The sequence below is a fragment of the Lithobates pipiens genome, unplaced genomic scaffold (assembly GCF_037356315.1).
Source record: "Lithobates pipiens isolate NorthernLeopardFrog02 unplaced genomic scaffold, aLitPip1_a1.2 Scaffold_13, whole genome shotgun sequence".
Lineage (NCBI taxonomy): Eukaryota > Metazoa > Chordata > Amphibia > Anura > Ranidae > Lithobates > Lithobates pipiens.
This window is the reverse complement of record NW_027507718.1, coordinates 22,038,253-22,182,431: the sequence shown is the minus strand read 5'-3', so window position 1 is coordinate 22,182,431 and position 144,179 is coordinate 22,038,253. Positions and strand designations below refer to the sequence as shown.

General features: G+C 44.3%; 1 long non-coding RNA gene across 2 annotated transcripts; it reads right to left on the bottom strand.

The window, feature by feature from the left end:
- Positions 1–39,544: 39,544 nt before the first annotated feature.
- On the bottom strand, positions 39,545–135,200 carry LOC143973967 (uncharacterized). Of its 2 annotated transcripts, none has more exons than XR_013272141.1 (4): positions 134,909–135,200; positions 81,644–81,998; positions 67,171–67,229; positions 39,545–41,559 (listed from the first exon to the last, which is right to left on the bottom strand). It is a non-coding gene; the product is annotated as an uncharacterized LOC143973967 (long non-coding RNA). The 2 variants fall into 2 exon arrangements; XR_013272140.1 differs by lacking the exon at positions 39,545–41,559 and adding an exon at positions 50,695–51,056.
- Between the last annotated feature and the right edge of the window lie 8,979 nt (positions 135,201–144,179).

Sequence of the window (144,179 nt, the reverse complement as noted above, 5' to 3'; positions counted from 1 at the left end):
TGGCATTGCATGCTATTATTCAGCTTATGATCTACCAAAACCCCCAGATCCTTCTCCACTATGGATCCCCCCAGTTGTACTCCCCCTAGCATGTATGATGCATGCATATTCTTAGCCCCCAAGTGCATAACTTTACATTTATCAACATTAAACCTCATCTGCCACATAGTCGCCCAATTAGACAGTGTATTGAGGTCGGCTTGTAAATTGGAGACATCCTGTAAGGATGTTATTCCACTGCATATCTTGGTGTCATCTGCAAAGACAGAAATGTTACTTTTGATCCCAGACCCAATATCATTTATAAAGATGTTAAAAAGTAAAGCCCCATACACACGAGAGGACTTATGTCCGACAGACTTCCGAAGGAGTTCTGCCGGAGTTCTGCCGGAGTTCCGACAGAGTTCTGACTGACTTTTCGACTGAGCGGACTTGGCCACACACAATCACACTAAACTCCGACGGATTCGAACGTGATGACGTACGACTCGACTCGAATAAGGAAGTTCATAGCCAGTAGCCAATAGCTGCCCTAGCGTCAGTTTTAGTCCGTCGGAATAGCATACACACGAGCAAATTTTTCGAAGGGACCGGGTCCGGCGGAGTTCCGTCGGAAAAATTTGAAGCATGTTCCATATTCTAAAGTCCGTCAGACTTTGGCGAATCAAAAGTCCGTTGCAGCCCACACACGATCGAATAGTCTGACGGAATCAGTCCGTCGGACTTTGGATGTTGAAAAGTCCGCTCGTGTGTACGCGGCATAAGGGTCCCAGCACTGAACCTTGGGGTACACCACTGATAACCTTAGACCATTCAGAGTAAGAATCATTAACCACGACTCTCTGAATTCTGTCTTTTAGCCAATTTTCTATCCATTTACAAACTGATATATAAGCCTTTAAAATTATCACTTTTGATTTTTCATGTTCGTGCCCCATAGACTTTAACGATGTTCTCGTGTTCAAACAATTTTTTTGCCTGTTTGCATGTTCTGCTGCAAACCGAACTGGGGGGTGTTCGGCTCATCCCTACTCCACAGTATACATCATTATGGGGGGATTTTAGGCTCATGTTATGCCTTCCTCAGCATCAGGGTGGAGTATGGGAGACAAGTGCAGCTGTTGTGGTTTAGGAATTGGCCAATTGGGTTGTTTATTTTTAATTACATAGTTAAGCTGGCCATACATGTATAGAAAATCGTTCAAAAAAAGTTTTTGATAAAGATCTGTCGAATTGTTTTCCACATATTATCGATCGGTAATGACATGGTACATTTTTAGTCGATCAATGCACATGCGCTGTATGCTTTTTCTAACTATTTACAATCGATTTCCTTACTAATGTTTAGAAAATCTTTAATTACACAGAAAAGTTCCAACATGATGGATCTTTCTTTTAGCATAAAACGTTGCATTTCGAGAATCGAATTGCGCCCGCTAAATTCGAACGCTTTTTCAAGTGGTTTTCTATACATGTATGGCCAGTTTTAATCTGGTTGAAAAAAGACAGTCCATCCATTCCAACCAAAAAGTCAGTTTTTTTTTTTTTTGTATGTGACTTTTGTATGATGTATAATAAACGATTTATATAAATTGATATCAAGGTTGTGTTTAAGTGCCTAACTGTTCACTGGATTTCAAAAACATATTTTATATCATTTGGATTGAGGAGTAGAGTTTCAGCCAGGTTTTTATTTTGGTTCATTACAGTAACTGGATGCACATCGGTGACTCCTCCCTTGATAGTCACACTTGTAGGTGTATTGGTAGGATAGGGGACTTTGATGACCTTTTTATTAATGTTATATTCAAAGGTGTGTTCTCTTTGCTATTGAAATGCATGGCGGGACTATGCCAAGATCACAAGAGCTATTTAAATCCCTCAGAAAGAACATTGTGGTTGCCTTTGAATCTGGCACAGGATTTAAAAAGATCATTAAGGTATTTTAAATCAATCATTCCATTGTAAGAAAAATAATCTATAAGTGGCCTAGGTTTTAAACAGCTGCTAATTCATCCAGGACTGGCTAACTCAGCAAATTCAGCTCAAGAGCTGACAGATTTATGCTAAAAGAAGTCTCCAATAACCCCAAAATTAATTCGTGGATCTGTAGGTAGGTCTTGAACAGTTGATGTCAAAATGCGTGCATCTATAACCAAGAAGAGACAGAACCAATTTAAAGCAGAACTTCACTCTAAATAGGAAGTTCTGCTTTATGTACTCGTCCCCTGCCCCCAACCCATCACATTAGTTATATAATTATTTTTGGGGAGTGGGCACCAAGTTTTGATAGGTACCGGCTTCCACTTCTGCTCGGATCTCCAAGGCCATCTGAGCGGAGGTTAGGCCCCCCTCTTTGCCCGCAGCCTTCTGTTACACATCACAGGTGCCAGAAGGCTGTGGTACCATTATCAAAGTGCAGCATGGCACTGCTGGCTTCTGACAGCAAGTACTGTATACTCGTGCTGGCGACCCAAAGACCAGATTGCAGAAAAAGAAGATAAACGTGTGACCAGATGCCATAAACTTCTTGTGTGTCACAAGGAGTCTATGGCATTAAGCGCTTCCTGATCTTTAAAGCAGAACTTCACACAAAAGGGTGCATCCTCCCCTCTCCACTGCCTTTTTTGGAGGGGAGCAGGTACCTGGTTTTGACAGGTACCCGCTCCCATTTCTGGGTCAGATCACTGCGGCGATCTGCAAGGATGTTCAGCCCCCTCCTCCTTCCCCTTGCAGATTGTGGGATCACTCACAAAGTGCAGTGCGGCTCACACATGAGCAGGAGGAAACCTGCCGTGAAGCTGGCTTCCCTTACCTAAGATGCCAGTGACTGCACCCAAAGTCAATTGAAAAATCGGTTTGGGTGCGGACATCGCTGGATCCCTGGACAGGTAATTGTCCTTATGTTAAAAGTCAGCAGCTACAGTATTTTTACAGTAGCTGCTGACTTTTCATTTTTTTGGGAGGAGACTGGAGCTCCTCGTTAAAAAATAAAAGGTCACTGGGCTACTGTTCACTATTTCTAAAGGCACGTAGTGGAGTGCAAGTCACAGAAGAAAGCTTGAAGTGCTTTTTGGTAGCACTGGGACATATATGAAATGTGAATTTAAAGACTGATTGTTTACTAGCATCGCTATTGACACTTGTGTGCAGAACACTATATATCAGGCATGGTTTTATGTTTTTATTTTTATATGTTTAATAGGGTGTGTATGTTAGCACAACTGTACTGGTTTTGTAATTCTGAGTGCGCTCTTATCACTTTTACAAAGTAACCAGCTGCCCAGGTCATATAAACATGAACACCATCTAAACGAAAAAAAATTCATAGACTACTATATCAACACAAATGTAAGATAAATGGTGATTTGCGATTATATCAGTAATTAAGGTTTAGGCTTCATACACATGGGCATGGGCATCCGCAGGTAGGGGCAAGGTTTTTTTTTTCCCCCTGGCAGGGCTGGTGCTACCTATAGGCACGGTGTGCATATCAATCGGGGGTGCCGCGATGCATGTCCCAGGGTCTGGAGTCACATATACAACATGGAGTGTCACAAATGTATCTGGGTGTAATCTGTGTGTATGGGGGGGGGGGGGTGTAAAGTATCTGTGTGTAATCTGTGTGTATGGAAGGTGTACTCTATCTGTGTGTATGTGGGTGTCATGTATCTTTGTGTATGGGAGGTGTAATGTATCTGGGTGTAATGTATGTGTATGGTGGTGTAATGTATCTGGGTGCAATCTGTGTGTATGTGGTGTGTATTGTATCGGTGTGTGATCTGTGTGTATGGGGGGTGTTATGTATCTGTATGTAGCGCCCTGTTCCTGATGAGCAGACATTTTTTTTTCAAATGTAATTATCTGAAGCTGTAGTTTGGCTCAGACTAATTTCTCTAAAAGTTCTGGTTTCTGTACCAGTCCCACCTGACCGTAGGTGTCACTGTCACTGTCAGTCGGTGTGGAACAGCAGCAGGCTGGATGCATTGAATACCGCCTCTTGCTCGGAAATGGTTCAGTGGGTGTGGTTTCCCTGCTGTGCATTCTGGGAGAGGGTATCTAAGGTACCGACGCCATTTTCTGGGGTTCCTTTTCCGGGCCCTCCTGGCCTGGGGTCTGTGTCGCATGGTCTTGCGCCTCAGGTCTGGCTGGCACGAGGCTTCGTAGCTGAGAGTGTAGGCCCAGGAATGTCTTGGGGCCTGCTGATCCAGGGGTGGTCCTGTGCTGTCTTGCCTGTGGGGAGAAGCCAAGGAAAGCTGGAGGATCCAGGGGAGGAATTTTCCAGTGGAGGACCGAGCACAAGGCTGGGGTCTCTGGAGGAGCCTGGAAATTCAGTTTGAGGACGCATCCCAGATCAATATCCTTACAGTATCGCCGGGTCAGCTGAAAGAATCTGGTACTGTATGGTAGTTCTTTCTAAAAACTCTCAAGTTCGGTTAACAAGTCTGTGGCAGAGACTTTGTTGCGCATCTACTCTCAAGAACCACTAAGTTTAATTAACAAGTCTGTGGCAGAGACTTTGTTTGGCGTATCATCGGCTGCTAGGTCAAGTGAGAGGGGCCTATCTGGTGACTGCTGGATCCAGTCTGTGGAGCTGTTTGTCCTCTGGATCTGACTGATACCTGTCAGGAAAGGGTCCGTCTGCTGGTAAGATCCATCATTTGGCATGCAGTGCTGAGGTCCACCAGTAGGTGTCTCCTGGCAGTTTGTAACTGTCAGGAGAGACTTTCCCTGCTGGTGTTGTGTCATCATTGGGCTGCAGTACTGGCGTCCACCAGCGGATGGATCCTGGCAGTAGGGAGCAGGCAACACTTCCTGCACTCAGGTGTTACTTGAGGACAATTACTGCAGTCTTATAAATACCCGGCAAGCCCACACATGCTTGCCTTGGTATCTCTCTCCCTGGGCCCTGACCTTGAGCCTGCACCTGCACCTGCACCTGCACCCGATCCATCCCGATCCCATCCTGGATCTGTCCCTTCTGTTTGCCTTGGATCCCTGCTCTGCAGCCCATCCATCCGTCCTTGCCCTGTCCTGTTTATTCCCCATCCTTACCCATCTGCTGACCCCCCTGTGTATGACCTCGGCCTGGTTTTCGTTACGATTCTGGTATTTCCCATTATTTGTATATACTATTGTTGTTTGTGGGTTTGGGTTGGTTGTGCACTGTAAGGGCCGGTTCACACTGCGACGCGAGGCGAGGCGACACGCCTCGCCTCGCCTCGCTCCCGCAAGTCGCCCCCATTCAGTGCTATGGAACCGTTCTGAGAGGAGCGACTCGAGTCGCTCCGACTCAGAAAAAAGGTTCCTGTACTACTTCGGGGCGACTTCGGGGGCGACTTGCATTGACTTCTATGCAGAAGTCCTCTGCAAGTCGCCGCTGAGGTCCGTGCAGGTCGCGGCGAGGCAAGTCGGAGACGCCTCGCCGCGCATCGCTGTGTGAACCGGCCCTTATATTCACTTACTTGTCACCTATGTAAATAAACACCATTATTATTCACTTACATGTGTTTCTGGTTTCCTCTGTGCAGTCCACACAATCTGGTCACACCTGTTCATGACAATACCTCTAACCCGCAATTACTAGGTGCCTGAACTCCCCCTTATCCTCTAACACTCTATTGAAGGACTGTGTCTTGTGTCTTTCTTTGGTGTTACTCCTAAATAAATCTTCAAAAAGGACCACGCATCTGATATATCTTCATTTGGGCTACTTTCCACGGGACCCCCCCTAGGATCAAGAGGCGAGCAGAAGAGGTAGCAGTAAGCCAAAATAAAACCAGCAGCTCCTTCGGGGGACCTTAAAATGATGCCGCCCCCCCCCCCCCCTATAAAAAGTTCTGTAGACACCCAATGCACGTGGTTAAAAATGTCAAATACTCCCATATATGCTGCAATTTTCTGTCAGGAGCTGGCAGAAATATCAAGTGTAAAAATTTCTAATTTTGGTGCATAATTATGTGCTTTTACATATACACTGTACAGTGGTGTGAAAAAGTGTTTGCCCCCTTCCTCATTTCCTGTTCCTTTGCATGTTTGTCACACTTAAGTGTTTCGGAACATCAAACCAATTTAAACAATAGTCAAGGACAACACAAGTAAACACAAAATGCAATTTGTAAATGAAGGTGTTTATTATTAAAGGTGAAAAAAAATCCAAACCATCATGGCCCTGTGTGAAAAAGTGATTGCCCCCTAAACCTAATAACTGGTTGGGCCACCCTTAGCAGCAACAACTGCAACCAAGCGTTTGCAATAACGTGCAATGAGGCTTTTACAGCGTCCTGGAGGAATTTTGGCCCACTCATCTTTGCAGAATTGTCCTAATTCAGTTACATTAGAGGGTTTTCGAGCATGAACGGCCTTTTTAAGGTCATACCACAACATCTCAATAGGATTCAGGTCAGGACTTTGGCTAGGCCACTCCAAAGTCTTCATTTTGTTTTTCTTCAGCCATTCGGTGGTGGACTTGCTGGTGTGTTTAGGATCATTGTCCTGCTGCAGAACCCAAGTTCGTTTCAGCTTGAGTACACGAACAGATGGTCGGACATTCTCCTTCAGGATCTCTTGGTAGACAGCAAAATTCATAGTTCCTTTTATCACGGCAAGTCTTCCAGGTCCTGAAGCAGCAAAACAGCCCCAGACCATCACACTACCACCACCATATTTTACTGTTGGTATAATGTTCTTTTTATGAAATGCAGTGTTCCTTCTACGCCAGATATACTTGGACACACACCTTCCAAAGAGTTCCACTTTTGTCTCATCGGTCCACAGAATGTTGTCCCAAAAGTCTTGGGGATCATCAAGATGTGTTGTGGAGAAATTGAGACGAGCTTTGATGTTCTTTTTGCTCAGCAGTGGTTTTCTCCTTGGAACTCTGCCATGCAGGCCATTTTTGCCCAGTCTTTTCCTGATGGTGGAGGCATGAACGCTGACCTTAACTGAGGCAAGTGAGGTCTGCAGTTCCTTGGACGTTGTTGTGGGGTCTTTTGTGACCTCTTGGATGAGTCGTCGCTGCGCTCTTGGGGTAATTTTGGGCGGCCGGCCACTCCTGGGAAGGTTCACCACTGTTCCATGTCTTCGCCATTTGTGGATAATGGCTCTCACTGTGGTTCGCTGGATTCCCAAAGCTTTGGAAATGGCTTTATAACCCTTTCCAGACTGATAGATCTCAATTACTTTCTTTCTCAATTGTTCCTGAATTTCTTTGGGTCTCGGCATGATGTGCAGCTTTTAAGGATCTTCTGGTGGACCTTACTGTGTCAAGCAGCTCCTATTTAAGTGATGCCTTGATTGTGAACAGGTGTGGCAATAATCAGGCCTGGGTGTGGCTAGAGAAATTGAACTCAGGTGTGGACAACCACAGTTATAGTATGTTTTAACAAGGGGGGCAATCACTTTTTCACACATGGCCATGATGGTTTGGATTTTTTTCACCTTTAATAATAAACACCTTCATTTACAAATTGCATTTTGTGTTTACTTGTGTTGTCCTTGACTATTGTTTAAATTGGTTTGATGTTCCGAAACACTTAAGTGTGACAAACATGCAAAGGAACAGGAAATGAGGAAGGGGGCAAACACTTTTTCACACCACTGTATATGGTGTTTATATGCGTATGAAGGTACACTCATTCTACTGGCCAGAATATTCATTTATTCTGGCCACTGGACTACATTCATTTGTATGTGCACGTGTTTATGCTTTGCTTCATGGTCACAGGAAGAATTATGTTTCCTTTAACTTTTCGGCGGGCATAGCGCCCACCAAATGCAACCCGTTTAATGGGGCTTCTCTAAAAGCACCCAGCAACTGCATGCAATGCCTTCAGTTGCCACATGTATTTGGGCAGTTCCAGCAATAAAACGCCTCATTATAGCCTTCCAAATGCTCTCTGAAGAGCAATATAAACACGGATTGCTCTTTAGAGAGCAAAGCTAGTATCAACAAGCCTTTACAGCACGTGGACTGGGTGAGATACCGATGTCTCGTTCTAAGGTAAGTATTTCATAATGAGCTAGTAAGCGGTGCATACTAGCTCATTATGCCTTTTCCCTTACAGGTGTAGAAAAAAAGTCAGCGGGTTTACTACCGCTTTAACTTTGAATATAAAACATATTTTTTTCTGCCAGTAAATACCTTATAAAGCCCACTTCCTGTTTCTTGTTTGGTAAAAAGCCTAGGCTTATGACTTCATGCACAACTCTCTCTCTCACTCTTGTGAGAGTTTGCCAGGAAGGGAGGGGGGATGAGTCATAAGAGGGCCAATGAGAGCTGCAGAGCTGGAGGTGTGCCTCTGTGTGTCTGTGCAAATCCAGGAAGTGAACAGGCAGCAGCGTCAGCTGCCCACTGTTAAAATGGTTGCAGCCAGACTCAGTGTAGTACAGAATCACAGTACAGAATCACAGTATACATAAAATAATATGCAAAGTAGTTGGAGGGAAGCTTCAGAATGGCAAAGATGTTTTTATTACAGATTATGTGAGCAGACTGCAGTTCCTCTTTAAAGCCTGATTTAAATATTGCATAGAAAAGTGGTTAAAAATGTCACCAAGCTGATGTCAGAGACTAGTGGACAATTAAGCAAAACGCTCACAAGAAGTAATCTATGCTCACGAGGCCAATACCAGCTTCTGAGGGCAAGGGTTTGCTTACTTTTTCTCCAGTGCATCTCTTGCATTACAGCTATTGATATTTTTGATAAATAGGGGGTGCCTTTTTCAAGTATAGAAAAAAAGACAGTCTATTGCCGCGTACACACGACCGGACTTTCCGGCAGACTAGGTCCGACGGAATCAGTCCGTCGGACAATCCGATCGTTTTTCAGATGGACCTAGAAATAGAACATGTTTCAAATCTGTCCGACCTACTCAATTCCTATCGGGAAAACCGTTCGTCTGTGTCCTGGTCCGATTGACCCAATACGACGCAAGGGAAGCTATTGGCTACTGGCTACTGAAATTCCTTGTTTAGTCCCATCTTACGTCATCACGTTCAAAACTAATGGACTTTCAAACGGACTTAGTCCGTTTGTGTGTGGGCAAGTCTGTTCGTTCGGAAAGTCCATCAGAACTCTGGCAAAAGTCAGTCGGGAAGACCTAGTCTGCCGGAAAGTCCGGTCGTGTGTACACGGCAATAACCTGGCAAACAGGAGCCTGGAAAAAGATCTGACAAACTGCTGTGCAATGGATTTTTAAACTCAATCAGCTCTACTTCTGTCACAGCAAGAACTGCAGCTGCTGATAAGTCGTATTTAGTTTAATCTTTATCCTAAATTCTTAGCTGTCATGTTGTACAATGAGCAGTTTAAAGAAAACGTATCTGCGTGGGTCTAGTTTTTAATGTCTGCACCTTGGGGAAAAAACTGCTGTTTCATTCATTTTCCAATTGCATATTTTCTAGATGGCAAAAACTTCAGTGCATTTATTAAGTTTCAAATAATGATAGAACATTACCTGCTAAAGAATTTCCCTTAAATAATCATTATTATTATTATTATTATTATTATTATTATTTTTTATCATAAGGAACACTTTTAAAACTCATACAGATTGAAAAGTGGGGACTTTCTGTTTGTTACCATAATTCTTACCAGACAATCAAATCTATTTTGGGTTTGCATTTTAAATAAAAAGTACTTAGGAAGAAATATTTTGTGTTAACAAATTGCATGGGTTTTCAATCTGTCAAAATCTGTAAATTTGCCCATGCATGCACTTATTTATTTTTGGGGTAATTATGGTAAAATAAGTGGGTAATTAGGGATTACGTTGGAACAAATGTATATATAAAAAATCAAAAATGAAGTCAAAACTTCTATGGCCTTGGAGGACCAGAGTGACGTCATGACAAACACTTTTTTTTTTTTTAAAGCAATATATATATTTTTTTTAATCTTTGCTGTTTAAAGGTCTTTTTGACCCCAGATCTCTCCCAAAAGGAGACCTGGCATCCTTATTTCTATTACAAGGAAGTTTACATTCCTTGTAATAGGAATTAAAATGATAAAAAAAAAAAAAAATGATTAAAGGGACAGTGTAAAAATAAATAAGAGAAAAAAAGCGCCCCCCATCACTCCGTGTTTGCACGCAGAAGTGAATGCATACGTAAGTTGCGCGTGCATATGTAAACAGGCAAGAATAAGGAAAGAGATCAATTTCCAAATAAACTAAATATGTAACGGCACCAAAATCCCCAATTATTTCAAGCGAACCTTGTTCTGAGTCAGCATGGCTACGTTTACTAAACAAAATTTTGTATATATTACCCGTAAGATTTATTATATTAATATACATTTCTTTCTATACACCTAAGGGTGGATATACCATAGTATTCTTTTTTAACTTAATATGATTCGTCCACTTTCCTGATGAAGCCTCTTCGGCGAAACATGTAGAATTCGTTGGACATATTAGTGTGAATACAAGTGTTTAACTTTGTCTGTAATAGGAACTATGTGTATATTCCTATGACTTTGTGCACAACTGTACTCACTACCTTTTTTACTTGTATTTTTCTAATAAAATTTGATATTTTTATATTAAAATTTAGATTTTTGTGATTATAACAAGTACCTTCATAGTCCCATTTCACCATTCTGTGTTACTTATATGTAAACAGTGTTTGCACCACACATGTAAGATATGTCTGCGAATGTGAGAGCAATAATTCTAGTGCTAGATCTCCTCTGTAACTCTAAACCGGTAACCTGTAAAAAAAAATTTTTAAATGTCGCCTACGGAGATTTTTAAGTATCGTAGTTTGGCGCCATTCCATGAGCGTGCACAATTTTAAATCTTGATATGTTAAGTACCTATTTACTCTGCATAATATCATCTTTCATATTTTACCAAAAAATTGGGGTATATGTATTGTTTTTTTTTTTTTTTTCATTCATTACAAGTGTATTCTTTCCAAAAAAAAAAGACAAATACTGTGTGACAAAAAAAATTGCAATGATCGCCATTTTATTCACTAGGGATTTAAACTTGTAAACAAAAGGTACCAGAACAGGTTTGGGCTTCAAGTGGATAATTTAAACATTGTTTGTTTGTATTGTTATTACCTTGCTGATGTTATAATATGGAAGTGTATACTCTGAGCACCGAACACCTTTAAAAGCCTTACCATGCAAAGTACAGTATTGCAGCTGCTAGATAGACATAGACTACAATTCTCCTGCTGCTTTGAAGCGGAGTTCCACCCAATTTTGAGAGGTGGTCTTAAACGAAAGGCCACCTCTCATCCCTTGTTTTTGGATATTTCATATTTTTATTTATTTTTTTTACTTTCTCTCTTACCTTTTTTTGGAGTACTAAGAGTAGTTCCGATCCAGCCGGGCCGCGGTCGAGGACGTCACATCTTCTTCTGCTGCGAGCCCCCCGTTGTCTTCTGGGACATGTGTGTGTCCCAGAAGACAAACTGGCCATTCACAAAGCTCTGTGCGACTCACCCATGTGCAGTCAGAAAACATCAGTGAAGCCGCAAGGCTCCACTGTCGGTTTCCCTTAGTTGGAATGGCGGCGCCTGCACCCGATCAGATGGATGGATCGGCCTGGGGGGCCAACATTGCAGACAGGTAAGTGTCCTTTATTAAAAGTCAGCAGCTACAGTGTTTACAGCTGCTGACTTTAAAATAAAAAAAATAAAATTGGCTGGAACACCGCTTTAATTGTTGAACTAATGAAAAAGAACAAAAATAATAACATACGAAAAGTACATTTACAAGGCCTGATGAACTAGAAACAAAACCTGTTCTGAAAAAAGAGTGCATATGCTGCTATTGCTGACCTTCTGAAACACCAGTAGCCTGCCATTGATGCGGATATAGTACTTTGTGAGTCACCGACCACGAGTATTTTTTTATGAGAACCTCTCATCAGCATTCTTGCTGCAGGTCAGTGATGCAAAAAGCACAGAGACCAGAGATAACTAAGCAACTAGCATTTTCAGAATCAAATATCCACAATGGCAGCCTGAATGTTTCTTTAATACAATATACGCAATCTGTGCCTTGAATTTTGAACAATGTTTGAGTGAAGCTTTTCTGCCAATGACAAGGCTTGGCTCAATCACATAGCCATATTTTTTCTTATAGAGAACTCTTGGGGTTAGTATAGACTTTAACTGCTTGCTGACCATATAACATAGATAAATGGCGGCGAGGCAGCTCGGCTGTGCCAGATTAAGTACCTAGTATGTGATCTGACACTTCCGGGTAGGTGCACGCTAATTAAACACAGCAGATATTGATCACTGGGTGCCGGCCAATGGATTACCGCCGGTACCCTGTGATCGTCATGAATTTACACAGGACAGGGCTCTGCCTATCTAAACAAGGCAGAGCCCTGTCCTGTCAGTGGGGAAGTAATAGAATTTCTTTCCCTGCACAGCAGGGAATAAAATCCATTGCTTCCACCAATAAAAGCACCTAAGGCTGGATTCACACCTATGCATTTTTAGTGCTTTTTGCATTTTGCAGATTTGCACTACAGAACATGTTCCATAAGAAACCATGTTAAATCTGCAAAATGCAAACAGCACTAAAAATGCATAGGTGTGAATCAGGCCTAACACAGTACACCAAAATACTGGCTAGGCACACATTTAATCCTTTGATTGGCTGGGAAGGCATTAACATCAGGGGCAATGTCATTAGTACAGCGACAGTGCATATTTTTAGAACTGATCATTGTATTAGTGTCACTGGTTCCCAAAAAGTGTCAATGTACAGATGTCCTACGCAATATCGCAGTGCCTCTATAAGTCACTGATCCCCGTCATTACTAGTAAAAAAATAAATACAAATTCCAGTATATATCCCATAGTTTGTAGACGCTCTAAACTTTTGTGCAAAACCAATCAATATACTATTAATGGGATTTCTTTTTCACCGAAAAATATGTGGTAGAATACATATTGGCCTAAATTGATCAAGAAATTTGATTTTTTTTTAGATTTTTATTGGATATGTTTTATAGCAGAAAGTAAAAAATGTATTTATTTTTTTTTCAAAATTGTCTTTGTTTATAGCGCAACAACTAAAAAACGCAGAGGTGATAAAATACCACCAAAAGAAAGCTCTATTTGTAGGAAAAAAAGGGACATACATTTTGTTTGGGTAGACTGTCACATGACCGCACAATTGTCAGTTAAAATAGCGTAGTGCCGTATCGCAAAAAATGGCCTGGTCATGAAGGGGGGGGGGGTAAATCTTCCAGAGGTCAAGTGGTTAATCATCCTGTTGTGCAAATGGGATATTGGGGGGAAAGAGTGGGTACAGGGCATAAACTCATACTAAATGAATCCTCTGGGGAGGAGGAGGGTGGAGCTGTAAGATCCCAGCACGTTCATTTGCATTGTGATGGGTTTAGAGTAGTGGTGGTAGAGGAGGAGCAGCCTGTCGTTTTTAAGGGTTTACAAAGTGCTAACTGCTGGCACTACAAGGTAAACCTTTTTTGCACACTGCTTCCTCCGGTTACGGGCTCTGTTAAAATGGAGGACGCTCATTTTTTTTTTTAACGCTGACACAGACATTATATTGAAGCTGAATGTATCTTATCTTAGCTATATCAAGTAACCAAATGCCCCTCTCTCATCTCTTTTCCTGTGGGAAATCGAGCTCCTAAATAAGCCACAAAGCTTTCCTGAGCAGCTGCACATCAGAGGATTTCGGCTATAAAGGAACTATTGTAAGTGATGCATGTGGAAGACAAATTAAGCTTGGTCACAGTATGCTTATTCTGTGTTGCTGTCAATTCACCTGCTCCATTTCCATTCCTTTTTATTAATGTGGTTTTATTGGCTGATGGTGTCTGTCTCCCTACACACTAGATTCACCCACCTAAGTCTCTGCCCTGTCCGGGAATGAACTGAGAACTAATATGAATGAAATAGACATTTACAAACGCCCAAGGTCAAAATGTGAATGTGGGATGCAGAAGAATGTATGTATATCCTAACAATGTACTTCTCTTATTTGCTCCCATTTGGTCTGTGAAAGGTGAACTCCAGGAACAAAAGACTCCTTTTAAAGTGGTTGCAAAGGCACAAGGCTTCTTTTTCACAGCAGAAAAAAAAAACCGGCCACCCAGTGTACTTCTCTTGTCATTCCTTATTGGCTACATGACGTAAATACAGTCCATAGAATGCTAACGTGTTTTGACTATGGCAGCCTTCCTCATAGCAATGTGAGTTTTTTTTTGTAATTGATTTTTTTAAGCCTTCTTTAGAAGGTAAAGAACCTTCTGAGCCCGATCTCAATCCAGCATGGTGCCAGAGAGTAGCAGCACTGCTCTCTCCTCACTGGATACAAAGGCAGCAGTGGGAGCCTTCGGCTCCTGCTGCTGTCAATGAAATCATGTAAGGAGGGAGCCATGCCAGGCTGTGTGTGTTAATGGATACGCATAGCTTGGCTTTGGGGAGTGTCCACACGAGTGCACCCATAGCAGGCAGTTTGCTATGGGGGCATTCAGATAGAAGGAGGAGTCAGACACATGAGCAGTTGACCTCCAAAGAAGAGGTTCAGGGCCGCTCTGTGAAAAAACATTCAGAGCAGGTAAGTATGACCTGTTAATTATTTAAAAGAAAAACAGACCTTTAGAATCACTTTAAAGCGGAGTTCCATACTAAAAAAAAATACAAGTCACCAGCTATAAATACTGCAGCTGCTGACTTTTAAAATAAGGACGCTTACCTGTACAAGGTGCCCGCGATGTCCTCACCTGAAGCCAACCCGTCCGTCAGCTCCGGGTGGAGGCACAGGAATTCCTAGTAATGAATTTAGGAAGCGAAGCCTTGTGGCTTCACAGCCTGGTTCCCTACTTCGCATGCGTTCTGAGTGGTCCCTGGTGTCTTCTGGGACCTGTGTGTCTCCTAGAAGATGGCGGGGAGGATGGAGGAGGGGCTGGACATGGCGTGGATCGCCGTAGATACTGCAGATACTGTTTTAGACAGGTATCTGCTCCCCCATGAAAGGTGTCAAAGGATCCATTTTTGGGTGGAACTCTGCTTTAGGTATATTCTTCAATAAAGGGTATACATCCACTTTGTGTGCACCTAATGCCTTTGAAAAACCTATCATTGCCTTGTAAAGAAGAAGTGACATTATCACTGTGCTGTATACAACCTATGCAGAGAGCAGAGCAGTTGGAGGGGCCCAGCAGGGACACCTATTACAGGCTGGCTAGGGGGTGGGTACAAGACCAGCCATTTTGCACAAGGAAAGAGAGCAGCAGACACTGGTCTTTATTACAGAAAGCTCCTGCACAACGACAAAGCTTGGACACTGGATTACTGCACAGATCTGGAAAAAATACACAAAGCACACCAAGATTCAAATAAGAATACACTTAACACTGTCGGAAAGCTTTACAAACTGACCTAATGTATATGTGACAAATGCGGGTCAGGCCATTGCCCTTTTCACCAACTTGTGATCAATGGCTGGTCAACCTCACACGCTGTCACCGATTTGCAACAATGACACTCCCAGCCTCACCCTGAAAATAGATTTTTCAGCTTGCAGGACTCCAATCTAAGTGCCAACAGCCTGGTTTAGTTAAATATGTAATTAATCCTTTAAACTGCCACAACCTACTTTTTAACCAAGAAGTAGGGGAGAGCCACGCACACAAGCTACCATGCATGCTCAGCCAATTGTCGGCCATCTTTGTTACTGGAGGAAGAAGACCTGTTTCCTATTATTGATGTTTTTTACATGCTGTTAGTTATCTACCCAATTGTAAGAGCAATCGTTTTTATTAAACCACTGGTGTTTACAATATTACACTATGTGAAGCCTTTAACTTTGCATATTCCACGATCTGCTGTGAGCTTGTCAAATTCACCTTGCCATTTAACAAATCCTAATATATTGGCAAAAGGGATTTGGGCTGATGTTGTCTCTTTTAATGCCATGGGGTCCATCTCTACTGTTTAGTTGAGTGCATATTGACCACCCTGGATAAGGGGGTGACTGGCATTCTGGTAAGCCTCTGGTGAGGGTATCTTTGGTGTGATTTTGGCTATCCCTGGATTCCTTTCCAATCTCATCATGGAGTTTTTGGGACTTCCATGCTCGTTTTGTGTATTATTTAAAGGCACAGTTATATATATATATATATATATATATATATATATATATATATATATATATATGTGCTACACTTTTGTGGATGTTTATATGTGAGCCTGATATCAAAGGTATAGTGTTCAGCTGCATTCTAAATTACCACAAGCGCAGATTTTTCTTTTGGTTTATAGAATTTCAGAGTTGTCATATGAACACATTCCCGTGTTATCTCAAGAAGAGTAGTTAACCATCCTAGTTCTTATCTTGGATAAGGGGGTGACTGGCATTCTGGTAAGCCTCTGGTGAGGGTATCTTTGGTGTGATTTTGGCTATCCCTGGATTCCTTTCCAATCTCATCATGGAGTTTTTGGGACTTCCATGCTCGTGTTGTGTATTATTTAAAGGCACAGTTATATATATATATATATATATATATATATATATATATATATATATATATATATATATATATATATATATATATGTGCTACACTTTTGTGGATGTTTATATGTGAGCCTGATATCAAAGGTATAGTGTTCAGCTGCATTCTAAATTACCACAAGCGCAGATTTTTCTTTTGGTTTATAGAATTTCAGAGTTGTCATATGAACACATTCCCGTGTTATCTCAAGAAGAGTAGTTAACCATCCTAGTTCTTATCTTGGGAATACAGAAAGATTAATGTATGTGTTGTGGAAATCAGAAAATTTATTGTAAAAATTAAAAAGAAATTCCACGTCCAGCATGAATGTGGGTAGATTTTAGCACTTAAGCTTGGGCAGGGTTGACATTCAATTAAAATGCTGTGTTGTCAGCCCACCACAGGACAGGATGAGCTTGGTGCAATTATGGGAGATCTATAGATATTTTTCTATAATTGCAAGGTCTTTAAAAGGATAAAACATGGGAAACGTGTAAGTGCTACAAAGACATGCTGTATATGTTTTGCCTTGCCATACACTTTACATGTTTGCTTACTTTAATAAAGTATTTGTGCTTATCTTCTAAAAAGGAAAGCTGATCATACAGGTGGTAAACACACATGCATGTGCTCTCACAGTAATATCCAGCAGGGAAAAGCAGCTGAAAAAATAATTTACTTAATGCTAAATAGGTTTACACAAACCAGATTAGTTTAGAAAAATTAGGTCTTTACAGAATAAAATAATCTCGGCTGTACAGAAGGTCAGAACAGAAAGTACAGCACAAAATAATATTTGTTAAAAGCTTTTGAAAGGCCTGACGTTTAGAAACATCTGAAAATTATAATCATATGTTGTTTTTTTGGTATTTGAGAGTATAAAGAACAACAAACAAAATTATAATAGAACTAAACGCACCCATTTAACTATTTTCCAAAAGAAAACTCAAGAAGTGTTCAATAAATGGTAATTAATCCTTAATCAAACATAGAAATGTTGTTTTCTGCAGTGTTTTTATTTACATTCTGCTTTCTAACACATGCGCAGCGTATGCCACTTTGAAGGCAAATGATTGTGTGCTCGTATCTGCTCTCAACCAAACCTATGATGCCTTCTCTTAGCAGCTCTTTAAAGCCCAGGAGGTGGTGCAGCTTCTATATCATGTGGTTATTGTGATTGGCTCTTACAGCTGTCACATGATTGGAAGCCCATCCTACTGTGTACTGGTGGCACCTGGATGTTCAGTTGGGAGCTAGCATAAGCACAAGCAAATGTGACAGTTATCACCAAAAGCATGCCCTTCATATGTAATTATTTGGAGAAACTGGTAAATTAGTGGGGTTAGTTCCACTTTAAGCCCTTAAAATGTCTGGAGTCATAGCTGGACAAATGTGCAATGCCATGGCAACCGCAGATCTAAAACCAGCCAGTTCACTTTAAGCCCTTGTACACACGGTCGGACATTACGACGGAAAATGTCCGATCGGACCGTGTTGTCGGATAATCCGACCGTGTGTGGGCTACATCGGACTGTTTCCGTCGGAATAACTAACCGACAAAGTTTTAGAGCTGGGCTATAAAATTTTCCGACAACATGATCCGATCGGACTTTGTCCGATCGTTTGTAGAGAATTCCGATCGGACAAAGTGCCACGCATGCTCAGATCAAATTCCTAGACCAAATCTATTGGCTACTAGCCTGAACATAGTCCCGTCGTAATGAAATAACGTCATCACCTTACGAACGATCGGATTTTCCGACAACTTTGTCCAACCGTGTGTATACAACCCCAGTTTCAGACGGATTTTGTTGTCGGAATGTCCGACCGTGTGTACAAGGGCTAAGGCAGAGCTAAACCAATTGATTTAACTGTTTCTTGAAAAATAGTTACATGCAAGGCATGTTTTGAATGAGAACTGACACATTTCTTTGTGCTCCCAACCGAACTGTCAAGGCATCAAATGGCTGGTCCCATAGGTGATCACATGTGCAGCACTCTAGCAACTGCAGATCAAACAGAAATTAATGCTGGCCATACACAGATTTTAAATTGATTTTGACCTTAGAAATTGAGCATTTTAAAGGGTCAGGATTTTTGTTTCAACAAAATTCTCATTGTTAATGTAATTTTCGGTTGTTAAAAATCATACATGTTTTTTTTTTCCATGTGCTAGGAAAAATTTCACCCGGAAGCAGAGTATTTACAGAAATGCCATTTCCTTCAAAAGGAAACTACTAAAAATGCATGTGCTGTCACAGTCTCATGCAAGCCTCAGGTCCATGTACACAAACTAAAATAGTTTTCCTATATTTGAACAAAAAGAAGGAAAGAAGGGACAACGAGGGGGCAACAACCGGACTTTATATGAAACAAGACACTGAGGGTCAATTAAATCAATCAATAAAATAATAATTTAATGGCGATGCACAGGGAGATAGTACAATAAATAAATAGGTTGATGATAAATCAATATTATAATAAGCAAAATTAAAAAAATTAAATTTTTATACATGATAATAACATAGTTAAATTCATATTATAGTAACATTATTATATAAAATTCATATTATAATAGCATTATTACACATAGTAACAAACCGAAAGTACATCCCAACGTGCATATACAGTAGAAACCACTAAAGTGAATTGATGATTTAATTAGATCAAACCCATGGGGGAATCTTGGTTGTTGGGGCATAATATCAACTGGTAAAAAGCTCTAAAAATTGGGGGTACCTGTGATAAATAAAATATTAATATTAATAATCAATGGTAATTGATTATGGAGGGAGAGCGGGAGCATATACAATGGTCCTAACAACTCTTACCTATTGGATAGCAAAAAATACACGGTAATGATGATCTACATCAGAGGAACTGGGAGGGGAAATCTGCATCCCTCCGGGAGCTGAGGTAACGTCCAAGAAGCCGGCAAGCAGGCCAGAAAGTGAAAGGGTGCTAAAAGTGGCTGGAGGTTACTAAGACCAAGCTGATGTGGTGAAAGTGACCAAAAAAGACTGAAAAAATATATAAAAAATATATAAAAAAAATATATATAAAAAAATAAATTGTAATAATGTAGGTGGAAATGGGGATAGGAGGGAAACTAAGTGGCAAAATTATATAGAGAGGAAAGAAGAGGTGGGTAGGGAAATGGAAATGGGACAAAAAAGATCATCCCGAGGTGAAGAAAGGATGTGCATAAGGTGAACACAGAATTATCAAGCCAACGTGACCATACCACCATAAAGATAGGAGACCCAAAACAAGAGGTCATAAATTACCTAAAATTGAATGCACAGAAATGTGTGTGTTGTATGAAGAGTGACAAGTGTAAGGAAACCTGGTTCAGGTAAAGAATATCCCCCAATGGAACATTGGTGATGGAGGTAGCCCGCAGCACCGGCGAGGGTGTAACCAACGTCACGCCAAAGTGTGCACAGCTCAGAGGGCGAGAGTACCCACATCCGAACGGCTTGCGCTCACATGAGAGAGCCCGACAGCCCTCGTGCTGGACGTAGTAGGAAAAACAAACACGTCAGCGTTCGGCATCACAAATTACGCCGAACGTAAGGCGTGTGGGCGTGGTGTCGACGCCCAGCTAGGGCGAGCCCCCCCCACAGAGACCTGACGGCCAAGTGGGTGGGGGATAGCCACGGTGTGCATCGCAGCTCCCGGAAGTAAATGAAACAACCCCTCAGAAGGAAAAAATAGGTGGCCTCCTAAAGAACACAGGATACTGACCAATATAGCGTGTATCGGGATGGAGCTCTGTGTACCGGATGGTCACGGCTCATATAAAGTCCCACCTGTATCTATTCTACAGTTTTCCTATATTATTTCAAGTATTCTATAAACTTGAACAATATTTTGCCCAAATACACAATACATTTGTCAAATTCTCCTCACAGAATTTACAAGTGGCAAAATGATGTTCCCGAGGAAGCGTGGAATTGGGTTTCCACACTACTGTACCATACAATCCAGAACAATATGGTGTTGCAGAGAGAATGAACCCCATTTTATACGAGAGTGGCAAAAGCATGTTTTTCAATGCAAATTTGCCAATAACATGGTTGGGAGAGCCAATTACTGTATGACAACCTTCTAAAAACGATTACCCGGAAAAGAAGCAAAGAAAACTCGCTATGGAATGGAAAAAAGCCTGACCTGAAACACATTAAGCATACATACATACGTGTTCCTAAAGAAAAGCATACAAATAGGGAATCTTGTAATATAAAATGTATTCTTATCAGCTACAGCGAGTCGTAAAAGGGTTTCAGAATTCTGTGTCCAGACACCAAGGTAACAATTAATGTGACTGTAAAGGCAGAAGTTTTTATTTTATCTTAATGCATTTTATGCATTAAGATAAAAAGCCTTCTGTGTGCAACAGCCCCCCCTCAGACCCTCTAATACTTACCTGAGGTCCCTCTAGATCCATCAACGTTTCAGGAATATCCTGGCTGCCCGGAAATACCCTCCTCATTGGCTGAGATGGCAGCGTGGCGCCATTGGCTCCCGCTGCTGTCAATCAAAGCCATTCAGCCAATCAGGAGAGAAAGGGGACGGGGCCGGGCTCCATGACTTAATGGACACACGGAGTTGTGACACCGCTTGCTGTTGTGGGGGCACTGAACAGGAGGGAGGGTCCAGGAGCACAGGAGAGGGACCCAAGAAGAGGAGGATCTGGGCTGCTCTGTGCAAATCCACTGCACAGGGCAGGTAAGTATAAAAAAATTAGACTTTACAATCACTTTAATTATTAATGAAACACTTATGCGCCAAAAGTCTTAAGAAGTGACATAGTCAGCACCATCTGAACAACAACCAGAACAAGAAGTTCATCAATACTGCAACAAAAGGAACAGAACATCAGTGAAATTCTGAAAAGAGTCTGTGTTTTATCCTCTGAAAAATAAAAAAAGGGAACCACCGTCACCCTTAATCAGAAATCTGCAAGATCCAAAAAGGGTATTCAAACTAGATGCTTGTCAAACATGGTTTTTACAGCACCACAGCCTGAGTCAGCATCATGGCAAGAAATGCAAATACAACCACTGCCCCCTGCTCACAGCTCACCTTCACCACCCAACTACCGCTAGCCAACCCCTACTGACACACCGCCATTCCCTAAATAACACCCCATTGCTCCACTGACAGATCTACCCCCCCCCCACCCCCCCCAGATCTTCATGCTACAGCTGCTGTGAAATCCTGTATCCCTTCTGTTAATAATGATGGCTCATGACGGTGTGCCCACTCAGCTGTCAAGGTGCCCAAGCTTTGGAAACATGCTTTGGGGCTGTTTCTCTGCTAAAGGTACAGACCGACTTGGCCCTATTGAGGGGCCAATAGACTTGTATTGTACGTTTATTGTAAAACCTTGGTAAGAACCTTTTTTCCCTCAGCCAGAACATTGAAGATGGGTCATGGATGTGTCTTGTGGCCTGACAATGACCCAAAAAATACCACCAAGGCAACACAGAAGTGACTCAAGAAGAGGTACATTAAGGTCATGGAGTGACCTAGCCAGTCTCCAGACCTTAATCCTACAGAAAATTTATGGAGGGAGCTGAAACTTCAAGTTACCAAGTAACAGCCAAGAAACCTTAAGGATTAAGAGATCTGTAAGTGTAAGAAGTGTAGACCAAAATCCCTCCTGAGGTGTGTGCAAACTTGGTCACCAACTACAAGAAACGTCTTACATCTGTGTTTGCCAACAAGGGTTTTTCCACCAAGTACTATGTCATGTTTTGCTTGGGGATCAAAGACAAATTTTATTCATTGAACTGCAACTTAATTTATTGCATTTGTTTCATGTGTTTTTTCTGTCTCTTACATAAAAAAATTCTGTCTCTATCATTTAAAATACACCTATGATAAAAATTAAAGACCCTTCATTTCTTTGTATGTGACTTTCAAAATCTGTAGGGGATCAAATAATTATTTTCCTCACTGTACAAGGTCATATCATTGTTACTTGTTTCAGCCTAGGTTGTAAGATAGGTTCCTTTGGAATGTGTCATTTTCCATGTATTCTGGACAAAATGTATTACAATACTGTCTGTATGTTTTGTGTCATAAAATAAAAAAATTACCATTACTTCTGAGATCCCGTGGAACAAAATATAATTGTGCTTGAATACTATGAAACTATACAGTTGTATGCAAAAGTTTAGGAACCCCTGACAATTTACATGATTGTCATTTATAAATATTTGAGTGTTTGGATCAGCAATTTCATTTTGATTTATCAAATAACTGAAGGACAGTAATATTTCAGTAGTGAAATGAGGTTTATTGGATTAACAAAAAATGCGCAATATGCATCAAAACAAAATGAGACAGGTGCATAAATTTAGGCACCCTTTTCATTTTGTTGATTTGAATACCTGTAACTAATTAGCATTTAGCACTGATTAATTGGAACACACAATTGGTTCGGTGAGCTCATTAAGCCTTGAACTTCATAGACAGGCACATCCAATCATGATAAAAGGTATTTAAGGAGACCAATTGCAAGTTGTTGTTCTCTTTAACTCTCCTTTAAAGAGTGGCAACATGGGGGCCTCAAAACAACTCTCCGATGACCTGAAAACAAAGATTGTTCTACATTATGGTTTAGGGGAAGGCTACAAAAAGTTATTGCAGAGATATAAGCTGTCAGTGTCCACTGTGAGGAACATAGTGAGGAAATGGAAGACCACATTCCAGTTCTTGTTAAGGCCAGAAGTGGCAGGCCACATAAAATATTGGAGAGGCAAAGGCGAGGGATGGTGAGAACGGTCAAAAACAGCCCATGGACCACCTCCAAAGACCTACAACATCAACTTGCTGCAGATGGTGTCACTATGCATACTTCAACAATTCAGAGCACTTTGCACAGGGAGAAGCTGTATGAGAGAGTGATGCAAAAGAAGCCTTTTTTGCACACACGCCACAAACGGAGTCGCTTGAGGAATGCAAATGCACATTTGGACAAGCCAGCTTCATTTTGGAATAAGGTGCTGTGGAATGATGAAACAAAGATTGAGTTGTTTGGTCATAACAAGGGGCGTTATGCATGGTGGCAAAAGAACACAGCATTCCAAGTAAAACACTTGCTACCCATAGTAAAATTTGGTGGAGTTTCCATCATGCTGTGGGGCTGTGTAGCCAGTGCCGGTACTGGGAATCTTGTTAAAGTTGAGGGTCGCAGACTGAAACCACAGGACCAAATACTGTAACCTAGCACCACTCACTCCTCAGAGATCTCAGACTTCTTCCAGCTTAAACAGGGCCTCAGCAATCCCACATAAAATGCCCACCTAAGTAATAACTCAGGCTCAGATCATTTGTTTAAACAGTGATGTCGAGGAGAGATTGGCTAATGTTGATGTATTATTGCATGTATGACAACTACCATTTTACCTTTGTATTGGGGTCCCTGTGGACCGGTTTCCCTGTTATAAATAAAAAAAAATAAAAAAAAGTTGAGGGTCGCATGGATTCCACTGAATATCAGCAGATTCTTGAGAATAATGTTGAGGAATCAGTCACAAAGTTGAAGTTACGTCAGGACTGGATATTTCAACAAGACAATGACCCAAAGCACTGCTCAAATTCTACTCGGGCATTTATTCAGAGGAACAAGTACAACAGGGATATGCAATTAGTGGGCCTCCAGTTGTTGCAGAACTACAAGTCCCATGAGGCATTGCAAGACTTTGACAGCCACAAGCATGACACCCAGAGACAGAGGCATGATGGTACTTGTAGTTTTGCAACAGCCGGAGGTCCGCTAATTGCATATCGGTGAAGTACAATGTTCTGGAATGGCCATCCCAGTCCCCAGACCTGAATATCATTGAACATCTGTGGGGTGAATTGAAGTGGGCTGTCCATGCTCGGCAACCATCAAACCTAACTGAAATGGAGATGTTAAGTAAGGAGGAATGGTCCAAAATACATTCATCCAGAATCCAGACACTCATTACAGGCTATAGCTGGGATATGCAATTAGCGGACCTCCAGCTGTTGCAGAACTACAAGTCCCATAAGACATAGCAAGACTCTGAGAGCCACAAGCATGACACCCAGAGGCAGAGGCATGATGGGACTTGTAGTTTTGCAACAGCTGGAGGTCCGCTAATTGCATATCGGTGAAGTACAATGTTCTGGAATGGCCATCCCAGTCCCCAGACCTGAATATCATTGAACATCTGTGGGGTGAATTGAAGTGGGCTGTCCATGCTCGGCAACCATTAAACCTAACTGAAATGGAGATGTTAAGTAAGGAGGAATGGTCCAAAATACATTCATCCAGAATCCAGACACTCATTACAGGCTATAGCTGGGATATGCAATTAGCGGACCTCCAGCTGTTGCAGAACTACAAGTCCCATAAGGCATATCAGGACTCTGAGAGCCACAAGCATGACACCCAGAGGCAGAGGCATGATGGGACTTGTAGTTTTGCAACAGCTGGAGGTCCGCTAATTGCATATCCCTGGGCTATAGGAAGGGTCTTGAAGCTGTTCTTTCTCCTAAAGGAGGCTCTACTAAATATTGATGTGATTTTTCTGGTGGGGTGCCCAAATTTATGCACCTGTCTAATTTTGTTTTGATGCATATTGCACATTTTCTGTTAATCCAATAAACTTAATTTCACTACTGAAATATTACTGTGTTTGATAGATCAAAATTAAATTGATGATCCAAACACCCACATATTTATAAATGACAATCATGGAAATTTTCAGGGGTTCCTAAACTTTTGCATACAACTGTACTACAATAACTACTATAATAATTATATAATAATATACTATTATTATGATTGTATATTACCATTATTTAATATATTGTGAAACAATATACTACAATAAGATGATAGTAAATGCTATTACAAAACCACTTCAAAGCCAATGTTTTTATACCTCTGAAAGAAGATGAGACAAGTTATTGGGTGGAGGTCTTAGCATGCTATTTATACAAACATGGGTGCAACAACTATTCTCATCTATTGTACTGTGATTAATAATTATGTTAATAAGCAGTAGTGGAAACTGAAATGTTATATTTAAAGTGTTACTAAACCCACAGCAGTAAAATCAGTCTGTATATGCAGTAAAGCATGCTTGTTATACTCACTGTAGAACCTAAGTGGCTAATCCTCTGCATTGTATGAAAAGGCTGTTTGATCTTTTCTTCTCTGCTCCTCCCCTTCTTCCACTGTCCCCAAACCATCTACTGATAGAACAGAGCCTTGGGGGCACCCTGCACATGCTCAGTTTGGTGTGTATTGCTAGAGCTTTTTTTTTTCTCAGGAGAGTGCATGTGATCAGCACAGGGCCAACCAGCACTGTCCAGACAGAGGGTCAGGGGCCCTGCAGCCTTATAGTACAGTCAGAGGAAAATTAGAACTCCTTCTATAATCTTTAACCAGACACTGATAGAAGTCACAAGACTGCTATATGTATACTGCTGACGAGAAAAGGTATTTTGCAGTTTATATTTACTATTGCATTTCCATGTTCTGTGTACTGTACGAAACCATATATAGTGAATACAGGGTCCTAGGTTTATTAAACTTTAATGCATTGTTCTCACTACATGGTTAAGTTGTAACTTCCTGTCGCTATGTTCCTGTCATTTTCCATTTAACATAAGGGTGACTAAGCTGGTCACTTAGTAGGAACTTGTAGTTTATTTGTCTTCATGCTACAGAAATGTGTTAGCACTGTGAGATTCACTCAAATAGATCAAGACAGTGTTTGAGAGGAATGGTGGTTGGGTGTTGTAAAGTTTGTAAACTATAAACCTTCCCTTATTTGCTAAAGAAAGTCACCTTTCCTGGAAATAGCTACTTTTCCTATATATACAAATACCAAAGAGCCATCCTATTTCAGGGTTGTGTTTTTTTCTGTATTCCTTTCAAATACATGCCAACGCCTGTAGGAGTAATTGTAGGGAGGCTTAAAAGACAGAGCAACCATAACATCTTTAGCTATAGATAATCACTATTCTGTGGTTAGGAATGATATGTGTAAATTTTCACAAAATGCTCTGCAAGTGAAATGAAGTCTACCTAGTCATCTTTATGTCCAACATCTATACATTCCACAGAGAGATTCTACACGTTAGAACAGGTCAGTAATTTAACATACAAATAGAAATATAGACAATCAATGGTCATGTTCATGTGAATGTAACTAAATGTAAGGTAAAAAAGATTTAGTGTGTATCGCTGTTCGGACGTTCAACGACCAGCCAAAAAACGGGTCGTTCGACCATTTGTTCGCACCCGCCCCCCACCCCCGAACCAACCACAATGCATTGCGGTGCTGAACAGTGCATTGCAAGACCTGATTGGCTGAAGCAGTAAAAGTTTCAGCAAATCAAGGCACAGAGCCTTGTCAGAGTCATGATTGGACACCTGACTTTATCCAATCATGGCTCATTCGTGCCCCACAGTATAAAAGTATTCTTTCAATGGCAGCCATTTTCAGTGTGATTTCAGCATGGAGAGAGATAGAACAGGGCTCTGTTCAGTACTATTAGTTAGTGTGCTATACTGTACTATTTTGTTTCAATTGTTAGTGTAGAATATTAGTTTAGTGTCAGTCTAGGGATAGTGTGAGTGTAGTGAGGAGGACTATCATTTAGCTTTGCATAGTGTGCAACTAGAGTAGCGACAGCTTAGATAGATTCACTGTAGTATAGTGAGACCTTGTCATTCATACATACATTAGCATAGAGTAGGGAAAGCTCAGATAGTTTCAGTGTAGTGTAGTGAGACCATGTCAGTAATCTTTACATTAGTGTATAGCTATTAGGGACAGTTCAGATAGTGTCAGTGTAGTGAAGGTTGAACACCGTCTATTTGATTTTGTTACTGCCGGTTTAACGCCATTTACTTCTGTGCGTGTTACTGCCAGTTTAACGCCATATAGTTCTATGTGCGTTACTGCCAGTTTAACGCCATATAGTTTTGTGTGTGTTACTGTCAGTTTAATGCCATATAGTTTTGTGTCTGTTACTGTCAGTTTAACGCCCTATAGTTCTGTGTATGTTAATGTCAATTTAACACCATATAGTTCTGTGCGTTACTGCCAGTTTAATGCCATATAGTTTTGTGCGTTACTGCCAGTTTAACGCCATATACAGTGCCTTGCGAAAGTATTCGGCCCCCTTGAACTTTTCAACCTTTTGCCACATTTCAGGCTTCAAACATAAAGTTATAAAATTTAAATTTTTTTGTGAAGAATCACCAACAAGTGGGACACAATTGTGAAGTGGAACGAAATCCATTGGATTTTTGAAACTTTTTTAACTAATAAAAAAATGAAAAGTGGGGCGTGCAAAATTATTCGGCCCCCTTGCGTTAATATTTTGTAGAGCCACCTTTTGCTGCGATTACAGCTGCAAGTCGCTTGGGGTATGTCTCTATCAGTTTTGCACATCGAGAGACTGAAATTGTTGCCCATTCTTCCTTGCAAAACAGCTCGAGCTCAGTGAGGTTGGATGGAGAGCATTTGTGAACAGCAGTTTTCAGCTCTTTCCACAGATTCTCGATTGGATTCAGGTCTGGACTTTGACTTGGCCATTCTAACACCTGGATACGTTTATTTGTGAACCATTCCTTTGTAGATTTTGCTGTATGTTTGGGATCATTGTCTTGTTGGAAGATAAATCTCCGTCCCAGTTTCAGGTCTTTTGTAGACTCCAACAGGTTTTCATCCAGAATGGTCCTGTATTTGGCTGCATCCATCTTCCCCTCAATTTTAACCATCTTCCCTGTCCCTGCTGAAGAAAAGCAGGCCCAAACCATGATGCTGCCACCACCATGTTTGACAGTGGGGATGGTGTGTTGAGGGTGATGAGCTGTGTTGCTTTTACACCAAGCATATCGTTTTGCATTGTGGGCAAAAAGTTTGATTTTGGTTTCATCTGACCAGTGCACCTTCTTCCACATGTTTGGTGTGTCTCCCAGGTGGCTTGTGGCAAACTTTAGACAAGACTTTTTATGGATATCTTTGAGAAATGGCTTTCTTCTTGCCACTATTGTTGTCCTATGGACAGACTCTCCCACCTCAGCTGTAGTTCTCTGCAGTTCATCCAGAGTGATCATGGGCCTCTTGGCTGCATCTCTGATCAGTCTTCTCCTTGTCTGAGCTGAAAGTTTAGAGGGACGGCCAGGTCTTGGTAGATTTGCAGTGGTCTGATACTCCGGCTTTAAACTTCTCCACAACAGTATTACGGACCTGCCTGGTGTGTTCCTTGGTCTTCATGATGCTCTCTGCGCTTTCAACAGAACCCTGAGACTATCACAGAGCAGGTGCATTTATACAGAGACTTGATTACACACAGTTGGATTCTATTTATCACCATCAGTCATTTAGGACAACATTGGATCATTGAGAGATCCTCGCTGAACTTCTGGAGTGAGTTTTCTGCACTGAAAGTAAAGGGGCCGAATAATTTTGCACGCACCACTTTTCAGTTTTTTATTTGCTAAAAAAGTTTAAATTATCCAATAAAATTCATTCCACTTCACAATTGTGTCCCACTTGTTGGTGATTCTTCACAAAAAATTAAAATTTTATATCTTTATGTTTGAAGCCTGAAATGTGGCAAAAGGTTGAAAAGTTCAAGGGGGCCGAATACTTTCGCAAGGCACTGTAGTTCTGTACATTACTGCCAGTTTAATGCCATATCATTTTGTGCATTACTGCCAGTTTAACACCATTTACTTTTGTGTGCGTTACTGCCAGTTTAACGCCATATAGTTCTGTGCGTCACTGTACGTTTGGCGTACTATATTGCAGTACATTATAGTGTATTCGTGGAGTGTGTCTGTGTAGTGTGAGTACTAAATTAAAGTGCACCAAACACCTCTTTACATTGAATAAAGTGCATAACTACATATAAATGTCAACTTCTTCTTTACATTTGCTTATAAGCACCCTCCCTCCCAATAATGTCTGGGAGGACAACAAGGAGAAGTAGACATTCCCTTGGCACTGTAAGGGGGCCAGCAACAAATATGTGCACAGGCAAAGGTGGACGTGGTGGTCAGTCCTCAGGCAGGGCATCATTTACTCTGTTTAGTGAGTTTGCCTGTGCTATCCAGCCACAGAGGTGGTGGACTGTCTTACTAAACCTTGCTAATCCTTTTTCACGCAAGCAGAGATAAGTGTGAAGTCCCATGCAGTTGCCAGAGTGGATAGACCTACCTCTTTGTCCACCTCTATTCCTGCTATAGCCCTAACATCAGCCATTGAGGAGTCAGCTGAGTTATTTGACCGCAGCATCAGCCACTTGCTCCTTGATGATGCCTAGCCATTACTGGATTCAGATGTTGATTCTGAGGTTGAGGATGAAAGGAACATGAACCTAGAGAGAGGGAGGAACACTGGTAGACAAATCGGCATTCATGTTCCCCAAGCCGCAGCGTATTGCCAAGTTGTCTCCAGTGGTAATGAGGATAATGATGATGAGGTCACTGATGCGACTTGGGTACCAGATAGAGCAGAGGAGGCCAACATCAAGAAAGTAGAGAGCAACCACCCTATTCCATCACATTCTGCAGCTGTTATCTCCCGGCCCACTCCCCAAAGCTCAGCTGTCTGGGCCTTTTTCAGCTCATCTGCAGCAGATTGCACTTTTGCTATCTGAAAACTGTGTCTCAGGCACATCAAACATGACAAAAACACCAACCATATGCATATCATTGCAATTTGTTTTGCCTTCATCAAGAGCACCTCTATAGGGTTACAGTGGGATGTCGCCCCCGATACCCAAAGAGTAATGTTTGACAGGTGCATATCATTGCAATTTCTTAAAGCAAGGCCAATTCTTGCTTTCATCAAGAGTACCTCTATAGAGTTACGGTGGGAAGGCACCACTGACACCCAAAGACCAATTTTTACGCACCTGTTACTTCTATCCAAAGTCAAAATGACACCAGAATGTATCTAAAAAATCTGTAATCTTGTTCCCAGTGCACTACATTGTGACCTCATCATGCACACTGGCTCCCCAGGTGTTGCTGAGCAAAATAAAGGCAGCTTGAGGGAAAATTACTTTTTTTGGCTTTATAAATGCAATTATTGCTGCAGCAGATTCTAGACATGGTAGGCATTGGAAGGCTTTCACTTTAAAAATAAAAAAATCTCTGCTCATTTAAAAATTAAGTTTTTCACAAACTTTTTTTTATTGATACATGTCTCCCAGGGCAGGACCCAGACCCCTATAACTATTGTATGCCCAATTACTTGCATATACCGTATATACTCGAGTATAAGCCGAGATTTTCAGCCTCTTTTTTGAGGCTGAAAGTGCCCCCCTCGGCTTATACTCGAGTCACCGCTGTCTGACTGCCCGAACAGCGTGTCGAGCAGACAGACAGCGGCCATTCTACCTTTCAAAAGCCGCGCCTCCGGCTCCGCCTCCGCCTGTGATAGGCGGAACACTCAATTTCCCAGCAGTCAGTGTTCCGCCTATCACGGACATCGGCTCATCCTCGTACTACGGACGAGGATGAGACGATGTCTGTGATAGGCGGAACACAGACTGCTGGGAAATTGAGTGTTCCGCCTATCACAGGCGGAGGCGGGAGGCGCGGCTTTTGAACAGGGGAATGGCCGCCAGGGCGCCGACGAAGAGCGGCGATCCTGGCATGGGACGACACGGAGGCTCGGGACGGGACGACACGGAGGCTCGGGACGGGACGACACGGAGGCTCGGGACGGGACGACACGGAGGCTCGGGACGGGACGACACGGAGGCTCGGGACGGGACCGGACGGAGGCTTGGGACACAGGTAGGCTGGACACACAAGGCTGCACGGACACACACACACACACACACACACACACACACACACACACACGGACACACACACACACACACACACACACAGGGAGGGATGGATGGATGGACACACACACACACACACACAGGGATGGATGGATGGATGGACACACACACACACACAGGGATGGATGGATGGATGGACACACACACACACACACACAGGGATGGATGGATGGATGGACGCACACACACACACACAGGGATGGATGGATGGACACACACACAGGGATGGACGGACACACAGGGATGGACGGACACACAGGGATGGACGGACACACACAGGGATGGACAGGCATATCTCACCCTCGGCTTATACACGAGTCAATAGGTTTCCCAGTTTTTTGGGGGTAAATTGGGGGCCTCGGCTTATACTCGGGTCGGCCTATACTCGAGTATATACGGTAAGCCTTCAAAATGTGCACTTTTGATTTTTGACATTCGGGTCCCATTGACTTTAATGGGGTTTGTTATTCGGGTCTGAAATTTTGCTTCTGTTCTGAAGTTCTGTTGCGAACCGAACAGGGGTCTGTTCGGCCCATCCCTAGTTATAACCCCTGTCAGATTTTTTTTCACCACTTCCTGTCACATAGCCAAACAGTAAATGAGAGGAAATCGCTGCATATTAAAGGTATTCCGCGGGACCTCAAGGTCACTAGAATTGGTGTCTCTGTTGGAAGATTTCCCCATCTATTACTTTTCTGAGGACAGCCCAAAATTTAGGATTTTCTTTTACTTTCACTTTTAAAGTGGTTGTAAATCTAGTTACACCACTTGTACCTACAGGTAAGCCTATAATAAGGCTTGCCTGTAGGTACTTTAAATATCTCCTAAACTTGCACGGTTTAGGAGATATTTACCATATATGCGTGAGTTCAGATGGAAGGACAGTTCACTTTCCTTCCATCTGAACTCACGCATGTTTCAACAAAAATTTCCACATATTTCTAGTCTATCCACCATACCACTGGGGTTTCTTTAGGTGTCAATAATTTTAACAATTAGTTTAATCCTCGATCCACGTCTTGTTTTTAATTAATTCACTTTTACTCTAATATCCTTTTGTACCTTTTCTTTTTCTTTCCTCCCTTCCCTTCTTTGGCCCTTCTATGTTCGACACATCTCATGTTTCCCTTTTTTCCCCCCTTTTTTGATTTCCTTGTCCCATTAATTTTTTGTAAAGTTCCCCTCGTTTCCTCTCTTCCCCCCCTCCCTCTCTTCCTGCCCTTCCCTTTCCCTTCCCTTCCCCTTCTTTTGTTTCCCTTTCATTCCCCTTTCCCCCCCTATCGTTCTTCCCTCTTCCCTTCTTTTTCCCCCTTTTTTCCCTCTTTTTGCCCCCTTCTTCTTGTTTTTTATTTATCTCCCCCTTTTCCGCCCCCCCCCTTTTTCTTATCCCTTGTTCCTTTTTCCTTCTCTCCTTTTCACTCTTTTCACCAGTTTCTTGGCTTTTTACTGGGCACGTTATTGATATACCATCACCATTTATTATATTTTTCCTCCACACCTGGTTATTGGTGGTAACACACATGGATTCCACATTGTCACCATTTTAAATTGCTTTGGGGCTATATTTTTAAACCAGTGAGTTTAATACAAATGTTTTTATGTAGATATCGGCTTGTGTCGGGGTTAATACCCCTCCAAGTCACCGGGAGAGGCTTCCCCCAGTTTGTCTAAGCTACTCTGGGGCAAATGCATTTGGGAAAGACTCTGAATATGTTATGTATTGTAAACTTGTCTCCCCCTCCACTTACTTGATGTAATTTATGGTCACTTTATACCGTTTTTATTGATCTAATTGTAATTTATGTATATATTTCTAGATGTAGGTAATTCCTGAAGAAGCTGAGAAGCAAAACTAGTCGAAATACTTCACCTTCCCCATGAGTTTTTGATATGTTGTATTAGGAAATGTTTTTATATCTAAATAAATTGAGCTATAATTCTTTTACATAATTGTTTTTTCCTATTGTGTTTACTTGTCTAATGTGCACCGTAATAGTCCCCTTGCTCACACCTTCTTGACACTTCTGGCTGGAGACCAGAAGTCTCAAATTCCTATTCCTATTCCATTCACGTTCTCAACGATCGGATTTTCTGACAACTGTGTCCGACCGTGTGTATGCAACACCAGTTTCGGACAAAATCCGTCGGACAAAATCCGACAGATTTGGTTGTCGGAATGTCCGACCGTGTGTACAAGGGCTTAGAGCTGGGCTATAAAACTTTCCGACAACATGATCCGATCGGACTTTGTCTGATTGTGTGTAGAGAATTCCGATCGGACAAAGTGCCACGCATGCTCAGATCAAATTCCTAGACCAAAGTTATTGGCTACTAGCCTGAATGTAGTCCTGTCCTAACAAAATAATGTCATCACGTTACGTACGATCGGATTTTCCGACAACTTTGTCCGACTGTGTGTATGCACGGTCAGACGGATTTTGTTGTCGGAATGTCCGACCGTGTGTACAAGGGCTTAGAATGGCCCAGTCAAAGTCCAGACCTAAATCCAAGTGATTATCTGTGGCAAGACTTGAGAATTGCTGTTCACAGATGCTCTCCATCCAATCTGACAGAGCTTGAGATATTTTGCAAAGAAAAATGAGCAATTCTATCTAGATGTGCAACGCTGGTAGAGATATCCCCAAAAAGACTTGCAGCTGTAATTGCAGCGAAAGGAGGTTATACAAAGTATTGGGGCTGAATACAAATGCACCCCACACTTTTCACATATTTATTTGTAAAAAAAATTGAAAACCATTTATCATTTTCCTTCCATTTCACAATTATGTGCCACTTTGTGTTGGTCTATCACATAAAATCCCAATAAATTACATTTAAGTTTTTGGTTGTAGCATGACAAAATGTGGAACATTTCAAGGGGTATGAATAATTTTTCAAAGCACTGTATTATGTGTCAATGGACGGCTGAGGTTTCTGTGCAGAGAATGCGCTCACTGCACGCTCCCAGAACAGAGACCGAGCTGTCAAAGACAGATTTCTTTCCCCACCAACGATCGGTAGACAACAGGATCAACTCCTGGTCATGTGACCACCAGTGTTAATACTGACATCAAATTTCGATTTAGCTTTAGTCATAGCCCTTGTACACATGGTCGGAGATTCCGACAGAAGGTGTCTGATCGGACCGTATTGTCGGTTAATCCGACTGTGTGTGGTCTCCATCGGACTGTTTCCGTCAGAATATCCGACGGACCAAGTTTTCCAACTTGTCTATAACATTTTCCGAGAACATGCTCTGATCGGGCATACTCCGATCATGTGTAGCCTACTCTGACGGACAAAGTGCCACGCATGCTCAGATCAAATTCCTAGACCAAAGCTATTGGCTACTAGCCAGAACATAGTCCCGTCTTAACGAAATAACGTCATCACATTATGTACAATTGGATTTTCCGACAACTTTGTCAGACCGTGTGTATGCAACAGTTTCGGACAAAATCCACAGAATGTCCGACCGTGTGTACAAGGGCATAGTCTTTTGACTAAAATTCCATTTTAGTTTTAGTCGTATTTTAGTCAACTAAAATCTCCAGTACATTTTTAGTAGACTAAAATCTAATGGGTTTATTTAAACATTATTGCAGTTGGTAATGCATTATTTAAGCACTACTCTAAAATTTCCAAACTCCTGGAGTAAATTTAATAACATGCTATTATTTTTTGTATTAAGGTTTTAGTAAACCCAGGACCCTGTATTCACTATATCTGGTCCCCCACAGTACACAGAACATGCAAATGCAATTATTTTGGTAAATATTAACTAATAAATACCTTTTCTCATCAGCAGTATATAGCAGTCTTGTGACTTTTATCAGTGCCTGGTTAAAACTTGAAGGAGGAGTTTTCATTCTCCTCTGACTGTCCTATGAGGCTGCAGGACCCCTGACCCTCTGTCTGGACAGTGCTGATTGGCCCTGTGCTGATCACATGCACCCTCCCAAGGAAAAAAAAAACTTTCTAGCAATACACGCCAAACTTAGAATGTGCAGAGTGCCTCCAAGGCTCTTTACAATCAGGAGATGGATTAGGGACAGTAAAAGAAGGGGAGGATAAGAGTGAGTGAGTATAACAAGCATGCTTTACTGCATTACTGCATATACAGACTAACTTTACTGTTGTGGGTTTAGTAACACTTTAAGGATTTTGTATATGCACTGCAGACACAAATTTAGCCATATACACTATATTACCAAACGTATTGGGACAGCTGCCTTTACACACACATGAACTTTAATGGCCTCCCAGTCTTAGTTCGTAGGGTTCAATATTGAGTTGGCCTACCCTTTGCAGCTGAAACAGCTTCAACTCTTCTAGGAAGGCCATCCACAAGGTTTAGGAGTGTGTCTATGGAAATGTTTGACCATTCTTCCAGAAGCACATTTGTGAGATCAGGCACTGATGTTGGACAAGAAGACCTGGCTCACAGTCTCCGCTCTAATTCATCCCAAAGGTGTTCTGTTGGGTTGAGGTCAGGACTCTGTGCAGGCCAGTCAAGTTTCTCCACTAACTGACCAAAGCAAACAGGTACTTGCGGTTGGCAGACAGGCAGAGTGGTTCAATGATAGTCTGGGTATAAAGCAGGCAGAGTTCAGAGATTAGTATATATCAGAAAGCTTGCACATATTACACACGCTATCACAAGCATGAGACTTTAGGCATGGCTGGCTTAAATCAGGTTCCACCTCCTCCCAGAGACTGGCCACAGTAATCACCTTGCAGGTGGACAGACAAACAGGGATGCATCGTAGCCAAAAACAGGATCCTGAGATGAGACCAGCAGCAGTCAAAGAACAGGAGTGTTTACCCACTCCTGACAGTTCTCTAGCTGTGCTGAGGTGAGGCTTCACATATACTTTAATAAACATCTAATCCCAGAGCACTATGGGTTAGCTAGAGACAGCACTACTAATGTAGCTTGCTGTAAGGTAAGCTGTGTCTCATTGAAACCTTGGATGGGGGGAGTCACTGCTCTGATTTATTCACTTGTGTGTTAATTTTAGCTGAAGCTATTGAGCTCTGTAAACAACATACGTTTTTACAATATATGGCAATAAAACAGAGGTTAATATGTATCAAGAAGCCCAAAGCTCCACCCGCTGACTAGATAAAATGCTACAGCATTTTCATATGCAATATTTCATATTTCCCTGACTAAAAAAATGTAATCTTTAAACTTTAATTCTGTCCATGAGAAAGAAAGAATGTACACAGTGCCTATGTATTCCAATCCAAAGACAATTTTACTTTTTGCACCTTATCCCTTCATTACATTTTAGATAACTTTGTGCAAATCATATAGTGAATGATTTTGTATAAATCCATAAATGTGAAGTGTGTTGTACATCTCACATTATCCCTATTTTTTTTATTTACTAGAAGGCTCTGATTCTAAGCCCATGTTTCTCAACTCCAGTCCTCAAGACGCCCCAACTGGTCATGTTTTCAGAATTCCTCTCAGATGAAACGGCTGTGGTAATTATTAAAGCAGTGAAACTGATCAAATCACCTGTGCAAAATAATGGAAAGCCTGAAAACATGACCTGTTGGGGCGCCTTGAGAACTGGAGTTGAGAAACACTGTTCTAAGCTGATAGTGTCCCCTGAGGAAGCCCAGTTTTAGGACAAAACATTTCGGGAGTCAAATGCTATGAATACAAGAACTGTACTATACGGGTCATATCTGTATATAGATTTATATGGATATATTAATTTAGCCTATTATTAAATAGATACATAAATATTGATATTTTAAAGGATTTATGCTCAGTTTTGCATCACACTTAAAAAATCCCATGGAAATCTTCTATTGCTTTCCACACTAAGTAAGGGATTTGGTGCTAAAATCAAATGGTGATCCACCCACAATAAATCTCTCTCCATTGTCCCTCATTATTACTTTTCTGATTTTTCCCAGTTAATTTTTATTTTGGAAAAGATTCTTTCATATGAAGGCAATGAAAGGTCTGACAATATCCTAGGCTGTATCTAATACAAATAACCTTACCTGCAGATGACTGGGTGAGGTTCATTCTTAGCTGGCTGCAGGGGCATTGCTGGGTCTACAAAAGGTTTGGGGCTAGAGCCCATAGCAACGAAGTTAAGAAAGTCATACGCTTGGGTGGGCATACACATCTTGGACTGATTCTGAGGCCTATATATAATGTGCTCAGAAATGCATTTCCTCAGGGGTCATTTTGTGCATTGGCTATGCTTCTTTATGGTGTACTGAGGGTTAAAGCGGGGTTCCACCCTAAAGTGGAACTTCTGCTGATCGGAACCCTCCCCCCCTCCGGTGTCACAATTGGCACCTTACAGGGGGGAGGGGGTGGAGATACCTGTCAAAGACAGGTATTTACTCCCACTTCCGGGCATAGACTCCCATGGGAGTCTATGTCATTTCCTGTCCTGCCACGCTGTCTGCTGGGACACACACGGGTCCCAGTGACAGCGCGGACAATTCCTATTGCACTGCGCGACTCGCGCATGCGCAGTAGGGAACCGGGAAGTGAAGCCGATTCGCTTCACTTCCTGATTCCCTCACCTAGAATGGTGACGGCAGCAGCCGAGAGCCGAGCGATCGATCGGCCTCAGCTGCCGGCATCGCTGGAACCCGGGACAGGTGAGTGTCCATTTATTAAAAGTCAGCAGCTGTAGTATTTATAGCTGCTGGCTTTTAATAAAAAATTTTTAGGTGGAATCCCTCTTTAATAAAATCCAGTGTAGATCAGCATGCATATAAGAGGGATTTACACCACCCACTCATCTTCTTGATAAAGTCATCATAACGATGGAATGTGTGGTATGGAATCTTACTGTAATTAAGACATCAGTGTTTTGTTTTTAGTGCCTCCAACCTTACGTTAATTTTGTGAACTTAGTTCAGAATATCAGTGCATACCACAATCCTTTCCTGAATTTGTTAATTTATGGTATTTTCTTACCACAGTATAAATATCTCCCAACAAAATTAATAAGTAAATAATCTGACTTTATTCATTAACGAGTATAATTATACAATGTCATACAGAACTAGATTTTCTGGCGATTGATTTTTCACACATACATTATCAAAACATCAATGAAACAATATCTGAATATATAATTACTCCAAAATCTAAAGTCCAAATTGGTCTGTTGGAAAAATATGTGCGGTAATTTATGCTTTATATTCAAGAACGCAATATCCCTTGTCGCTCAGGGAAACAGTCCTCTGAATTTCTCCGGCCAGAAGGAATCCAAAGTATGTCTCACAAAGTCAACTGAACAATATTGCCAATTTAGAAATAAGTATTAAACCAACAGAGTACAAAAAATAAATGGAGCAATAAAACTCTCCCTGGGACCACAGAATTATAAATTTATGTAAATATGTTTATCTGAATTCCCTTAAACACGGTTGCAATAATGCACAACTTAGACAGACAATCAATGTCAATACATAACCTATAAAATATAATCCCTACAATTTTGAGAGAGAAGATGAAATAGAATCCGTATGATCTGTATCTTACCAATCATCTTAAAAGGGGAAGCAATATCTAAGCACATTGAGTTGTTCCAGTCACAAGGTCCAGAAAGATAGGAAGTGGTCAAATATCGTCAGACTTCTTGATATCTAGGAGTGCATCTGGTGTATGGGTCTATGATCCCTTCCTTTAGGGCCCTTGCAACCTTTATACCATTTTGGGACAATAAGCTCATACAATTATCCTAAGCTCAGCCCAGAAGGTTTCGCTCAGTCTCCATTGGTTGGGGAATTCTAATGATTTTCCAGGTGCAATTAGGTAATATTATCTTCAGCCACCGGATGTGTCTGAGGACAAAAATGTGTTCTACTTATTTGTTAAAAGAAAAATATGTTTTCTTTCATAAAGGGTATTATCTATATATTGGGACTGTAACAGGGCCGGACTGGCCTACCGGGATACCGGGACATTTCCCGATAGGCTGCCTGCCCTGGGGCCGCTTTGGGGTAAGCTGTGGCTGCAGTGCTCCTCTCCCTATTCGTCCTCCCCTCCCCCCTCTACATGTCACACACAGCAGACATCTCACATTGTGTGTCTCGGAGCTGAGCTGAGAGTGAAAAGTCCCGCCCTCCTCCTAGTCCAGCTCGTGTGATAGACAGAACACTGTGTCTATCACATGAGCTGGTCTAGGAGGAGGGCGGGACTTTTCACACAGCGCGGCTGAAAGTTTCACACTGAGCTCAGCCACGGACTGTGACTTCACCTGCTGCTATCTTGATGAGACGATATGGGACTGGCATTGTGTACGCAGTTTAAGCTTGCTACCGAAAATATTGTCTGTAAGTTTTCTACCTACATTAAAGTCTGTGCTTTTCCAATAATGGAGAGCACATAGATTTGTTTTATTTTATTTATTCATGACTGGGATACATGTGAGATTGGGATCTCTCGCACTCCAAAGTGTTTCCCTCTGAAGTGGGAACAAGTGTTTACTGATCTTCCTGGTCTTAGTGTATTCTTTCTGTGGAAGGCCATCTCTGATCATCAGAGTTCCCAGAGTCCTAGGTGTCCCCCTTGATTGCTCCACTTTTAACTGGAATTTGCTGAAAATAATGACGTTGTGATGTTGGGCAGGTATAATAATGCTATGGGGCTGGTATGCCATTTTTTCCAGGGCTGGTTTTTATTCCCAGTCCGGCCCTGGACTGTAAATATATGTATAAATTGTTTATGAAACCCCCAGCAATTGGTATAAAATATAATTTAGTAAGAATTTGATTAATATACACACAATGGTTACTGTCTTACTATTATGGATAGAGGCATGACTCCATCCTATGAAAACGTACATGTGATTTTATGTAGATACGATTACAGTTTCTATGTCTTTATAACCATGCTGTTATCTAAAACACAGTTCTTCCTTCATCCTAGATTACAATATCAGATTCTTACTTTTATTATCACATGCATTTATAATGCAACATGTATACAGGTTATCAGTGTTCTCTTAAAACGTTTGAGATATATATATATCATCAAAAGTGATACAAATGCTATAGCTCATATCACATACTGTATGTACATGTTTTAAATGTTCAAACCATCACTCCTGTTAGACAATTTAGTCATATACGGTTCAGAGATTTAAGTCTGTGCGTGTCATTTAGTGTAATATTAACGTTGCCTTTCAGCCATTGTCAGGGGGAGAAAGCCAACATCGGGGTTTGACTAGGAAGGCAATATCTTTCTCTGAAACAATAGGGCATATTTACCCAAGCCTTCCTTAAATTAAAATTATTATTATTATTTTAACAGTCTAAATAAAAATATGATATTTTGAGGTATAACCATCATGACACGATGAAACACTTTGGTGCTTTGCCTTTTCAGCTTCCAGCTGCATGTTTTCTTTTTATCAAAATTTCTTAAGATGCCTTTTGCTGCTCAAGCTCATGCAGCTTCAGCTTTTGCACATGCAATAGTGAGTACATTACTTGAAGATGAAGATTTAGAAGAACCAAACATTTCAGGCCTTGTTCTGTATGAAGGTGCCTGACTGTGACATGTTGATTTTGCGGTGCTTGTTGACTGTGTAGATACTGATGTATTGCTGTAGGCAGGTGGCTGTGCTGATACTGTAGAAGACCGTTGGGACTCTCACTGCTGCTTGAGGAAAATACACCTAATGGCCTCAAAAAAAAACTGTGTTTCCTACTGTTGGTGAAAGAAAAGTGTCCTGCTTGTTTATTTAAATGTGGTATGCTGGTAATAGCTTGAATTGGCTTTGTCAGTCCCCTCCGCCTTTTCACCATAGCACCCTCCTATGATTGGGTTTGATTTCTGTATGGAATGTGTTGGATCCCTTGTATTTATGGTTTTCTTAAGACTGGACAATATATACATTAATATGGAAGATTTGATTATCTGAACAATAATTGTCAGGAAGATCTTACTAACTAGCATGCAACTATGATGGGGCAGGCACATGTAAGTTCTAGTGCTTGGACCCTTAAATAAGGGCACTGCCAGGTGCTCATTGTCATGCATTTGCTGGTACATGCTTTTGGCTCCTTTATGTGTGACTGTGCACATCAAGTGGCAGCGTTGGCATCATACAGATTTCTTAGGCTGCATTCTGTCATTTGACCTGTTGCTTCCCTTCTTTGCACTTCTTTAGCGACCTAACTTCCTCCAAAGATCCCTGCAAGAAAGATATGTATGAAGATGTTGATGATTATTTAAAAAAAAAAATGCTTTGAGCAGGGGTGATTTAAGGTGTAATTAGGGTTTATCATTATCGGATTCTTTGCCTTTCTTTTACAAAAGTTTTATTAACAAGTAAAACATAACAAGAATATCCAAATGATTGCTGGTTACATTAGATATCAACAAAAGAGAAAAAAAAAAAGAAATCCCGCCAGCGGAATATTACATGTATAGCATGGTGTACATCAACATGAGTGCTGAAAAACGGTGAAAAACATAAACGCACCCAAAATGAACAATCACTTATAAGTAGATCAAAAGGACGTTATATAAGAGAGGAGAAAAAATGAAAATATAGTGCAATCTGTCGGGATTGACTATTTCCAACCATCATAACCAGCAAGACTAATGTGGGTCCTTCACAACCTAGGTCGGAGGAAGGAGTACACATATGGACAAGAGAAAGGAAGAAGTAGGTTAGAAGCAAAAGTCAGAAAGAGGGTAGAGAAGATAGATAGGAAAGACCAGAAGAAAAAGAGGGGAGAGAGTCCGTTCCACTAGGGGAGGGGGGGGGGGGGTGCACACAGAGCCCTTAGATTGACATCAAGCGACTATCAAATCTGGAGACCGGGTTACAAGATATCCAGGGACTCCAGGTTCTAAGAAATTTATTGTGTGTGTCGGAGGTTAAGGACGTTAGTTTCTCGTTAACCATGATGTCATTCATACGATTTTTAACTGCCTCAAAGCTGAGTACAGGAGTTTTCCAAGAGCGCGCAATGGTCAATTTTGTTGCATTAAAAAGATTTTGGGCTAGTTGGCGCTCTGGGCAAAGAAGCTCTTGGATAGGTTTACAAAGTAGGGCTTCATAGGGATCTCTTTTCAGGTTGGTATGAAACATATTTCGTAGCAGTGCATAGACCCTGACCCAGAGTCTGCAAACTTTTGGACACGTCCACCAAATATGTGCCATAGACCCTGTTATCGGGCAGCCCCTAAAACAATGAGGAGAATAAGAGGGGATAAATCTCGCTAGCCTGTCGGGCGTATAATACCACCTATAAAAGACTTTACATGCATTTTCAAGAATAAGAGCATTCCTTGAACTTTTCATGAGAGATAATGTCATAGTCTGCCAGTCCTCCGGGTCCAGCCGTCTCGCTAGGTCCTTCTCCCATTGAAGAAAATATTTGTTTACGGGGGGTTTACTAATAGAAATGATAGAAGAGTATAGTAGGGATATAGTCCCCGGGGAGTGAGGAGTAGCCCTACATATCTTTTCAAAGGAGGTCAAAGTGTACGGAGTAGGCTGGGCCCGAAGGAGTTGCTGGAGAAAGTGCTTAATTTGTAGGTAACTATAATGTTCCCGCAAGGGAATGTCATGGGAGGAACGAAGCGTTTCAAAGGAGATTATTTTCATAGGGGTAAGCAGTGAGTAAATATCTGTGAAGCCCTTATCCGCCCACCAAGAAAACTGACCTGGGTTGTCGCAACTAGGGGGGAACATTGGGCAGTGCGCAAGGCGTAGTAAAGGCAAATGAGGGGATATGAGACTCGCTGAATATTTTATCGAGTCCCAGAGGCGTAGCGAATGGACCATACACGGTCCAAGCCCCTTTGGGCGCTTCACGGGAGGAAGCCATGGTATAGACGAGATGGGTGTAGGGTGTGAGTCGACCAGGTCGATAGTGGCCCACAGTGGCATTTGGTAATTGTCGTGGAGGCGAGCGATTGGGGCGATATTCGCCGCCAGATAATACGCCCGAAGATTAGGGACCGACAGGCCCCCCTCAATCCGCCTGGCGTACAATGTCTGTTTGTTAATTCTAGGACGAGAGGACCCCCATATAAATTTCAGAAGTTTACGCTGATAGATTCGCAGTATGTGGGGGCAATTGGGATGGGCAGAACCCTAAAGAAATATAATAACTTAGGGAGATAGGTCATACGGACCGCTGTAATTCTGCCAAACCAGGAGATCGGACAGTGGGACCAGGAGGACAGCAATGCATCTAGTTTACGAAAAAGAGAAGGAAAATTGGCCTGGTACAAACCTTCATACTTAGGGGTGATATGAATTCCCAGATAGGGTAATGAGGGAAGCCATTGAAAAGGGAAATTTGCTTTTATAGAGGATAATTCTAGAGATGAGAGATTTACCGACATAGCTTTGGACTTAGTAGGGTTAACTCGTAGACCCGAAAGGGATGCAAAAGTCTCCTAGAGAGAAAACAAGTTAGGTAGGGAGAGTCTGGGTGAAGTCAGAGTTAACAGGATATCATCCGCAAATAGCGAAATTTTATGTGGAAAACCCGCCACTTCGATGCCCTTGATGTCAGGATGTGAACGGATCGACTCCGCTAGAGGTTCCATGGCCAAAACAAATAATAGAGGCGAAAGTGGGCAGCCCTGACGAGTGCCCCTTCGGATAGGGAATTTGGGTGATTCAAACCCATAGTATTCAACTTTGGCTTGAGGGGCGTCGTACAGTGCTGCCAACCAACGCAGGAATGAAGCTCCAAAGCCAAAGTGGCGGAGTACGGTCATAAGATACGGCCAGGATAGCGTGTCGAAAGCTTTGTTCACATCTAGCGACAAAAGCATAGATTCTAATGATCGGCTATGGCTCAATGTTCTGCAGTTGAATAATTCTCCGGATCGCGTCCCCAGCCTGTCGCATCGGAACAAAGCCTACTTGATCCTTTTTAATTAGGCGGGGAAGGAAAGAATTGAGACGATTAGCCAATATTTTTGTAAGAATTTTAATGTCTATATTAATTAGGGATATAGGACCGAAGTTCGCCCAGGAGATATGATCACGATCGTGCTTCGGTATCATCACTATGTTGGCTGTGAGTAACTCCGGAGAAAGGTTCTGCCCATTCTTAATGGAATTATACACAGCCGTCAATGGGGCTGCTACCACATCTACTAGCTTCCTATAGTAAAGGGCCGTAAAGCCATCCGGGCCAGGCCGCTTCCCAATTTTTAGATCTTTAATAAATTGCCTAACCTCGGATTCATGAATATCACAGTCCATAAGGTCCTTCTGGGCGCCTGTTAAGGAGGGAAGTGAGATTCGCTGGAGAAATTCTGTCCTATCTGGCTCCGATCCAGAGTCCTGGGCGGAGTATAGAACAGAAAGTCTATGGCGGAACTCATCCAGTATACGCACCGGGTTACTCGTGAGTTGGTTATGTCGAGTGCGCAAGGCTATAGGAGCTGGTTTAGAATCAAACGTCCGTAATCTCCTAGCCAGCATCGCAGTGGGTTTATTTGCTCTGACGTACCAGCGTTGGCGAGACCAGCGCAAGGTGCGTTCAGCTTGATCAGTCAGACAAAGGTCTAATTCCATGCGAGCCTGGTCCAGGAGCTTACGGTTAGCACGGGAAGGGGTATTTTTAAAAATAACAGAAGTAGAGTCCAGGCGGGACTCCAATTGTGTCTGCAATTTTTGTCTTTCTTTCTTGCGTTTCGATGCTAACTGAATAATATGGCCTCTTAGGACAGCTTTGTAGGCTTCCCATAGGGTCACTGGGGAAGAAACCGATGCAGAATTAAGGCGAAAGTACTCAATTAACGCTTCCGTTAAGTTGTCCTGAATATCTCGCAAAGATAATAACGAGTCATTCATGACCCAGGGGGAAGGTTGTGGATTATGCATTAAAGACCGGCAGACTACTAAAAGGGGATCATGGTCTGTCCAGGGAGCTGCCAAGATAGATACTGACTCCACTAAGGGAAGATGTTTTCTATACATGATGACATGATCAATTCTAGAGTGTGAATGGTGCGGATGGGAATAGTAGGTATAATCCCTGCTTGATGGATGGCATTCTCGCCAGAGGTCTACTAAATCATGGGAGCGTAAAGAGCGGGAAAACATTTTAGCTGCCGAGGAGGGCATTTATCTAAGGTTGGATTTAGGGCTACATTGGAATCTCCTGCTAGCAATAGGGTCCCTCTCTGGTGTAATGTCAACAGAGCACAGATATGGGACAGGAAAGGGCCTGGGTTAGAATTGGGGGCATAATAAGTCAAAATAGTAACCTCGGTGTCCTGAATATTCCATAAAAGCAGGAGGTATCTACCAGCAGGGTCGACTATCTGTCTATCACAGCGAAACGGGACTGTCTTGCGAAAAGCAATCAAAACTCCCCGTTGTTTGGTCTGACCATTGGCATGGAATACTTGGGGATACTGGGAATCAAAATATTTAGGATAGGAGGTAGAGGAAAAGTGAGTTTCCTGCAGACATGCTATGTCAATACGGTGTTTTCTAAGGTATTTAAATATTTTAACCCGTTTCTGTGGCGAGTTCATACCCTGCACATTCAAAGACAGCCAATGTAAAGTCATCTTGCGTAGGGAAAAGGAGGCTTAGTATAGGCTCTGTGCGCAACCCCCCTGGACTCTGGGAAAAGAGGAAAAGGAATAGAAATAGGAAAGCCTAGGAGGGCCAGAAAGGAACGGTAGAAGAAGAGAGAAAGCAGAGACAGAATAAAGCCGAGAGGAGCTCGGACAAGATATATAAAATGAAGCAGTAGTGCCACTAGGCGTGGACCGGTGGGTCCACCTAAAGATCGGTGGTTGGGCGGGACCATGATCCCACGCAAGTACCGACGTAGTGAGGGCGCAGTGGTCCACCAGGCCCACCCGGCATATCTAAAAAAGTTATAAATGAAACAAACATTAAACATAAGCACCAGGTTAATTCAGTTTAACTATTGACTCGAAAGCAGACAAAAAATAAATAAATAGCGCAAGACGTGTTATTTTGTCAGACACAAACAGTTGACACTTAAACCAGGCCTAGTAAACAAATAAGAAGAAAGAAAGAAAAAGGGAAAAAAAAAAATATAGAACAGTGCAATAATCGTGAACTCCGGTAGTTACAGGAACCCCTTGGCCATGAACCCGTCAGGAGAACCAGTAGGAACCAGGGGAAGTGACCGCCATCCGAAGACGGAGGTGACCCCAACCCCTAGTTTGCATCCATCTGTTGTATTGCTTTAATAAACTGTAAAGTGTTCCCTTGCACCTCAACGATGACAACCGGTGGGCCCCGGAGGAGCCCGGGGGGGGGGCCCTCACCTCACAAAAAAAAGGAAAAAAAAAAGGGGGGGCCACCCCTCGTCAAAGGGTACGATACCCATAACATGCCCTCACGGAATTGCTCCTGGAGCATAGGGCAAGATAGGTATTAACCGAATCTCCAAATTAAATTGGAACAAAGATGTGCAGAAAAATAAAAGTAAACTAAAATACGAAGCAACAAAACATTCTGTTCACAGTGCCAAGCAGAGGACCGACCCGGTCATAGGCAGAACAAATGTCATCCTGTGGGGACATCCTGGTAGCGTTGGGCCTGAAGCGATCGCAGGGCCTGGGATCCCTGCTGAGAAGCCTGTGAGGAATTGCGGGGGGGTGCCCCTGTCGGGTGCGGGAGGATGATACAGGCGGGTCACTCTGAGACAGAGGGAGATCCAACTGTAAGTCTTGGAAGTGGCGTTTCAGGTCGGACACAGAGGAAGCGTGAACTTGGTGTCCCCGATAAGTAAAGGACAACTTAAAGGGGAATCCCCATCTATATTTTATGCCTTGGTTTTGCAGAATCAGTAAGTAAGGTTTTAAAGCCCTTCTTTTGGCAATTGTAACTGGAGATAGGTCCGTAAACAGCTGAAGGGAAAGATTCTGGAAGCTAAGGTCTTGACGTTCCCTTGCTGCCTGTAGGAGCCTTTCTTTTGTGCGATAGTAATGCAACTTAATAATGACAACCCTAGGGGGGCCCTCTGTAGGTTTTGGGGCCAAGGACCTATGGATGCGGTCAAACTCCAGCCGATCGACAGGAATCTCCGGGGCCAGCTCTTGGAAAAAGGCCGTGGACATACCTTGTAGGTCTGTAATGGCCTTGGGAATCCCACAGATTCTCAAATTGTCCCTGCGGGCTCTATTTTCAGAGTCCTCCAACTTATCCCGCAGTCCCTCTAGCTCACCAGTCAGTCTTTCAATTTCCTCTTCATGGCCCTCTAGCACTGTTGTGGTTAAGTCCATTCTCTGCTCAAGCTGGTTGGTGCGATGGCCTATCTCTTTAAGACCTCGCATGAGGTCAGAGGAAAGTTTCCGTGAGGCTACTGAGATTTCATCTCTCACTATAGACCTGAACCTGGTTAGCATGTCCTCTGAGGTCTGTTGATCAGGGCTTACCAGATCCGAGGGATACTGTAGCAGACTGTCAGTGGGCGATGCAGGTGCTGCTGCAGAGAGCCTCGTGGTGTCATCTGGCTCGGGAGGCTCCGGCGCCATCTTGCCCTTCCCTGCAGCTGGAAACATCTTATGCTGTTTAGGGGTTTTCTGCCTACCCTTCTGCGAACAGTGCATTCCCGCGGGAGCCTGCCATTGTCCGGTGCCTGAGACGCTGATTTTCGGGTGTCTGACACGTAGCGGTGCTGTGCTAGCCGGGTGTAAAACGGCCGGTGGCGCGGAGCGCTGAGATCAAGCAGCCATCTCGGCGATCGCGCGCATGCGCCCCCAGGATTCTTTGCCTTTCTATGAGTCATGCTGAGCAAAAGAATATTCATGCTATATACAGTATATCTAGTTATGCTGATAGACATCCAGTTGTCCCACTCTTACCAATCTCTTAACCACCTCCACAAACCCCTCCTGCTTTGAGATACAGTTTCCCACACTAATACCCGCTTGCCTTACTGACAAGCAAGCCCCAAACTGACAACCACCCTCCTGTGACCTCCCTGCCTTTTCAATGATGCCTCCATTTTGTGTGTCTGCCCATGATGTATACAGTATATCCCAGCATAACCTTTATACACTGGATATTATAAACTGGAAGATTACAACTCCCACTACAGGCTAATTTTCATATGCTCTGTACTTCCATTCAGAGCCACTAGCCACTGGATTTTATTAATGACCTAGTCTTCCTCACACTTTAAATAGACACACATTTGTTTGAGTTATTGAATCAGGGTGACATTGTGTACTGGGTCATGTTATGGTTAAAACAATGACTGAAATTTATCACAGTGTAGAAATTGTCAAAATGTATAACAATATATTTACCTTTACATTAACTTTGCCATGAGTCAACCATTTTTTATATTCAGTTAAAAGTGATTACTGACCTGCATTGAGGATTATAGGTGTGATATATGTGTATTTGCTTTGTCTACGTGTGGAAGCATCCATGAACCTTCAGAATATAACTATTTAGGTTTCTGCTGGCCTATCCTAGACCAACCTGCCGCATCAGCCTTGATGGCTTTTTTTTTAAGCAACAAGCTATATAATAAATATCAAAGTGCCTTTGCAAGATTATTTACCACATCTATTCTTTCTTTGGTTATTAATGTACATGCTTTTTAATTAGAAATGGTAGTTACACTGAAGAAATAACACTTTGCTACAATGTAAAGTAGTGAGTGTACAGCTTGTATAACAGTGTAACAGTGACACGTTGGGCCCAATTTGGACATTTTCACTTCTGGGTCACTTTTGTTGCCAGCATATAATGGCTGTGTGTTGAGTTATTTTGAGGGGACAGCAAATTTACACTGTTATAAAAGCTGTACACTCACTACTTTACATTGTAGCAAAGTGCAATTTCATCAGTGTTGACACATGAAAAATGTGAGGGGTGTACTCACTTTTGTGAGATACTGTAAAGTAGTGCGTGTACAGCTTGTATAACAGTGTAAATTTGCTGTCCCCTCAAAATAACTCAACACACAGCCATTAATGTCTAAACCGCTGTCTAAACCATGCATGGATTAATCTTCACTGACCGACTCAGTACCAGGAGGCATGGGAGGTGAGGGAGGCACGGGTGGGACTGCAAAACTTGGAGGCAAACGTACAGGAGGCTTTCGCAAGTGCTCCTTAAGGCCGGGTTCACACCGCTGCGATGCGGGAACGCCGCAAATCCACGGCGTTTTACCGCATCCCATTACTCCCGCCGGCAGTTCACACTGCCCTATGCGGACGTCTGGGAGTGTCAATGATATGTTAATGACACCCCCAGATCCGTCCACATATCGCAGTGCGATCTCCCGACTTGCACAGGAATCGGATCGCATGGTGTGAACACCCATGCGATCCGATTCTGTTGCGGACCAAAAAAAGGGTCCCGTGCGAGTTTGCTGCGGGAGCGATGCGAATTCAGCCATACTATCTGTATGGCTGAACTCGCATCGCTACGGAGATCGGATGTGATTTGCGGTGCGAATCACATCCGGATCTCCCCCCGCAGCAGTGTGAACCCAGCCTAAAAGAGAGTCTTTCTCTGAGTCTGGAGTCAATGAGGATGGCAAACATGATCAACTTCTCCAGCTCAGTGGGTATAGCTCAAGCTTCTATCTCATCCTTGATGGAATCCTGGAGACCCTGAGAATCAGCCATGATGGCCTCATTGTTCCATGCAACCTCTGCTGCCAGAGTACGGAATTCAATGGCGTAGTCGGCAACAGCTCTCGTACTCTGTTTGATGTACATGAGGCACTTGGCAGCAGAAGCGGAGTGTGCGGGAATGTCAAATACCCTTTTAAAGAAGGCCATCAACTCAGGTTAACTCAAATCAATCAGGTTTTTGCATCTCCCATAGAGGGTTTGCCCAGGCCAAGGCTCTCTCAGAAAGCTAAGATATAACAAAACCTACTTTGCTTCTGTCCGTGGGGAAACACCTGGGGCAGCATCTCAAAGTATATCTCAACCTGGTTGAGAAACCCTCTGCATTAGACTGGAATGCCCCCAAATCGCTGGGGAAGCGGAGCGAAACCACACATACCTCTTATAGACGTAATACTAGAGGTGGGTGCCTGCACTCGAGGTGGGTGCAGCAGCAGGGATGGCCTGCAACACAGCTTGTACCGGAGCAGCCACAGTGGGAGATTCCAGGTGAGCCGTGCGACTCAGGAGTTTGTAACGTCATGGCAACCTGATCCATGTGGTGATCTTGCACATCCAATTTGGAAAAAATATTACAAACAAGTGGATTGACTGTATCTTCATGGCCTTGGCCTACTGTCAGAAACCATTAAATCAGACTGAGACGGAAGTACAGTTAAATCACACTTGTTTAATAATAAAAGTAAATAGAACAAATGTAGTCAATACATAGCCAGAGTTCAGGAACCCGGAATGGATAGTCAGACAAGCCAAACGTCAGGGAGTCAGAGATGGGGGTAGTAAAACTGCAAGCAGGATCTAGAGCCAGAAGGAATGTCAGCCAAACAAGTCTTTTAACAGGAATGAAGGAAAATGTCTCTGTGATATTGACTAAGGTGAAGGCAGAGATCCTCTGGGCTGGATGGCTTAAGTAGGCAGGACTGATGAGCAGGATATCATCAACAGCTGAGTAACTGTGGAGAGATAGGAGCTGGCAATTAGCCGACAGCTGAGCGGCCAGCTCAGAGAAGATATGGCTGAGCCCAGCCCTGGCACCTTGTCCATCCAATGTCACCAGCATAACGCCACCTAGCGACAGAAGAGAGAAGGTGCAGCAAGTGCAGAATTAGAGCGGAATCAGTGGATCTACTAACAATTAACCGGGGCAACTACTGCCTGGCAAACTAAATTTACTAGCAACCCTGCCTGAACACCAGGGTGCTACAATTCATTTTTTTTGCGTTTAAAATACAAAACAACAATAACAAAGAAAAGAAAGAAAAGCAGAAAAAAAGACGTACCTTCCATAAGCATATCTCACTAATGCATGTAAGAAAATTAACAAAGTATGTCAGTTCAGCCCCAAATGCCAGTATATGAAATCAAGCTGCATATCACAGCGCTGCATAAAAAACTTAAAAAAGAGCTCCAGAAACACATCTACATGAGTAGTTGCACAAACATAAAGTCTTAAAATTAGGTAATGGAATAAACCAGCAATGGATAAACAGCAAACCAGGGGGACCATATTTTATATTTTTGTACACAACCCCTATTTTGGTATGCTAATTTGTCTCTTTCAAGAGTTTTTTTAACCATTTTATGCCATTGAAGAAATGTTGGCGGGGTAAGGTCCATTGACCGCTTGCTAACCACCCTACAGCTGCTACAGGGTGCCAGCTGTGTGCAGGATGTGTGCGCGTCGCTACCGGGCCACTGTTGATGTGATAATTCAATTTGATTTCAGATGTGGGCTCTCAATGTCCCTGCCGATCATCAGCAACACACAGAGAACTGAGCTATGCCTATGTAAATAAGGCTTATCTCAGTTCTGACGGGGGATTGGTCCTGTGTTTCTGCAAAGAAGGGACAAAAATCAATCTCTTCCCCTAATGAAAGCAGCACTGTGTACACAACAACCCTAGATAGGCACACCGTTAACCCTTTGATCACCCTAGATGTTTAACTCCTTCCAGCCAGTGTCATTAGAGCAAGATCAGTATACGCTTATTGGGATTTGTTTTTCCAAAAACATGTAGCAGAGTACATATTGGCCTACATTTATGAAGAAATTCGATTTTTTTACTTTTTTATTGGATGTGTTTTATAACAGAAAGTAAAAATATAGTTTTTTTTCAAAATTGTCGGTCTTTTTCTATAGCGAAAAAAATAAAGAACGCAGAGGTGATCCAATACCACCAAAATAAAGCTCTATTTGTGGGGGGAAAAATGACATAAATTTAATTTGGGTACAGTGTCACACGACTGCACAATTGGCAGTGCCATATCACAAAACATGGCCTGGTCATAAAGGTAGGGTAAATCTTCCAGAGGTCAAGTCTGTAAGCTAAGCATTAGGGATGACCTGTCCTCTGGTATAATACTTAGAAGTGAAATCTTAGGATCCATAGGTAAACTTATATGACCAATGTCATTAATCATATCACTCACCAATTTTAATTTTCAATGTTTCCCAAGAAACACAAACTCACTTTGGAAAACCCTGGCTGCAGGTGTATTGTTTGTAATTGCATCAATTCAGATTGAGACTTGCTCATTAGTACATGGAATGTTCCTCATCATCGTTTCTTAAACGTCATATAAAAAGGAAAAAACTCTATGAGCTGATACTGTACACACCATTAGCCTCCACCCCAATATTTAATCCATTAGGTTTTGGAGTATTCATATTAAAAATGAATTTTGTCCCTTTTTGTGAAACACTCCTTACACTATTTCCCTCCAATATGGCCACACACATTTAATCCCTCAAAATTGCAAGGTATGTGCATCCCTATTATGTATGTCCCTAAAGTTTATTGACATACTATGAGTTTTATATCCTATTTTAATGTTATAAATGTGTTCAGAAATGCATTTCCTCAGGGGTCATTTTGTGCAATGGCTATGCTTCTGTATGGTGTACTGAGGGTTAATAATAATCCAGTGTAGATCAGCATGCATATAAGAGGGATTTACACCACCCGCTCAACTTCTTGATAAAGTCATCATAATGATGAAACGCGTTGGGGCTTTGACTTTTCAGCTTCCAGCTGCATGTTTTCTTTTTTTAGCTGAATTTCTTATGATGCCTTTTGCTGCTCAAGCTCATGCAGCTTCAGCTTTTGCACATGTAATGGTGAGTACCTTACTTGAAGATGAAGATTTAGAAGAACCAAAGATTTCAGGCCTTGTTCTGTATGAAGGTGCCTGACTGTGACATGTTGCATTTGTGGTGGTTTTTGCCTGTGTAGATACTGCTGTATTGCTGTAGGCAGGTGGCTGTGCTGACAGAGTAGCAGGCCTTTGGGACCCTTTCTGCTGCTTGAGGAAAAAAAGACACCTAGTGGCCTCAAAACATTGTTTCCTTCTGTTGGTGACAGAAAAGTGTCCTGCTTGTTTATTTAAATGTGGTGTGCTGGTAATAACTTGAATTGGCTTTGGCAGTGCCCTCCGCCTTTTCACCACTGGATAATATATGCATTAATATGGAAGATTTGATTAAAGTATCTGAACAATAATTGTCAGGAAGATCTTACTAGCTAACATGCAACTATGATGGGGCAGGCACATGTAAGTTCCAGTGCTTGCTCCTTTCAATAAGGGCACTTCCAGGTGCTCATTGTCATGCATTTGCTGGTACATGCTTGTGGCTCATTTATGTGTGACTGTGCACATCAAGCGGCAGCGTTGGCATCATACAGTGGTCTTAGGTTGTATTCTGTCATTTGACCTGCTGCTTCCCTTCTTTAGCAACCTAACTTCCTCCAAAGATCCCTGCAAGAAAGATATGTAGGAAGATGTTTTATTTAAAAAAATATGCTTTGAGCGGGGGTGATTTAACTTCTTAAGCCCCGGACCAATTGTCAGCCTAAGGACCAGAGGTCTTTTTACAATTTCGCACTGCACTGCTTTAACTGGTAATTGCGCGGTCATGCAATGTTGTACCCAAAAGAAATTTGCGTCCTTTTCTTCCCACAAATAGAGCTTTCTTTTGATGGTATTTTATTCTATTTTAATTTTTTACGATATAAATGGAAAAAGGCTGAAAATTTTGAAAAAAAAAGATATTTTCTACTTTTTGTTATAAGAAAAATCTAATAAACTAAATTTTAGTCATACATTTAGGCCAAAATGTATTCAGCCACATGTCTTTAGTACAAAAAAAGTCAATAAGCGTATATTTATTGGTTTGTGCAAAAGTTATAGCGTCTACAAACTAGAGTACATTTTCTGGAATTTACACAGCTTTTAAGCTTTTAATTTATGACTGCCTATCTAATTTCTTGAGGTGCTAAAATAGCAGGGCAGTACAACCCCTCCTCCCTCAAATGACCCCATTTTGGAAAGTAGACACCCCAAGGAAATTGCTGAGAGGCATTTTGAGCCCATTGAATATTTTTATTTTTTTGTCCCAAGTGATTGAATAATGACAAAAAAAAAAGTTTACAAAAAGTTGTCACTAAATGATATATTGCTCACACATGCCATAGTTATACCCCAAAATATATTCTGCTGCTTCTCCTGAGTACGGGGATACCACATGTGTGGGACTTTTTGGGAGTCTAGCCGTGTACAGCACCCCGATAACCAATCACCGCCTTCAGGATTTAAATATAAAACGCTACCAAAAAAAACTGTTAGCGATCGCAGGGATCAGGCCTGACTCTGCGAACGCTGCAGTTATGTGTTTAGTGTTTGTAAGTGAGTGATCGATAGATACTGCACTTGAGTGGGCTGGGCTGGGCGGAGGCGCAAAACACAGGTGCTAGCAGGTATCTGGGCTGAACAATGTGTTTTATGGAACCCTAAACTGCTGGGGATGCTAGTATAGATCTGATCAGATCAGATATTGATCTGTTCAGATACTATACCACTATGGGAGGTGTATGCTTTGCGCGTGGGTGTTAGCGGTACTGGCACTAACCTAGCGCTGCCTGGGGTGACGCAGACCCTATCTGACCCTAAAACCTAATTGATATCACCCGCTGGGTGATCAGGGGGTTAAACCTTTATTGGGTAATAAATGGTGGGTGCCCTGATGCTATAAAAAGCAAACTAACTAACCAGCGTCACCCATAACACTTATACGGTGATCACTGGTGAAAGGGTTAACTAGGGGCAATCAGGGGGTTAAAACCTTTATTAGGGAGTATATGGGGGTCCCTGACGCTATATAAAAACCTGACGGGGAACCTAAATAACAAAATAACTAACTGGCTAACCAGCGTCACCAGTGACACTTATACAGTGATCACTGGTGAAAGGGTTAACTCTAGGGGCAATCAGGGGGTTAAAACCTTTATTAGGTTGTATATGGGGGTACCTAACGCTAAAAAAACCTGGCGGTGAACCTAAAAAATAATTAGCTACCTAGCGGCACCAGTGACACTAATGCAGTGATCATAAAAACTATTGCTTAGTGACACTGGCAAAAGGGGGTGAAAGGGTTACTTGGTGGGCAATCAGGGGGTTAAACCTTTATTGGGGGGGTAGGGGGCTACCCTGGACCTAACACTAACTGCCCTGACACTTTTTACAGTTACAACTGACACTAAATGCAGTGATCAGTAAATAAATGATCACTGCAATCAGTGACACTGTGACTGGGAGGGGGGGGGGGGGGCGGGGGTGGTCGGGGGGTGATCAGGGGCTGACTGGGAGTTAACGTGTGCCTATGTGTACCTACATGTCAGTGTAGTGTTGGTGCACTTACTAGGATGTCTTCTCTCCTCGCCGTCTGGTCAAAAAGACCGCCCCGAGGAGAGTGACATCACTTCCTCCTGCCTGTGTTTACACTACACAGGCAGGGGAAGCTTCTCATTCGCCAGGAGCGATCAAGAGGGGATGGTCAGAAACCAACAGCCATCCCCTCATCCCGGATCGCTCCTGAAGCGAAACGGACCGCCGCAGCCAGTGGGAGGGGGTCCCGCTGGAAGGCAGGCATGTACGGGTATGTGCTTGTGCCTGTCCGTGCCATTGTGCCGACGTATTTTTACATGCGGCGGTCCTAAAGTGGTTAAGGTGTAATTAGGGGTTATCATTATCGGATTCTTTGCCTTTCTATGAGTGATGCTGAGCAAAAGAATATTAATGCTATATACAGTATATCTAGTTATGCTGACAGACATCCAGATGTCCCACTCTTACCAACCTCTCAACCACCTCCACAAACCCCTCCTGCTTTGAGATACACTTTCCCACACTAATACCCACTTGCCTTACTGACAAGCAAGTCTCAAACTGACAACCACACTCCTGTGCCCTCCCTGCCTTTTCAATGATGCCTCCATTTTGTGTGTCTGCCCATGATGTATACAGTATATACCAGCATAACCTTTATACACTGGATATTATAAACTGGAAAATTACAACTCTCACTACAGGCTCTCTAATTTTCATATGCTCTGTACTTCCATTCAGAGTCACTGGCCACTTCATTTTAATAATAACCTAGTCTTCCTCACACTTTCAATAGACACACATTTGTCTCAGTTATTGAATCAGGTTGACATTGTTACTGGGTCACTAGAGAACATAAATTGTTATAGTTAAACCAATGACTGAAATTCATCACAGTGTAGCAATTGTTTTGTCAAAAATGTATAACAATATACTTACATGAAAAGAAGAAACTTTGCCAAGAAAGTAAGCTACAGCGCAACATTGTTTATATTCAGTTAAGTGTGATCATTAGCCTGCATTGAGGATTATAGGTGTGATATATGTGTATTCGCTTTGTCTACGTGTGGAAGCATCCATGAATCTTCAGAATATAACTATTTAGGTTTTTGTTGGCCTATCCTAGACCAACCTGCCACATTAGCCTTGATGTCCTTTTTTTAAGCGACAGGCTATATAATAAATATCAAAGTGCCCTTGCAATATTATTTATCTTTGGCCACGAATGTGCATGCTTTTTAATTGCAAATGGTAGTTACAAAATAGGTTTAATAGGTTTATAAAATAGGTTTATACTTAGATTCTGAAATTTGGTGTGCATCATAAACCATGAATTGGGTCATGTAGCACATTCATTTAGACTTGTTCATGTCTTGAATTGGAACTTTTAGTGTGTGTGTGTATGTATGTATGTATATGTGTGTACATATATATATATATATATATATATATATATATATATATATATATATATATATATGTATATACACACAGTATCTCACAAAAAGTACACCCCTCACATTTTTGTAAGAATGTTATTTATGTTATTTATATCTTTTTTTGTGACAACACTGAAGAAATTACACTTTGCTACAATGTAAAGTAGCGAGTGCACAGCTTGTATAACAGTGTAAATTTGCTGTCCCCTCAAAATAACTCAACACACAGCCATTAATATCTAAACCGCTTGCAACAAAAGTGAAAATGTCCAAATTGGGCCCAAAGTGCCAATATTTTGTGTGGCCGCCATTATTTTCCAGCACTGCCTTAACCCTCTTGGGCATGGAGTTCACCAGAGCTTCACAGGTTGCCACTGGAGTCCTCTTCTACTCCTCCATGACCACATCACAGAGCTGGTGGATGTTAGAGACCTTGTGCTCCTCCACTTTCTGTTTGAGGATGCCGACATCACAGAGGTAGTGGATGTTAGACCGGATGTCCCACAGATGCTCAATATGGTTTAGGTCGGGAGACATGCTTGGCCAGTCCATCCCCTTTACCCTCAGCTTCTTTAGCAAGGCAGTGGTAATCTTGGAGCTGTGTTTGGGGTCGTTATTATGTTGGAATACTGCCCTGCAGCCCAGTCTTCGAAGGGAGGGAATCATGCTCTGCTTCAGTATGTCACAGTACATGTTGGCATTCATGGTCCCCTCAATGAACTGTAGCTCCCCAGTGCCGGCAGTACTCATGCAGCCCCAAACCATGACACTCCCACCACCATGCTTGACTGTATGCAAGATACACTTACCTTTGTACTCCTCACCTGGTTGCCGCCCCACACGCTTGACACCATCTTAACCAAATAAGTCTATTTTGGTCTCATTAGACCACAAGACATTGTTCCAGTAATCCACGTCCTTAGTTTGCTTGTCTTCAGTAAACTGTTTGTGGGCTTTCTTGTGCATCATCTTTAGAAGAGGCTTCCTTCCGGGAAAACAGCCATGCAGACCAACTTGATGCAGCATGCGGCATATGGTCTGAGCAGTGACAGGCTGACCCCCCACCCCTTCAACCTCTGCAGCAATCCTAGCCGCACTCATACATCTATTTGCCAAAGACAACCTCTGGATATGATGCTGAGCACGTGCACTCATCTTCTTTGGTCGACCATGCCGAGGCCTGTTCTGAGTGGAACCTGTCCCGTTAAACTGCTGTATGGTCGTGTCCACTGTGCTGCAGCTCAGCTTCAGGGCCTAGGCAATCTTCTTATAGCCTAGGGCTGTGATGGCGAACCTTGGCTCCCCAGATGTATTGGAACTACATTTCCCATGATGCTCAACTACACTGCAGAGTGCATGAGCATCATGGGAAATGTAGTTCCAAAACCTCTGGGGTGCCAAGGTTCACCATCACTGGCCTAAGCCATCTTTATGTAGAGCAATAATTATTTTATTCAGATCCTCAGAGTTATTTGCCATGAGGTGCCATGTTGAACTTCCGGTGACCAGTATGAGAGAGTGAGAGCGATTAACATATCTGCTCCCCATTCACACCTCAGACCTTGTAACACTAACGAGTCACATGACACTGGGGAGAGAAAATGTCTAATTAGGCCAAATTTAGACATTTTCACTTAGGGGTGTACTCACTTTTGTTGCCAGCAGTTTAGACATTAATGGCCATGTGAGCTATTTTGAGGGGACAGCAAATTTACACTGTTATACAAGCTGTACACTCACTACTTTACATTGTAGCAAAGTGTCATTTCATCAGTGTTGTCACGTAAAGAGATATAATGAAATATTTACAAAAATTTGACATTTGTGAGTGTGTGTGTGTGTGTGTGTATATATATATATATATATATATATATATATATATATATATATATACACACACAGTGTATACAATTAACACCCAAAACAGGTATAGAGATACTCAAGGGTCTGTAGCCTTGAAACATGCAACATCTGGTGCTGCTCTACAAAGAAACCAATCAGTTTCCAGGTTTAATTGTCAAAGCTCAAGCAAACAAGCTAATTTTAGAAGCTGATCGGCTACCATACACAGCTGCACCAGCTTTTGCACTCTCCAGTTTTAGGAAGTCAACCCCATAGTGTCCAGTAGTGCTGAAAGTGTATTCTTATGGCCCATACTACAAGAGCTCTCTGTTCATTTAAATGACTTCTAAAAAAGACCCATTGTCTTCAGCCTTTCAGAGCCCATGATTTGGCAGAAATATGCTTAGGCTGGACACTGTACCAAGTTGCACTTCTGTTTGGGCGTACATGCATTCAGGGTCCGACACATGGGTATTCTGAGTTCCAGGCATACATTCCTGAATGCATAATGCCCTAAAGGTGCAGCATAAATACCCCTTGGTGGAGCATCCAGCCATATCCAACTGCAGCATATTTCAGTCTGCCTTAGACTGTGCTTTCTGGATGCATGAAAACAATTGGATTTTATGCACAGAGGCTAAACACCCAGGGGGTTATTTACTAAAGGCAAATCCACTTGTATTGAAAGTGCACTTGGAAGTGCAGTTGCTGTAGATCTGAGGGTGACATCTGAGGGTGACATGCAAGGAAAATAAAAAAACAGCATTTTAGCTTACACATGACTGGATGTTAAAATCAGCAGAGCTTCCCCTCATTTCAGCTCTTCCCCTCAGATCTACAGTGACTGTATTTTCAAGAGCACTTATAGTGCAGAGTGGAATTGCCTTTAGCAAATCAACCCCCCCCCCCCCCCCAGTGTCCATGACGCCTAAACTGGACTCTCAAACAATGCTATTAGGTGTGCCAGCTATCTTCAGTGAACTACAAAGAAATTACCCTGAATGTTATTAACCACTTGCTTACTGGGCACTTAAACCCCCCTCAGTCCCAGACCAATTTTCAGCTTTCAGCGCTGATGCACTTTGAATGACAATTGCGCGGGCAAACAACACTGTACCCAAATGAAATTTTTATCATTTTTTTCCCACAAATAGAGCTTTCTTTTGGTGGTATTTAATTACAGCTCAGAGTTTTATTTTTTGCTAAACAAACAAAAAAAGATGCAAAAAAAAAATCATGTTTAACCACTTAAGGACCGCCGTATTGCCATTGTACGTCATCACAATGGCACAGGCAGGCACAAGCACGTAGATGTACGTGCCTGCCTTCCAGCGGGTGGGGGGTCCGATCGGAGCCCCTCCCGCTGGATACGCCAGGTTTTTATATCGCTAGGTACCCCGATATACTACCCAATAATGGTTTTAACCCCCTGATTGCCCCTAGTTAACCCTTTCACCCCCTTTTGCCAGTGTCACTAAGCGATCATTTTTCTGATCGCTGCATTAGTGTCGCTAGGTAGCTAGTTATTTTTTTAGGTTCACCGCCAGGTTTTTATATCGCTAGGTACCCCGATATACTACCCAATAATGGTTTTAACCCCCTGATTGCCCCTAGTTAACCCTTTCACCCCCTTTTGCCACTGTCACTAAGCGATCATTTTTCTGATCGCTGCATTGGTGTCGCTAGTGTCGCTAGTGTCGCTAGTTATTTTTTTAGGTTCACCGCCAGGTTTTTATAGCGCTAGGTACCCCGATATACTACCCAATAATGGTTTTAACCCCCTGATTGCCCCTAGTTAACCCTTTCACCCCCTTTCGCCAGTGTCACTAAGCGATCATTTTTCTGATCGCTGCATCAGTGTTGCTAGTTTCGCTAGTGTCGCTAGGTAGCTAGTTTTTTTTTAGGTTCACCGCCAGGTTTTTATAGCGCTAGGTACCCCGATATACTACCCAATAATGGTTTTAACCCCCTGATTGCCCCTAGTTAACCCTTTCACCCCCTTTTGCCAGTGTCACTAAGCAATCGTTTTTCTGATCGCTGCATTAGTGTCACTAGTGTCGTTAGGTAGCTAGTTATTTTTTTAGGTTCACCGCCAGGTTTTTATAGCGTTAGGTACCCCCATATACTACCCAATAATGGTTTTAACCCCCTGATTGCCCCTAGTTAACCCTTTCACCAGCGATCACAGTATAAGTGTCACTGGTGACGCTGGTTAGCCAGTTGGTTATTTAGGTTCCCCATCAGGTTTTTATATAGCGCCAGGGTCCCCCATATACTACCTAATAAAAATTTGAACCCCCTGATTGCCCCTAGTTAACCCTTTCACCACTGATCACTGTATAAGTGTTACGGGTGACTCTGGTTAGTTTGCTTTTTATAGCATCAGGGCACCCACCATTTATTACCCAATAAAGGTTTAACCCCCTGATCACCCGGAGGGTGATATCAATTAGGTTTTAGGGTCAGGGTCTGCGTCGCCCCAGGCAGCGCTAGGTTAGTGCCAGTACCGCTAACACCCACACGCAAAGCATAAACCTCCCGTAGTGGTATAGAATCTGAACAGATCAATATCTGATCTGATCAGATCTATACTAGCGTCCCCAGCAGTTCAGGGTTCCAAAAAAACGCATTGTTAGCGGGATCAGCCCAGATACCTGCTGGCACCTGCGTTTTGCCCCTCTGCCCAGCCCACCCAAGTGCAGTATCGATCGATCACTGTCACTTACAAAACACTAAACACATAACTGCAGCGATCGCAGAGTCAGGCCTGATCCCTGCGATCGCTAACAGTTTTTTTTGGTAGCGTTTTATATTTAAATCCTGAAGGCGGTGATTGGTTATCGGGGTGCTGTACACGGCTAGACTCCCAAAAAGTCCCAAACATGTGGTATCCCCGTACTCGGGAGAAGCAGCAGAATTTATTTTGGGGTGTAATTTGACTTATGCCCATAGCATGTGTGAGCAATATATCATTTAGTGACAACTTTGTGCAAAAAAAATAAAGTTTGTAATATTCCCGCAACTTGTGGCAAACTATAAAATATTCCATGGACTCAACATGCCTCTCAGTAAATAGCTTGGGGTGTCTACTTTCCAAAATGGGGTAATTTTGGGGGGTTTTGTGCTATTTTGGCATTTTATGGGCTTCGAAACTGTGATAGGTAGTGAGGAGTAAATTCAAAAATTTGCACCCTTAGAAATCCTGAAGGTGGTGATTTTCGGGGTGCCGTGCGCGACTAGACTCCCAAAAGTCCCACACATGTGGTATCCCCATACTCAGGAGAAGTAGCGGAATATATTTTGGGGTGCAATTCCACATATAACCATGGCATGTGTGAGCAATATATAATTTAGTGACAACTTTTTGTAAATTTTTTATTTTTTTTGTCATTATTCAATCCCTTAGGACAAAAAAAATAAATATTCAATGGGCTCAACATACCCATCAGCAATTTCCTTGGGGTGTCTACTTTCCAAAATGGGGTCATTTGGGGGGGGGGGGTTTGTACTGCCCTGCCATTTTAGCACCTCAAGAAATGAGATAGGCAGTCATAAATTAAAAGCTGTGTAAATTCCAGAAAATGTATTCTAGTTTGTAGACGCTATAACTTTTGCGCAAACCAAAAAATATACGCTTATTGACATTTTTTTTACTAAAAACATGTGGCTGAATATATTTTGCCCTCAATGTATGACTAAAATGTAGTTTATTCGATTTTTCTTATAACAAAAAGAAGAAAATATCTCTTTTTTTCAAAATTTTCGCTTTTTCCATTTATATCGCAAAAAATTAAAATCGCAGAGGCAATCAAATACCATCAAAAGAAAGCTCTATTTGTGGGAAGAAAAGGACGCAAATTTCGTTTGGGTGCAATATTGCATGACCGCGCAATTACCAGTTAAAGCAGCGCAGTGCGAAATTGGAAAAAGACCTCTGGTCCTTAAGGTGTTTATTGGTCCGGGGCTGTAGTGGTTAATAGTTTGTTATAAAATTTTGCAAACAGGTCATTTTTCTCCTTCATTGAAGTGCGCTGATGAGGCGGCACTGATAGGCTGCACTGGTGGGCACTGATAGGCTGCATTGGTGGGCACTGATAGGCTGCACTGGTGGGCACTGATAGGCATAGTTAAGGCGGCACTAATAGGCACAGATAAGGTGGCACCGATAGGCACAGATAAGGCAGTACTGATGGGCACAGATAAGGCGGCACTGATGGGCAAAGATGGGCATGGATGGGTGGCACGGATGGGTGGCACGGATGGGTGGCACTGATGGGCGGCACTGCTGGGCACTGGTAGATGACACTGATGGGCACGGATATGTGGCACTGGGGTGCAGCACCGTTGTTGAGGCAGATTGTGGGCACTGTGGGTGGCCCTGTGGGTGTCACTGCTGGGTGGCACGGTGGGCACTGCTGGGTGGAACTGTGGGCACTGCTGGGTGGCACTGTGGGCACTGCTGGGTGGCACTGACTGGGGGCACTTATGTTTTATTAAGGTGGCACTGGCAGCGGGCAGGTGGGCACTGGCAGGGCTGGCCGTGATCGGGACTGATGTCCCGATCACGGCCGCCGGTGATCGGCTCTTTTTTTTTCTCCTTGCGCTGTCAGCGCGAGGAGGAATAATAGCCGATTACCGGCTCCGTTGCATCACATGATCAGCTGTCATTGGCTGACAGCTGATCACGTGATAAGGGGTCGGGATCGACCCCTTGCTTGGATCAGTGATCAGGCGAGTCTCATAGACTCGCCGATCACAGAGCGCGCCGCGCGCGCCCCTCAGGGGGCGCGCAGGCCGCTCGTGCACGGGACGACGTCAATAGACGTAGTCCCGGCAAAGGAGGTCCGCGCTGTAGCCGTCATTCGGCTATAGTGCGGATCTCAAGTGGTTAAAATTAGGAGAAGCGGAGGTGTTTGTAGCTCAAATCAGAAGAGAAGTCCTGCTGCTCCTCCATAGCTACAGTATAGAGCAAGCTTTTTTCTCAACCTCTTGAGCACAGATGAACCTTTCAAATACCTTTTCAATTTCAGGGAACCCCTGCCAAAAAGCACTATACCTACAACTTGTCATGATACATTAGTGTGATGATCAGTGGGAAGAATACCATACCTTACATTTGTGGTCCTTGGGATGAATTACCCTTGTACGGATAGATAAAAAGATTATTGCTGTCAGTGAGAACTTATCTGAGAAGCAGAAATAGCTCATTGCTCAAGGAACACCTAGTAACCTCTAAAGCAACCCTAGAGTTCCATGGAAGCCTGTTTGAGAAACCGTGGTATAGAGAGTGAACATTGTGACCCTAGGACACATACAGTGGTATTGGCAGAAACACCAGGGAAAACTAATGGGAAAAAAATCTAAAAAAAGGAAGTTAATGCAGCTACCATAACACACCAGTAAACTGCAATCTATAACATGTTTGTTTTTTGGGTTTAGGTACACATTTTTTGTGTTTGTAGCATGCTATGAAGCTTGTGGCAAATAATACATTTAAAGGTCACAGTACTCATCAATATTTAAGCTCCATCTATCAATAGACCAGCAGGTCATAACACTTCTGTAAATAGTGGTATTGGTATTCAGTTTCTTGATAATAATGCAGCGCAATCAAAAAATGTTGTGATTATGGCCAAAAATTATGAGTGGGGTTTTTTCGTTTGATTCTAATTTTGAATTCCCAGGATGGCTATCTACTCTAGGTAGGCCATTTTGCTCAAGAACTGGATCAGGTTTTCTAAGCGCATTGTCTCTGGGGATAGAGTTTCTGTTTGCAATACCTTTACAGTTACTGTTGTTTGAAGTGACTTCCAAGTTATAAAACGTTTGAATCTGTGCAATATAAGACGACGGCCTGGGGTCACTGTCTGAAGTGTAGAGACCACAGGACAGATTTCTGCATTTGAGTCTGCATCTACTAGCCACTCTCTATATGCCACTCTCAGATTGTGCAAAGACAATGGCAAAGTCCATAGTGGCCTAGAGTGTTGGTAGACATATTCTGAAATACCACTAAATTCCAGAGAGCCACTTTGTGTTGGTCTATCACATAAAATCCCAATGAAATACATTTATGTTTTTGGTTGTAAAATGAGAAAATGTGGAAAATTTCAAGGGGTATGAATACTTTTTCAAGGCCATGTATACCTGCAAAAGGGGGTAGCCTGAAATGATTTAGCAGGACTTAATTTTCTGACAAAAATTACTATAAAGATTATTTTTTGGCAGTACCTACCTGCGTGGCTAGGTATGTACCATATACAGGTCCTTCTCAAAAAATTAGCATATTGTGATAAAGTTCATTATTTTCTGTAATGTACTGATAAACATTAGACTTTCATATATTTTAGATTCATTACACACAACTGAAGTAGTTCAAGCCTTTTCTTGTTTTAATATTGATGATTTTGGCATACAGCTCATGAAAACCCAAAATTCCTATCTCAAAAAATTTGCATATCATGAAAAGGTTCTCTAAACAAGCTATTAACCTAATCATCTGAATCAACTAATTAACTCTAAACCACTGCAAAAGATTCCTGAGGCTTTTAAAAACTCCCAGCCTGGTTCATTACTCAAAGCCGCAATCATGGGTAAGACTGCCGACCTGACTGCTGTCCAGAAGGCCATCATTGACACCCTCAAGCAAGAGGGTAAGACACAGAAAGAAATTTCTGAACGAATAGGCTGTTCCCAGAGTGCTGTATCAAGGCACCTCATCGGGAAGTCTGTGGGAAGGAAAAAGTGTGGCAGAAAACGCTGCACAACCAGAAGGGGTGACCGGACCCTGAAGAAGATTGTGGAGAAGGACCGATTCCAGACCTTGGAGGACCTGCGGAAGCAGTGGACTGAGTCTGGAGTAGAAACATCCAGAACCACCGTGAACAGGCGTGTGCAGGAAATGGGCTACAGGTGCCGCATTCCCCAGGTCAAGCCACTTTTGAACCAGAAACAGCGGCAGAAGCGCCTGACCTGGGCTACAGAGAAGCAGCACTGGACTGTTGCTCAGTGGTCCAAAGTACTTTTTTCGGATGAAAGCAAATTTTGCATGTCATTCGGAAATCAAGGTGCCAGAGTCTGGAGGAAGACTGGGGAGAGGGAAATGCCAAAATGCCTGAGGTCCACTGTCATGTACCCACAGTCAGTGATGGTCTGGGGTGCCATGTCAGCTGCTGGTGTTGGTCCTCTGTGTTTTATCAAGGGCAGGGTCAATGCAGCTAGCTATCAGTATATTTTTTGGAGCACTTCATGCTTCCATCTGCTGAAAAGCTTTATGGAGATGAAGATTTCATTTTTCAGCACGATCTGGCACCTGCTCACAGTGCCAAAACCACTGGTAAATGGTTTACTGACCATGGTATTACTGTGCTCAATTGGCCTGCCAACTCTACTGACCTGAACCCCATAGAGAATCTGTGGGATATTGGGAAGAGAAAGTTGAGAGACGCAAGACCCAACACTCTGGATGAGCTTAAGGCCGCTATCGTAGCATCCTGGGCCTCCATAACACCTCAGCAGTGCCACAGGCTGGTTGCCTCCATGCCACGCCGCATTGAAGCAGTCATTTCTGCAAAAGGATTCCCGACCAAGTATTGAGTGCATAACTGAACATAATTATTTGAAGGTTGACTTTTTTGTATTAAAAACACTTTTCTTTTATTGGTCGGATGAAATATGCTAATTTTTTGAGATAGGATTTTGGGGTTTTCAGGAGCTGTATGCCAAAATCATCAATATTAAAACAAGAAAAGGCTTGAACTACTTCAGTTGTGTGTAATGAATCTAAAATATATGAAAGTCTAATGTTTATCAGTACATTACAGAAAATAATGAACTTTATCACAATATGCTAATTTTTTGAGAAGGACCTGTATATGTAACCATAAACCCACCAGGAAAAATTGAAAATTCTCCTTTCCTGGTGTCTATTCTTGGCAGCATACAGTTCCATTCCTTGTCTTGTTCATAGTTCTGAAAACTCTGAACCTGGGCAAGGGCTTAATCTTTTATAGAGTTACGATTAGTACTGTGGATTGAAGGGTCAGAGTTTCAACCATATGTATGCTTCCATGGATAGTCACCAGGAAAGGCAAATTATGGAAAATTATGCATTGAATTTTATGTTTTTAAAAATTGCATTCATGTGTTTTTTTGAGATTTTAGGGACTAGATTTATTTATTTATTACAGGTACTTCTACATTTTACATATATCTTGTACATTCAGACATTGTCACTTTACCTTTTCAGCCACATAACCTACCCTCCTGGGATGTCCATGGTTGAGGGGTGCAGCCATCACTGAAACAGGAAGGAACAGATAGCAAAACAAACATTGTCAGAAGTTCTATCCCTCCTCATCTACTACCACAATGTGTAAAAACATACAAAGCATATATTACCCTCTCATTCTATTCAAAATTTAAAACAAAAACAGTTTTGGCTGAAGTTAGGCTTTAACAGTAATCTTCTACCACTGGGAGAGAACTTTGACATGCAGTAATTCACCAGTTATGCCTGATGTTACAAACTATTAAATTCATGGTGAGTGCAGCCATGTTGAAAAATCAGTTATAACATGACTATATAGCTAAATAGTCAGTGGTTAGGAAACCAAAACTGTACAAAAACAGTGATTTATTTAAAAAAAGTAGGCAATAACTCTATTAAAAAGTAGTTAGAGCTTCAACCATCTGTATGCTTCCATTGATAGGCATCAGGAAAGGAAAAAATACAGAAAGGTATGTACTGAATTTTCTGTTTTTAAAAATTGCATTGGCATGGTAACGTTTTTTTTCGAGATTTTATAACATGACTATATAGCTAAATAGTCAGTGGTTAGAAAAAAACAGTACAAAAAAAGTGCTTCATTTAAAAAGTAAAAGTGATTTTTGCATTGTTTTAGTGTGTTCTACAGCGCCATGACTTTGTTTTGCCCAGCAAAGAATGGTTCTAAATGTCAGAATCCATAAATATGGAAGATTCTTCATACATAGTCTTTCCTACTTAAGTTCTTTACGAGAACATAATCCAGTATGTGTCTGATAACTCTTGCCAATAAATTAAACTCACAAGTCACCTTCATTTGGAAGAAGATAAATTAAGCCTCATTCAAGGTGATAAGGGGATAGGGGTGGGTACCATCATCCTTAAATATGGATATTGTAAATAGGGAAAGTGCCTGGAGCTGCTCCAAACATAATCTGTAGCACTAAAACGTTGAGGACTATCTCGGTACCCAAGGATTGAACCAGTTAAAAGGACTAATTAAACAATTTATTAGAAAATAGACAAGGTTAAAAACAGTTGTTACAGTACATAGATACATACACTGTGCACATAGTACCATGCACGGTAATGAAAACAAGTAATGGACACGTAGGTCCTAATACAAATAAACTTAGATGTGTATCCTGATGGAGTCCGCTACATTTTTCGTGTTATTCAACGCTTCTTCAGGAGGGGTCAGTCAAAAACATCTACAAGATTGAACAAATTTTCATAATTGAACAATTATACAAATTTCAAGAATTGGTAGATTTGAGTGCAACAGACACTTGAGTAACAATACATACTAAATTAATCTTGGAGAACCGTTAAAGTTATAGGTAGCTTACCAAAGACAGCCCTGGAGGCGCCACGCAGTACCAAAAGAGGTACCCGATAAGGGGTAGTCCTCCCCAGAAAAGATACAAATACAGAGAGCTAAGGTTTCTGCGTACCCCGAATAATATGATATGGGAAAGTTCCCCCAAAGGGGTTTTTTTAGCAGCAAAGTATGTAAGTATCAAAAAATTCTAAGAATTATTTATTTATTTTTTAGCATATAACATAACATGAAAGTTAAGACATGAGCTCAGCACGGGGTATACCCATGAGATACAAATATTAAAACATGAACTATACATAGCATTATACAGCAAACATGTCGATAAGGGCAAACACTGATGCATTTTCACCCAATTCATTAGGGTCTTCTTCAGAGGCTATATGCATACGGTGGGACCTCCCAACCGAGTTTTCCAAAGAACATGACTCCTTGTGAGTCGCATGAGGTGTGGTCCGCCTCCATCCTGGGATGCCCTCTGATCTGCTGGCGTGCGGAACTGTCTGTTGGTCCTCTTTGGAAAACTTGGTTGGGAGGTCCCACCGTATGCATATAGCCTCTGAAGAAGACCCTAATGAATCGGGTCAAAACGTGTCAGTGTTTGTCTTTATCGACATGTTCACTGAAAACAAGTAATGGACACGTAGGTCCTAATACAAATAAACTTAGATGTGTATCCTGATGGAGTCCGCTACATTTTCCGTGTTATTCAACGCTTCTTCAGGAGGGATCAGTCAAAAACATCTACAAGATTGAACAAATTTTCATAATTGAACAATTATACAAATTTCAAGAATTGGTAGATTTGAGTGCAACAGACACTTGAGTAACAATACATACTAAATTAATCTTGGAGAACCGTTAAAGTTATAGGTAGCTTACCAAAGACAGCCCTGGAGGCGCCACGCAGTACCAAAAGAGGTACCCGATAAGGGGTAGTCCTCCCCAGAAAAGATACAAATACAGAGAGCTAAGGTTTCTGCGCACCCCAAATAATATGATATGGGAAAGTTCCCCCAAAGGGGTTTTTTTTAGCAGCAAAGTATGTAAGTATCAAAAAATTCTAAGAATTATTTATTTATTTTTAAGCATATAACATAACATGAAAGTTAAGACATGAGCTCAGCACGGGGTATACCCATGAGATACAAATATTAAAACATGAACTATACATAGCATTATACAGCAAACATGTCGATAAGGGCAAACACTGATGCATTTTCACCCAATTCATTAGGGTCTTCTTCAGAGGCTATATGCATACGGTGGGACCTCCCAACCGAGTTTTCCAAAGAACGTGACTCCTTGTGAGTCGCATGAGGTGTGGTCCGCCTCCATCCTGGGATGCCCTCTGATCTGCTGGCGTGCGGAACTGTCTGTTGGTCCTCTTTGGAAAACTTGGTTGGGAGGTCCCACTGTATGCATATAGCCTCTGAAGAAGACCCTAATGAATCGGGTCAAAACGCGTCAGTGTTTGTCTTTATCGACATGTTTGCTGTATAATGCTATGTATATTTAATGTTTTAATATTTGTATCTCATGGGTATACCCCCGTCCTGAGCTCATGTCTTAACTTTCATGTTTTATTATACGCTAACAAATAAATACATTTTATTAAATACAATAATTCTTTGAATTTTTTGATACTTACATACTTTTCTGCTTAAAAATCCCCTTTGGGGGAACCTTCCTATATCAAAGGTAGTCCCCCCAAGGCAGACACAGGAGACGCTATGAGCACAAAAAAACCATAGTTGAAAAATGGTAAGGTGACAATGGGTTGGTGTAAATAACTACACATCAACAACACACACAATGACACAACAACAGGTGGGGAAGTATAAGAAGGGGGATGGAAAAGGAAGGGGGGGAGAAGTGAAAGGAAAAACAAACAAGGATTAAAGAGGAGGAGAAAGGAAGAGGGGGGAGGGTAAATAAAATGGGGAAATTGAAAGGGGGTGGAAGGGGGAAGGGAGATGGGATAGAAAGAAATAAGGGAGAAAGGGACAGAAGGGGGGAGAAAGGATGGAAGGTGGAGGAGAAGGAGAGGGTAGCCCCCCTTTTCTTTTCTTTTTTTCCCCCTCTCTTCTTTTTCCCTTTTCCCCCTTTCTTACCCCCTTCTCCTTTTCCTCCCCTTCCCTTTTCCTCCCTCTCACGTTCTTCCACCCCCCCTTCTGTCCCTTTCTTCTTTCTTCCTTATTACTTTCTATCGCATCTACCTTTCCCCCTCCCCCTCTTTCAATTTCCCCATTTTTGTTTGCCCTCCCTCCCCCCTTCTTTTTTCCTCCCCTTTATTCCTTGTTTCTTTTTCCTTTCACTTACCCCCTTCTTTCCACCTCTCCCTCCCCTCCCCCTTTTCTGTACTTCCCCAACTGTTGTGTCCATAACTATTAACACGGACCCATTGTCGCCTTACTATTTTTCAACTATGTTTTTTTGTGCTCATAGTGTCTCCCGTGTCCGCCCAGGGGGTCTACCCCTTATTGGGTGCCTCTTTTGGTACTGCGTGGCACCTCCAGGATCACCTTTGGTAAGCTACCTATAACTTTATAGATTCTCCAAGATTAATCTAGTATGTATTGTTCCTCAAGCATCTGTTATGCCGCGTACACACGATCAAACAAGCGGGTGGAAAAGTCCGGCAAACTCAAGTCCGCCAAACAATCCCCCCGTGTGTAGCCTCCGGCATACTTTTTTGACCCGAAAGTACGGCGGACTTAGAATGTAGTTTAAAGCCGCGTACACACGTAGCCGTCTGTCCGACGTACTTAGTCTGGCGGACTTACCGCCAGACTGTCCGTCGGACTTTCCGAACGGGCTACTTGCCCACACACGGTACTTTTTCAGTGGACTAGTACGGCATACTAAGTCCGCCGTACTATCCGCCCTACTTTTGAAATGAACGGACTCGCCCACACACGCGGAGTCCGCTCATTTCGAGCGGGTCTCCAGGTAGGCGGGGCCCGCGAAGGATGCGTCGCTGGCCCCGCCGCCTTGTTATGGACTTAAAGGGGAACCCCAACGCCAAAAAAAATCGGCGTGGGGGTCCCCCCAAAGTCCACAACAGACCCTTGTCCGAGCATGCTACCCGGCCGGCCAGGAAAGGAGGGGCGAGCGAGCGCACCCCCCTCCTGAGCCGTACCAGGCCGCTTGCCCTCAACATGGGGGGTGCCTTGGGGAAGGGGGGGGCGCGCGGCCCCCCCACCCCAAAGCACCTTGTCCCCATGTTGATGAGGACAAGGGCCTCTTCCCGACAACCCTGGGCGTTGGTTGTCGGGGTCTGCGGGCGGGGGGCTTATCGGAATCCGTGAGCCCCCTTTAATAAGGGGGCCCCCGGATACCGGCCCCCCACCTTATGTGAATGAGTATGGGGTACAATGTACCCTTACCCATTCACCTGTAAAATAAAGTACAAAAAAAAACACAACACACAAGATAAAATAGTTTATTGCACAGCTCTGGGGGTCTTCCGTCTTCGGGGGTCTTCTCGCCGGACTCCTCCGCTATCTTCTTGTAGCTCTTTTACTAGCGGAGGAGCCCCGCATTCTTCTTCGGCGGTGTCACATGGGTTGATGTCACATGGGTTGGCGACACATGGTGACCCCGCCCCCTTACGATGTCACAGTCCCAGAGGATGCTGGGACTGTCGCCATGTGACATCAACCCATGTGACCAACCCATGTGACATCAACCCATGTGACGAAGAAGAATGCTGGGCTCCTCCGCTAGTAAAAGAGCTACAAGAAGATAGCGGAGGAAGACCCCCGGAGCTGTGCAATAAATTATTTTATCTTGTGTGTTGTGTTTTTTTTGTACTTTATTTTACAGGTGAATGGGTAGGGGTACATTTTTACCCCATACTCATTCACATAGGGTGGGGGGCCGGTATCCGGGGGCCCCCTTATTAAAGGGGGCTCCCGGATTCCGATAAGCCCCCCGCCCGCAGACCCCGACAACCAACGGCCAGGGTTGTCGGGAAGAGGCCCTTGTCCTCATCAACATGGGGACAAGGTGCTTTGGGGTGGGGGTGCCGTGCGGCCCCCCCTTCCCCAAGGCACCCCCCATGTTGAGGGCACGCGGCCTGGTACGGCTCAGGAGGGGGGGGTGCTCGCTCACCCCTCCTTTCCTGGCCGGCCGGGTAGCGTGCTCGGACAAGGGTCTGTTGTGGACTTTGGGGGGACCCCCACGCCGATTTTATTTAAAGTCCATACCAGGCGGCGGGGCCAGCAACGTCTCCTTTGCGGGCCCCGCCTACCTGGAGACGCGCTTGAAATGAGCGGACTTTCTTCCGCGTGTGTGGGCGAGTCCGTTCATTTCAAAAGTAGGGCGGATAGTACGGCGGACTTAGTACGCCGTATTAGTCCGCTGAAAAAGTGCCGTGTGTGGGCAAGTAGCCCGTTCGGAAAGTCCGACGGACAGTCTGGCGGGAAGTCCGCCAGACTAAGTACGTCGGACAGACGGCTACGTGTGTACGCGGCTTTACACTCTAATCTACCAATTCTTGAAATGTGTATAATTGTTATGAAACTTTATTCACTCTTGTAGATGTTTTTGAGTGACTGACTGGATACCGCGAAACATGTAGAGGACACCGTCAGGATGCACTTCTAAATTTTCTTGTATTAGGACCTACGTGTCAATTACTTGCACGGTACTGTGTGCACAGTGTACCAACTGTTTTTAACCTTATCTATTTTCCAACAAATTGTTTAATTTTTCCTTTTAACTTGTTCAATCCTTGGGTACCAAGATAGTCCTCAACTTTTAAGTGCTATAGAGTATTTTTGGAGAAGAACCAGGCACTTTCCCTCTTTCTAATATTCATTTGGAAGAAGACTGTTTTTTCTCAATAAGCCGTGAGTGTTTTGTTGGCGTTTAATTGTGTCCTCAGTCTAATTAAAGTATCAGTTTCTACAGTGGGTCCACAGCTATGCACTTCATTGCACTTCATTACACGGATCAGTAGTTCCAAGCTCTCATTTGCTTGTCACAGGTGCCTTTTAACAATGTATTTATAGTAGATGGTGGAACAACATACTTTATAAAGGGGGAAAAAATTTGCAATGAAAAGGTCAGATTTACTGAAACAATGAAGACTTTGAGAATATTTCTAAGCTACACACCTGGGGATGAAAACATGATGAAAATAAATTGCATCAGAGTCTCCGTGATTTATTGTGTAATGCAAATTTTAATTTTAGACTTCTTTCAGATGGGACTTGGAACCCATCCTTCATGCAGGCTGCCTTTGTTTTTGCAGGTAGCTAAAGAGGTGGATTCAGACGCAACAGCTGCTCACCACAGCCCCATGTCAAAATTTGGCAGCCGAAAGCACACTGCCTTCATTGAGGAACATACACTTGCCCTTGAACAGCTGTCAAATTTTGACATGGGGCTGTGTCATTAGTATTTTTTTAATTAGATTAACTAAAAATAACTCAGCTACTTCCTGGTTTTCCTGAATGTACAGCTATTCAGCACATTACACCACAACCTTTCCCAGCTACCTGGATCATGCGAAGAGCCTGTGGGATACAGTAGAACTGCCAGGACTACATACTTATGAGGAGCATAACTCCCACTTATATCTTGTAAGTGTTTTTCATCGTAAGTTCCGTCACACAAAATTTGAGATCTGGTTCTCAAATTTTCCTACAACAAAATCCGTTTGTATAAATTCCGATTAAGTGTGCACAATTCTGACGTACAAAGTGCCACGCATGCTCAGAATAAATTATGAGACAGAAGCGCTCGGTCTGTTAAAACTAGCGCTCGTAATGGAGATAGCACATTCGTCACGCTGCAAATTTTTAAATCTTTTAATTCAGCGCATTCTCTTCTTTTTTTATAATGCTAGAAGAATGAAGTTGTTTTGCTGCTGATATTCACACAGAGTTCTCACAAACTGATTTCTTTATTATTTCTCGTGATCTCATGAATAATATAATTTTTTTTTTCGTCAGAGCTCCATAATAATGTTTTTTTTTAATATTTATTTTTTATCAAGATCTGCTTTTTTTTCTAGTGCTCTCCATAATATTATCTCTTGTTTTGTGTGTCAAGAAATGTGCCTGCCTACTCAAAGACACACTGGCCTTTTTGAAGTAAAAAACACAGGCAAGTATTTGTCAAAAAGAAATAGCCATTTATTCTGGGTCCTAACAAAATAGAGAGGAAGGCAATGCTGGAGAAACTGCTGAAACTGGCAAAGCCTTTGTACCCCAGGGCACACATCAATTATTTTACAGTCAAAATTGGTGGCCTGAGCAGTCCATATAATAATGAGCACAATCGGGTCCAGGACTACAAGAGATCAGGAACAGCAGCAGATGACATATCTGTCCCCAGGCTGTGGTCATACAACAGCCTGCATCTTTTGCCAGACCAGACTGAACTCAGGCCATCACTCTCTGGTCTTCTTTACACACTTCCTTCCAGGCTGTGGCTCTGGTGTTGGAGTTGTGGCAAGAGGTGGAGGAGGAGGAAGAGGACCATGGTTGAACTCACAAACGTAGCTTTGGCTTGTGAGTTCGCCCCTCAACCCCTTATTTAGGGCTTGCAAGATCAGTTCCTCACAGAAGAGGCATTGGCCCTCCTCCATTTCCAGCATTTTGCAGGCTGCCACGTAGGCATAGTCCTCTTGAACACTGGGGGAGGTTTCTGAGGGCTGCAGTAGCCTTCAGAAATAGGCCAATTGCTGCCTCCTTCAGGTTACTCCTCTTCCTGGCACTTTTTTGTGGAAGGCCAAAGGGAAGGACCTGCAATTCAGGCAAGCTAATGGGCCACCTCCTGCCTGCCACTTACACCCGCCACCTTCTGGCTGCCACTTACTCCCGCCACGCCCTGGCTGCCACTTGCCACGGCCTCCTCCTGACTGAGGCTTTCCTGTGTATGAAAAAAGGACATAGTTTTAGTTTTTGGTTCATCAATCACACACAATTTTCAGCTCATGACTGTTGCAAATTGAATGTTAATAAATAGAAAAGACTATCATTCTGACCACAGCATTTTTCATTCTTGTCCCAATCATTTGTGGTTACTACTGTCTATTGATATGTAAAACACTTTGTGAAATCAGAAATTAGTTATCAAAACTAACATATATTTAACATCATTAATTTGACAATGCTATACCTGACTTAAGCTGGGCTCCATCACATGTTGCTGCCTGGAAGGCCCAGGTTGGTTGTCGGAAGCCTCAGCTGGGGGGGGGGGGGGGGGGGGGCCTTGAAGGAAGATTGGAGAGTGCTGGCCTGGGTTGAGTCTGGCCTGGCAGAAAATGCAGTCTGTCATAGTACCAAAGCCTGGGTACATAAATGTCATCTGCTGCTCCTGATCTCAGGGAATCCTGCACCTTCTTGAGCTCCCTATTATAAGTGCTCCTCATGCCACCAATTAGGGCCTTCAAATTGGGGATGTCTGCCGTGGGGATCATCAGCTTCACAAATTCCAGCAATTGATCTAGCGCTGCCTTCCTCTTTGGTTTATTGTTATAAAAGGGGTGATTTACCTGCCACAGACAGGGCATCTCCCTGTACATATCAATGAATATGGGGATACAGTCCTCATCATTGAATAGATCCATTTCCTCTGCAAGACCCAAGACAAACTCTAATGTCAAGCAAAACTCTCCTAATCTTGACCCAATATAGGCCTCAATCAATAAGCAGTATAGACCACTGATGCAACAACTTAAAATTGTACCTTCGGTATAAAGATCATTGCTTCTGTTACTTCGCCCTCCACTCACAGTTCGTACGTACAACGCATGCGTGTTCCACTTTAAAAACACTGCGCATGCGTGGAACTCCACCCGCCCCTGACATTCTTTCTAGAGGAGAAATAAATAGAAGAGTGCCACTCAGTAAAAGGTGCTTTAATCAAGGATAAAACAGATTTATATCACTTACTTATAAAAAGCAGGAAGCTGTACTTGAGCAGAAGCTGCTGCTGCTGTCATAAGCATGTCCAAGAGTGCAGAAAATCTCTGTAGTAATGACCGCAAGACACTGGGGGGAACCCGGCTATGTCAAGCGCCTGAAAGACTGCAGAGCGTGTGTGTGACGTCAGCGATGCAAGGGAACACAACGCGTTTCAGAGCATCCGCAAAGTCCATGGAGCACATGCGCGCTCCTTTCTCAAGTGTAAGAATAGGGAAAGGACGGGAAGAAGGCTCTTAAATACCTAACCTCAATAGACATTGTAGCAATATGCATAATAAACCACAGGAGTTTAAATCAAGCTGGCAATACAGGATTGCTGTACCAATTGAATATAGTGGGCTGCTATAGACATTGTAGCAATATGCACAATAAACACACAGGAGTTTAAATGAAGCTGACAATACAGTATTAATGTACTGATAAATTATAATGGGCTGCTGTTAATAAAATAGAAAAAAAATATATAAAAAAAAATAAAAAAAATATTCAAAGAGAATTAATGAAATAAATTAGATCAATATTAGATTAATACATGAATGGCTAACCTAGACAAAAAAGGAGACCTACTATCAGGGTCAAAAACTCTAGCTTCATAACAAAAAATATAAACATTATAACACATACACATAATACAAGATAATATAGAAGGGTCTATATCAAATAGATACTTAAAGTATATAGTATTCTACAAAAAGAGCAGCCTCTAAAAAATATATATATAAAAAGTAAATATAAAAATATATATACAGAAATTCATTATATAAAATAGCAGTTAAAGATTATCTGTATATGTAAAAAAGTACGCACATGTACCTAAATGTAAATGACACACTAGGGCAAACAAATGACTATATTATCAGAAAATATCACAGACTCAAAGGATGGTATGCATCTCGATCTCCTCATTGAGGCCCTTGAGGTGAACAGTGTCCAAAGTGAAAATCCAGAACATTTCACATTCACATAGTTTTGAGAAACGTTCTGCTTCGGAAATGCCGCCGGCTATGGATTCGATCACCCACACTCGGAGGCCCACCGTGGACTGATTCTGGAACTCTAGAAAATGTTGTGGCACACTATGTTTGTCGCAACCCAGTTCTGTAAGCGACAATGCTTGCCAAATCATTGTCTAAGTGGACAAATAGTGCGGCCTACATATAACATTTTACATGGGCACGTCAGACAATAAACAACATAATTGCTGGAGCAATTATGGAATTGGTTAAATCGGTAAGTTATTCCTTTGTGAGTGAAGTTTTTTTGGCCATGATTAACAAAAAAGCAGGTTTTACAAAGGGGCTTATTGCACCTATACATCCCTATGAGTGGAATAAGACACAATAATCAAATTGAGGGAGCATGATCAGTACAGAAGAATCAAGAGTGTGCTGCAAAAAAGTAAGTATTTTGTAGTGTGTTCATATTCTTCTTCTTAAAGTTTGTGCTGCTCCATGTGCTTTTTTTACTGTTGTGCATTTTAGGCCGGGTTCACACTGCTGCGGGGGGAGATCCGGATGTGATTCGTACCGCACTGCAGTGCAAATCACATCCGATCTCCGTAGCAATGCGAGTTCAGCCATACAGATAGTATGGCTGAATTCGCATCGCTCCCGCAGCAAACTCGCACAGGACCCTTTTTTTGGTCCGCAGCAGAATCGGATCGCATGGGTGTTCACACCATGCGATCCGATTCCTGTGCGAGTCTGCAGATCGCACTGCGATATGCGGACGGATCTGGGGGTGTCATTAACATTTCATTGACACTCCCAGCCGTTCGCATAGGGCAGTGTGAACTGCCGGCGGGAGTCATGCGATGCGGGAAAACGCTGCGGATTCGCGGCGTTCCCGCATCGCTGTGGTGTGAACCTAGCCTTAGGTTCACACCACAGCGATGCGGGAACGCCGCAAATCCGCGGCGTTTTCCCGCATCGCATGACTCCCGCCGGCAGTTCACACTGCCCTATGCGAACGGCTGGGAGTGTCAATGAAATGTTAATGACACCCCCAGATCCGTCCGCATATCGCAGTGCGATCTGCAGACTCGCACAGGAATCGGATCGCATGGTGTGAACACCCATGCGATCCGATTCTGCTGCGGACCAAAAAAAGGGTCCTGTGCGAGTTTGCTGCGGGAGCGATGCGAATTCAGCCATACTATCTGTATGGCTGAACTCGCATCGCTACGGAGATCGGATGTGATTTGTACTGCAGTGCGGTGCGAATCACATCCGGATCTCCCCCCGCAGCAGTGTGAACCCGGCCTAAAGTGGCAACTTTCATGTTCATGGGCACAGTAATCAGTCGTAGGAAACATCGTTCGTTCACCCATTATAAGATGTTTTAGGCAGATAGAGGTTAACTACATTTGTTAATGCCTATTTGTATTAAAATAAGTTTGTTGTCTAGATGGATTTGTAACTAGAATGAAATGCAAACTTGATTTAGTGTAAGGAGAGGACACTCAGCAGCTGTTTACACATCTGGACGCAGGAGCACTATTGTGGGACACCAGAATCAAACTTTTTGGGGTGTCCCACACAGGTACTCCAGTGGATACTATAAGGGTGTCTACATGTGTGATACTTTAACAAAAAAGGTAAGTATTCCAGCTTTAGAAAGGAAATAAAATGTTCTTCAGCTTGGAACTGCCAAAATAGACAATTGTACGACACTTCAAAGCAATGTTTCATATTCTTATTTCTGCCCTCCAATATCTGTGTGCTAAGTATACCGTATTTATCGGTGTATAAAACGCACCCCAAGTTTAGGAGGGAATTTTAAAGAAAAAAACGTTTAGGAGGGAAGTTTAAGGAAAAAAAACTTACATTTAAATGCCCATCAATGCAGCCTTATCAGTGTCCATCTGAATCCTTGTCAGTGTCATATGCAGTCTTGTCATGCAGCCTGTCCATCATTGCAGCCTTGTCAGTGTCATATGCAGCCTTGTCATGCAGCTTGTCCATCATTGCAGCCTGTCTATCATTGCAGCCTCTCTATCATTGCAGCTTTGTAATGCAGCCTTGTCCCCTTGTCAGTGTTATTTTCAGGTTCTATTTTTAAAAATGGTACCGCCGAGATGTCCTGTGTATTTCGGCGGCGCCCAGTAGTCCTTGGCCACCTTCGGCCCTTATCGGCGGCTTCAGGCCACCTTTGACCCTTCTCGGCGGCTTTCGGCCGCTCTCGGCCATTCTCGCCGGTTTTCGGCCGCCGAGAAGGGCCAAAAGCTGCCAAGAAGGGCCGAAGGTGCCAAAAGTGTCCGAAAGTGACCGAAAGCCACCGAGAAGGGCCGAAGGCAGCTGAAAGCTGCCCAGAGGCTCAAAAATCGCAGAGGATCGCCGTATAACACGTACTCGCGATTTTCCCCAGATTTTAAGGCGGAAAAAGTGCGTGTTATACGCCGATAAATATGGTACCTATTTTTTATTCACATAGGAGAGAAAAGACTCAGGACATCTAAGGACACCAGGGATTCCCCACCCCCTAAAGAAGGGGAAATCCCCACACCACCAGCAGAGGATGAGGAGGGAGAGGTTTATGAAGTGGGCAAAATTGTCACCACAACAGGTGAGTGCCTGAGACCACAGTTTCAGGTAAGATATCTGTTCCTGCATATTTCTAATACATGGTGTGTTTTTTTCTTTTAGGTGATCTGGATGTTGTGGAAGAAGATCCTCATCAGGGAGAGAATGGGGTACAATCTTGATTTAGAAAATATAAAGGAAAACATCAATGATGTTAAAAAAAATATAAGAACATCATTGCATCATTGATGCTTTAGGCACACAAAGATTGTACAGTATTCTTGTGTATTTTTGAATAAAAAAAAAAACTTTTAAAGTATTTTAAAAGCCAAATTTTGAAGATGCACACAGTGTGTCCATATGTGCTATCTGCCATCACGGGATAACAATGTATGCATTTTGTGGGTGCAACCCCTTCCTCCCAACTCAATTAGGTGAGAGGAATGGGTTGCACCCCCAAAACACGTCCATTAATCCCCCATGATGGGAGCTAGCACATGTTCACATTAGGCATGGGATCAGGAGGGAAATACCCAGTTTGAATCCCAATTTGTGTGCATCTTCAAAATTTGGCTTTTACAGGGGTGACATCACCCCATCTGATGAAGGCAAGATGAACACAGTTTGGACATACTCATGTCTGATATTGCCTTAACTTTGAACTTTGAACTTTGTAAGTTCCTGAGTTGTGTATGTTATGCTTTGAAACCTGTTTAACCAAAAAAAGGATAGTTACAATGTGAAACAAAAAAATATATATACCAAAGATGTTGGTTTATTCCAAAAACCTTTTCTAATGCACATGTGAATGTGCTTTGAGTAAAATGTTGTCTACTCAACAATGTGTGGCTTCTTCTTTCAATGCTCAGTAGCAATTTTTGTAGTAAGTTGGTGTTTACAGTGACAATGGGGTTATTTACTAAAGGCAACTCCACTTTGCAGTACAAGTACAGTTTCAGTGCAGTTTCATGTGCACTTTTAAGTGCACTTGGAGTGCAAAGTGGGATTTCCTTTAGTAAATACCCTGTTTCCCCTAAAATAAGACCTAGCGTGATTGTCGTTGTTGGCTGCAATATAAGCCCTACCACCCAAATAAGCCCTACTCTTTTTCCTCAAAAATAAGCCCTACCCTGAAAAGAAGACCTACAAGGACTTTAACTAGGGCTTATTTGGGGTTAGGGCTTTTATTGCAGCTATCACCGACAATCACACTAGGTCTTATTTTAGGGGAAACAGGGTAACTTCCACAGTGCTTTCTAATTTGCCACAATCATGCCATTTTCATGACTTCCCAAAATTCGTTCATGGTGCTGAAAAGGGTGAATATTTTTGTCAGTAATGCATTACATACATTAACAACAAATACAAGGTGTGTATGTTGCAGACCCACAACATAATAATAGTTTGCCAAAGAAGAGATTGTCACCTCATATATCAAATAAATTAAATTTGCACTATTGAAGAAAATGTCCAAAAAGAAAAGCCCACTGGGGAACCTAGGAGACAGCTAAAAGAAACCCAAGCAGTAAATCAAAGGAAATCTTCTTTCGGTTTAAATTCAAAAATTTTGAATAAAATGTTTCTTAAACAGTTTGTGGCATATCAATGCCCCCCCCCCCCCCACCTGTAAAGTACTTGACATACTTCTGTCTTACGTTGCAGGCGCTTTGGGGAGGTAAGCCAGGACAGACAACTTCAAGCGCCGTCAGGGTTTCTTGTAGAAGTATGGCCTCTGGCCCAACTGAGGCCACGTAGTTCATTGAATTTCTCCTTAAAGAGTTGTGTAGAATGCAGCATGCAAGGGTTATATGGTTAGGTTTATATTCCACCATGTTGATTGGCATAAGGAATAGGCAGAACCGGGTGGCCATTATCCCAAAAGCGTTCTCCACCACTCTTCTGGCTCTGTCCAGACAGTAGTTATAAACCCTCTGGTCTGGGGTGAGGGTCCTTGTGGCTTCAAAGCGGTCGGCTGGTCAGAACGAACTAACAGAAAGCACTGAAAAACAAAGGCCAGAGCTGAAAATCAGATACGGGTGGACAAGAACGCACTGAAAATCAAATATGCAATAGAAATACGAACGCACAAGCACAAACTGAAGACCAGTAATGATCGTAAAAGCAGGAGGCTGAAAAGCACAAATCGTCTGTCACTAAACTTCTACTAACACGAGATTAGCACAAGGAGCCCAAAGGGTGGCACACTTGGTATTGAACTTCCTCTTTCTAGTGCCGTCGTATGTTTGTACGTGACACGGCATTTTGGCGTTCGGAAATTCCCACAACTTCGTGCTTTTGTGTATATGCAAGTCAAGTTTGAGTCAACATCCGTCTGAAAAAATCCCATGGATTTTGTTGTCGGAATGTGCGATCGTGTGTACGTGGCATAAGAGAGGCGTCCACCCCCCCCCCCCACTGTTTCTTTTATACATTTAGGACCATGCAGTTTCCCTTGCACAGTTGTCAAATTCTGAAATGCGGCAGTTTCATTGGTATTTTTTAGTTAGATAAACTAAAAATAACTCGGCTGCTCAAAAATGCACCACATCTTCATATATCCTACTATCTAAAACCCAGATTATTTGATTGGATTTTACTGGTACAAATGGGACAAACAACTGAATGAATATATAAATGTTTAAACAAAGTTTATTATTATTAAAACCACATAAAAGAAAAAACCACAAGCTTTGATGGTCCCCTGTATATTGGAGGACCAATATTGCATACTGTTGCAAAATGATAAACCAAAAGAACAAAGAAGGGAGGTTGAAGTGTTTCACTTGAACTGCTTCCTCAGGACCCCGTGATCTTGGATAGGGTTGAGTAGTCTTACTGAGAAAATATAAACATAATCAATACAATGTAACATTTTCAACAATCTATAACAAAACAATACATTTCATCTATCATTGTTACAAAACTACTCTATGCACATGCAAAGAGAAACCCACATGCGAATTACATCCTGCCCCAGGGATATAGAGATTATTTTCTTAGTTACCAACCTGGAAAAAAAATGCAGATTAGGAGTTCTGATTTAACTACCTTTATTGTTCACATGACATGTAGATCCAGAGTCAGTGGGTACAGTATGTGACCCTCCTTCCACTAGTAGCTATCAGAGGTCCATCAGAGCTGGTAATAATTTATTCCTACTAGTGGGTACAGTATGTTGGACAGAAAGCTGGACCTGCCCGACAAGGACCTCCCAGCTTACACTTCATTCTGTGGATCTATGTTTCTTACACCTTCCCTGCTGCTTCCATAATATTATTTCACTGGTCTTAAAGTGGTAGTTAACCTAAATATTTAACAGTTTCAAAAAACAATTACATTTTCGGCACATGCCGGGAATGTAACTGTCACATTGGATGCGCTTTCAAGCAAACTGTCAAACCATCCATTGGCTGGTGTCATAGCTAAACACATGTGCAGCATCATGGCAGTTGAAGATTAAATAGAGGCCAAGATGGCAGATTCTTTGTCTGAAAACGATAGGAGGGTTTAATACCACTGTAAAATCACCAGAGTAAAGGTGTAGAGCAGGGATATGCAATTAGCAGACCTCCAGCTGTTGCCAAACTACAAGTCCCATCATGCCTCTGCCTCTGGGTGTGATGCTTGTGGCTGTCAGAGTCTTGCTATGCCTGATGGGACTTGTAGTTCTGCAACAGCTGGAGGTCCGCTAATTGCATATCCCTGGTGTAGAGTAAATAGGGTCAGATCTTAGTCCATTCTCAGAGAGCAGCTCTGACATGACAAAGCAAAGCCTTGTCCCTATATCAAGATGGCTGCCTCCATACATTGATACAGTGTGGAAAAAAAAACATGTAAAAATGAGGCACTGGATTAAAACTATCCTTAGATCAATCAGATCAGAGTTGAGCCACAGTGACTTCGGTAACTCTGCTCTCAACAAAAGCAGAGGACCTAGATATAAAGATTTATAGGCACAAAATCCAATGAGAGCACCAAACAAATAGCTCGGGAGTCCAAACGTTTTTAATATCAATATTTGCTCACAAGGAGACAACATGGAACAGCCAACACATTTTAGGGGCGAAAAGATCTCGTCATTGTTCAGGGCTTAAAATTGATGAAGTTAAGTGAAGGAAGGGGGAGATCGTTTAGTCCCCAAAAAATCCACTTGGACTCTCAGGCATTTTGTTTGGCACAGTTATTTGACTTTGTGCACAATGTGGACCAAGGTATGGTAAGGCTAGAAGGATTTTGCTAAAAAAAATTGTTTTTATAAACACTTATTCAATTTTCTAATTGTTATTGGGGTCAAATTAACGTACATTTTTGACCACAGTGATGAATAAATTCAAAGAGCAGGATGGAATGTTTTCTTGAGCAAAGTCCACTCATGCCAAAATTGACTACTACTTTCAAATGACATTCATGAAGACATACTGAGATTTTTTATTTTTATTTTTTATAATCTTTATTTAACATACCATTTTTTACAATTTTTTATACAACATTTACAAATTCACATATTACGTATTACTCTGCATGAATTGCTTTCTACTATCTTCATCAAATCATTAATCAATTCCCACATCACATTAACCTCTATTTATCTGTTATTATGTTTATTTTATTATTACATCCATATCTTCAACAATCCAGTATAGTCATTTATTACCCTCATTGCTCCTACATCTCACACCCATTCATTCCTCTCATACTACTTCATTCACCCATCTTATACACCTAACGTAGAGAAGAAAAAAAAAAAGAGGAGAGAAAAAACCTCCTCTCTCTCCCATACCTATACTTAAACCCTTTGTCCTATATCTCCCTCCACAGAACCTGTGAGGTACTAAATTCTTTCCATATCCACCATGTTGTTATTATCTGTTTTTTAATCCCTTTTCAATCTCCAATCTGTTTTTTTAATCCCTTTTCAATCTCCATCCTTTCCTCCAGGGAACACATCTCGCCCAACTCAGACTCCCATTCCTCTATATTTGGTATTTGTCTACTTTTCCATTTCCTGGCTATGATGGTTCTTGCTGCAGTTAGAAAATATTTTAGGATACCTTTTTTATATTCTTCACTGACCCTAGGATCATTGATAGTACTGATGTTAATATATCGGGCTGTAACTGTACCCCTGTCATTGCCGTATATATTTTATATATTTTTTCCCAAAAGGTCTGGACCCCAGTACAGTAATACCAGATTTGTGACATTGTGCATCTTGCCCCTTGACATCTCCAAATACTGTAAATTTTTAACACATTTTTATATGAATGCTTGTTCAAAAATGTATTAGTGTATGACCAGCTTAAATCAGTAATGGGGAAAAGATAAGCTTTTGGGATGCCACAGACAATGCTGGGCACTAGTCTTTTGTTCTCAACTTGCCTTTATGGGCACGGTTTCCTAGTTCAGCTCCTCTTTAAAAACTATTTTCAATTCAAATTCTCCATGCAACAGTCTGGATGGGCTACCTTACCTAAACTATTCTAAACCCTCATGCATCAAGTTACACAATGATGGTCTGTCTCTCTTTCCAGGTGTAGAGTGAATAGATCTTAGTCGATTCTCTTTTATGGCAGAAACATTCATACTATTACAGATACTGAGTGCATTTATGTCAGCTTTTCTAGTTTCCCTCAAATCAGAAAGGTAGCATCACTTTTTTTGTCACTGCAGACACGAAATTAGCATCTTGTGACTTACCACTGGACAAAATGTAAATATGTGAGTGGAGGTGATTTTGTAGTAGCAAATAATCAACATAGTCCCTCTTAATTTGTTGCCGCTAATGCCGCGTACACACGACTGAACTTTTTGACAGCAAAGGTCAGACGGAACTAGTCCGTCGGGCAATTCGATCGGGTGTGGGCTCCATCGTACCTTTGCTTGCCAAAAATCTGGCGGACTTTAGAAATAGAACATGTTTTACAATTTCCCACCGGAACTCCGCCGGACCGAGAAATCCGTTCGTGTGTATGCTAGTCTGACGGACAAAAAACGACACTAGGGCAGCTATTGGCTACTGGCTATGAACTTCCTTATTCTAGTCCGGTTGTACATCATCATGTTCAAATCCGTCGGAGTTTGGTGTGACTGTGTGTGGCCAAGTCCGTTCATTCGGAAAGTCAGTCGGAAATCTGTCGAAAGTCCGCCGGAAAGACCTAGTCCCTCGAAAAGTCCACTCGTGTGTACGCGGCATAAGTGTTTTTTCACAGCTACAGGTTTAACTTCTGCTACATCATTGCTTTACAATACTACACTATATAAATGCAAGAAATTGTGAACTGATAATGGTAATGTAAGGCTACATGCACACACAATTGTTTGGAGGCTTAAAAATATGCCTAGTATAAAATTCTGGCATGTTTCTGTGCCAGGGAAAGCCGTAGGTGGGGCATACAGCAAGCCCCAGAAGTGAAGTGGCTGTAGTATGCTGGCATGGTAAAGTAAACATCAATGCTTTAATTGCATTGGTGTAAACACACACATGTGCCTATGGCAAATTCCCACAAATGTCTGAGTTCAGTGAACACGTCATACATCATAAGATGAAAACATCAGCGTTTTACTGAGTACTGAAACATACTTCCATTGACTTCTATGGATCTTAGAATATTTTTAAGCCTCCAAAAGTCAATTTTTATAAGACCCAATGGTCGCTCAGATGTAAAACTAATTACTAACATCATAATATATCATTGCTTATTACTAAGCTTTAGACAACAGTTTACACCAGGGATGTCCAAACTTTTTTCAAAGAGGGCCAGATTTGATGAACTGAACATGCGAGAGGGCCGACCATTTTGCCTGACATTCTTTGAACCATTAAAATTCGGTCTAAGCGTGTCCATCCGAGCACTAATACACGGCCCAACAAGAATTCTCTTGCCTTTGTGGCTGTGTGTGGTGAATAGATGAACTCAAGTGTATTATTTGGATACACCATATTTATTGGCGTATAACACGCACCTTCACTTTAAGAGGGAAGCTTCAGGAAAAAAAAACTTAAAATTTTAAATAAAGAACTGTGAAGCAAAACAAAGGTCAGTGTCTATCTGCAGACCCACAATTGCTAGGAATGCAGCGCTCACCATTGCTAGGAATGCAGCGCCCACCATTGCCAGGGATGCACCCACCATTGCCAGGGAATTCACCCACCATTGCCAGGGAATTCACCCACCATTGCCGGGAATTCACTCACCATTGCCGGGAATGCAGCCACCATTACCAGGGATTCACTCACCATTGCCAGGAATGCAGCCACCATTGCCAGGAATTTCACCCACCATTGCCAGGAATTTCACCCACCATTGCCAGGAATGCACCCACCATTGCCAGGGATTCACCCGCCAATGCCAGGAATTCACTCACCATTGCCGGGAATGCTGCCACCATTGCCGGGAATGCTGCCACCATTGCCGGGAATGCAGCCACCATTGCCAGGAATGCAGCCACCATTGCCAGGAATGCAGCCACCATTGCCAGGAATTTCACCCACCATTGCCAGGAATTTCACCCACCATTGCCAGGAATGCAGCCACCATTGCTAGGAATTCACTCACCATTGCTAGGAATGCAGCGCCCACCATTGCCAGGGATGTACCCACTATTGCCAGGGAATTCACCCACCATTGCCAGGGAATTCACCCACCATTGCCAGGGAATTCACTCACCATTGCTGGGAATGCAGCCACCATTGCCGGGAATGCAACCACCATTGCCAGGGAATTCACTCACCATTGCCAGGGAATTCACTCACCATTGCCAGGGAATTCACTCACCATTGCCGAGAATGCAGCCACCATTGCCGGGAATGCAGCCACCATTGCCGGGAATGCAGCCATCATTGCCAGGGATTCACCCGCCATTGCCAGGAATTCACTCACCATTGCCGGGAATGCAGCCACCATTGCCAGGAATGCACTCACCATTGCCGGGAATGCTGCCACCATTGCCAGGAATGCAGCCACCATTGCCAGGAATGCAGCCACCATTGCTAGGTATTTCACCCACCATTGCCAGGAATGCTGCCACCATTGCCAGGAATGCTGCCACCATTGCCGGGAATGCAGCCACCATTGCCGGGAATGCAGCCACCATTGCCGGGAATGCTGCCACCATTGCCGGGAATGCAGCCACCATTGCCAGGAATGCAGCCACCATTGCCAGGAATGCAGCCACCATTGCCAGGTATTTCACCCACCATTGCCGGGAATGCAGCCACCATTGCCAGGGATTCACCCGCCATTGCTAGGAATTCACTCACCATTGCTGGGAATGCAGCCACCATTGCCAGGAATGCAGGCACCATTGCCAGGAATGCACCCACTATTGCCAGGAATGCACCCACCAATGCCAGAAATTCACTCACCATTGCCGGGAATGCTGCCACCATTGCCGGGAATGCTGCCACCATTGCCAGGAATGCAGCCACCATTGCCAGGAATTTCACCCACCATTGCCAGGAATTTCACCCACCATTGCCAGGAATGCAGCCACCATTGCTAGGAATTCACTCACCATTGCCAGGAATGAAGCTACCATTACCATCAGTGCAGCCATGGAGGGCAGGACGAGCGCCAAAGACATCTTACAGGAGAATCTCCTGTTTACACAACGGCCTCTTTAAGAGAAAGTCCCGCCTCCTTTGATGGACAGTACAGTCATCCAATGGCAGAGACGGGACTTCCTATTACAGCTGCCGTGTAAACAGGAAATTCTCCTCCTGTGTGCACAGCACTTGTCCCGTCTCCTCCCTCCGAGGCAGCCGGACTATATATCTTTTGTGGCCCCGGCGCTGGGAGATCGCCGGGGGCCACAAAAGATATATGTGTTTAAACAACCAGGCGGGCCGTTCAAAACCAGACCGCGGGCCGCGATTGACCCGCGGGCCGGACTTTGGACATGCCTGGTTTACACAGTACTTTACAATATAAAGGGAGACAATACAGTTACAATACACTACAATACAAAAGTGTTAAAGGGCCCTGCTCAGAGCTTACATAATAATAAGCTAAGTGCTTATTCGTGTTTCTGCTGTACATAAAGTTTGCTATTGGTAGGTGGTATTTGTCCATAACCTATTCTTTTTGCTTTACCCTCATAACAGAGGCTGCTTATCTGAGGAGCCTGTCTTCCTAAAAAAAAAAAAAGAAAAAAAAAACTTTATTTAGCATTTTATCTTCAAAGGAAAGGAAACCAGAGACTGCACTGATTGTTGGGATACATGAGAGGAGTCATTGTAATTACCAACTCAGCCAGTAAAAATGAAAATCTTTTAAAAGAGGTGGAATGTATTTTTTCTGTAGATTCACTGTTTTTAGTGCTGTCGATTCTGGATTTGTTTGAACATCCATATGGTCATCAATATTCTTGCTACACAGGTATTACAAGTTTTCAGAATCAGGGACAAATGACATGTGGTTATGTATACCATACATTATCTTTTCAACAAAATCCATTCCAGTAATTCCTGACATTTCTGACTAGTGATCCATCCATGTTGCTCTGCTGTAAGTTATGTGTCAGTGTGAAAGGAATATAATATATTTATTGTGATCTGTGTCTTCATTAACTGTGTCTCCAGGGAAATCTCCTTTCTGAAGTGACTGGTTGAGCATTTTAACCCCTTCATCCCTTCAAATTTGCATTCAGTGTATTGATGTCTGATGATTGGCCAAAGCATGCACCTGACCTGCATGCTTTGGCCAATCACAGAGCGCTCTGCTGTTAGAGCCATGATTGGCCAAAGCCAGGGTGCCTTTTGCCAATTATGGCTAAGGGGGCTAAGTCCAAGCCCCACACTATATAAGGCTGCTTACAAAGCGGGCGTATATATAGTGTTATCATAATCATTGAGAGAACGTTAGTAGGTTAGTTAGTAGCGTGTAGGCAGTTTTGTATATATATATGTGCATTTATACAGTGTAGTCAGTGTAGCATATACGTACTAATTTAGAAACAAAAAAAGAAAAAAATTCCTGTCCTAGGCTCCCCTTCATCCCTCAGTTTCATCCCTTCTCTAATAAAGTTAATAATATAGTTAAAAAACACTGATCCATATTAAAGCGGGAGTCCACCGGGACGCCGCGTTTTTTTTTTTTTTTAAAAGCCAGCAGCTACAAATACTGCAGCTGCTGACTTTTAAAATAGTGACACTTACCTGTCCAGCGCGCCCGCAATGTCGGCACCCGAAGCCGATCTCTAGATCGTCTGTAAGGTGCTGCCGCCGCCATCTTGGGTATGGGAATTAGGAAATGGAGCCTTTCGGCTTCATTTCCCGGTTCCCTACTGCGCATGTGCGAATCGCGCTGCGCAATAAGGACGGTCCCCGCTGCCTCTGGGATCTGTGTGTTTCCCAGCAGGCAGCGGGGCACTTGCGGAAAGGGGCGGGCACTTGCGGAAAGGGGCGTAATCTACGCCCCTTTCCGCAGAGAGCTATCCCGGAAGTGGGTGCAGAATACCTGTACTGTACAGGTATCTGCACCCCCCTCCCCCCTGAAAGGTGCCAATTGTGGCGCCGGAGGGGGGGAGGGTTCCGATGAGCGGAGGTCCCCTTTAGGGTGGACCTCCGCTTTAAGCAAAAAATTTTCCTTCTGTCTCTGAGTTTCGTTTCTCCCCTTTACCTTCATATCGCAAGGGTAGGACCATATACAATCGATTGGTAAGATCTGACCAGTATAGGGCAACCACTTCACGGGTTACTTTTTTGGGACCTCCTAATTATGGTTCATTTCCTTGCTTGTCATGTATTCAATGTTCTATCATGATTAAAGGGAAGTCCTTTAATTATCCGACTCAAGGTTATAATATCCCTATAAAAGATCATTTCACATGTCAATCTACATATGTCATATACATCATTAAATGTCCGTGTGGTTTGATCTACGTAGGTGAAACCACACAAAAAGTCAAAGACAGAATAGCTAGACATAAATATTCTGTTAGGGATAAAAATGATAAATTACCTCTCTCTAGACATTTTTTAGAAAGGAACCATTCGGTTTCTCAATTGAGATATATGGTAATTGATGGTATTCCAACTAATAGACGAGGGGGGAATAGAGAATTGGAATTGAGAAAAAGAGAAGTTTACTGGATAAATCGCTTAGACTCTTGATATCCTAAAGGGTTAAATACATATTTTGATCTTTATTTATTTTTGTGATTATAGGATGGTATAAGTCTCTATATGTGTTGACCGATCTGCCAGATATTGGCCGATACGATCCCACATTATGAGATTTCTTTGTTTGTTGTTTAGTTTTTTTCATGGTATGTGAATATACTAATTAATTTTGATGATTCATTTATTATGTTTTCTTAGTATATTTTTTTGGATGAACTACATGATTCAGCATACTATCATCAAGGGAAGGCGTCCTTTTGTCCCATTTTTTAGCTATTGTTCAGATATACCCATAGATATAAAAATGATGTATGAGAGATTCAAGGGTTGGTTTGTGGAGATTGATTCCAGCTGAATGTAATTAATTGATTAATGATAGATGTGAGCTATAAGCCTTTATATGGGAAGTTGGTTACAATTTTTATTGCAGGTATGTAGGAAGGGTGATATCATGCTTAGCCCGAAACGTCACCTGAATACCTGAATTATACCTGATGTGATGTAAATTTTATCAATAAATTTACTTTTGTTTGTGCAGCAATCTCCCTTCTGCTTTTTTATATCGAGTCTTTGGGACAGACTCGATTGCTGGTACACCTGTTTCACTGACTGTGTGTGCATCTCACCTACTACTTTTATCTATATATATACATATACATATATATATATATATATATATATATATATATATATATATATATATATATATAGTGTATGTGTGCATGCAGTCTAGTGCGTATATATATATATATATATATATATATATATATATATATATATATATATACAGTGTAGACAGTGTAGAATATATATACAGTGCAGGCAGTGTAAAATATCTATCTATCTATCTATCTATATATATATATATATACAGTGCAGTCAGTGTACAGTATATAATACAGTGTATTGAAGTGGTTAAGGGGAAACCTATGACAGAATTAAGAAAAAAAACAGCATGGCCCCCCCCCCCCCCCCCCAGTTCATACCAGGCCCTTTGGGTCTGGCATTGATTTTAAGGGGAATTCCACTCCAAAATGTTTTACAAAAATTGGCATGAGGTCCCCCCAAAATCCATACCATACCAGACCCTTATCCAAGCAAGCAGGCCAGGATAGGGGGAAGAGCATGAAGCCCCCCTCCTGAACCATACCAGGCTGCTTGCCCTCAACATGGGCCTCGTCCCCAAAACCCTGGCCCAGTGGTTGTGGGGGTCTGTGGGTGGGGGGTTTATTGGAATCTGGAACCCGCCTTTGAAAAGGGGCCCCCAGATCCTGCCCCCCATGTGAATGGGTATGGGGTAGATTGTACCCCTACCCATTCACCTAAAAAAAGTGTCAAATGTAAAAGCCACAATAGACAGTTTTTGACAATTCCTTTCTTTATTATACTGGTAAGGTCCAGTGCCTCCATCCCTGTCTAAATGAATGGGGAAAAGGGCGGTGGGACTTTAAATGAAGCACATAGGTATAGAAAGATACATTTATTGATAACAATAATAATAACAGCAATAATCTGATATGTAACACATGATCTGCTATAGGAGCTTTTGCTCCCATTGCTTCCGGGAGCTGCGACGCGTGCTGAGGGATCTCCTCCTTCATTTCTGTCTAAATGAATGGGGAAAAGGGCGGTGGGACTTTAAATTAAGCACATAGGTATAGAAAGATACATTTATTGATAACAATAATAATAACAGCAATAATCTGATATGTAACACATGATCTGCTATTGGAGCTTTTGCTCCCATTGGTTCCGGGAGCTGCGACGCATGCTGGGGGATCTCCTCCTCCCCCTTCCTGGGGTGGGTGGATACCATCATGCGTCAATGTCACGGCATCCACACCGGACATGCGATGACACTGTCTGTGTCGTTGCTCTGTCGGCACTGTCCAGTCTACCTGGAGGCTGATTGGAGGAATTTACTTGGCGCGAATCTTGGACAGCTTGTCCATCCAATTGTTGGCACCTCCCTCCCCCAGCACATGCCTGCGTGACGTTGGTGGGTGTGGGGCGGGTATGTCCATATAGGCTCCATTCATGGGAGGTTGATTCACCCTGGTGGTTTTACTCATATAATCTCTATGGCGCACATTGCATCACTCCGGATTGGAAGCTTTTTATGGCTTAGTCTCAGGTAATTTGTACACCCTTCATTACCAATCCCTTTTCCTTGGCAGCGTCAGACCATATAGATATTTCCTCTACTATCACATACTACATACTCCAAGTCACATGTATGCTCCTGAAGATTGGATCAATCCATGAAACCCATAGAGCTGTCCAATGCCATGTCTCTACTTGTCATACTCTTCATAAATGCATCATGCCCATTTGTATGTGATGATTTGTTTTTATTTTCCATCATGCATTATAATTATTATTACATATAAGATTATTACTGTTATTATTATTGTTATCAATAAATGTATCTTTCTATACCTATGTGCCTCATTTAAAGTCCCACCACCCTTTTCCCAATTCATTTATAAAAAGTGTCCTGCGATGTCCACCCTATTCAATCACGACCCGAAAAATAGAAAAAAATAGAAAAAAATCCAAAATGTGAGTGTAAATCTTTCATTTTTAATAATATGCGGATTCACGTTGTTGGATTGAATGCATATAATACTTCTGGTATTTGTTCATGATTAAGATAGTCACTTAGCCTCAGTTGAATGAAGCACATGAAAGCTTTGTAATCAGAAGAACAATAGCTTATCTCAGACCCACCTGCTGTGATAGGTGTGATTGCAAGCTTCAAAGGGAATAAGATCTAGCTAGACGGCTCATCGTTAATAGAGACACTGATCATAGTGGACAATACAGCATGCTTCCTGAAGAATGGGCATACATGTGAAGGATTACCTCTTGGTGAAATCTATTGGATGGAAGGCAAATGGGGGTGGCTACGAGTGGGCGTGTATGTTTGAATGAAAAGGCTCACACACAGACAAGGCTCTCTCTCTGTTTGCTGCAAGAGCCTGCCATGTGTTTCTGCTGACCTGATGATTCGGCCTACTCTGGGCCATGGCTTCAGCCTAAACCTCATGGTGAAGGCCCTGTCCTGGTCTGAGCCTAGCCGATGCAGCAAAGCCTCACGGAGGACCGTATGATAAGTATCTTTCATATTCTTGTATTATATGTTCTGATTGTAAGCTTTGTGATATTGTAATGTCTTTTTAATACTTTATGTTAGCTTTCCTAATTTCTTGGGAAATAAATAAGATAGTGTTTTACTAGCAGCAATGTGTGTGTTTTCATAAGTAACTTTTTATCAGTGTGCCTAGTAGGGTTTTATAAACTAGATAACTATGGGAAGAGACAAGTTAATAACAGTTTGTAGAGTACATAATGTCCTTCAAATGGCACCCCAGATAGCATGTGGCAATCCTAAAAGCTGCATAGAACTTACAGGACAGAAGTGCTCAGATACAAGGCAGCTGATAATGCCACAATAAGTGTGGTGAGTCTTTACTATGGATAGGCAAAAGTTGAATTGTTTTGAATGATATCAGGTAAAAGTGGTAACGAATTAAGAATATTGAATGCTAGAAGAGCGATTTGTTTTTTTTTTGTGAGTTGTAAGAGCTAACGATAATTGAGTTTGGTTTAGTACTCAATGCAGTGTTGGAACGTTAGTACAAATAGAAGTGTGTATTGTGTGGATTGTATGGTTGTGAAATGGAATTTGTGTATACAAATGTTAAAAAGTATGCCTCTGCCAGTTATCATTCATGTGCAGATGAAACTCTTGAAAGCCAGTATAAGGTTCTATTATCTCAGTGTCAGCAGCATAATAGCAGATTATCGGGCAAACAGCTAAAAAAAAGTTAAGAAAGAAAAGTTGGCTAATGAAATTGCAGTTTTGCTCAGAATTAAAGTTATATCTGAGCAAATAGGGGGGAAGTGGGAAGTAGAGAGGAGACGTCTCGGTGAGGACATAGCAAAAGTCAGTGAAAAACTTCTAAAGATTGCTTTACAGGTACAGCATGGACTGTGATATGAAGAGCAAACTTTTATGCCGCGTACACACGATCAAACAAGCGGGTGGAAAAGTCCAGCAAACTCAAGTCCGCCAGACAATCCCCCCGTGTGTAGCCTCCGGCATACTTTTTTGACCCGAAAGTACGGCGGACTTAGAAGGCAGTGTTGCACTCCAATCTTCCCGCCGGACTCACATTTCGGTGGACATTCCAGCCGTGTGTATGCCAGTCCGCCGTACTTTTGAAATGAGCGGACTTTTCCAGCGCGGAGAAAAGTCCGCTCATTTCGAGCGGGTCTGCAGGTAGGCGGGGCCCGCGAAGGAGACGCCGCTGGCATTGTCACCTGGTATGGACTTAAAGGGGAACCACAATGCCGAAAAAAATCGGCGTGGGGGTTCCCCCCAAGTCCACAACAGACCCTGGTCCGAGCACGCTACCCGGCCGGCCAGGAAAGGAGGGGCGAGCGAGCGCCCCCCCCCTTCTGAGCCATACCAGGCCACGTGCCCTCAACATGGGGGGTGCCTTGGGGAAGTGGGGGCCGCACAGCCCCCCCACCCCAAAGCACCTTGTCCCCATGTTGATGAGGACAAGGGCCTCTTCCCGACAACCCTGGCCGTTGGTTGTCAGGGTCTGCGGGCGGGGGGCTTATCAGAATCCGGGAGCCCCCTTTAATAAGGGGGCCCCGGATACCGGCCCCCCCACCCTATGTGAATGAGTATGGGGTACAATGTACCCCTACCCATTCACCTGTGAAAAAAAGTACAAAAAAAACACAACACAGGGTTAAAATATTTTATTGCACAGCTCCGGGGGTCTTCCGTCTTCGGGGGTCTTCTCGCCGGACTCCTCCGCTATCTTTTTGTAGCTCTTTTGCTAGCAGAGGAGCCCGGCTTTCTTCCTCGCCGCCGGCCTCTTCTTCCGACTTCGGGGGTCTTGTCCCCCTCTTCAGTTCTTCTGCCGGGCCACCACGCCTTCTTATAGCTTTTTACAGGCGGTGGCCCGGTCTTCTGTCGCCGCCGCCGCCTTCCGTTCTTCTGTTCTTGTCTTCTTCTTCTTCTTCAGATGTTGCCTCGCTGAGTCCTCGGCTCACAATGACGGGGAGCGGGCACGCGGCGACTTATATAGGGACAAGGGGCGGGGTCTTCGGTGGATGTCACATGGGTGGATGTCACATGGTGACCCCGCCCCCTTACGATGTCACATTCCCGGAGGATGCTGGGACTGTCGCCATGTGACATCAACCCATGTGACATCCACCCATGTGACATCCACCGAAGACTCCGCCCCTTGTCCCTATATAAGTCGCCGCGTGCCCGCTCCCCGTCATTGTGAGCGGAGGACTCGGCGAGGCAACATCTGAAGAAGAAGAAGAAGACAAGAACAGAAGAACGGAAGGCGGCGGCGGCGGCGACGACGGCGACAGAAGACCGGGCCACCGCCTGTAAAAGAGCTATAAGAAGGCGCGGTGGCCCGGCAGAAGAACCGAAGAGGGGGACAAGACCCCCGAAGTCGGAAGAAGTGGCCGCGGCGACGAAGAAGAATGCCGAGCTCCTCCGCTAGTAAAAGAGCTACAAGAAGATAGGAGTCCGGCGAGAAGACCCCCAAAGACGGAAGACCCCCCGGAGCTGTGCAATAAATTATTTTATCTTGTGTGTTGTGTTTTTTTTTTTGTACTTTATTTTACAGGTGAATGGGTAGGGGTACATTGTACCCCGTACTCATTCACATAGGGTGGGGGGCCGGTATCCGGGGGCCCCCTTATTAAAGGGGGCTCCCAGATTCCAATAAGCCCCCCGCCCGCAGACCCCGATAACCAACGGCCAGGGTTGTCAGGAAGAGGCCCTTGTCCTCATCAACATGGGGACAAGGTGCTTTGGGGTGGGGGGGCCGCGCGGCCCCCCCTTCCCCAAGGCACCCCCCATGTTGAGGGCACGCGGCCTGGTGCGGCTCAGGAGGGGGGGGGCGCTCGCTCGCCCCTCCTTTCCTGGCCGGCCGGGTAGCGTGCTCGGACAAGGGTCTGTTGTGGACTTGGGGGGACCCCCACGCCGATTTTTTTTCGGTGTTGGGGTTCCCCTTTAAGTTCATAGCAGGCGGCGGGGCCAGCGACGTCTCCTTCGCGGGCCCCGCCTACCTGGAGACGCGCTCGAAATGAGCGGACTTTCCTCCGCGTGTGCGGGCGAGTCCGTTCATTTCAAAAGTAGGGCGGATAGTACGGCGGACTTAGTACGCCGTATTAGTCCGCTGAAAAAGTGCCGTGTATGGGCAAGTAGCCCGTTCGGAAAGTCCGACGGACAGTCGGCTACGTGTGTACGCGGCTTTAGAGTCATTGCAAATAAAGTTGTCAGAGATGGAAGAGTTGGTTATGTCTTTAGAAAGAGAATTAGCAAATGTACGCTCCCAGCTTCTTACTACAGAGAAAGTTATGGTATCGCTCAATGAGCACAAAGGAACATGCCAATTGGCCGATATCTGCACAATCAATGAGGAGAAGGGCCGTGATGAAACAGTCTGCTATGGCACCTATAGCTTCAAGGCAGAATGAGAGTTTGATTACAATCCAAGAGAGACTTACTTTGTGCCTGATTTTGGGTGAATTGAATGCCCTGGAATCACCAATGAGTCTGTCCAATAAATTTGAAGCTCTAGTAGTTAAATTCCATTTGAGTAATGAGGATGCATGCTCTTTTCTGAAAGCATGGCTACCAGGACCTTTGGTAGGCCAGTTATCGGCACAAGTTAATGATAACTTGGCAGATGCAGAGGTGCGGAGGAAATAGTTGCAGTGTATTGTGGACAGTCGTGATAATGGTATGAGTGATTTGCAACAAATGAAATTTAGGAGAGGAGATGACCCAATTTTGTTCTGCAGTGAGTATCTTGCATTGTATATGAAAGTGTTCAACTGTCCTGACTTATTGGAGGACTATGCAAGTTTCATATACTCAATGGCCAATAAGTGTTATGCAAGCTATCCCACTAGAATGGCTCTGAGGAATGCTAGATCCTACCAAAATGTTGTCAATATCCTCCGAGACTTCTGTCAAGAGTCCAGGGAAAGGGAGTATGGGTCAAAGGCAGATGTATCCGTAATAAGCAGAGGCACAGGAAGGCAGAGAAAGTTCAGACATTGTAAATGGAATAGGCATAGACATAGATTTCATAAAGCCCTACTAGCATGGAACAGGAAACCCCAGAAGTACAGGTATCTACAATGAAAACAACACCCAGGACAGGGACAGCGTAACTCAAAGGCCTGATATGAAAGATAGCAGCCAGGACAGATTACACAGTTCTGAAGGAGAGATAAGAAATGACAGTTCACACCCTAAGCACAGCCAGCAACAAGACTGGATGAACATTCCAATATTTTTTTTTTTTTTTTATATATATTCTTTATTTAAACTTCAAGGAGGTCACAGAGTCAAATTACACACATCTTCATGGTTACATACAAGCATTCATCGGTTCTCAGCCCGTCTTAATCTTATTCTCTACCAAAAATACTGTTTCCCTGGTTTAAATAACTGAGAACCCTTTCTTATTTATCTCTGCTGTTATTAATTATTCCACTTTCCCTCCTTTTATTTTAGTTTTTCCCCCCTACCCTTCCCCCCTCCAAAAAAAAAAAAAAAAGAGAAGAACACCCATCCTGCCCCCCACGAATACAATTTACTTAATCCCACTACATGGTGGTTTCCTTATCTTTCCCTGTTCCCCAGCAGTTTCTTTCCCTCTTCTGAAGAGAGAAAAGCGTTCCATACCGCCCATACCCTGGCATACTGCTCACTTCTGTCCTGGGCCGAATATATTAAATCTTCCACAGCCCCCACCTTCCTCACTTTATTTAACCACATTGCTATTGTTGGTGGTTTAGAATCTTTCCAAGAACGGGCAATACATCCCTTGGCCTCATTAACCATCTGACACAGTACCGAGCTCTTATATTTTCTTATTGGGATATGTGAGAGGTGCAACAGAAAAAAAGCCGGGTCATCCAGTATTCGATATTCTGTAAATTTTTGCATAATTTTTTGCACGTCTCTCCAATACTGTTTGATCCTGGGACAGGTCCAGAAAATATGTAATAAAGTCCCCCGTCCCCCGTTGCACCTCCAACATTGATCTGAAGGGAAAAACCTCTGGAGCTTCGATGGAGTATAGTACCACCTCGTCAACAACTTGTAATTTAATTCCTGAATTCCAGTGCAGATTGATGAGTTTAACGAGAGGTATATCATCCTCTGACGTTGATCTAATGAGAATGTCCTGTCCAAGTCCCTTTCCCACTTTACAAAGCATGGCATCTCATAATTGTCTGGGGGGGCTATGAGCATTGTATATATCTTTGATATCGTTCGAGACAGAGGTTCCTTCTCTTCACAGTATATTTCAAATCTAGTTAGATCTCGTTTATAGTTTATTGCTGGACCTAGTGACTCAAAAAAGTGCCGAAGCTGCATTGCCTGCCAAACCTTCACTTCAAATTGGCCCCCCTGTTGAGTCAATATGGTCACTGTTGGCCAAGAATTCGATTGCAGAAAATGTGATACCTGCATATACCCCTTTTCCCGCAAGCTCTTAAAGTCCCTCCTCTCCATTCCTGGTTTAAAACTGGGGTTACCTAGTACCGGAACTAATGGGGAATGTGCTGACGAGAATTTAGGGTTCTGACTAATTCTAAACCCTATTTGCAATGTTGGGCCTATAAGAGGATGTTTTTTCATGGATTCCGGTAGTTTTGTATAGCACCAGATCGCTCTTCGGAGAGGTACTATACACATTTCTTGCTCTAATTCTATCCATATCTTAAATTCTGTATGTCGGCACCAGTCGATAATCCTCCCAATATGAACTGCCTTATAATATTTAAGTAAATCTGGTACTGCTAAGCCTCCGTCTCTTTTTAGCATGGTCATCCGGCTTCTACTGATCCTCGGTCGCTTACCTGCCCAAATAAATTTCGTAAACACCGTGTCTATTTTACGGAAGAAAGCAGGTGGGATTTCTATCGGTAGGGCCTGTAATATGTACAGAAATTTTGGCAAAATACTCATTTTAATGGAGTTGCAACGACCAAACCATGAATGCCGTCCCTGTTGCCATTTCTCTAACAATATTCTAACTGCCTTAAGGAGCGGGGGAAAGTTCATCTTAAATGTCTCCACTATCTTTACTGGGATCTGTGTGCCCAGGTATTTTAAGGCCGTCCCTACCCATTTAAATTTAAAATTGGGTTGTAACACTTGTTGTTTTTCCCGGGGAAGAGCTACCCCCATTGCCTCTGACTTTGAATAATTGATTTTAAAATTTGCTAATGCTCCATACTCTTCTATTTCCTTCATTAAATTTGGCAGTGAGATATGTGGACTAACCAGTGAAAACAGCAGATCATCTGCATAAGCAGAGATTTTATAGCTCCTATCTCCAACTTGTAGACCTCTAATATCTGGATTTAGCCTAATTTTATTCAGTAACGGTTCTATCGAAAGGGCAAACAGCATAGGAGAAAGTGGGCACCCTTGCCGTGTTCCATTTGAGATTTTAATCGGCTCTGAGAGTACCCCATTGACTTTAACCAGAGCTTGCGGGGAGGAGTATATTCCAGATATCCACTTTATCATATGCTCACCTAGTCCCATATGCCTCAGTACTTCAAACATAAACCCCCAGTTCACCCTATCAAATGCTTTTTCTGCATCTGTACTTAAAAAAATAGAGGATGTTCTAGTTTGATTGGCATAGTGGACCAGGTTGAGTACCTTAACCATGTTGTCTCTCGCCTCCCTAGTAGGGATAAACCCTACTTGGTCTCGATGTACCAGTTGGTTTAATAATGGTTGGAGGCGAGAGGACAACAGTTTGGTAAAAAGCTTCAAGTCACAGTTTAGCAATGAGATAGGCCTGTAACTCCCACAATCCGCAGGATCCTTCCCTTCCTTTGGAATTACCAAGATGTGCGTTCTAAGTGCATCCTGGGGGAGGGCCGCGGCTTGGCCGATCGCATTAAAGGCCTTTAACATATGCGTACCTAAGGTTGGGAGGAAACTCTTATAATACTGGATTGAAAATCCATCCGGCCCCGGTGCTTTCCCCTGTTTAACTGTTTTCATTACTACATTTAATTCCTCTATCGTTATAGGGGCTTCCAGTCTACTACGTTCCGTGGAAGAGAGCCTACACAGGCCTGCTGCTGATAAATACTCCTCCATTTTAGCCTGGGGTACTCGGGGTAGTGACAAGTTGTATAACGAAGAGTAGTTTTCTCCAAATCTCTTAGCTATCTCACTGGGTCGGGAAATCAGACGTCCATTTTCCCCTTTAATATGAGGGACATAAACCATCTTCCCCTTTTCTTTAAGTTTCCCTGCTAATGCTTTGCTACACTTATCCCCTAGTTCATACGTTATTTTCCTACCGAACTGGATTGCCGCCTTCGCTTTACATTGGAGGAGATCGGTCAGCTGTCTCCTCAGATGTGCCAACTCATTTCCTATAGATGTAGTTTGTATATTCTTGTGAAGAGTCTCCAACTTCTGAATTTCGTCTGCTAGTTTTACCATCTGTTCTTCTCGTATTTTTTTTAATCGAGAGCCATGTTTAATCAGCACTCCTCTCATTACCGCCTTATGTGCCTCCCATATCATGCCCGGGTCGCTCCCCGGGGTGTCGTTTATCTGGAAGTACACTTCCATTTCTTTCCCTACATCTTCCCGTATTTCGGGAATCTGCAACAAACTTTCATTTAGCCGCCATTGACGCCCCTTGGATAGAGCCAGGCCCGACATGGATATCTGTAGTGTCACTGGTGCGTGATCTGACCAAGTTATATTTCCTATCTCTACTTTCTGTACTGATGGCAATAAGTAATGGGGTATCAGAAAGAGATCAATGCGGGAGTAAAGTTGATGAGGGTTTGAGAAGAATGTATAATCTCTCTCTCCTTCATGTAACAAGCTCCATACATCCACCAAATGCATCTCTTGCAGCTTCCGCACTATCTTCCCTCTGACACCCTTAGGGACTGATGAGACTCCCGATGACGTATCTTCCTTAGGGTTTAGTGGTATATTAAAATCTCCACCTAAGATCACTTTCCCTTCTGCAAATTCCATTAATTTAGTCAGAGTTTTACTTATAAAATTATCTTGATGCACATTTGGCGCATATACAGTGGCTAACGTAACTTTTGCCCCCCCCCCTATTTGTCCCTTTATAAAAAGGAAGCGTCCATCTACATCTTTCCGCATATCCAGAAGAGCCCAGGGTACCCGGTTCGAAATTAAGATGGACACTCCCTTAGACTTCGATACTTGATTATGTACATGGTATGCACAGGGGAAGAATCTATTCTGGAGATACGGAAGGTCGCTCTTTTTAAAGTGTGTTTCTTGTATGAACGCCACGTCCGTACTGGATCGTTTTAATTCATTAAGGAGTATTTTCCGTTTCTCCGGTATATTCAATCCTTTTGCATTTATGGAGGTTACCCTTATCCCTTCCATCTTTCAGAGGGATATAAAAAGGCAGTAGTGGGCAGAAAAAAAAAAAAAAAACCCAATCTTTTCTAATCTAAGTCTAACCCCCCTCCTATCCTATCAACCCCTAAGAGAGGCACCCCGCTCTGAACCTCCAATTATATGGTTCGCGTGGGTGCAGACCTATTTAGGGGGTTGGCTTGAATCGGCCAGAGTGCTCTACTCCTATACCCTCCATCCAGTCTCCCACTTTCTCAACCTTTACTTTCTTCAACTGCACAACACATTTTATTTCCATATTGGGAGTAATTCCCATCATTTACTATCGTAGTCCCCCTCTCTCTCTTCTCCATCTTTCCTCCTCCTCTCTCTTCTATTCCTCTAATCTTTTTCCCCCTTTTCCCCCCCTCCCTTCCCCTTCCTTCCCCTTCCTTCCCCCTCCTTCTCGTTCCTGGGCCTCCCTCTATCCTCTCATACTCTTTTATCTTTTCCCCTGTCCCTTCTATATTTTCTCTTCCCTTGGCTTCTATTTCCTCTCTCTCCACCGCCCCTCCTCTCCCCCCCCCCCAAAACCCCCCTCCAACTTTTCCTTCTTTTTTTTTCCCCTAGAATTTTACTTCTTTCTTACTGCATCCCTTTCTTTAACTTCACTCCTCTTATTACCTCTGACTCCTATTCCTTCTATTCAATTACTCCGCAGGTCCTCCCCGTCATATGAACCTACCAAACCTACCCAACCCACCCTTACAGTGACAACGTGAATTAGAGTGCCCTTACCCCCCACCCCCCACCCCCTTCCCCCCTTCACTATCTTCTACTTTACTTCTCCCCCCCCTCCTCTTTACCCCACCTCCCACTATTTCTCTTACTCACCGCTATCCTCCTACTTTACTAAGTGCCCGTGTTGTTTCCTTTTTTTCTCCCCCCTCTTTCCCCTTCCTTCTTCCCTTCCCCCTCCCTCTTCCTCCTATCCTATTTGTGTTGTTACCTTATCCTTTCTTGTGTTTCATTTTCACTTTCATAATTTCATAGACAGTAAAATGACTAAATACCCAGACCCCCGGAAAAAAAAAAAAAAAAAGGAGGGAGTTTTTAGATCCCTCTGCGGTATGATGGAATTGAGTGGTGAAGTTTTCTGAAGGGGTTTATCTCATTCATCAATCAACTTATTGCCTATTTCCAGTTTTTGAAGTTTATTGAAGAAGAGCTTTTTTTTTTGGGGGGGGGGGGGGGCAACTGGGGAGGGGAAGGACCATCATTCCCTACTTCACTAATTTACAGAGGGATTTAAACCTTTTTTTCCCTATTTCTTTATTGCCTTATATATATTAATATTATATTTCCTTCCCCCCTTTTTCCCCTTTTCCCCTTTTCTTCCCTTTCCCTCCCCCCCTTATAGACTTTTATACATTTATAACCCCCTCAATCTAGGCCCCCCCCTGCCTAAAAAAAAAGAGGGGGACCAACCCCCATTAGTGCCAATATTCCCATTATTACTCCCAATACTACCCAGATGTATTCACGTGTATTCTCATAAAAAAGCTGTGACAGGAAAAAAAAAAAAAAAGTAAATAATTAAATAAAATTATATATTATATCTCCCCCCCCCCCCCCCTATTAACTCCCTTAGAGAGGAGTGGGCGGAGAGCACCCCATTTTTTTTTTTTTTGGGTGTTCCCGCCGAACTTCTCTTTCTTCTCTACACACCAAAAAAAAAATAATTAATCAAATAGAAAAACATTTTCCCTTTCTTTACCCCTTCAAACCAAAATCAAAACCAAATGTGCAACTACACCACTCTCTCAATAACCACACAGTAGTCTCCGTGTTTCTAAAAAAAAAAAAAAAGTTCTCCCCCCCCTCCCTCTCCCTCTCCTTCTGAAAAAAAAAAAAAACCAGGGAAGGAAAAAAAAAAAGGACCCTCTACTAGTTTTCATTTAAGGGAAATGAGGAGACCCCCAAAAAAAAAAAAGGGGGGGAGGGGAAATCAAAACATTTGTTCTAATAAAAAAAAAAGGGGGCCAAACAGGGGTAGATATTTTTCAAGAGAGTCCTGAAAAGATGGTCCCTAGCAGAGTCTCACCCCACCTCCCCCCCATTAATCCGCTGAAATTACTATCTAGTTTCTCCTCTTCTCTGGGGGTTTAAGTCCATCCCCCCTCGAGAGGTCTTTACTTTTCAGGGGCCCTGTTATTGATTGGAGCCAGTTCGGTACCTCTAAAGCTTCTGTTCCTAGAAAGGAAAACAAATCCGGGAGTTCTGCCGGGTGTCGCAGATTAAAAGTCATCGCATCTTTTCTTACAGTCAACGCTATAGGGTATCCCCACTTATAGGCCCCTCCTATATGTTTAATTCTGTCCAAGAGTGGGCGCATCATTGCCCTTCGCTGCAGAGTAGCCCGGGATAAGTCAGGCAGTACTTTCACCTTTACTCCATCATATTCTATATCACCTGCCTCCCATGCTTTGCGACTTATTCACTCTTTCTGGGAAAAACGATAGAATCTGCATATAACATCTCTGGGTCTATTTACATTTATTGACGGGGGTCCTAGGGCTCTGTGCACTCTCTCAAACTCCCAATCCTGGGGGAGAGCAAGAGCTTGCAATTGTTGGCAGATAGCTTGTACCGTAAGCTGCAATGCGTCCCGTCCTACTGTCTCAGGGATCCCCCTGAATCTCAGATTCTGACGGCGGCTGCGGTCTTCCATTTCCTCTATTTGCAAATGCATATTAGAAACATATAAAACTTGTAAAGTCTGTACCTGTTCCAGCTGATGAACACGCTTCTCCAGGGATACCCTGTGGTCTTCCTCCCTTAGGAGCCTTTCTGATAGATGCTGCACTTCGGTTTGAACCAACTTCATCTCCCGTCTAAGTGTATCCTCAAACCTAGTCACCATTGTTTCAATATCTGCACGTGTGGGGAGCGCTTGAAACAGCGCTCTCAATTCTGGATTTTCCATAGATAGCTGTACATTTCCCTGGTATTCCTGGGGATTTTCACTCTCCTCCATTACCTCCTCTCTCTGTAGTCCCCGCATCTTACCCATCTGAACATTCCAATATTTGCGCCCTGGGCTAATCTACCATTTTGGCTTGTATGTAATTGGACGCACATTGCATTGACATTTTTATTGAGTAATATGGCAAAGTTTACCAATACTACAGCGTAGTATAGAAAGGTATGGCAACTATATTGCAATTAATGGGAAAGGCTTTGGGGACTTAAAAAGTAAATTGTCATGATAATTGTGTGTAATCACTGTCTTTGTGTTCCTTTTCCAGAGACCATGGAAGAAGTTAAACGGCTTTGGTTTCTAACATTTCTGTTTTGTTTGCAGGTCTGTCAAAGTGAGAGCAACAGTGGGAAAATATAGCAGAACAGGGGTTAGGTTATTGTAAATGCATAATCGATTATCACATGGTACCATGAGCTCATTAGTTAGTAATTGTTTGCAAACAATGAAAAATAATTAGTACTAAAGAGTTACAGTACAAATGAAGCCACAATGTTGTAATGAGATACATATGCTTTGTTTGTTTTTGTTTTTTTGTTTTTCCCCTAACTAATTGTCTTTCAGATCGGAATGAGCACTCTTCTCAGGAGAAAAGTCCATGGATTTGGTTAACTAAAAGTTGAGTGTTTGTCATTGTTTTATGGTGGTTGTCTTGTCATGTTGTTTGTGTGATAATGGCCAGATTTTTTTTTTTTTTCTAAATTTTTTGTTTGTGATATTTGTTTAGTCATCTATTTTATTTTTATTTTGGTTCAGGTGGAAAAATTTGTATGTTTAGTCCACCTGAAAGGGGGGTAATCGACAATGCCCTCAGTTAGCATCTGGAAACCATTCTAAACCGCTGGAGCTTTGTTCTTTTTTCTTTGTTTTATTTTTATTCAGGTGGAAAAGAGTTCCAAAAGGTTTAGGCTTTGTCCACCTGAAAGGGGGTAGTGCATACATCGTAAAGATACAGATAAATGCATTGTCTTTTTAGCTTGTAAAATTTTAATTTTTGAGAAGCAACATTGACATTCAGTTTTAAAAAATGTTTGATCATACCATGGGGATTCATTTTAGAGTGTGTTCAGCCTAAAGAGGTCATGAGAGTTTTGAAGGATTCAGATTAATACTTGTTTTTTCTTATGGACAATTTGGTGCTAATGCTGAATCTGAAAGACTGTGCCTAGCAAGAGAACTTGTGAAATATTTTTGCCGAAGTCTCTCCTGATGAATGCAAACATGTTATTAATGGTTGGAGGTTGGGGAAGAATTATGACACATCCAATCCGTCAAAACATGAAAATGTAAAATATGTGTTTTTTTTGTTGGAAGGAGGAATTGAAAGAAGAAAGGTTGTAATGTATGACATGTATTGATGTAACAGAGTTAATATGGTGCAGGTACCCAGGAGGCAGGCTGGCACTTATGCATAATAAGGTAGCTGTTGGCCAGACTAAAGGGTGCCAGGCGACACATCAATGGGGTGAAAACTTCCTCGTAGGGGTGGTGTCTCAATCCTAGCGGTCCTAGAGAGAAGCTTTCAGTTACTGGACATGCGGGACACCAGAACTAGACATGGGGAAGATACGCCTGGTTGGTGTCTCACCTGAGAGGTTGAAACCCTGCACAGATAATGCCAGTGAATACACACTGGAGCATGCTCCGTTAAAATAAAGGGAACAAACGCTGGCTACCAGGGTACCGTATGCCTTCACCACATGGTGCTGCAACATCTCACGGTGGTTGATAAAAACCCTATAAATCACCCTATGTGTGCTGAGTATACACTGAATCAAGTGCGGTCATTATACCAGTGACTTACTCCCAGAGATGTGCGAACACAGAATGAGGTCCATGCAGGATGCTTATTTCTGAGGAGTAACCCGAAAGAGGAGGGATGTATTCAGCACTATATTGGGGGGGAATAATAGCTGGGAAGGGTGTTGTTAATGGAGTGGACATCGGCCTCCTGAGGACAAACTCACAGCCATAGCTTCAGAGAAGGAGGGTGACTTGTTACCCAGAGAGATTGGTGGCATCCTTGATAACATTCAACGAAGTCACAGAAACACCCAGGTTAGAGTGGCTCCGGATTTTGTCAACCATGTTAAGAGGTTGGTAGAGAGTGTGATGATACAGGACAGAAATCTGTCATTGGTTCTGGCATGCACGCCGTGGCAGGTGGAAATATCAGCCAACATCAAGCTGATTGTACCGTCTCTGTATGAGGGGCAGTGGCCTGATGAGTTAGCATCACCGCTAAGTAAGATTTTGCCAAAACACGTCACTTAAACTAATCCAAAGTAGTGGCCGAATGCCTGGATGAGCTGTACTAATTTGGATTGTGAAAGGTGTTATGCTGTATGTTCCCATACACAGAAGTGCAGACTATATTTGGTGGCATCAATGGGCTTACTGACTGGGGATTCTATCTTGTTGCATTTGAGGCTACATCACACATGTGATCAGAGAAGATGGAAGCTGGAGGCAGGTTGATATTTCCCTCTGTCGGAAGCATGACCATGATGTCCTTCATAGGCCAGGTCAATACATGGGGATGAACGAATAATGTTGGGAAGTTATTTCTCTCTGTGTTCTGGATGGAGAGATCATTGCTGGGAAGGAAGCACCCGGGTATTATTTGGGACATAGGTGAGTTTGTTTCTTTGTCCTAAAGAATACCGGTGTAGTGTTAGTCATGGAACTAGAGGGTTCCTTGAACCTAACCATAGGTAGAGGTGCATGGTATACCATGGGTATGATCTCTGAAATCCAGGCACAGGGGTGGAATTGTGTGGGTTTGGTCATTGTTGTAAATCTATAGGTGTAGTTAAACTCGATATTTATCTAGACGGGTCTCCCATTTCTCTGTGCAAGTTGAGGGACGATTTGACGTTAAGGTCTCTGTGTACAAGTTAGAGACTTTGCGGCCAAGTCAGAGCCCTGCAATATCTTTGTGAGCAAGCCTGCCGAATCCCGACCCATATTTACAGTAAAGGGTTATAGGAGGTTGGGAGCGGGGTGCGTAATACATATATATGTATATATTGTGGTAATAAGTTGATTTATTTTGTGGTATAGCGTGACCTATGGGTATTGTAGGCTAGTAATATGGGCAAGAATGGCCCTCCTCAAGACTCGGTATTTAAAAGCTGGTTGATATGTTACTCTGAATGTGTGCTGGTGAATGGTGAATGAATGGACACCCCTTGCCTGTATTGCCGTCTTGAAGATACCGAAGATCCAGAATGGTGACATGGAAGCTGTCGCTGAAGAATGATGGTGGTGTGTCACTCAGTGGCAAAGCGGCACATGTTGGGAAGCACCACACGGTAAGACCATTATGGACTGTTCCACGGGAGCTGTTTCTGAAGCACATGTTGAAAACCACAACACGTTACACAGCTAAGGACTGTTCCATAGGTACTGGTTCGGAAACACATGTTGGAGAGCCACACACGTTAAGACAATTATGGACTGTTTAATAGGAGCTGTGTCTGAAGAAGGGTGGTATGCGCCTTTCAGGCGCAAAGCGCTATATGTTGGATTGAATTCCTATAATACTTCTGGTATTTGTTCATGATTGAGATAGTCACTTAGCCTCAGTTGAATGAAGCACGTGAAAGCTTTGTAATCAGAAGAACAATAGCTTATCTCAGACCCACCTGCTGTGATAGGTGTGATTGCAAGCTTCAAAGGGAATAAGATCTAGCTAGACGGCTTATCGTTAATAGAGACACTGATCATAGTGGACAATACAGCATGCTTCCTGAAGAATAGGCATACATGTGAAGGATTACCTCTTGGCAAAATCTATTGGATGGAAGGCAAATGGGGGTGGCTACGTGTGGGCGTGTATGTTTGAATGAAAAGGCTCACACACAGACAAGGCTCTCTCTCTGTTTGCTGCAAGAGCCTGCCATGTGTTTCTACTGACCTTATGATTCGGCCTACTCTGCGTAATGGCTCCGACCTAAACCTCATGGTGAAGGCCCTCTCCTGGTCTGAGCCTAGCCGATGCAGCAAAGCCTCACGGAGGACCATATGATAAGTATCTTTCATATTCTTGTATTATATGTTCTGATTGTAACCTTTGTGATATTGTAATGTCTTTTTAATACTTTATGTTAGCTTTCCTAATTTCTTGGGAAATAAATAAGATAGTGTTTTACTAGCAGCAATGTGTGTGTTTTCATAAGTAACTTTATATCAGTGTGCCTAGTAGGGTTTTATAAACTAGATAACTATGGGAACAAGTTAATAATAGTTTGTAGAGTACATAATGTCCTTCACACGTTATGTGTGTTTTTTGACCCTATATGTTTGAATCCACATGACGTTTTATATATCTTGGAGCTTCCTTTCTTGTTGACCGGAGGCCCTTGTGAGAAGATTATTTTATCCAATTGTATCAACGCCTATATCCATCCGGACTACTCTGAAGAATCACCAACAAGTCTGTTTGAATCACAGGGCATATGTCCTACTAAATCCATACTTTCCAGTAAGCCTCAGTATTATTGGTGGCAGTGCTCCATCTCCCCTTTTCATGCACGTTCAGTGGTGGCTTGAAAATTACCATTTGGAGTGTCAAGATACATAAGTTTTGGACATTTTCATTTCATCAAATACTCTTTCTCACTCAGTGGACTTTTACCTTTATTAATTTTTTCTATTATTGCTTTTGAGTTTATAATAAGTTGTTTGCGTATGGGTGACCCCGCCCCCCTCTGATGTAATGGAAACCTGCCTGTGTTACATCAGAGGGGTGCGGGGTCACCCATACGTCACAGGGAACCCCGGGTTTCCCCTTGCGTCAGAGGGGGCGGGGTCAGGTCACGGGTGGCCCCGCCCTCCGTATATAAGAAACGCCAGGCGCCGGAATCCTTGCAGTGTCTCCTCCGCGGAGACAGAAGAAGGATGTATTTGCTGCGCTGGATGAGATGAGCCATCACTGGAGAGATGGCCGTCCGTCGCTGGATAGCAAGAGTGGATTACCACGGCTGGAATCTTTTTTTTATTTTTTTTATTTTTAATAAAGGAATTTTTCAAAAGTGTGTTTGTCTTATTTAACAATTTTTTACACTTTCTTTGTGAAATGGTAGGGGTAATTTTGTACCCCCTTACCATTTCAAACAGGGGGGGGCGGGATCTGGGGGTCCCCTTGTTAAAGGGGGCTTCCAGATTCTGATAAGCCCCCCGCCCGCAGACCTCCACAACCACCGGCCACGGTTGTGGGGATGAGGCCCTTGTCCTCATCAACATGGGGACAAGGTGCTTTGAGGGGTCACAGACCCCCAAAGCATCCTCCCAATGTTGAGGGCATGTGGCCTGGTATGGTTCAGGAGGGAGGGGGGCCGCTCTCTCGTCCCCCCCTCTTTTCCTGCGGCCTGCCAGGTTGCGTGCTCGGATAAAGGGTCTGGTATGGATTTTTAGGGGGACCCCCACGTCAATTTTTTTTTTTAATTTGAGGCGGGGTTCCCCTTAATATCCATACCAGACCTGAAGGGCCTGGTAATTGAATTTGGGGGACCCCCATGCTTTTTTTTTTATTTATACATTTATTTTTTTTATCAATGACTTTCAATGAGTGTTCTCTGTATTACGGAGCCGACAATTCATAATAGCTGCGAGTGATTTTAAAATACTTTTTTTCCTGCATAAATGACACTTTGTGCAGGGACAGTTCTAAGCACCAGAAACATGCGCCCCTTCACAGGCATACTATAGACAACCCCCCCCCCCCCCCCCTACGAAATTTAGAGGAATATTACACTTTTATTGTTTCACTTTAATCATTATTAAAATCACTGCTCCTGAAAAAACTGCAGTTTTTAAAACTTTTTTTTGCATTGATACATGTTCCCTGGGGCAGGACCCGGGTCCCCAAACACTTTTTAGGACAGTAACTTGCAGAATCTTTTCTCTCTGTCAAATCTTTTTTCTCTGTCGAATATTTTCTCTATATAATCTTGGACTAATAGAGGTAAGGTTAGGCACATTCGACCACAGGTTCTATAGACAGATTGTTATTGTCAGAGTCATGTCGAATCTCCTATTCTATATCGAACTGTTGTAACAATGAAAACGAAAATAAAGCATTTATTTATGTCGGATCTTTCCTTTTTCGGATTTTGTGCTTTCGTTATCGTTTGTCAAAACGAAAACGAAAATAGCCGAAATTCGGACGAAAATGCATTCGGACGAAAACGAATGCACATGTCTACTGTTTTCTAGCTGGTCTAAAACCATTTTTGATGTAAAGGGACAGTTTTGGTTGCTATGGACAATCTCCAGTTTCCAGGCAGAAAGAACAATTTTTATCATATAAAACTGCATGCAGGACACTGGGCAGACCACTAGGGACAAAGGGGATTGTGAAATAATTACATACAGCAATGTAATCTGTAAGATTACATTATACTGTATGTAATGTGTGTGTTTTACTTTTTGAATTTGGCGCCGTTCTCCATCCCCGTGCATTGCAACGCTCGCAGGGAATGGAGCCCGGTGATGTGATACATCAAGGGGAGGACTGCTCGCTCAGACTGTGGAGGGGACATCCCCGGATCCATGGGACAAGGTAAGTAAACTCATCCTGGATCCAGCGATGCGGTCCCGAGTCTGGCTCGGGATTACCGCTAATGGTGCTGAATTTTCACCCCGAGCCAGACTCGGGAATACCACCAGGGGGTTAAAAAACTTTTTTTGCATTGATACATGTCCCCTGGGGCATATCCTGGGTCCAGATACACTTTTTATGGAAATAACTTATGTATATAAACCTTTAAAATGAGCACTTTTGATTTTTCATGTTCGCGTCCCAGGGTTCGCATGTTCGCACACATTTTTTGCCTGTTCACATGTTCTGGTGCGAACCGAACCAGTGGACTGGCCAAGCATGTCTCCAGACCTAAACCCTATTGAGCATCTGTGGGGCATCCTCAAATGAAAGGTGGAGGAGCACAAGGTCTCTAACATCCACCAGCTCTGTGATGTCATGGACGAGTGGAAGAGGACTCCACTGGCAACCTGTGAAGCTCTGGTGAACTCCATGCCCAAGAGGGTTAAGGCCATACTGGAAAATAATGGTGGCCACACAAAATATTGACACCTTGGACCCAATTTGGAAATTTTCAGATATTAATGGCTGTGTGTTGTTATTTTAAAGGGACAGCAAATTTACACTGTTATACAAGCTGTACACTTACTACTTTACAGTGTAATTTCTTCAGTGTTGTCACATGAAAAGATATAATAAAATATTTACAAAAATGTGAGGCGTGTACTCACTTTTGTGGGATACTGTACATACATGGTCTGGTCCCAGTTGCCTTATGTAGCTACATTTATCTGGTTATCCCTGTGCTGATTCCTGACAGTTTTGGCTGAAGTTGGAGTTTAATGGTAATCTCCTACAGAATTTAGACATGCAGTAGTTCATCAATTATGAATGAACTAGTTACATACTCATACTCTTAAATTCATAATGAGTGCAGCGCTTTTGAAAGATCAGTCATAACATGACTTTATAGCTAAATAATGGTTACAAAAAACTGTACAAAAACAGTGATTTATTTAACCACTTGGGATCCGCGCTATTGCCGAATGACGGCATTAGCGCGGACCTAGATTGCCGGGACTACGTCTATTGACGTCGTCCCGGTTACGAGCGGCCTGCGCGCCCCCTGAGGGGCGCGCGCGGCGCGCTCTGTGATCGGCGAGTCCGTGAGACTCGCCTGATCACCGATCCGTGTAAGGGGTCGATCCCGACCCCTTATCACGTGATCAGCTGTCAGCCAATGACAGCTGATCATGTGATAAAACGGAGCCGGTAATCGGCTAGTATTCCTCCTCGCGCTGACAGCGCGAGGAGAAAAAAAAAAAGCCGATCGCCGGCGGCCGTGTTCGGGACATCAGTCCCGATCACGGCCAACAATTCAAGCGGACACCTGCCCCCTGCCAGTGCCCACCTGCCACCCGCAGTGCCATCCTGAAATAAAGTAAGTGCCCCCCTGTCAGTGCCACCCAGCAGTGCCCATAGTGCCCACAGTGCCACCCAGCAGTGCCCACAGTGCCACCCAGCAGTGCCCACAGTGCCACCCACAGTGCCACCCAGCAGTGCCACCCACAGTGCCACCCAAAATCTGCCTCAAAGGTGCTGCACCCCAGTGCCGCCCATCAGTGCCCAGCAGTGCCGCCCATCAGTGCCCAGCAGTGCCACCTATCAGAGCCACCTATCAGTGCCACCTATCAGTGCTCATCAGTCCCATCTATCTGTGGTACCTATCAGTGCCCATCCGTGCCACCCATCCGTGCCACTTATCCGTGCCACCCATCCGTGCCATCTTATCTGTGCCCATCTTTGCCCATCAGTGCCGCCTTATCTGTGCCCATCGGTGCCGCCTTATCTGTGCCTATTAGTGCCGCCTTAACTATGCCTATCAGTGCCCACCAGTGCAGCCTATCAGTGCCCACCAATGCAGCCCATCAGTGCCCACCAATGCAGCCCATCAGTGCCCACCAATGCAGCCTATCAGTGCCGCCTAATCAGCGCACTTCAATGAAGGAGAAAAATGACCCGTTTGCAAAATTTTATAACAAACTATTAAAACATGATTTTTTTTTTTTTTTTTTTTGCATCTTTTTTTGTTTGTTTAGCAAAAAATAAAACTCCGAGCTGTAACTAAATACCACCAAAAGAAAGCTCTATTTGTGGGAAAAAAATGATAAAAATTTCATTTGGGTACAGTGTTGTATGACCGCGCAATTGTCACTCAAAGTGCATCAGCGCTGAAAGCTGAAAATTGGTCTGGGACTGAGGGGGGTTTAAGTGCCCAGTAAGCAAGTGGTTAAAAAGTAAAAGTGATTTAAAATTTGTTTTAGTCTGTTCTACAGCACCACGACTTAGTTTTGCCCACGAGAGATTTGTTCTATATGTCAGAAACCATAAATACAGCATGTTCTTCATACACAGTCCTTTCTATTCATTGGAGAAGTAGGGCCAAAGCTCTTTGGCCCTACTTCTCCTGTGGGTCATAGGAGTGCATTTAGTTCTGCAGTGTTGTCACAGAGCAGGTCCAGGTTCTGGAGGGATCTTGACTTTAATGTTGGGATCCACCCAGATTCCTAACCGGCAGCTGACTGAGCATCTCAGTGCGCCACTGAGAGTCTAAGCCAGCCACTCCCACCTCTACCAAAGTATGGCACGCCGGTGAGTGCTGGAGGGGCAGATAGTCACCGCTCTCTGCTCACTAAAGACCGAGAACCGAACAATTAGTAGTCTTTGATTGCTCAGTGAAGGACAGATGCAGCCATACTTCTCATTTTAGTCCTTTTATGGGAATATAAGCCAGTTTGTGTCTGATAACTCTTGCCAATAATTTAAAGTTGTTGTAAAGCCTCAAGAGTTATCACCTTAATGCATTCTATGCTTTAAGGTGAAAAACTTTCTGTGCTGCAGCTCCCCCCAGACCCCCCTTTTTCTTACCTGAGCCCGAACCAATCCAGTGATGTGCACAAGCGCAGCAGCTCGAGCCGCTGTCTCTCTCCTCATTGGACAGATTGATTGCAGCAGGGGCTATTGGCTCCCGCTGCTGTCAATCAAATCCTGTGACACAGGAGCAGGGGTTGGGGCTATGTCCCGCTGTCTGTATCAATGGACACAGCAGCAGGACTTGGGAGTGAGCCCGCACGGGTGCCCCCATGGAAAGCAGCTCTCCATGGGGGCACCCGATAAGGAAGGAGGGCTTGGAGTGTCGTCGGGGGACCCCAGAAGAATAGGATCAGGCTGCTCTGTGCAAAATGATTGCCCAGAACAGGTCAATATAGGCATGTTTGTTATTTAAAAAAAAAAAAACTATTGGCTGTGAGTTTTTTGTTGGTGTTCAAGTGCATGCTCAGTCTAATTAAAGTATCCAGTTTCTACAGTGGGTCCACAGCTATGCATTTCATTATATATATATCAGTTGTTCCAAGCTCTCATTTATCTTTTCACAGGTGCCTTTTACAGTTCTTTGATAAACTATTCAAACCCCCTGAAATTTTCCACATTTTGTCATGTTACAACCAAAAAACTTAAATGTATTTTATTGGAATTTTATGTGATAGACCAACACAAAGTGACACATAATCGTGAAGTGGAAGGAAAATGATAAATGGTTTTCAAAATGTTTTACAAATAAATATGTGAAAAGTGTGGCGTGCATTTGTATTCAGCCCCCCTGAGCCCCCCTGAGTCAATACCCCCCTTTTTCTTCAGTTACAGCTGTAAGTCTTTTTGGAGATATCTCTACCACCTTGCACATCTAGAGAGTGACATTTGTGCATTATCTTCTTTGCAAAATAACTAAAGCTCTGTGAGATTGGATGGAGAGCATCTGTGAACAGCAATTTGCAAGTCTTGTCTCAATTGGATTTAGGTCTGGATGTTGCCTGGCCCATTCCAACACATGAATATGATTTGATCTAAACCATTCCATTGTAGCTCTAGCTGTATTAATGTTGTCCTACTAGAAGGTGAACCTTCGCCCCAGTCACAAGTCTTTTGCAGTCTTGCCGCGTACACGTGATCGGAATTCTCATCGGAAAAGGCTCTGATAGTTTTTCCGTCAGAATTCTGATGGAATTTCGTTCAAACTGTCTTGCCTACACACGGTCACACCAAATTCTGACGCTCAATAACACTGCGACATACAACACGTTCAACTCCACTATAAAAGGGAAGTTTAACCACTTGCCGACCGCCGCACGACGATATACGTCGGCAGAATGGCACGGGCAGGCATATTGGCGTATATATAAGTCCATGCCTGCCCGCGGGTGGGGGGCCCGATCGGGCCCCCCCCCGGTGCCTGCGGCGGTCGGCATTCGTTCGGGAGAGATCAGGGATGAGGGGACGGCCATTCATTCATGGCCACCCCCTCGCGATCTCTCTCGACGAATGGAAATCCCCCGTGACATCACTTCCTCTCCTGTAATGTAAACACAGGAGAGGAAGTGATGTATTCTCTCCTCCGTGTCGGTATTTTCCGTTCCGACACGGAGGAGAGCGGATCGGTGAGTTGCACCAACACTCTACACACACAGTAGAACATGCCAGGCACACTCACACCCCCCCTTTACCCCCCGATCACCCCCCCAATTACCCCTGCCCCCCAGTCACAGTGACACCAATGTCATTTTTTTTTTTTTTTTTTTTTTTTTTTGCATTGGTGTCATTTGTGACTGTAATAACTGTTAGGGCAGTTAGAGTTAGCCCCCTTTAGTTCTAATGTACCCCCCTAACCCCCCCAATAAAGGTTTAACCCCGTGATCACCCCCCGTCGCCAGTGTCACTAAGGCTGGGTTCACATTGCAGCGGTTTATGAGAACGAATGTGATTCGCACCGCACTGCAGTGCAAATCACATCCGATCTCTGTGCGATTCGAGTTCAGCCATTCGCCGCACCCGCCGCACCCGCCACACCCGCCGCACCCGCCGCAAATTCGCACGGGACCCTTTTTTTGGCCCGCAGCAGAATCGGATCGCATGGGTGTTCACACCATGCGATCCGAGTTTGCAGATCGCACTGCGATATGCGAACTGATCTGGGGGTGTCAGTAACATTTCACTGACACTCCCAGCAGTTCGCATAGGGCAGTGTGAACTGCCGCCGGGAGGCATGCGATGCGGGAACCCGCCGCGGATTCGCGGCGTTTCCGCATCGCTCCAGTGTGAACCCAGCCTAATAAGCGATCATTTTTCTGATCGCCGTATTAGTGTCACAGGTGACGCTAGTTAGGCAGGTAGGTATTTAGGTTCGCCGCAGCTTTTTATAGCGCCAGGGACCCCCATATACTACCGCATAAAGCCCCCTGATTGCCCCCTAGTTAACCCTTTCACCAGTGATCACCATATAACTGTTACAGGTGACGCTGGTTGGTTAGTTATTTTTTTATAGTTTCAGGGCACCCGCCATTTATTACCTAATAAAGGTTTAACCCCCTGATCACCCGGCGGGTGTCATTTGTGACTAATAACTGTTAGGGCAGTTAGGGTTAGCCCCCTTTAGTTCTAAGGTACCCCCCTAACCCCCCCAATAAAGGTTTAACCCCGTGATCACCCCCCGTCGCCAGTGTCACTAAGGCTGGGTTCAGATTGCAGCGGTTTGAGAACGGATGTGATTCGCACCGCACTGCAGTGCAAATCACATCCGATCTCTGTGCGATTCGAGTTCAGCCATTCGCCGCACCCGCCACACCCGCCGCACCCGCCGCAAATTCGCACGGGACCCTTTTTTTGGCCCGCAGCAGAATCGGATCGCATGGGTGTTCACACCATGCGATCCGAGTTTTCAGATCGCACTGCGATATGCGAACTGATCTGGGGGTGTCAGTAACATTTCACTGACACTCCCAGCAGTTCGCATAGGGCAGTGTGAACTGCCGCCGGGAGGCATGCGATGCGGGAACCCGCCGCGCATTCGTGGCGTTCCCGCATCGCTCCAGTGTGAACCCAGCCTAATAAGCGATCGTTTTTCTGATCGCTGTATTAGTGTCACAGGTGACGCTAGTTAGGCAAGTAGGTATTTAGGTTCGCCGCAGCTTTTTATAGCGCCAGGGACCCCCATATACTACCGCATAAAGCCCCCTGATTGCCCCCTAGTTAACCCTTTCACCAGTGATCACCATATAACTGTTACAGGTGACGCTGGTTGGTTAGTTATTTTTTTATAGTTTCAGGGCACCCGCCATTTATTACCTAGTCTCACTAGTGTACCCCTAAATTTAGGGGTGTCTACTTTCCAAAATGGGGTCATTTGGGGGGGGTTTGTGCCATCTTGGCATTTTATGGCCTTCAAAACTGTAACGCCCTTAGAAAGCCTGAAGGCGGTGCTTGGTTTTCGGGGCCCCGTACGCGGCTAGGCTCCCAAAAAGTCCCACATATGTGGTATCCCCGTACTCAGGAGAAGCAGCAGAATTTATTTTGGGGTGTCATTTCACATATGCCCATGGCATGCGTGAGCAATATATCATTTAGTGACAACTTTGTGAAAAAAAAAAAAAAAAAAAAAAAGTTTGTAATTTTCCCGCAACTTGTGGCAAAATATAAAATATTCCATGGACTCAACATGCCTCTCAGCAAATAGCTTGGGGTGTCTACTTTCTAAAATGGGGTCATTTGTGGGGGTTTTGTGCCATCTTGGCATTTTATGGCCTTCAAAACTGTAATAGGTAGTGAGGAGTGAAGTCAAATATTTACGCCCTTAGAAAGCCTGAAGGCGGTGCTTGGTTTTCGGGGCCCCGTACGCGGCTAGGCTCCCAAAAAGTCCCACATATGTGGTATCCCCGTACTCAGGAGAAGCAGCAGAATTTATTTTGGGGTGTCATTTCACATATGCCCATGGCATGTGTGAGCAATATATCATTTAGTGACAACTTTGTGAAAAAAAAAAAAAAAAAAAAAAAGTTTGTAATTTTCCCGCAACTTGTGGCAAAATATAAAATATTCCATGAACTCAACATGCCTCTCAGCAAATAGCTTGGGGTGTCTACTTTCTAAAATGGGGTCATTTGTGGGGGTTTTGTGCCATCTTGGCATTTTATGGCCTTCAAAACTGTAATAGGTAGTGAGAAGTGAACTCAAAAATTTACGCCCTTAGAAAGCCTGAAGGCGGTGCTTGGTTTTCGGGGCCCCGTACGCGGCTAGGCTCCCAAAAAGTCCCACATATGTGGTATCCCCGTACTCAGGAGAAGCAGCAGAATTTATTTTGGGGTGTCATTTCACATACGCCCATAGCATGTGTGAGCAATATATCATTTAGTGACAACTTTGTGTAAAAAAAAAAAAAAAATTTTTTTTTTGTCATTATTCAATCGCTTGAGGCAAAAAAATAAAATATTCAATGGGCTCAACATGCCTCTTATCAATTTCCTTAGGGGGTCTACTTTCCAAAATGGGGTCATTTGGGGGGGTTTTGTACTGCCCTGCCATTTTAGCACCTCAAGAAATGAGATAGGCAGTCGTAAACTAAAAGCTGCGTAAATTCCAGAAAACGTACCTTAGTTTGTAGATGTGACAACTTTTGCGCAAACCAATAAATATACAATTATTGACTTTTTTTTTACCAAAGACATGTGGCTGAATACATTTTGGCCTAAATGTATGACTAAAATTGAGTTTATTGGATTTTTCTAATAACAAAAAGTAGAAAATATCATTTTTTTTCAAAATTTGCGGTCTTTTTACGTTTATATCGCAAAAAATAAAAATCGCAGAGGCAATCAAATACCATCAAAAGAAAGCTCTATTTGTGGGAAGAAAAGGACGCAAATTTTGTTTGGGTACAACATTGCATGACCGCGCAATTACCAGTTAAAGCAGCGCAGTGCCAAAGTGTAAAAAGACCTCTGGTCATTTACCAGCAAAATGGTCCGGTCTTAAAGTGGTTAATGCTTCCAAATTGTTTCCGAGCATGCGTCGGAATTTTGACACACACGGTCGAAAAATCCGATAGAAAAGTTTTCCGTCTGAAAAATTAAGAAAAGCATCTCAATCTAGAGTCCGTCGGAAATGCCGACAGAAAAAGACCGACACGGTCGGAAAATCCGATGAAAAGCTCCCATCAGACTTTTTCCATCGTAAATTCCAGCCATGTGTATGCAGCATTACAGGTTTTCTCCTAAGATTATCCTGTATTTGGCTCCATCCATCTTCCCATCAACTTTGTCCAGCTTCCCTGTCCCTGCTGAAGAAAACCACCCCTACAACATGATGGCGACACCACCATGTTTCATGATGGGAATCGTGTGTTCAGAATCATGTGCAGTGTTAGTTTTTCACCACACATAGCATTTTGCTTTTAGGCCAAAAAGTTCAAATTTCAATTGAGCTGGTCCCTTATGTGAGCACACAGACATTTTTTTCTTTGACTCTTGGACATGGTAGCTGCATGTTCCTAATTTGAACAGACTAACACGGCGCATCCAATTGCGGTTGTCACATTGCTTAAATAATTCCTACAAAATAATCAGATGTTTTGGTCTCTGAGTTTCCCCTATGGGGGGCATACTAACCTGTGACCACTTGCAAGCCTCATGGGCCGGGGCTGTTCTCCCCTTGGGGCGGAGGTGAGCGCAATTCCCAAGCAGGGTTCGGGATCATCATTGGGGGAATTCTCTATTTTCTTCTGTGCTTTTTAACAAAGAATTCACTGGATAAGCGAGCCGTCTTGGTGGAAGGAAAATGTAAGAACTCCCTGAAGAAGACCACATCCCCTAAGGTCGAAATGCATTGGGGCATTTTATATACATCGTATAGTATAATTATAATTCATCAATAATGTGAGGGAGTACCCTCTGATGTGTATTGTTTATAAGTTATATCACATGGTACTATCTACTGTTTGCTTCCCCTTCTTAGTCCAAACTGTCTCACATTGTGTACACCAGAGCTCATATTTTAACTTTTGTATCATATTGATGTCCAATTGTCTCTTAATGAATACAATTAATATATTTTTTCTGGAAAAAATATTTTTTTGACTCCTATTTGCTGTTAAAAAGCCCCATGGGGAATTTTCCATTTCTGTTCAAACATTTTGTATCGGGGTGTGCAGCCTTATCAGACTCCCATACATGTGTCATTTATTGCAAAAGTTCAAATTTGATCTCATATGACCAGAGCACCTTCTTCCACATGTTTGCCGTGTCCCCCACATGGCTTCTCGCAAACTGCAAATGGAATGTCTTATGGTTTTCTTTCAACAATGGCTTCTTGCCACTCATCCATAATGGCCAGATTTGTGGCGTGCAAGACTTAGCCTTTGTACACACGGTCGGTCATTCCGATGGAAAATGTCCGATCGGACTGTGTTGTCGGATAATCCGACTGTGTGTGGGCTCCATCGGATATTCCGACAAAGTTTTAGAGCTGGGCTATAAAACTTTCCGACAACATGATCCGATCGGACTTTGTCCGATTGTGTGTAGAGAATTCTAATCGGACAAAGTGGCATGCATGCTCAGATCAAATTCCTAGACCAAAGCTATTGGCTACTAGCCTGAACGTAGTCCCGTCGTAGCAAAATAACGTCATCACGTTACGTACGTTCAGATTTTCCGACAACTTTGTCCGACCGTGTGTATGCAACACAAGTTTCGGACAAAATCCGTCAGACAAAATCCGACGGATTTTGTTGTCGGAATGTCCGACCGTGTGTGCAAGAGCTAATAGTTGTTCTGTGGACAGATTCTCCCACCTGAGCTGTGGATCTCTGCAGCTACTCCAGAGTTATCATGGACCTCTTGCCTGCTTCTCTGATTAATTCCTTTCAGTTTAGATGTCTTGGTAGGTTTGCATTTGTGCCATACTCTTTCCATTTTCAGATGATGGATTGAACAGTGCTCCGTGAGATGTTCAAAGCTTGAAATATTTTTTATAGCCTAACCCGTCTTTAAACTTCGCCACAACTTTATTTCTGACCTGTCTGTGGGTTCCTTGGTCGTTGTGATGCTGTTTGTTCACTAATGTTCCCTAACAAATCTCTGAGGGCTTTACAGAACAGCTGTATTTATACTGAGATTAAATTACACACAGGGGAACTGAATACAAATGCATGGCACCCTTTTCAGATATTTATTTGTAAAAAAAATGTAAAACCGTTTATCATTTTCCTTTCACTTTACAATTATTCTGCCACTTTGTGTTGGTCTATCACATAAAATCCCAATAAAATACATTTACATTTTTGGTTGCAACATAAAAAAAAATTGGAAAAATTCAAGGGGTATGAAATTTTTTAAGGCACTGTAACAATGTCTTTTATAGTAGATGGTTGAAAAACATACTTTAACCACTTGGCACCCATCCACCGTTAAAAGACGGAGGGATGGTGTGGCTCTCGTTCTGGGTGGACATCATATGATGACGCACGAGAATGGGCGCTCTCGAGCGACTGCAAGGACATGAAGTGCGGTGGCTGCACCATGTTGCTAGGACATGGCACAACCCTGATCTCTGTAAAGTGCTGCTGCCGCGGCTCTTCAAACATGTAATCGACTGTGTCCAATCACAGACGGTCATATGTAAATGCAGAAGTGCCATGAATCGCCTCTCCTCGCCTCACACTGACTGAGTGTGTGGCAAGGAGAGCCGATCAGTGGCATCTCCTTGCATGTAAGAACAGGGAAGGTAATCGGGCCACTGATCATCAATGCCCTGATTAGAGGAAAGCTGCAGCAATGCCACAAATCAGTGCCAGTGAGCGCCACCAATCAGTGCCCATCAGTGACACAAATCAATGCCCATTACTGGTGCTAGTCAGTGCTGCCTATTAGTGCCCATCAGTGCCTGCTCATCAGTGCTGCCCATAAATTCCTATCAGGGCTGCCCATCAGTGTTACCTATCAGTGCCCACCAGTGCCATCTATCATTGCTCATTGGTATGGCATAATAGTGGCACCTATCAGTGATCATCAGTGCGGCATAATAGTGCCTCCTCATCAGTGCCGCCTTATCAGTGCCCATAAGAGCTGCCTCATCAGTGCCCATAAGTGCTGCCTCATCAGAGCCGCCTCATCAGCGCATCTCAGTGAAGGAGTGAAATTTTTGGTCTTTTTTTTGTAAAAAATAAAAACCCAGCAGTGATTAAATACCACCAAAAGAAAAATTTAATTTTGTCATTAACTAACTGTCATTCAAAGTGCTACATTGCTGAAAGCTGAAAAATTGCCTGGGCAGGAAGGGGGGTAAAAAGAAAAGGTGAGATTTACTGAAACAGTGAAGACTTTGAAAACATTTCTTAGCTACACACCTGGGCATAACATGGTGTAAATAAGTTGCATTAGAGTCAGTGTGATCTATTGTGTAATGCAAATTTCATGAAAATCCCTTTGTTGTCTGTGCCTTAACCACAGCTTTTACAGAGCAGGACATAGAAAAGCAGCTAATGGGTGTGCCTTACACCTGTTATATAATTTATGTTACACCTTTACAGAAATATGTACCTACCCATTGCAGACTATGTTATAAAATCCATCCAACTCCCTGGATGCCATGTTATTTAAATACAGGGGCATACCTAGAGTATTTGGCACCCGGGAGTGATCCCCCTCTCAGGCACCCCCCCCCCCCCCAGGTGGGCGGTCGGCACACCGCACATTGACATCAAATTACGTCATGTGTAGCGCCTTCATGCTCTGTGGCCTGTGCTACTGCCAGTGGCGTTACTAGGGCTGGTGTCACCTGGTGCAGGAAAATATGGTGTCTCCCCCAAAAAATATATATTTTCCTGTTTGCTGAAAGTGCGCCAAAGATGCAGACTTTTGGTGCATTTTCAGAAAATGCAGAAAAAAAAATATTCAACCTAAGAGAAATCTACAGCACTGCATCCCTAACTGCTGGTAAAATGTAGGAAGACCCCCTTTACATTACACAGCCCCGTACCTCTGGACCCCTTCACATTACACAGCCCCCACACCTCTGGACCCCTTTAGGCCCCTTTCACACTGGGGTGGTGGGTGCGCCGGCGGTAAAAGGCCGTTGTTTTTAGCGGCGCTTTGCGGTCAATTTCGCTGCACTATTCGGCCACTAGTGGGGCGATTTTAACCCCCACTAACAGCCGAGAAAGGGTTAAAACCACTGCAAAACGCTGCTGCAGCAGCGTTATGCCGGCGGTATAGCCGCGCTGCCCCGTTGATTTCAATGGGCAGGAATGGTGTATACATCGCTCCAAAGATGCTGCTAGCAGGACTGCCCTGCCAGCGCAAAGCCCTCAGGGCTTTCACATTGGAGACACAGGAGTGGCTCTTTCAGTGCGAAAGGGGTCTTACATTGCATAGCCCCCATTTACACCAATGCTGTGGGGGTAATTATAACATCCACTGACATCATTGCTTGGGGTTATTAACAAATGTGCTTATTTTACTCCTGCTCTGCCTTGCTGCAAAAAAAAATTACATTTACAGCCTATTATGTATCTGTAGAACAGAAATAAAATAAAATTATGGAAGCATTGGAACTACTAAAATAAATACTGTTAAAATGTGAGTGATATCTGATTTGAAATATTTAAAGGGGTTTTAAACCTTTGCGTTTTTTCACTTTAATGCATTCTATGCATTAAGGTGAAAAAAAAAACACCTGGCAGTCACCGGCCCCCCAACCCCCCTTTTACTTACCTGAGCCCCTTCATATCCTCAGCGGGGACGCGCTGTCCTTCTCTCCACGGAGTCCGGCTTTGATTGGATAGATTGATAGCAGCGCAGCCATTGTCTCCCGCTGCTGTCAATCAAATCCAATGACGCGGGTGCTGGGGAAAGGGACCAAGTCATAAAGTTGACGCATATGGATGCCAAATGAATGAATCAGGCAGGGGCGGGCTGGGCCAGGGGGCAGGGATGCATTTGCCCTTCGGGCCGCTCTGATTCGCTGTATAATTTGGCTGGTGTCCAGCTCACAACTGTGCATGTGCAGTGTCTGAGCTGGCCGAGTGCAGCAGCTCCATCCACCAATGTGTTCTGTCACTGGGCTGAAACACTGTGTTACAGAGCGCAGCCCAGTCCAGCCCCTCCCTCCTCCATATGAATGGCTGGTAGATCTGCTCTTGCTTGCCCCGCCCACACTCCGGGCAGCCAGTGTGCTGTCTGTGAAGAGGATGTGTGGGCGGGAAAGTTAAAATCAAGCAGTCGGCTGAAATCCAGTGAGCATCCATGTAAGTGAGCTTCTCATCCCTTCCTTCTCTCTCTTCTCTTCTAATTTCTCTCTCATTTCTCTCTCTCCTCTCCTCTCTCTCTCCTTCTCTAAGCTAAAGAGTTTTCTTTCTGGCAGCCTGTGACTGTACCTTGCCCTAGGTGGTATGAAGAGGTTCACACTGACACTGGTATGCTGCAGAGCTGGTAGTCTTCCTGCATGTTACCCCTGGCCCCATAGACCACTATTAGGTTGAACATTTTTACTGCATGTTCTGAAGTGCACAAAAAAAGTCCTGCATGCTGCATCTTTGGGGCACTTTTAGAAAATGCAGCAAAAAATGTGCAACTTAAAAGATATCTGGGGGACTGTGGCTAAAGAAAACCACCAGTACACCAGCACTGCAGCCAAACAGCACACCAGTGTGAGCCCAAGGGCTATTCACTTGTCACAGGCACTGCCACTCCACTGAAAAGCGATTCATGCTCGGGTCACTTTTCTGAGGAATTTGACAGGCAGTGAGGAGGTATCATCCCATTTCCTCCCTGCCTGTTTTAACCTTCTAAATGCCAATCCCTCCAGCTAATGGCACGATTCACTTTGAACTCCACCTTATTTACATTACTCTCTCTTCAAGCAGTGTCAATCAGTCTCTTTCTTTCTGCAGGCAGTGTGAAGTGGTCTCTCTCTCTCTGTGCAGGCAGTATGAAGCGGTCTCTCTCTCTCTCTCTCTGTGCAGGCAGTATGAAGCGGTCTCTCTCTCTCTCTCTGTGCAGGCAGTATGAAGTGGTCTCTCTCTCTCTCTCTCTCTCTCTGTGCAGGCAGTATGAAGCGGTCTCTCTCTCTCTCTCTCTCTCTCTCTGTGCAGGCAGTATGAAGCGGTCTCTCTCTCTCTCTCTGTGCAGGCAGTATGAAGCGGTCTCTCTCTCTCTCTCTGTGCAGGCAGTATGAAGCGGTCTCTCTCTCTGTGCAGGCAGTATGAAGCGGTCTCTCTCTCTGTGCAGGCAGTATGAAGCGGTCTCTCTCTCTCTCTCTGTGCAGGCAGTATGAAGCGGTCTCTCTCTCTCTCTCTCTCTCTCTCTGTGCAGGCAGTATGAAGCGGTCTCTCTCTGTGCAGGCAGTATGAAGCGGTCTCTCTCTCTCTGTGCAGGCAGTATGAAGCGGTCTCTCTCTCTCTCTCTCTCTGTGCAGGCAGTATGAAGCGGTCTCTCTCTGTGCAGGCAGTGTGAAGCGGTCTCTCTCTCTCACTCTCTGTGCAGGCAGTGTGAAGAGGTCTCTCTCTCTCTCTGCAGGAAGCGTGAAGCGGTCTCTCTCTCTCTCTCTGTGCAGGCAGTGTGAATCGGTCTCTCTCTCTCTCTCTCTCTGTGCAGGCAGTGTGAAGCGGTCTCTCTCTCCCTCTCTGTGCAGGCAGTGTGAAGCGGTCTCTCTCTCCCTCTCTGTGCAGGCAGTGTGAAGCCGTCTCTCTCTCCCTCTCTGTGCAGGCAGTGTGAAGCCGTCTCTCTCTCCCTCTCTGTGCAGGCAGTGTGAAGCCGTCTCTCTCTCCCTCTCTGTGCAGGCAGTATGAAGCGGTCTCTCTCTCTCTGTGCAGGCAGTGTGAAGCGGTCTCTCTCTCTCTCTCCAGGAAGCGTGAAGCGGTCTCTCTCTCTCTCTCTCTGCAGGAGGCGTGAAGCGGTCTCTCTCTCTCTCTGTGCAGGCAGTGTGAAGCAGTCTCTCTCTCTCTCTGTGCAGGCAGTGTGAAGCAGTCTCTCTCTCTGTGCAGGCAGTGTGAAGCGGTCTCTCTCTCCCTCTCTGTGCAGGCAGTGTGAAGCGGTCTCTCTCTCCCTCTCTGTGCAGGCAGTGTGAAGCGGTCTCTCTCTCTCCCTCTCTGTGCAGGCAGTGTGAAGCGGTCTCTCTCTCCCTCTCTGTGCAGGCAGTGTGAAGCGGTCTCTCTCTCCCTTTCTGTGCAGGCAGTGTGAAGCGATCTCTCTCTCCCTCTCTGTGCAGGCTGTGTGAAGCGGTCTCTCTCTCCCTCTCTGTGCAGGCAGTGTGAAGCGGTCTCTCTCTCTCCCTCTCTGTGCAGGCAGTGTGAAGCGATCTCTCTCTCCCTCTCTGTGCAGGCAGTATGAAGCGGTCTCTCTCTCTCTGTGCAAGCAGTGTGAAGCGGTCTCTCTCTGTGCAGGCAGTGTGAAGCGGTCTCTCTCTCTGTGCAGGCAGTGTGAAGCGGTCTCTCACTCTCTCTCTCTGTGCAGGCAGTGTGAAGCGGTCTCTCTGTCTCTCTGTGCAGGCAGCGTGAAGCGGTCTCTCTCTCTCTCTGTGCAGGAAGCATGAAGCGGTCTCTCTTTCTCTGTGCAGGCAGTGTGAAGCGGTCTCTCTCTCCCTCTCTGTGCAGGCAGTGTGAAGCGGTCTCTCTCTCTCTCTCTGTGGAGGCAGTATGAAGCGGTCTCTCTCTCTCTCTGTGCAGGCAGTATGAAGCGGTCTCTCTCTCTCTCTCTCTCTCTGTGCAGGCAGTATGAAGCGGTCTCTCTCTCTCTCTCTCTATCTCTCTGTGCAGGCAGTATGAAGCGGTCTCTCTCTCTCTCTGTGCAGGCAGTGTGAAGCGGTCTCTCTCTCTCTCTCCAGGAAGCGTGAAGCGGTCTCTCTCTCTCTCTCTCTGCAGGAGGCGTGAAGCGGTCTCTCTCTCTGTGCAGGCAGTGTGAAGCGGTCTCTCTCTCCCTCTCTGTGCAGGCAGTGTGAAGCGGTCTCTCTCTCCCTCTCTGTGCAGGCAGTGTGAAGCGGTCTCTCTCTCTCCCTCTCTGTGCAGGCAGTGTGAAGCGGTCTCTCTCTCCCTCTCTGTGCAGGCAGTGTGAAGCGGTCTCTCTCTCCCTTTCTGTGCAGGCAGTGTGAAGCGATCTCTCTCTCCCTCTCTGTGCAGGCTGTGTGAAGCGGTCTCTCTCTCCCTCTCTGTGCAGGCAGTGTGAAGCGGTCTCTCTCTCTCCCTCTCTGTGCAGGCAGTGTGAAGCGATCTCTCTCTCCCTCTCTGTGCAGGCAGTATGAAGCGGTCTCTCTCTCTCTGTGCAAGCAGTGTGAAGCGGTCTCTCTCTGTGCAGGCAGTGTGAAGCGGTCTCTCTCTCTGTGCAGGCAGTGTGAAGCGGTCTCTCACTCTCTCTCTCTGTGCAGGCAGTGTGAAGCGGTCTCTCTGTCTCTCTGTGCAGGCAGCGTGAAGCGGTCTCTCTCTCTCTCTGTGCAGGAAGCATGAAGCGGTCTCTCTTTCTCTGTGCAGGCAGTGTGAAGCGGTCTCTCTCTCCCTCTCTGTGCAGGCAGTGTGAAGCGGTCTCTCTCTCTCTCTCTGTGGAGGCAGTATGAAGCGGTCTCTCTCTCTCTCTGTGCAGGCAGTATGAAGCGGTCTCTCTCTCTCTCTCTCTCTCTGTGCAGGCAGTATGAAGCGGTCTCTCTCTCTCTCTCTCTATCTCTCTGTGCAGGCAGTATGAAGCGGTCTCTCTCTCTCTGTGCAGGCAGTGTGAAGCGGTCTCTCTCTCTCTCTCCAGGAAGCGTGAAGCGGTCTCTCTCTCTCTCTCTCTGCAGGAGGCGTGAAGCGGTCTCTCTCTCTCTCTGTGCAGGCAGTGTGAAGCAGTCTCTCTCTCTCTCTGTGCAGGCAGTGTGAAGCAGTCTCTCTCTCTGTGCAGGCAGTGTGAAGCGGTCTCTCTCTCCCTCTCTGTGCAGGCAGTGTGAAGCGGTCTCTCTCTCCCTCTCTGTGCAGGCAGTGTGAAGCGGTCTCTCTCTCTCCCTCTCTGTGCAGGCAGTGTGAAGCGGTCTCTCTCTCCCTCTCTGTGCAGGCAGTGTGAAGCGGTCTCTCTCTCCCTTTCTGTGCAGGCAGTGTGAAGCGATCTCTCTCTCCCTCTCTGTGCAGGCTGTGTGAAGCGGTCTCTCTCTCCCTCTCTGTGCAGGCAGTGTGAAGCGGTCTCTCTCTCTCCCTCTCTGTGCAGGCAGTGTGAAGCGGTCTCTCTCTCTCCCTCTCTGTGCAGGCAGTGTGAAGCGATCTCTCTCTCCCTCTCTGTGCAGGCAGTATGAAGCGGTCTCTCTCTCTCTGTGCAAGCAGTGTGAAGCGGTCTCTCTCTGTGCAGGCAGTGTGAAGCGGTCTCTCTCTCTGTGCAGGCAGTGTGAAGCGGTCTCTCACTCTCTCTCTCTGTGCAGGCAGTGTGAAGCGGTCTCTCTGTCTCTCTGTGCAGGCAGCGTGAAGCGGTCTCTCTCTCTCTCTGTGCAGGAAGCATGAAGCGGTCTCTCTTTCTCTGTGCAGGCAGTGTGAAGCGGTCTCTCTCTCCCTCTCTGTGCAGGCAGTGTGAAGCGGTCTCTCTCTCTCTCTCTCTCTCTGTGCAGGCAGTATGAAGCGGTCTCTCTCTCTCTCTCTCTCTGTGCAGGCAGTATGAAGCGGTCTCTCTCTCTCTCTCTCTCTCTGTGCAGGCAGTATGAAGCGGTCTCTCTCTCTCTCTCTATCTCTCTCTGTGCAGGCAGTATGAAGCGGTCTCTCTCTGTGCAGGCAGTGTGAAGCAGTCTCTCTCTCTCTCTCTCTCTCTCTGTGCAGGCAGTGTGAAGAGGTCTCTCTCTCTCTCTCTCTCTCTCTCTGCAGGAAGCGTGAAGCGGTCTCTCTCTCTCTCTCTCTGTGCAGGCAGTGTGAAGCGGTCTCTCTCTCTCTCTGTGCAGGCAGTGTGAAGCGGTCTCTCTCTCTCTCTCTCTCTGTGCAGGCAGTGTGAAGCGGTCTCTCTCTCCCTCTCTGTGCAGGCAGTGTGAAGCGGTCTCTCTCTCCCTCTCTGTGCAGGCAGTGTGAAGCGGTCTCTCTCTCCCTCTCTGTGCAGGCAGTGTGAAGCGCTCTCTCTCTCCCTCTCTGTGCAGGCAGTGTGAAGCGCTCTCTCTCTCCCTCTCTGTGCAGGCAGTGTGAAGCGGTCTCTCTCTCCCTCTCTGTGCAGGCAGTATGAAGCAGTCTCTCTCTCTCTCTGTGCAGGCAGTGTGAAGCGGTCTCTCTCTGTGCAGGCAGTGTGAAGCGGTCTCTCTCTGTGCAGGCAGTGTGAAGCGGTCTCTCTCTCTCTCTCTCTCTCTCTGTGCAGGCAGTGTGAAGCGGTCTCTCTGTCTCTCTGTGCAGGCAGCGTGAAGCGGTCTCTCTGTCTCTCTGTGCAGGCAGCGTGAAGCGGTCTCTCTCTCTCTCTGTGCAGGAAGCGTGAAGCGGTCTCTCTCTCTCTGTGCAGGCAGTGTGAAGCGGTCTCTCTCTCCCTCTCTGTGCAGGCAGTGTGAAGTGGTCTCTCTCTCTCTCTCTGTGCAGGCAGTGTGAAGCGGTCTCTCTCTGTACAGGCAGTGTGAAGTGGTCTCTCTCTCTCTCTGTGCAAGCAGTGTGAAGCGGTCTCTCTCTCTCTGCAGGCAGTGTGAAGCGGTCTCTCTCTCTCTGTGCAGGCAGTGTGAAGCGGTCTCTCTCTCTGTGTGCAGGAAGCGTGAAGCGGTCTCTCTCTCTCTCTCTCTTTGTGCAGGAAGCGTGAAGTGGTCTCTCTCTCTCTGTGCAGGCAGTGTGAAGCGGTCTCTCTCTCTCTCTCTCTCTCTGTGCAGGCAGTGTGAAGCGGTCTCTCTCTGTGCAGGCAGTGTGAAGCGGTCTCTCTGTCTCTCTGTGCAGGCAGCGTGAAGCGGTCTCTCTCTCTCTGTGCAGGAAGCATGAAGCGGTCTCTCTTTCTCTGTGCAGGCAGTGTGAAGCGGTCTCTCTCTCCCTCTCTGTGCAGGCAGTGTGAAGCGGTCTCTCTCTCTCTCTCTCTCTCTCTCTCTCTCTGTGCAGGCAGTATGAAGTGGTCTCTCTCTCTCTCTCTCTCTGTGCAGGCAGTATGAAGTGGTCTCTCTCTCTCTCTCTCTCTCTCTCTCTCTGTGCAGGCAGTATGAAGCGGTCTCTCTCTCTCTCTCTCTGTGCAGGCAGTATGAAGCGGTCTCTCTCTCTCTCTCTATCTCTCTGTGCAGGCAGTATGAAGCGGTCTCTCTCTGTGCAGGCAGTGTGAAGCGGTCTCTCTCTCTCTCTCTGTGCAGGCAGTGTGAAGAGGTCTCTCTCTCTCTCTCTGCAGGAAGCGTGAAGCGGTCTCTCTCTCTCTCTCTCTGTGCAGGCAGTGTGAAGCGGTCTCTCTCTCTCTCTCTCTCTCTGTGCAGGCAGTGTGAAGCGGTCTCTCTCTCCCTCTCTGTGCAGGCAGTGTGAAGCGGTCTCTCTCTCCCTCTCTGTGCAGGCAGTGTGAAGCGCTCTCTCTCTCCCTCTCTGTGCAGGCAGTGTGAAGCGGTCTCTCTCTCCCTCTCTGTGCAGGCAGTGTGAAGTGGTCTCTCTCTCCCTCTCTGTGCAGGCAGTATGAAGCAGTCTCTCTCTCTCTCTGTGCAGGCAGTGTGAAGCGGTCTCTCTCTGTGCAGGCAGTGTGAAGCGGTCTCTCTCTGTGCAGGCAGTGTGAAGCGGTCTCTCTCTGTGCAGGCAGTGTGAAGCGGTCTCTCTCTTTCTCTCTCTCTCTGTGCAGGCAGTGTGAAGCGGTCTCTCTGTCTCTCTGTGCAGGCAGCGTGAAGCGGTCTCTCTCTCTCTCTGTGCAGGAAGCGTGAAGCGGTCTCTCTCTCTCTGTGCAGGCAGTGTGAAGCGGTCTCTCTCTCCCTCTCTGTGCAGGCAGTGTGAAGTGGTCTCTCTCTCTCTCTCTCTCTCTGTGCAGGCAGTGTGAAGCGGTCTCTCTCTGTGCAGGCAGTGTGAAGCGGTCTCTCTCTCTCTCTCTCTGTGCAAGCAGTGTGAAGCGGTCTCTCTCTCTCTGCAGGCAGTGTGAAGCGGTCTCTCTCTCTCTGCAGGCAGTGTGAAGCGGTCTCTCTCTCTCTCTGCAGGCAGTGTGAAGCGGTCTCTCTCTCTGTGTGCAGGAAGCGTGAAGCGGTCTCTCTCTCTCTCTGTGCAGGAAGCGTGAAGTGGTCTCTCTCTCTCTGTGCAGGCAGTGTGAAGCGGTCTCTCTCTCTCTCTCTCTCTCTGTGCAGGCAGTGTGAAGCGGTCTCTCTCTGTGCAGGCAGTGTGAAGCGGTCTCTCTCTCTGTGCAGGCAGTGTGAAGCGGTCTCTCTCTCTGTGCAGGCAGTGTGAAGCGGTCTCTCTCTCTGTGCAGGCAGTGTGAAGCGGTCTCTCTCTCTGTGCAGGCAGTGTGAAGCGGTCTCTCTCTCTGTGCAGGCAGTGTGAAGCGGTCTCTCTCTCTGTGCAGGCAGTGTGAAGCGGTCTCTCTCTCTCTGTGCAGGCAGTGTGAAGCGGTCTCTCTCTCTCTGTGCAGGCAGTGTGAAGCGGTCTCTCTCTCTCTGTGCGGGCAGTGTGAAGCGGTCTCTCTGTGCAGGCAGTGTGAAGCGGTCTCTCTGTGCAGGCAGTGTGAAGTGGTCTGTCTCTGTGCAGGCAGTGTGAAGCAGTCTCTCTCTCTCTCTCTGTGCAGGCAGTGTGAAGAGGTCTGTCTCTCTCCCTGTGCAGGCAGTGTGAAGCGGTCTCTCTCCCTGTGCAGGCAGTGTGAAGCGGTCTCTCTCCCTGTGCAGGCAGTGTGAAGCGGTCTCTCTCTCTGTGCAGGCAGTGTGAAGCGGTCTCTCTGTGCAGGCAGTGTGAAGCGGTCTCTCTGTGCAGGCAGTGTGAAGCGGTCTCTCTCTCTGTGCAGGCAGTGTGAAGCGGTCTCTCTCCTTGTGCAGGCAGTGTGGAGTGGTCGCTCTTTCTCTGGGGCAATGTGGAGCAGTCTCCCTCCCTCTCTCTCTCTCTCTCTCTCTGTGCGGGCAATGTGGTGCAGATGGATGGTGAGCTGATTAGGTGGTTCAATGGGCCATTTGACTGGACTTGCCCCCCAGGCCTAAGGCTGCCAACCCTCCCCTGGAATCAGGAGTCAGTCAGAGCGCTTCTCCTAGGGCGTTTTCTAATTCAGGGAGGAGACGCGAGAGCCACCGAGGGACCCCAGAAGATGAGGTTCAGGGTCACTCTGTGCAAAATGAGCTGGACAGTGGAGGTAAGTATGATATGTTTGTTATTTTTTTATTTTTTTTTAAACAAACCTTTAGTATCACTTTAAGGCTGGGTTCACACCGCTGCGGGGGGAGAACCGGATGTGATTCGCACAGCAAATCACATCCGATCTCCGTAGCGATGCGAGTTCAGCCATACAGATAGTATGGCTGAACTCGCAGCGGTCCCGCAGCAAACTCGCACGGGACCCTTTTTTGGGTCCGCAACGGAATCGGATCGCATGGGGGTTCACACCATGCGATCCGATTCCTGTGCGAGTCGGCAGATCGCACTGCGATATGCCGACGGATCTGGGGGTGTCATTAACATAACATTGACACCCCCAGCCGTCCGCATAGGGCAGTGTGAACTGCCGGCGGGAGGTATGCGATGCGGGAAAACGCCGCGGATTCGCGGCGTTCCCGCATCGCAGCGGTGTGAACCCAGCCTAAGGGCTCATTTATACCAGAAGGTGGTGCAGGAAATTCATGTCCTGTGTGTGTTTCCCACACTGCTTTCAAAACGCACTGGGTACATGGTCTCCTGCAGGTGTATATATATTTTTCTAAGGACACCTCTAACACAGATCACAATGGCAGTGCTTTTGCCTGCTCCAGATTTCATGGTACCATATTATCATGCAATTTGGTGCAGTACGCTTTTGAAAAAGTAGTGTGTGCATTACATTTTTGTGCGATTCAATGTGATTTCATCCCAGTTGCACTGCATGGAGACTGAGTTGCACGGAAATCCAGCAGACATTTTCAAAGCTGCATTGAAAAAACAACAAGCAAAATATGGAACAGCATGCACGTAAAGTCCAATCAAAAAATGACTCTCAGGCAAAATTTTATTGAAAACTATTGCACTCCAATCACTGAATCATCCTTTAAACTAAAAGCAGTGAGTTAGCACATTAGTAGGTGGCGGACACAGCAGCCTCCCCCCTTCCCCCTTATCAGACCAGGTCAGGGAGGCAGAAACAAACACCCCACCCTCTCCTCACAGCACGCCAGCTGAGGGCAGCGAACACCATGCCAACCCACACCCCCTTATCACAAGCTCACCTTGGAGGACACTGGCAGGGAGGGCAGCTGGCTCAGCCTCAGGTACACCAGGGCAGCAGCTAGGGAGGTCTGGAAAACACAGTGTGCTGTAGCAGCTGCGCCGCTCGGGTGGAGAATAGTAACAGGCTTGGCTCGGCAGCGAAGCAGTGGTGGGAGGAGCAAGGCGGAAAGCACAGACTAGACCATTGCTACCGCAGCGCGGGGGTGATCTGGCTGAAAAAAACAGCCATAGAGAGCTGCCAGGGCTCTCCCCACCCTTGGTAAGTGGTGTCACCCAACCGCACCCCCATTAGATACGCCACTGAGACCCTCCCAATGTGTGGCACCCGGGGCGGACCGCACCCCCCGCCCCACCGTTGGTACGCTCCTGTGTGCAGGCTGCCTTTGTTTTTGCAGGCAGCTTATAGAGGGGGATGCAAAAGCTGCAGTAGACACAGCCAAATGACAGTCAAAATTTGACAGTCAAAAACACGCTGCCGCCATTCAGGGCCATGCGGTTTCCCTTGCAGAGCTATCTGTGCAGTCACAGCATCTGCATTCACCTCTGCAGTGCTTCTGCATTCACTTCTGAACAAACATTAATATTGTCTTAGTTACTAACCTGGAACAAAACTACAGATTAGGACTTCTGATTTACTTACCTTCAATGGTCATATGACATATAGCTCATGAGTCAGTACACCGGGGGAAAAATTCTGAATAAAAATATTTTTCCTGAGGGTATGTTGGACAGAAAGCTGGACCTGCCTGGCAAGGATCTCCCTGCTTATGCTTCATTCATTCTGTGGATCTGTGCTTCCTCCGCCTTCACTGCTGTTTCCAAAATCTTTATACCACTGGCCTTGAGATCACCAGACATCAGAGGGCAGCTCTGACATGACAAAACAAAGCCCTGCCCCTCTATGAAGACAGCTGCCTCTACACTGCAATACGGTGTGGAAAAAAAAACATGTAAAAACGAGGCACTGGATTAAAACTATTATTAGATCAATCACATTGAGTTACGCCACACTGGCTCTGGCAAGGCGCTATTAACAAAAGCAGAGAACTCAGATTTGAATATTTACTTGCACAAAGTCCAACTAGAGCACCATACAAATGGTCTGAGAGTCCAAACACTTTTAAAATAAAGTTTGCTCACAAAGGGACAACACAGAACAGACAACATGCTTCAGGGGATTGACGTTCTCCTCATTCTTCAGGGCTTATGTTTGATGAAGTTTGAGTCCGCCAATCTCCCTGTCAAAATCAAGACCTGAAAAAGGGGGATATCTTTAAGTCTCCAGAAATGTGTTTGCTGTTCTTTGTTATCACTCTGTGAGCAAATGTTGCTTTTAAAAGCTTTTGAGCGCTCATTTTGTTTGGCACAGTCATTGGACTTTGTGCACAGTGTGGAGCAAGATATGTTAATAAATTATTAGAATGTCGCTCAAAATGGTTCATTTTAAAAACATTCATTCCATTTTCTAATTGTTAGTGAGGTCAAATCAACGTACATTTTTGATTGAAGTGATGAGAAAATTCAAAGGAGGAGAGAATTTTTTTATTGAACGAATAAACTTCTAACAGTGTATGCGGGTTTTGTTTGTCCACTCATTACAAAATTAAAGTGGCGTTCCAACAGTTTTTTTTGATGAATATTGTTAGTTTAAAAGTCACCTTTCTGGGATGTATCGCCGCCCCGATTGGAAGATATCTTATATTCCTCTTTCCTGGCAATTTCCATATTGCTTGTGGGCATGTGAAGCCCACAAGCACTATGTTCCAGGATCAGGTGCAGCTGAGCGAACCAGCATGCACCGCCCGTTCTCACGCATGTGCAGAAGGTATGGCTCGCAGCGCCGTACACTTCTCACATTGCCATCACAACAGGCTGCATCATCGGAAGTGCCCGCCCTGTTGTGATGGCAACGAAGCCTCAACACTGACTCCTAGGAAATGATGACACACATCTCCCCGGAGCACTAGCGAGCACAGGGGCAGATGGAAATGACGTCAGGCTCCAGGGAAAGGAAGAGGCAGATTACAAGGCACCCCTTAGCAACAGCCAGGAAAGAGTGAGTAAAAAAAAAAAATATTTCAAAATGTTGTCGCTTAGGTTTATTGAATACTGCAAAGTAAATTTTATGGGTGGAACACCGCTTTAAATGTTAAAAGCAAGGAAGTGCGTGGCCGGATGTGATCGCGGCAAGACGTGCTAGTACAGAGCTCCAGCTTCCATCCGACTTTAAATGCTGGTAGCGGCAGATAGACCGACGATCCATGGCCCAGACAGTAACAGTCAGCAAGCCGAGAAGCCCTGGTGGTGGGAAATGCAATTTTTGGCTATAAAGCAGCAGAGAAGACAACATTCCCAGCCACCGAAAGGTCAGAGAAGTCTCCGCTCGCAGGGAAGCATGGCGACTAGCTCCACCCACTCCTCCTCTGCCTCAGCTCACAGCTCCGCTGCACAGCGCACCAAAACTACAGCTGGAAGCATGGAACAACAAGGTGCAGCAATCCCAGAGGGATCGGTGGACTCATCCCACGCACAGCAGGAGATTGAGGTGCACACAGCTGCTATCACTGGCCCGATTCTGGAAGCTATTGCATCCTCAAAATTGCAGCTAATTGGGCGCATAGATTTTCTGGCATCAGAGTGTAATCTCATCCGCCATGATCTGGATAAAATTAGAGGCAGACTGGACATGGCGGAGGACCGTATTTGGGAAGTGGAGGACACCTCTCATGTACAGGGCTCCCAGTTGGCGGAACTAAAGGAGATGGTAGGCGCACTTCAACACAGAGCAGATGATGCCGAAGACCGCCAGAGAAGAAATAATGTGAGGGTGGTGGGGTTGCCGGATGGAGCTGAAGGTACTGCCACTACCATATTTGCTGAACAATTCTTTAAATCCCTGCTGGCACTAGGCGACCTCCCTCCCACTTATGTCGCTGAGAGCACATAGAGTCCCAACGAGAGCTAGACCATCGGGCACCCCACCACAGCCATTCCTGGTTCGGGTTCCAAAATTATAGAGACCGGGATATGTTGCTGGCGGAAGCAAGAAAGCATAAAGAATTAAAGTTTGAAAACACCCGCATTATGCTGTTTCTGGATTTCAGAAATGCAACAAAGACGTCATTCCTTTACAGAGGTAAAGAAAAGGCTCAGAGAAAAGGAACTGAAATACAGCATGCTGTATCCGAGTTGTCTCCATGTACAATACAAAGGTACTGTTAAATTTTTTGAAAACCCACAGGATGCCAGTGACTGGCTGTATCGCAACATGTGATTCTCAACTACTACCTTGGCGTGAAACAGCGGGTGACAATGGCTGTCTGCCCTCATGGTGAACCATCCTCTGCAGACCTGGTAATCTATACACGTTAGGTCAACTTAACAGGTAAAAGAGGGGGTGCAAATAGAATGCTGAATATTGCTCAAAAGTCAGTTTATCCACAATAGTCATTGCAGGCTAATAGTCCAGTTAAGGTCTATCTAGCTGTTCTTTTGCATAAAAAGACCAAGCATGGAGACTCATGTATATGGCAGGGACTATTTTTTCACCTTTTAATGCTGGACGGTAGACACACTTGGTCGAACTCTTTTTGTTTTTGTTTTTTTGTTACAGGGCACAAGCTGCATACTGGACAATTTTTCTCATTTGGAACTCTTCCTCTGCCCCAACTGCTAAGTCAACCGATACCAATCCTCTATCTGCTGACTTTGCTAAACCTATACACACTATATCTACCTCTTTTGTGGTCATATTTATGAATGAATTCACCAAAGCATGTAGTGCAACGGCCTGCCTGAATACTTTCAATTGGTACTCTTTAAAGTTTTGTTCTCCTAATATCTTGATAGGTAATTGCATAATGTAAAAATGTGCTTCGATTTGGACAGTGTGTATTCATATTTTTGGATTATGACACTTCTTACCTGTCCAGTGAGCTGCCAATAGTGTAAGTAAGGAGGGGCTGGCCAAAGTAACACACATTATTTAGGCATTCAGCTCTCATTGAAGTCGCGAGGGTTACCTGTCCAAAACAATCCCCTACAAAAATATTTTTTTACAATGGGCTATCAGAGGGGGTGAGGAATCTGATAAGTGTACCTCATACTTTTGTGTTTAAATACTCATTTCAATAAATGTTATACTTATGTTGGCCAAGAATGTTTGTATCTAATCTGCTTGCTTATGTGCAAAAGTACTAATTTGTATTTTTTTGTTTGACTCCACAGTTTCCTTCAACCCCACAGGAATGGCAGACTGTGGCCTCCTAGTTTGCCCAGCAGTGGGACTTTCCCAACTGCGGTGGGCCAATAGATGGGAAACACGTTCACATCATCCCATCCCCTAACTCGGGTCATACTATTATAATTATAAGGGGTATAGTAGTATTGTGTTGTTGGCCGTGGTGTCGGCGATGTATGAATTCCTCTATGTGGACATGGGGAAGAATGGTCGGATGTTGGAGTCATCGCCCAGATGGAGTTTTACAGATGGCTCCAGAATGGCAGCTTGAAGTTGCCACCTCCAGAAGACAACGTGGCGGGACTCCCAATCCTTTTCGTAGGGGATGAAGCATTTGCCCTGGGGGACCATCTTATGTGGGCATTCCCTATGAGGAGCCTCACCCCGGACCAGAGGGTTTTTAATTAGCGGCTGGCCAGAGACAGAAGAGTGGTTGAAAATGCCTTTGGCATAATGGCCAGCTGGTTCCGCCTATTCCTCACTGCAGTCAATATGGCGGAATATAAACAAAATCCCATTGTTCTTTCATGCTGCATTTTGCACAACTTTTTACGCAAAAATGCAGCCAACTATGTGGCCTCAGTTGCGACTGAGGCCGGCTCACTGGACTCAAACATGATGGCACATGAAGCTGGCCGTCCTGGCTTTCCCCTCTAAAGCGTCCGTGAAGTATGGCAAAGCTATATGGAGTACTTTGTGGGTAGTGGGCAATTGATATGTCAGATACAGTTTAAAAACTATGGAAAATAAATTTTTTAGAACTCATATTTCTTTTGATTTACTGCTTGTGTTTCTTTTATTTGTCTCATAGGTAGTGATGGACGAACTTCCGACGGGACGTTTCGCGAAAGCGAAATGCGAACGGACCCAAACGTTCGCGAAACCGAACGTTCGCCGCGGGCCCCATTGACTTCAATGGGAGGCGAACTTTGCAAACCTTCATGTCGAATTTGCGGCCACGTGGTAATTATTAGGGGGTAAAACGTAGTCCCACCATCTGGACAATGACATAATACATGTATGAGGTGAATTTGGGATCGATAACTACAAGCATTTTTATTTTATTTGGGAAATTGTTCTAACAATTCAGGACTATGGAGCTAATGAAGGCAATGGAGGAGAGGGAAGGTCAGGGACCAGGGTAGGCAAAGAAGAGGGTGCAGGAGATGATCACCAGCAGCGTGACATACCGGAATGACACATGCACCGTGATAGAGGCATCTGACAGCAGCACCGTAATACAGAGCACTGACAGCAGCACCGTGACATACAGCGCTGACAGCAGCACCGTGACATACAGCGCTGACAGCAGCACCGTGACATACAGCGCTGACAGCAGCACCGTGACATACAGCGCTGACAGCAGCACCGTGACATACAGCGCTGACAGCAGCACCGTGACATACAGCGCTGACAGCAGCACCGTGACATACAGCGCTGACAGCAGCACCGTGACATACAGCGCTGACAGCAGCACCGTGACATACAGCGCTGACAGCAGCACCGTGACATACAGCGCTGACAGCAGCACCGTGACATACAGCGCTGACAGCAGCACCGTAAGCAGCCCCAGGAGGAAGTCAGCACAGCACAGGGATGGTGTGATCCCCTCATAATAAGAACCCCCAGGAGGAAGTCAGCACAGCACAGGGATAGTGTGATCCCTTCATAATAAGAACCCCCAGGAGGAAGTCAGCACAGCACAGGGATATCATAAGCAGCCCCAGTAGAAATATGACACCGCTCAACCTCTTCAAAGAGGAGGGTAGGGGCATATAGTACGGTGTGCTTTTTTGGGTCAAGGAAGTGAGCCAAATGAATTAAGAAGGTCTGTGTGCTTGATTAAAAAAATAGTTTATAGACATATACATGGTCTACTGGTCACATGTGTTGAATTCCTCCGAGATCCATGCCTCATTCATTTTTAGAAATGTGAGGTAGTTAACACTGTGGTGAGCTAGGCGAGTACGCTTATCGGTCACAATCCCCCCTGCTGCGCTGAACGTCCTTTCGGACAGGACACTGGATGAGGGGCAAGCCAACAGTTCGATTGCAAATTGGGCAAGCTCTGGCCAGAGGTCAAGCCTGCCCACCCAGTAGTCTAGGGGTTCATCACTCCTCAGAGCGTCCACATCGGCCGTTAACCCAATGTAGTCGGACACCTGACGGTCTAGGCGTTCCCTGATGCTGGATCCGGATGACACCTGTCGATGGGTCGGCTGAAAGAATGACCTCATATCCGAAGTCACCAACACATCTTCAAACCGGCCTCTTCTTGCAGGCGCTGTTGGATTGGTACCCGCAAATCCTTCTCTGGGAGTGGGAATTGCTCCTCTGCCAGCGCACGCAAAAGCAGAATGCAGCATTTCTCGAAGCAAGGCCTGGAAGTGCTGCATTCTGACAGCCCTCTGCGACGGCGGTAACATTTCCGCCATTTTGTGTTTGTACCGGGGGTCTAAGTACGTTGCCACCCAGTACTGGTCCTTGACCCTCATGCTTTTTATACGGGGGTCCCTATTAAAACACTGGAGCATGAAGGCCCCCATTTGCACTAAAGTGGAAGCGGTGTGGTGGCCTGGCTCCTGCTCATCATCCAGGATAATGTCGTCCTCTTCATTCTCCTCTCCCCATCCTCGCACAACAGGGATCCCAGAAAGGTTTAAAGCATGCTCTTCTTGCTCCTGCTCATCCGCCCCGGCACCATCCTCCTCTGACTCCTCATCAGACTCCTGTTGTTGACTTGTCTCAGATAGAGTAGCCCCCCCTGGGAATTCATCCAGCATTGCGACTTCCTCATCTTCCCGCTCCTGCTCCTCCACAGCCTGATCAATGACACGACGCAATGCACGCTCCAGAAAGAAGGCATAAGGTACCATGTCACTGATGGCGCCATGGCTGCGACTGACCAGTTTGGTGATCTCCTCAAATGGCCGCAGAAGTCTGCATGTGTCGCGCATGAGCAGCCACTGGCGCGGTGAAAAAAAACCCAGCTCCCCAGAACCGTTTCTTTCGCAGAGTTCATACAGGTAGACGTTAACTGCACGTTTCTGCTGGAGCAGCCTATCAAGCATATAGAAGGTTGAGTTCCATCGCGTCGGGCAATCGCAAATAAGACGTCTGACCGGCAGATGGTGTCGCCGCTGAATGTCAGCAAGGCGAGCCATGGCCGTGTAAGATCTTCTGAAATGGGCCGAGATTTTCCTTGCCTGCCGCAAGATGTCCTGGACCCCAGGGTATTTGACAAGGAATCGCTGCACGACCAAGTTTAAGACGTGTGCCATGCACGGCACGTGCGTGATTTTGCCCTGTTTCAATGCGCTAAGCAGATTGGCACCGTTGTCACACACCACTTTACCAACTGTCAAATTGAGCGGTGTTAGCCACTCATCTGCCTGTGAACGCAAAGCTGAAAGGAGTGCCGGGCCAGTGTGGCTCTTTGCTTCCAGGCACAACAGACGCAGCACGGCATGGCAACGTCTCACCTGGCATGTGGAATAGGTTCTGGGGAGCTTGGGCGGTGCAGTGGAAGAGACGCTAGCAGCGGAAAAGGAGGAGGCAGCTGAGGAGGAGAGGGAGGAGGATGGAGTAGGAGGAGGAGAAGAAGAGTCAGGCCTGCATGCAATCCGTGGCGGTAAAACCAAATCTACACGGGTGCCACGGGTTACATGCTTGACGGCCGTCAGAAGGTTCACCCAGTGGGCAGTAAAACTGATATACCTTCCCTGCCCGTGTTTGCTAGACCACGTGTCTGTGGTCAGATGTATCTTGGCACCGACACTGTGTGCCAGAGATACATTCACTTGCCGCTGAACATGGCCATATAGCTCTGGGATGCCCTTCTCTGAGAAATACTTCCTTCCTGGGACCTTCCATTGTGGTGTTCCAATGGCCACAAATTTGCGAAAGGCCTCCGAGTCCACCAGTTTATATGGCAGTAGTTGGCGGGCTATGAGTTCTGACAAGCCAGCCGCCAACCGTTGGGCAAGAGGGTTATCCGGCGTCATCATTTTTTTACGCTCAAACATTAGGCCCACGGAAGCCTGCCTTTTTGCAGAAAAATGTGAGCTTGGCGTGATGGAAGGTGGAGTGGAGGACAATTGTGAGGAGAGAGGAGAAGGAGAAGTAGAAGACGAGGCTGGACGGTGAGAGCCTGCAGTGTGGCTTTGTGTGTTCCGTTGCTCCCACTGGGCTCGGTGATGGCTGCTCATGTGCCTTCTTAAGGCGGTCGTCCCTAGGTGAGTATTGGGCTTACCGCGACTAACGCGTTGACTGCAAAGATTGCAGATGGCAACGCTATTGTCAGCAGCGGACACGTTAAAAAAAGCCCACACTGCGGAGCCATGTGCCGGTGTCCTGGGAGCGCCAGATGTGACCGTACATGGTCGATGACTCGCTCCTGATACATTTGCAGTCTGCTTTGTCCCTGCTGTGCAATGTAAGTCATTGCTGCTTCTCCTCCCTATCTGCTGGTCCATATCTCCCTCTGAACTCCCCTCCTCTTCCTCTCTTGTGGGCACCCACGTGACATCACTAGACACGTCATCATCAACGTCACCTTCCCCACCGCTATAAGTAGAGATCTCGGAGTAGGCAGCAACACCGGGGACCAACCTCCTCCTTGGGCTGATCTGGGTACTGGCGTCAGACTGCTGAGTAGCGCTTGTTGCTACCTCCTCTTCCTGATCCAATACCAAGAGTGGCTGCGCATCAGAAATGTCCTCTTGATATGGATCGGAAAATAATTCCAGTGACTCAAGCGGAAGGTATGTGGTGGTGGTGGTGGTGGTCGTGTTGTTGGTGGTAGTGTCTTTGGGGGTGCACATAGCAGAGAGTGAAGAAGAGGGTGCAGATCGAGAGGATGAGGAGGGTGCAGAAGAGTAAGGCTGAGCGAGCCACTCAACCAAGTCTGGTGCATCCTTTAAAGTAATTGAACGCACCTTCTGCAACTTCCCACTTTGGCTCAAGCCTGTTGCTCCTGCCCTACCCCTACCACCCCTGCGGAAGGGCCTGCCTCTTCCTCTGCCTGTCATTTTTTAAATGACCCTGTGACAAAACTCTTAGTCCCTATACCGATGAAGGACTGCTGCAGTATAGGGCAGCGGTCAGCAGTGGTGCACGTCAACCCTATCTATTGTGGACCGATAGCGGTCCTTACAGAACAGCAGACTGTACCGCACTCAAGCCTATGTACCGTAGCACCCTATACCAAGTTACCAGTCCTTATAAGAACTTTTGTGGACCAAGCAGGTTGTGTATTAGTGTTTAGCAGACTGTACGTCAGTCCCTATACCGCTGAAGGACTGCTGCAGTATAGGGCAGCGGTCAGCAGTGGTGCACGTCAACCCTATCTATTGTGGACCGATAGCGGTCCTTACAGAACAGCAGACTGTACCGCACTCAAGCCTATGTACCGTAGCACCCTATACCAAGTTACCAGTCCTTATAAGAACTTTTGTGGACCAAGCAGGTTGTGTATTAGTGTTTAGCAGACTGTACGTCAGTCCCTATACCGCTGAAGGACTGCTGCAGTATAGGGCAGCGGTCAGCAGTGGTGCACGTCAACCCTATCTATTGTGGACCGATAGCGGTCCTTACAGAACAGCAGACTGTACCGCACTCAAGCCTATGTACCGTAGCACCCTATACCAAGTTACCAGTCCTTATAAGAACT